At 42.0% G+C, this 121,896-nt stretch overlaps 3 protein-coding genes across 5 annotated transcripts; 1 reads left to right on the top strand and 2 right to left on the bottom strand.

Annotated features, from left to right (window-relative positions):
* Positions 1 to 3,866: 3,866 nt before the first annotated feature.
* ndufb5 (NADH:ubiquinone oxidoreductase subunit B5) lies at positions 3,867 to 26,198 on the bottom strand. The gene is made up of 6 exons (XM_068041471.1): positions 26,063 to 26,198; positions 18,473 to 18,558; positions 17,439 to 17,505; positions 13,517 to 13,578; positions 5,912 to 6,018; positions 3,867 to 4,116 (listed from the first exon to the last, which is right to left on the bottom strand). Exons 1-6 carry the CDS (start codon positions 26,178 to 26,180, stop codon positions 3,996 to 3,998), a joined length of 561 nt encoding a protein of 186 aa, XP_067897572.1. The 5' UTR covers positions 26,181 to 26,198; the 3' UTR covers positions 3,867 to 3,995.
* A 478-nt stretch (positions 26,199 to 26,676) lies between these two features.
* Positions 26,677 to 56,335, top strand: mrpl47 (mitochondrial ribosomal protein L47). 2 transcript variants are annotated; one of them, XM_068042257.1, is made up of 7 exons: positions 26,677 to 26,758; positions 28,178 to 28,323; positions 29,446 to 29,506; positions 29,743 to 29,839; positions 30,135 to 30,265; positions 54,313 to 54,408; positions 56,168 to 56,335. In XM_068042257.1, exons 1-7 carry the CDS (start codon positions 26,694 to 26,696, stop codon positions 56,280 to 56,282), a joined length of 711 nt encoding a protein of 236 aa, XP_067898358.1. In that variant the 5' UTR covers positions 26,677 to 26,693; the 3' UTR covers positions 56,283 to 56,335. The 2 variants fall into 2 exon arrangements, with proteins under 2 accessions (XP_067898358.1, XP_067898359.1); XM_068042258.1 differs by lacking the exons at positions 26,677 to 26,758; positions 29,446 to 29,506 and having other exon boundaries at positions 28,239 to 28,323.
* On the bottom strand, positions 56,322 to 97,308 carry actl6a (actin-like 6A). 2 transcript variants are annotated; one of them, XM_068042254.1, is made up of 15 exons: positions 97,147 to 97,308; positions 96,152 to 96,228; positions 92,350 to 92,524; positions 85,984 to 86,084; positions 79,342 to 79,439; positions 78,026 to 78,120; positions 77,371 to 77,477; positions 75,357 to 75,437; positions 70,749 to 70,838; positions 69,251 to 69,312; positions 69,014 to 69,128; positions 66,736 to 66,816; positions 62,327 to 62,422; positions 58,594 to 58,680; positions 56,322 to 56,978 (listed from the first exon to the last, which is right to left on the bottom strand). In XM_068042254.1, the coding sequence occupies exons 1-15, from the start codon at positions 97,169 to 97,171 to the stop codon at positions 56,898 to 56,900; spliced, it is 1,371 nt and encodes a 456-aa protein (XP_067898355.1). In that variant the 5' UTR covers positions 97,172 to 97,308; the 3' UTR covers positions 56,322 to 56,897. The 2 variants fall into 2 exon arrangements, with proteins under 2 accessions (XP_067898355.1, XP_067898356.1); XM_068042255.1 differs by lacking the exon at positions 75,357 to 75,437.
* Positions 97,309 to 121,896: the final 24,588 nt, after the last annotated feature.

Below are 121,896 nucleotides of genomic sequence, written 5' to 3'. Positions count from 1 at the left end.
GGTTGCACTCTTACTGCAGTTAAAGCCACAGCTTGTTCTGTGTTTTCCATCAGGGTCCCGTCTTCACTGAGCGGGTGTTCCCTGATTAACCCTACCGGTTTTCCCTTTAGTTTCCAGCAGTCAGCTTTTAAATACCCTGCTTTATTACAATGAAAGCATACAGGTCTCCATGTCTCACTCTTGCTCACAGCACCTTCCTTTTTGGCTGGAGGAGTGCCCCTTGTCTCCTGCTTTCCTTTCTCTTCCAGGACAGCCTGGGCGGATATCACCTTCCCACCCTTTGTTCTTTTCGGATTTGTGGGGATGATTAGGAAAGGTTCTCCCCTGGGAAGCTGACTTATTAATTAAAGCAAACTCATCGGCCAGAACGGCTGCTTGCCAGGCTCCCTGAACCAGCTGCTCCTCCACATGGGTTTTTATTGAGAGTGGGAGAGAGCTTTTAAATTCCTCTAACAGAATTATTTCTCTGAGAATCTCACAGCTGAGCTGTATTTTTAAAGCCCTCAGCCACTGGTCAAAAGCCAGCTGCTTGCTTTTTTCAAACTCCAAATACATTTGATTGGCTTGTTTCTTGAGGGTTCTAAACTTTTGGCGATAGGCATTGGGTACTAATTCATATGCCCCGAGGATAGCATTTTTGGTCAGTTCATAATTTGATGAACTGTCATCTGGCAACAAGGAATAAACCTTATGGGCTTTTCCGGTTAGTTGGCTTTGCAGTAAAAGAGACCAGGTCTCAGCTGGCCATTTTAGCTGCCTTGTCAGTTACTCGAATGACACAAAAAACGCTTCCACGTCTTCCTCATTAAATTTTGAAATTAGTTGAGCAAGTTTTAGCAAGTTTGTACCCAGCCCTGAATTGTGCTCCTCAATATTGGCCATGTTTTCACTGGAGTTACTCTGTCCTCCCCTAGTTAACTCAAGCCACTTCAGCTCTCTCTTTGGATTCTTTCTGGAATATTCTTTCTCTCTCTCTCTCTCTCATGCCTTTCATTCTCTTCACATTTCTTTTGGAAGGCTCTCTCTTTCTCCATCTCCTGCCTCTCTCTCTCTTTTTCCCTTTCCTCAAATTCAGGTTTCCTCTGTTCCGATCGTTCATTGCTAACAATACCCTGTAAGATTCTGCTTCTGCTTCTTCAGATTCAAGGGTAAAATGGTTGGCCACTAGCCTTAGGAATTCAGACTTCCAAGCCTTGCCACATACAATGATCCCACACTGCTCAGCCATTTTGCTCAACTCCTCCATAGACAGTATTTTTAACTTATCCCAAGTTACTTCACCTTGGTTTGGAGAGCTACTCACTTCAGTTAGACAAGTTAGTATTCAATCACACACAACCACAAGAAAACCTATATTAAAATTTGCTCTTTTTGTTTGGGAACAAATTGGCTTCCCACTTCCAATTTCTCTTGTTTGTCTGTGGGTAAAATTCCGGACGCTAGCCCCCAAATTTCTGTTATGATCAGGTGACAAAGGTGCCTCGGGATCTTACTGTCTTCACCTGGTCTTATTATAATTTTTAAACACACTGCGTTTTGAGCTCCTCCCTTTTATGAATCCTTGTTTGCAGCTTTCCAATTGTAAGGCAAAGAAATGAGCACACCAGGTTTTCTTTAGGTTTAAAGAAGAAAAGTGCAATTTATTAAACCTTAATCTTAATCTTGGGCGGCACAGTGGTTAGCACCACAGCCTCATAACTCTAGCGACCTGCGTTCAGTTCTGGGTACTGCCTGTGTGGAGTTTGCAAGTTCTCCCTGTGACCATGTGGGTTTCTGCCAGGTGCTCTGGTTTCCTCCCACCACCAAAGACTTGCAGGTTGATAGGTAAATTGGCCATTGTAAATTACCCATAGTGTAGGTAAGAGAATGGTAAGGAATATGGGATTAATGTGGTAGGGAATATGGGATTAATGTAGGATTAGTATAACTGGGTGGTTGATGGTCAGCACAGACTCGGTGGGCCGAAGGGCCTGTTTCAGTGCTCTTTGACTCTAAATTCTAATATGGTTAATGTCTATGGATATACAAGCTACACATGCAAATGGGGACAGAAAAGAAAAAAAATAAAATGGAGAGGTTTGAGGCAGTCTCTAAAAGGGGTTTTTTGTGTTTCCAGCTCGCCGTAGAGTCCTTGATTGTAGACAGCTCTTACTTTTCGTTGGGGCCCAGTATTCTTCTTAAACCTTGTTCACTGTAGGAGACTTTTCTCTCAATGGTTTCCAAAGCTGGTGAGAGCGAGAGGAGAGCAGACGGGAGAGAGGTGTTCTCCGTCCAAGAGCTAACAGCCTTCTGAGTTTAAAATTCTACTGGAAGCTCAAATTCAAAAAAAATCCAAGTCAGTCAGTCATGTGACCAAACTGGCCCGATGACGTCTGTTTGTGTATTCGGCCATCTTAGTAGTTAACCTGGAATGCTTCAACATCTGATAATCAAAAGTACATTGTGGATTAAATTGGAGCAGCTCTTTTGTCGTATTTGTCTGTTGATATGCTAATGTCTCTCTCCAGCCAAAGTCTCCAATTGTTTTTTAAAGCAAGTTCTTTCTTCACCATCAGCAGTTTAAAATCGATGTTCTTCTTGGCAGGTGGGTGGCTTGCCTGAGAGATTCCATTCCCGTACCCCCTTACAATAGTTCTTGGACTCCAGGAATTACGAGAATAAAATGCACGCAACACAGGGTTTGGCTCAACCTCAGATTCATTTGTTTATTGAATTCACAAAATCACCTCCCCTCACCCCACCCCACCACAGTACAAACTCCTCTATGAATACTGCACATTACAAACCCCCTTACAAGGTTGACTGAAATTTACAAAATACCTCACAACACAAACTTCTCTACCATTTGGCTGAAACTTATAACCACCCACACAGCTGATCATTACCAGTGTTGACTGTAGGCCTGGATCTAGAGATAACCGGTCTCCGTCCTTCTTCTCCGTCATCTTCTTTTATGATGTTTCATATCACAGGCACAGATCCTGTTACCATTCCCTTGAGTACTCCGGTGCTTAGCACCTCTTTACCTTGGTTTATTCCATGTCCTGGTCTAGACGGGACTGTATGGACACAGTCAATGCTTCCGCTGTTTACACAACAGAAGACAATGCAATAATAACAGCAAAATACTGCGGATGCTGGAAATCTGAAATAAAAACAAGAAATGCTGGAACCACTGAGCAGGTCTGGCAGCATCTGTGGAAAGAGAAGCAGAGTTAATGTTTCGGGTCAGTGACCCTTCTTCGGAAGAAGACAATGCAATCCCCTCCCCATGGTGAGGGATACCTGGTTTCAAGGTTGACTGAGTGTTAATACTCCTTTTATTCCTGGCAGGAACTAATTGTGCTCTATAATAGCAGTTCCCTTTGCCATTGTCTGTGATAATGGCACTCTCAGTCTCTTGATGAGCCAGAGTTTCAGTTAGCTCACCCCTCTGAGTGTTACAGTTAACCCCTTAGTGGCTGTACAGCTCACCTGTGTGTGTGGTTTTGAGCTATTGTGGATTCTTACAGCTCAGTTCTTCAGTTTTATCACTCAGTTCTGGTATCATTTTTTGCATCTTCTCCAGTGTTTTTATATTATTTTCATAATATGGAGATCAGAACTGTTCACAGTACTACAAGTGCAGTCACATCACACTTCTTCCCCAGAAAGGCGGGAAATTAAGAGGTGGAAAAAGGAGTGGCTTTTATATTAGATTCTTCCACTTTTCATCCCTAAATATATTACCCAAATGTCCTAGCTTAAAAACAGGAACTCACTACATAGAGAACTGCAGGAGAGAATTGCAATAAGTAGATGGTCTACAACTGTGCAACATGAAAAAGGTTATGAAAACTTTTATTTAAAAAAAAACATAGTCATACTTCAATTGGAGTAAGAGACTTTATTTGTCAAAAGAATATAAATGCAAACACTGACATGATATAATTTATTAAACAACTTCACACATCCTTGATATAGGTAAATGGCATGCTCCAGCAATCTTTGTCCACCTAGTAATCTGGGTTTGACTTCTGTGAATTACTTATCAAGTTTTTATCAAGTGTTTCATATTGATACCAAGCACCGTCACCTCTCTCTCTCATCAGACGGCGAACCTCAAGTTGTTTCAGCCTATAATTAAAGAAAGCAGAACACATAAATTAACAACCCAAACAGTCAAAACAATTTTGCCACTGTACACATCAAAGGTTACTAAACAAAATAAGAGCCCATGGTATAGGGGGGTAACATATTAGCATGGATAGCGGATTGGTTAGGTCACAGGAAACCAGAGAGTAGGCATAAATGGGTCGTTATCAGGTCGGCAAGCTGTAACTAGTGGAGTGCCACAGAGGTCAGTGCTGGGGCCTCATCTATTTACAACGTATATCAATGACTTGGATGAAGGGACAGAATGCATGGTTGCCAAATTAGCTGATAACACAAAGATAGGTAGGAAAGTAAGTTGTGAAGAGGACATAAGGAGTCTGGAAAGGGAAATAGATAGGTTAAGTGAGTGGACAAAGATTTGGCAGATGACGTATAATGTAGGAAAGTGTGAACTTGTCCACTTTGGCCGGAAAAATAGAAAAGCAACGTATTATTTAAATTAAGAGAGACTGCAGAACTATGTGGTACAGAGGGATCTGGGTGTCCTAGTACACGAACCACAAAACGTTAGTGTGCAGGTACAGCACGCGATTAAGAAGGCAAATGCAATATTGTTGTTTATTGCAAGGGGAATGGAATATAAAAGTAGAGATGTTTTGCTACGGTTGTACAGGGCATTGGTGAGACTACATCTCGAGTATTGTGTACAGTGTTGGTCTCCTTACTGAAGAAAGGATATAATTGCATTGGAAGCAGTTCAGAGAAGGTTCACTCAACTGATTGTTGGGCTGAGAGGGTTATCTTCTGTATTCATTGGACTTTAGAAGGATGAGAGGTGATCTTATTGAAACATACAAGATCCTGAGGGGACTTGAAAGGGTGGATGTTGAAAGGATGTTTCCCCTTGTGGGAGAGACTAAAACTAGGGGGCACAGTATAAAAATAAGGGGTCTCTCATTTAAGACAGATGAGGAGAAATTTTTTTCTCAGAGGGTTGAGTGTCTTTGGAACGCTCTTCCCTGGAGAGTGGTGGAGGCAGGGTCATTGAATATTTATAAGGCAGAGGTAGACAGATTCCTGACAAACAAGGGAGTCAAGTCCAGAAACACATCGGCCATGATTTTATAGAATGGTGCAGCAGGCTTGAGGGGCCGAATAGCCTACTTTTGCTAGTTTGTATGAAACTCAAAAGCATATCTTAAAGGTAAACAACTCCCAATCTGTTAAACATTTTTGATCCCCAGTCTCCAGAATCATGAATTAGCCAACGATATGAACAGAAAGCTTGCTCCCAGGCCCCTGCCAATGTTAATCTTAATCAACTTGCAGCTGATATGCAAGCATAGTTCTGGGACAAGTCCTACCAATTACCTTTTTCGATTACCAAAGGTTTCAAAAAGCTCTTTTGATGAGGTTGATTTCATATTCCCAATATAAATCTGCCTCTTGATAAGAACATTTCTTTGCACATAATCCTTCCTCACCAAAATTGACTCTCAATCTGCATCTTCTTTGTAACAAAGTGCTATGTCAAATAAATCAGAATTCACAAACGTAGATGTAAATGAGACACTTCAGCTCTGTCAGTTGCTTTAAATTCTGAAAACTGTCAGCACTCGTTACTTTTTTGAAAGATATATTTGTCTTATTTTTAAAAGGACTGTGTTACATGAAGGCGGATGCTTGGGAGGTTGATACCACCACTGTCCTTTGATAAATGACAATTTCAATTTTAGTATACTTTTTGAAATATACTGCTTTAAAAGTAATCATGGAAATGCTGTTATCATGATTATATACATTTTCTCGACCTTACCTCAGGTCTGCTTTCTCTGCTTCAATAGAAATAAGGGCCATCATTTTCTCATAACTCTTCTCAGGTGGGTCATAGACATATTTTGAAATCCACCTAGTTATGGGATGCTGCAAATACAGAATAGTGTAACTGGACATGGAATTATTTATAAAAAAGGTCCCTAACGCATTATTACTGAAAAATATATAGTTCATTCCTTCTCCAGCTTCTAGAGCTCCTCAGCATGAGGAGAGAAATAATTTACTCTATCAATATTCTCCATAGCCAGAATCTATGCTTCTCCTTGGTTAGTCCCCACAGACAAGACCTCGTCAAGTTTAGTGCGAGCTCAGTAGTTGCACTCTCACCTCGTTAGGATTCAAGACCCACTCCAGAGATTTCAGCGCAGAGTCTAGACTGGCACTTCAGTGCAATACTGAGGGATCTCAGTTTAACGTCCCATCTAAAAGATGGTACCTCCAACATTGCAGCAAACCCTCAGCACTGCACCATCTAGGATATGATAGAGTCCGTAATGGGGTTTGAACTCTCAAACTTCTGACACGGGAGACAAAAGTACAACCAAAAAATCCCTAATCATGACACCCACCATAGTTATTAATGTTTCTAAAATTCCAATTTTGTTTTCAGGTCATCACACATAAGCCACTCAATCATGACTTTTTTTAAAAATGAAAATTGACCTTTATTTGTTTCTCGCTTTCAACTTTGTGATATCTCTTGTCTCTTCCACAGAAGTGGTTTGTCTCTCATGACTTCAAAGCTGCTTTATTTGCCTTTCTCCTTTGGTATTATTTTTTCACTATTTATTTCAGTTAAGACCATTTGCTTCTACTCCAACAGCTTTATTGATCCTGTTGTGTTCTATAGTTTGTTACGAGAGTACCTTGTTTTTTTGCAAGATATGTTTTAAGGACTTATTGTTGAATTACGGACATTGATTCATCTGGAAGCTAGAAGAGATACTGAACTTTGTATTTTTTTTTAAAAAAAGGCCACCAGAAAGTTCCTGGACTTGGCTTGTAAACAAGCCCTTACTGGAAGGCACGTGCTTGCAGATAATTACCCAGCTTATTGTTTTGACTTGGAGAAGTGACAGGTCAAGATTTATAGGGGTGAGGAGGCTTGATTCTTGTGAAATTGTTTTGGTTTCACTTTGGACAGTGAGTTGAAGAGTAAACTGCTCGGAAAACAGTTTGTTTTGCCTGCCAAGGAAACCCAGCTCATTTCTTTCTCTCTTGGAAAGACACCCTGCATATCCAGTGTGTCAGTCTCCTCTTTTCTCCTGTATTTGAAGGAACCCTGCATATCGGATATGTGGGAACTGAAACCCCTGTTGCTGCATTTCTGCTGTAAGGCCTTTCTGAAACCTCTGTTGCTGCATAGTTTGGAAAGCCTACCCAAACTGATCTTCAAAATCGCCTGGAAAGAACTGTTCTAGGAAGACCCAGTGACAGCCATCTATATGCATTTGGGATGCCAAATTAAAACAAAGGACACCTTTCCATATCTTCTGTTTCTTCTTCAAGAATTAGCAAATATTTAACCCAAGTATTTTGTCTTTTTTTTGTAATACAGCTCTAAAATGCAAATTCCTTTTATTTTTCTGGTTAACTAGTGTGTGTTTGTATGTCTGTTAGTGTTTGAGTGTTAAAGGTAAAAAGGGAACTTTAATATTTCAATCTGTGTGTTTATGCTTTACTTCATTACTGGTAAATACTAGTTTATAATAAACTGATAATTTTGTTGTTTATTAAAAAAACCTGGTTTGTGTGTTTTATTCTGGGATAAAAATAGAGTCTATGCTTGACTGTATCGGTAAGTGGGAAAAAATTTAAATATATGTTGTGACCTGTGGAGAAGTGGAACTAGAATAAACAGTGCACTGCTCTGGCCTCGGTCGTAACATATAATTATGGGCTCTTTATGGGATAAATCCAACGTCGACGACATGCAATTGTAAGCGGGGTAATAATAATTGAAAAAGAAAAAATAAAAAGAACGAGGTTTCTTGTGTAATAAAGTCTACATCACTGGTATGTCTTTAACAGATGCCGTGACTTTTCTGTGGAAGGAGGCTGTATTCTGAGCGATTTGAGACACTTAACCAAGGTTAAACTAAAGGATCTGGCAGAATTGTTGGTGTTGAGTGAAAAACAGGATCTAAGAAAGCAGACGTAATTGAAGTAATAGAACAACATTTACAATTGGAAGAATGTGGTAAACCAGAGGGTAGTGCAGTTGAATTAGCTAAAATTCAGTTACAGATGAAGTAGCTTGAAATTGACAAAGAAAAAGAAATGGAAAAACTTAAGCTTCAACAGAAAAAAGAATAGAAATAGAATGGAACAAAAAAACCTGAGCTTGAAAGAGAATTGACAATAAAGAAGGTTGAATTTGAAAAAGAGGAAAGGGAAAAAAAGAGAGCATTTCAAAGAGAAAGAGAAGGAAATTAATTCGAATTTAAAAAGATGGAACTAAGACAAAAGAGTGGCCTTGGCTCCAAGGAACGTTCTGGTGAAGATAGATCTGAGTCCAGCCCAGGACCCAGTGGAGAGCTGTTTAAATTTGTACAAGCCCTCCCTAAGTTTGAAAAAGGGATGTAGAGGCATTTTTCATTTATTTTGAAAAAATAACCAAACAGATGAAGTGGCCAAAGGAAAGGTAGACACTGCTTATGCAAAGCAGGCTGATGGGCAGAGCTCATGAGATTTATGCCATGTTTTCTGAGGAGACTTCTGCAGATTATGAGATCGCAAAAAAGGTGATTCTCATAGGATATCAGTTCGTCCCTAAAGCTTACCAGCAGAAATATCGGAACCTTCGGAGATTGTCCAGGCAGACTTATATAGAATGAGGGGGTAAAGCAAATGAATTTTGATTGTTGGATACGGGCACTAAAGATGGAGGCCATGTATGAGAACCTTGGGGAATTAATTTTCCTGTAAGAATTAAAAATTCACTCCCTCCATTAGTAAAAACCCATGTAGAGAACCAGAAGTTTTCAACGGCCAGACAGGCAGCAGAAATTGCTGATGATTATGAGCTTGTGTATAAGCCCAAACCGTGTGTCCGTCACTCCTACAAACCTGAAAAGGATAGAAGGTGGGAGGGTGAAAGGAAGGCAAGTCGCCGGGGACAAGAAGGGACAGCTGGGAATGGCCCGGGATTCTTCTCCTCAGGCCAGAAAGGAAGATGGTGAGGGTGGAAGTGAGACCCGCAAACCTAAGTATTACCATTGTCACAAGGTGGGACATCTTTGTGCAGAATGCTGGAAGTTGCGGGGTAAACCCATGGGACTTATTGGGGTACACAAAGCCAATGCAGAGAAAGGGGCCCTGACAGAGTAAGACACATGAGGCTGTAGCTGTAAGGCCAAGTACAAAAACCACTGAGTGCAGGGGACATGAATAAGACACCAGAGAGTTATAGGGAATTCTTGTCAAAAGGAAAAGTAACTGCTTACCCCTCAAGTGAGGCAGGTAAACCTATAGTTACACTTAGGGATACAGGAACCACCAAAACTCTTTTGCTGGGGTAATGCATAACTTTTCTACCAGCAAGTGCACCGAATGCTAAAGTTTTAGTGAATGGTATTGGCAGGGAGTATATACCCATATCTTTGCATCAGGTGCACCTTGAGTGTGACCTAACGTCTGGAACGGTAACTGTAGGAGTTGTCCACAGTTTGCCAGTAGATGGAGTTGACCAACTCCTGGGAAATGATTTGGCTGGAGCAAAAAGTGGTAGCTTCTCCAGTAGTCACGGAAAAACCAAGTGAAGTTAAGGAGACAGAACAGTTGCAGGAAAAGGTTCCAGGAATTTTTCCTTCATGTGTAGTGACCCGAGTAATGGCTAAACAAGTTCTGTCAGGGGGTAAAATTGACACCACAGACAAATAGCCGAGTATTTGAAATTTTTTGGGGGTGATTTGGATAATCCAAAGGAAATGTTTAATAAGTCTTCCCTGAGCATGGCTCAGCAAACTGATCCAGAGTTAAATAAAGTGGTACAATCAGTTCTAACAGAAGCTGAGGCAAAAGGAGTTCCAGAAGGCTATTATATTAAAAATGGGATTCTGACAGAACTGTGGACGAAGAATGGATTGTAGTTCATCAGATAGTGGTACCGCCAGGAACTATTAAGGATAGTGCACAAAATTAATACAGTGGAACATGTGGGAGATCTGCAAGACCAAATCACGTACAAGTCGACATTTTTACTGACCAAGGTCTTTCCAAGACTGTGGTGCAGCTTTGTAAAATGTGCCAGATTGTGGGAAAACCGCAACCTGCCATAAAACCAGCACCTCTAATTCCCATACCAGTTACTGGGGAAACATTTAGTAGGGTATTCGTAGACTTTGTAGGACTTTACTGAAAACAAAAGCAGAACACCAATATATACTCACTATTATGGATACGGCTACTTGGTTCCCAGAGGCCATTCCCTTGAGAACAATTTCTGCTAAAGTAGTGGTAGAGAAGTTAACCAAGTTCTTCACTTGATATTGGTTACTGATTGAGATTCAGTCATTTCAATGTTCCAATTTTATGTCCAAAATATTTCAGGGAAGATTTTGGGTAATTTGGGTATAACAAAGTTCAAGTGTTCAGCACACCACCCACAGACACAAGGAACTTTAGGAGGGTACCATCAGACCCAAAAAATGATGATCGATCATAATGTCATGAATATCCCCATGATTGGGATAAAGGGCTAGAATTTCTTTTGTTTGAAACTAGGGGTTCACCTAATGAATCTACCAGTTTTAGTCCTTTTGAATTAGTTTACAGACATGAGATAAGAGGTCCTCTAAAACTAATCAAAGAAAGGTTTTTGGACCAGAGGGATGAATCTTGTGTATTCGACTGTGTATCAGTGTTCCAGGAACGGTGCATGAGCACTTGCAAAATGGCTCAGTAGCACCTTAACGCTTCCTGAACAACCATTAAGAAATGGGCCGACAAGCATGCAAAGACCCAAACATTTCAACCAGGGAATGAGCTGTTAGTATTACTGCTGTTACAGGGTGAATCCTGTAAACAATGGTCCATATAAAGTGGTTGAGAATTGGTAAAGTAAATTATTTGATTGACTCGCCAGGTCGCCCAAAAAAGAATCGGCTGTGTCATATCAATATATTGAAACAATATTCTTGCTGAAAGGAGGATAAGCAAGCACAGGTATGTCAGGTAGTAGGGACAGTGAAGGATGAAAGGGATAGCGAGGATGAAGCAGAAGGAGGCCTAGACAATTCTCAAATTGAACTTCCTACTATCTGGTTAGGTAACACTGAATTGTTAGGGAGATTGGACACTATGCTTTCATATTTAGATGCAGAACAACAAGACCACCTAACAAGGCTACTCACAACATTTAAAAGAGTCTGTAGGGATAAACCAGGATGTACAACCTTAGCCACACATGATGTGGATGTAGGGGAATCCTTTCCTATAAAACAGCACGCTTATCACTTAAGTCCAGAGAAACAGGCCCACGTAAAAGCAGAAATCCAATACATGCTGGAAAACCACCTAATAGAACCCAGTCAAAGCTGCTGGAATTCGCCAGTAGCATTATTGCCTAAACCTGATGGTTCAACTGTACTTTGCATAGGTTAATGAAAGGAACAAAGGCAGACTCCTACCCATTAGCCTCACTTGGAAGACTATATTGATAGAATGGGCAGTGCCACGTTTCTTACAAAAATAGATTTGTTTAAGAGATACTGGTACGTTCCTTTAACGCCCCGAGCTAAAGAAATATCAGCCTTTGTCACACCAGACGGTCTTTTCCAGTGCCCAGTGATGCCATTCAGGCTAGGGGATGACCCAGCCACTATTCAGAGACTAGTGAACCAGGTGGTAGCCAGTGTTCTTAACTGTGTGGTTTACCTTGATGTGCTGGTCTATAGTGACACTTGGAGGACCACTTGGAACAACTGAGGGGCTCTGTTTGGAAGGTTGCAGTTGGTTTATTTGGTAATAAACTTTGTGGATAAATTTAAAAAGCAGAATGCCAGACTATTCTGATGGAGTTTATTATAGCCCTATCACTTAAAGATTGTCTACATTGCTGACAAAATTAATGTAATTGTAGTTGCTTTTTCTAGAATCTAACTTTGTTTTGAGTTCTCTGAATGCGAAGACAGTACAAAGCAGAACTATATTAACTACAGGTAAAGAGTTAACGAGTATGAGTGTGAAAATGTGTTTTAAAATGTTTCCATCTTGTGTTTTTTTAACACTGGTGATGAAACGCATTTTTAAAAATGGCATTTAAGTCCTCCAAAGGTGGAGGTGTTATGAGAGTGCTTCAATTTTTTTGCAATAGTTGAATTATGGCCATTGATTCATCTGGAAGCTTGAAGAGATTGTGTTTTTTCAAAAACAGCACCAGAAGGTTCCTCGACTTAGCTTGTAAACAAGCCCTTACTGGAAGGCACACGTTTGCAGATAATTACCCAGCTTGTTGTTTTGACTTGGAGAAGATGCTTACGGAGAAGTGACAGTTCAAGAATTATAGGGGTCAGGAGGCTTGATTCTTGTGGCATTGTTTTGGTTTCACTTTGGACAGTGAATTGGAGTGTAAACTGCTTGGAAGACAGTTAGTTTTTGCCTCCCAAGGCATCTCTTTCTCTCTCTTGGAAAGAGACCCTGCATATCCAGTGTGACAGTCTCCTCTTTCCTACTGTATTTGAAGAAACCCTGCGTACAGAATGTGTGGGAAGTGAAACCCCTGTTGCCACGTTTCTACTGTAAGGCCTATCTGAAACCTCTGTCACTGCATCTCTTGAAAAACCTGCCCAAACTGATCTTCAACATCGCCTGGAAAGAACTGTTCTAAGAAGACCCCAGTGAAAGCCATCCAAACGCATTTGGGACACCAAACTAACACAAAAGACATCATTCCATATCTTCTCTTTCTTCTTCAAGAATTAGCAAGTATTTAACCCAAGTGATTTTTTGTCATTTTATTTTGTGATAGAGCTCTAAAACACAAATCCCTTTTATTTTTCCGGTTAACCGGTGTATGTGCGTGTGTGCGCGAGTGTGCGTGAGTGAGATAGCGGGCTAAGGTAAAAAGGAAACTTTAATATTTCAATTTGTGTGTTTATGCTTTACTTCATTACTGGTTAAGACTGTTTTTTTTTAGAATAAACTTGTAATTTTGTTGTTTATTAAAGAAACCTGGTTGGTGTGTTTTATTCTGGGAGTCTATGATTGACCGTATCAGTAAGTGGGAAAAAATTTAAATACATGTTGTGACCAACGGAGAAGTGAAACTAGAACAAACAGTGCACTCCTCCCGCCTTGGTTGTAACAAGTTCCAAGTCCAGACTTCCCCACACCCCTGCAATGCTAGTTTAAACACTCTTCCACCAATCTATTTAACCTCTCCACAATCATATTTTATTTCAGGCAAAGTTAGTTTTTGTTCCCTCCATAAATGAGTCAAAGAGTGGGACAATTTGCCATCTAGGGCAAGCCTAACTGCAACTGTCAGATAATTAATGTGCATCTTAATGGTGCTGAGCTCATTTTGGAAATATTGCAATTTATGAGTGCATTAGCTTTCTTGTGATTAATAAGCATACTGTACCTTGTAGTACTCCCAATGCTCTGGACTATAACCTTCAGGGATCTCTGCAAGCTCTGCCTCACCTGCAAATGCAACACCATAGGCATATTTCTTAAAAAAGCTATTTATTCTCTTCCTAAGAATAATTCATCCTAGTCATATTTGTGAATTAAGTTTCCCTCACGAGTGAAATAAATGTGGTTTTACACAGCTCCCCAATTGTGTTCCTTGAACTATTAAACATTAAGTTATATTTTGCTAGTTCATAACATTTATATTTTAATTTTTTAAAATTCATCCTTAGAAATGTAAGCGTGGCTGGCAAGGTCAGCATTTACTGCCCATCTCCAATTGCTCTTGAGAAGATGGTGGTGAGCTGCCTTCTTGAACATTACAGTCCATGTGGTGTAGGTACAATCACAGTGCTGTTAAGGAGGGAGCTCCAGGATTTTGACAGCGAAGGAGCAGCGATATAGTTGCAATCAGGATGGTATATGGTTTTGAGGAGAACTTGCAGGTGCTGGTGTTCCCATGTGCCTGTTGCCCTTGTCCTTCTAGGTAGTAGGGGTTGGAAGTTTGGATGGTGCTGTCAAAGGAGCCTTGGCAAGTTGCTGTGGTGCATCTTGTACATGGTTCACATTGTTGCCACTGTGCACTGGTGGTGGAGGGAGTGAATGTTAAAGGTCATGGATGCGGTGCCAATCAAGTGGGCTGCTTTGTCCCGAATGGTGTCGAGCTTCTTGAGTGTTGTTGGAGCTGCACCCATCCAGACAAATGGAGAGTATTCCATCACACTCCTGACCTCCGCCTTGTAGATGGTGGACAGGCTTTGGGGAGTCAAGAAGTGGGTTATTCGCCTCAGAATTCCCAGTCGCTGACCTGCTCTTGTAGCCACAGTATTCATGTGGCTGGTCCAGTTCAGTTTCTGGTCAATTGTGACCCCCAGGATGTTGACAGTGGGGGATTCAGCAATGGTAATGCTATTGAATGTCAAGGGGAGGTACTAGATACTTTCCTGTTGGAGCTTGTCATTGTCTGGGTCTTGTGGACACTTACCACTTATCACCCAAGCCTGAATGTTGTCCAGGTCTTGCTGTATGCAGACAGAGACTGCTTCATTATCTGAAGAGTTGCAAATGGAACTGAACACAGTTATCAGCAAACATCCCCACTTCTGAACTTATAGAGGAGGGAAGTCATTAATGAAACAGCTGAAGATGGTTAGGCCTAGGACATTGACCTGAGGAACTCCTGCAGCGATGTCCTGGGGCTGAAATGATTGCTGTCCAACAGCCAATTTCTTTTGTGCCAGATATGACTCCAACCAGTGCAGAGTTTTCCTCATGATTCCTATTGACTTCAATTTTGTTCGGGTTCCTTGACGTCAATGGCAGTCACTCTCGCCTCACCTACGAAATTCAGCCTTTTGGCCCATGTTTGGACTAAGGCTGTATTGAGCTTTGGAGCCAAGTGGTCCTGTTGGAACCCCAACTGAGCATCAGTGAGCAGCTTATTGGTGATTCAGTACTGCTTGATCGCACCATCGGCGATTCCTTCCATCACTTTGCTGATGATCAAGAGTAGCCTGATGGGGTGGTAATTGGCTGGATTGTATCTGTACTGCTTTTTGCAGACAGGGCAAACTTGGGTAATTTTCCACATTGTTGGGTAGATATCAATGTCGTAGCTGTACTTGAACAGCTTGGCTAGAGGCACAGCTAGTTCTGGAACAAATGACTTTAGCACTACAGCCAGCATGTTGTTAGGGCTCACAGTCTTTGATGTATCTGATACGCTCAGCCATTTCTGACATCAGCTGGAGTGAATCAAATTGCAGACTGGCTTCTGTGATGCTGGAGACCTCAGGAGGAGGCAGAGATGGATCAACCAAAGCACTTCTGGCTGAAGATCTTTGCAAACACTTCAGCCTTGTCTTCTGCACTCGTGCTGGCTCCGTACCATTGAGAATGGGGATGGGGATTTTCATGGAACCTCCTCCTCCCGTGAGTTGTTTAATTGTCCACCAACATTCACAACTGGATTTGGCAGGACTTCACAGCTTTGATCTGATCCTTTGGTTGTGGATTTGCTTAGCTGTCTCTAGCTACTTCCACTGTTTAGCATGCATGTAGTCCTGTGTTGTAGCTTCACCAGTTGGCACCTCATTTTTAGGCATGCTATTCTGTACTCCTCAGTGAAACAGAGTTGAGATCCTGGTTTCAGGGTAATGGTAGAGTGAGGGATATGCCAGGCCATGAGGTTACAAATTGTGGTGGAATACCGTTCTGCTGCTGTTAATTGTTCGGACCACCTCATGGTTGCCCACTTTTGAGCTGCTAGATCTGAATCTATCCCATTTAGCATGATGGGAGTGCCACACAACACAATAAATATGGAGTAAATACAGGACTTTGTCCTCACAAAGACTGTGCGGTGGCCACTTCCACCAAAACTATCACAGACAGATGCATCTGCAACAGGTAGCTTGAAGAGGATGAATTCAAGTAGGTTTTTCCTCATGTTGGTTCTTTTATCACCTGCCAAGGCCTAGTCTGGCAGCTACATCCATCAGAACTCGGCAAGCTCAGACAGTACTGATGCTACTGAGCCATCCATGGGGATGGATATTGAAGTCCTCCTCCCAGAGTACATTCTGTGCCCTTGCTACCCTCAATGCTTCTTCCAAGTAGTGTTCAACATCGAGGTGTATGGATTCATCAGCTGAGGAAGGACGGCTGGTGGCAATCAGCCATGTTGGACCTGATGCTATGAGACTACATGAAATCAAGAGTTAAAGTTGAGGACTCCCAGGGCCACTTACCCCTAACTGCATACCACTATGCTGCCACCTCTGGTGGGTCTGTCCTGCTGGTGGGAAAGGACATACCCAGGGATGTTGATGGACATCTCTATGACATTGGCAGAAAGGTATGGTTCTTTAAGTATTGACTATGTCAGGCTAATGCTTAACTAGTCTGTGGGACACAGCTCTCCCAATGTTAGCACAAGTCCCCAGATGTTAGCAAAAATGACTTTGCAGGGTCAACTGGGCCGGGTGTGCCTCTGTTGTGTCCGGTGCCTAGGTCGATGCTGACTGGCCTGTTGCTTTTCTTCTTATTAGACTTTTTGTTGTAGAGATGTGATACAACTGAGAGGCTTACTAGGCCATTTCAGAGGGTAGTCAACCATATTGCTAGGAGTCTGGGTTTGCATATACACCAGACTGGGTAAGGCTGGCATATTTCTTTTCCTTAAGGACATTAGTGAAACAGACAGTTTTTACAACAATCCAGTAGTTTCACAGTTACTATTAATCGATAGTAGATTTTATTCCAGATTTATTTAATTAACTGAATTTAAATTCCTCAGCTATGTCTCCACATTGCCTTTAACATGGTGTGGAAGTAAGGCCTGTTTTAACCTGTCCAACCAGACGTTGAGGAGGTGTACTTATCCACCCGGTCAACTATTAATCTACAAATTAAGTGAACCCAATTGGACAGAGGTCTGCTATGCTGGATCTTTGCTTGCATTTATATCTGTCCCTTTAATTTTTGCTGTCATTTCCAATGCACCTCCATGTTTTGGGGCTCCTTTTTATAAATTAGGTTAATTTACATAATAGTTTTGCATGCTCCTTCCTGTCATTTCAGCCTGTTCTTCATAGGCTGTTTCATCATTTTGCCAATGGAAAATGGGTGTCCAAGTTTACTCGACACTGAGCAGAACGTGAAGGTCCATTTAAAGAGCTTCAATAGGTAGATTGTTGTTTCTGAACATTGGTTTTTTTTCTCACTTTGTCTGGATCATTGTTCCAGGCCTCTGGATTACTAGTCCAGTAACAATCACTATATTACCATTCCCTTTCAATGTCAATTTGCTTGTACCATTCATTTAATAATAATCTTTGCATCATTTATAATTACCATTATAAAATACTTACCAATAAAAATATTCACATAAGTGATTAATGCAGCCATTGGTATTCCAGTTAATAAAATGTAGAATTTCTGCAAAAAGAGAAATCGAGAATTTGTAATCAAAATTAACAATGCAACTTTCATTGTATTTTAAAGCCATATGCACTAATTTAATGATGTTTGAAATATTTGTGATTCTATTACCACTAATAAGCTGCCAAATAACAATTTGCAGCGAAATATGATTCCCACAACACTGCAAGCACTGCTATTGTACAAGTAGGCAGTATAAGCAGGCTGTACAGGACACCTATATAGCTTGCCTCAAATATAGACACTATATCATAACACATTAACACCGACAACTTGCATTTATTTAGTGCCTTTAAAGGTAGTGAAACATTCCAAGGCACTTCACAGAAGCATTATCAAACATAAAGAGATATTAAGATAGGTGACCAAAAGCTTGGTCAAAGTAGGTTTAAGGAATGTCTTAAAAGGAGGACAGAGATTGAAAAGTGGAGAGGTTTAAGGAGGGAACTCGGTAGGACGATGGAAATTAGGGATGTACAAGGCCAGAATTGGAGGAGTGCAGAGAACTTAAAGGATTTTACAACACTAATCCATTAGTCTTCTTTGCACGAGTCACAATTCTAATCTATAGAGAAAGGAACATTCTTGAGCATATAAATATGCTTGTTGTGCCAAGGAACTAAAGGCAAACAGGATGAATTTAATACACATTAGCAAGGGTCTTTACAGTGAGAACTCTTAAAGAGGGCCATGCCTTTTTATTAAATGTCTCAAAAGCTTCACAATAAAGACAAATATTCTCAATATTATTTGTACAGAATTAATTGCACCTACAATATTTTTGCACCAACGAAGTACAAACCGAGTTGACAACTAGCATTTCGAAATCAAGTGCCAGTCAGATTGTTAACCAATGGCTCCAAAGCTAAATAATATGTTTCATCACATTCAGTATTAGGCAGAATATATTTTCTATGCTTATGGATTAATTGACACTAATTTCAGATGAAACCTTGATACATACCAAGAGGTGCAGAAAGCGGCGATCATAATATTGACTAGACTTGATGACAAACATCTGTTTCCCATGACTGCCATGACGAACTGCAACTGGAACACAAAGTAACACAAACACATTCAAGCAATAGAAAAAAAACGTTATACGCATCTCGGGTACAAACTCTGCAGTGTCACAACATTTAGCACTTAATAAAATAGATATATAAATATACCAGAACTTTACTAAATAATATTTCTACTCAAATGTGTTCTGATTTATTCACCCAGGCAAGTTCACCACAAAATTGCTGGATAACTTTAAAATCGCTGTCAGGATCTGGACTGTTGTAGGATTTAGAAACTTAGCTGAATATAAAATCATTTACATATTATTTTTGATTAAAACAATAGAAACAATATGATTAAAGAAAACTTCACCTCTAGCAAAAAACTTTTTGACTTGGCTACCATTCATTTTATGAGCTTTCAATTAAAGTAAGTTTCAAAAACTATAAACAGAAATATTAGAGTAGATTTTCCAATATGGCTGCAGTTTACACCCAAATGGTTTGAAACAAATGCAAAGTTCATGCTAAGTGAACAATGCTGCTTACACTCAATTTTCCATGGTCAACTTAACATAATTATACATATTTTTAATTCAGATATTGTACCCAGTGTAAGCAACCCACAGCAAATGGCATGAAGCCAGATGAAAAACAAAATGCCAAATGAGAACAAAAAAACAAAGTTCAGAAACAACAATCTAACTATTGAGCTCTTTAAATGGACCTTCACGTTCTGCTCAGTGTCTAGTAAACTTGGACACCCATTTTCCATTGGCAAGATGATGAAACAGCCTATGAAGAACAGGCTGAAATGACAGGAAAGAACATGCAAAACTATTATGTAAATTAACCTAATTTATAAGAAGGAGCCCCAAAACATGGAGGTGCATTGGAAATGACAGCAAAAATTAAAGGGACAGATATAAATGCAAGCAAAGGTCCAGCATAGCAGACCTCTGTCCAATTGGGTTCACTTAATTTGTAGATTAATAGTTGACCGGGTGGATAAGTACACCTCCTCAACGTCTGATTGGACAGGTTAAAACAGGCTGACTTCCACACCGTGTTAAAGGCAATGTGGAGACATAGCTGAGGACCTAGAGGTTAACTGTCAAGAGAATCACATTGTTCCAATCACCAAGTAGCTTAATGAAGAGGCACCAAGAAAGCTGTCTGAAAAGCTAAAATGGAAAAAGGTGACGACCACACAGACTCTTAGTAAAAATAGAAATTATTTAAATGGATCTAGATGTGCTGTAATTTGATTCCACCTTATAAAGTACCCAGCACCATCTCAGAGCACATGAAAAATGCCTTAGAAATACAAGTTAAATGTGATTTGCTCCCTTTCCATAAGTCCAAGATGTATTCAAAACCTTCTATAGGTTGTGCACGGCTGCTGATGCACTTGAGGCTTACCGCAACCACTGGGCACCACAAGAACTGAAGTGTTTTCTGGATGACAGGATTATTATAAAATATAGGTTAAACTTATCCTTTGCTTTGTTCAAGGGCATTAATAAAACTGTAAAGTTTGGGCCGCTCATCTTGCAATTCCATGTCAGGCAGCTAACTGGCTGGTTTGATCTTGTCTGATGATGTAATTTAATTTATTGTTACAACTGAGGTGAGAGGAGTGCACTGTTTTTCTAGTTCCACTTCTCCACAGGTCCGTCACCATATATATTTAAATTTTTCCTAGTTACTGATACAGTCAATCATGGGCTCTATTTGTATCCCAGAACAAAATACACCAACCAGGTTTCTTTAATAAACAACAAAATTATCAGTTTCTTGTAAAACAAGTCTTAACCAGTAGCGATGCAAAGCATTAACACACAGATTGAAATATAAAAGTTCTCTTTTTACTTTAGCATACACATACATATACATACATCGGTTAACCGAAAAAAAGATTTACTCTTTAGAGCTCTATTACAAAAAAAAGCAAACAAAAGCAGACAAAAAGAATACTTTGGCCAAATACTTGCTAATTCTTCAGGAAAAAAACAGAAGATATGGAAGGATATCAGATGTCCTTTGTTTTGGTTTGACGTCCCAAATATGCACAGATGGCCGTCACTGGGATCTTCCTAGAACAGTTGTCAGGCGACGTTGAAAATCGGTTTAGGCAGGCTTTCCAGAAAAAAATGCAGCAACAGGGATTTCAAGCAGTTTCTTACACTTGCTACTTAGCACTTCTTAAAGAGATGGAAAAGTTGGCAGGCATTTTCAAAGAGATGGAACAAGCTGAGTTGGGGTTTGCTCCCTTGGCAAGTTTTCTCCAACTCTTTTTACCACTTCGATATCCCAACTCACTGTCCAAAGCGAAACAAAAAACAGTGCCACAAGAATCAAGCCTCCCGACCCCTATAAATCTTGACCTGCCATTTGTTTGTAAACATCTTTCCCCAAGTCAAAGCAAAACCCTGCTGGGTAATTATCTGAAGAAAGGTGCCTTCGAGTAAGGGATTGTTTTAGGCATTCCTTGATTCTTCCAGTAATTGTTGTTTACAAGTTCAGTCCAAAAGACCTTCTGATGACCTCTTTTTAAAAAAAACACAAAGGGCTGAATTTTACACCACCCCAAAGAGTGAGATGGTGGTGGTGGTGGGGGGGGGGCAGGGGTGGTGGTGTAAAATGGAGTGGGAGGCTCCAGGACCCCTTCCTGACCCACTCCCACCACTTTATGCAGGGCGGTGAAAAATTGCCCGCCCCAGGCCAATCAAGGCCCTTAAATGGCCACTTAAATGGTCACCCACCTCCACGTGGTTTACGCGTGGTAAGTGGGCATCCTAGACCCAAGAGAAGCCACCTGACAAAAGTAGACGGCTCTCGAACATCTTGGGGGTGGGGGGGAGGCCTCGTGATTGGGCACCCTGTGCCCGATGGAGGGCTGCCCCCGTTACTCCAACCATCCCCAGCATCCAACGCGCGCACCACCCCTCCCCCACCCCGTCTCCACAACCGACCGCCCTTGCCTCACTGGGGCCCGACCGATTACCACCGGTGAGGCAACCAAAACCCGTGGATTGGCTCGCAGCTCCATTTGGCAGGACTTCCTACCTCAAGCGGGTGGAAGTCCCACCTCAGAACAAAAAATACGGGTTGGACCCCAGGCAAGACGAAAGCGGGTTCGCCACTGACTTTTCAGTCAGTGGCCGGCTCCTGTCCGCCTACAGTTAAATACCAAAGTTCCAGTATCTATGGAATTCTTTTCAGTTTTAAAACCTAAGACGTCAAAAAAATTAACAAAAAAGGAAGTACTCGTAGCATATTAAGTCAAAATATTCTGCAATAGAGTTGCTGCTTTGAGCAGAAAATGTGCCCTTGAATCTTCCATGAATCAGCACAATCGGGTAGCCTATCTGAATAGAACATAATCATTATTTTCTTTCCATTAAAATGCATTCCTTGATGTATCTAACAGTGGTAACCTGGTACAGTTTTATTTATACAGCTGAAAATGTTTCTCCCCCCCCTCTCAGGTGTCCATTCCACCACCTGTGACTAACTGGATTTAAAATCACTGAAAATGACTATACTGAACCATTTAGTAGTTTCTTTGGTGTACCCTAATCAGTACATTAGTAAATTAAATATTTTTGATATAAGAACACTTTTAAAATATGTCCCCTAGTGCCTATGGATCCAAGCAAATGAGCACAATTTGAATAGCCTTCTCAAATTAACGCAAATTTCAAATGGGTCCGTGGCCAGTGTCACATCCAGACAAACTGAATCTTGAACCAGTATAAGAGATCGCAGAAAACGAAAGCACAAATTGTTTTGGATGTAACTCACGTTTAAAAATCTCCAATCTTTTGCACTGGTTTGGCTTATTCTGACAAGATATTGCAAGCATAAACAAGCAGAAACTCTACCCCTCTATACTTTACACAAAATGAGTATCGTTCACTTGCTGTTAAATGTCATCCACTCTGTTGACCTGTCTTGCTGTATGAATAGTCTAAGGCAACTATATAGCAAACATTTTCTCCTTGCATTGGTACAAGTATAGAGATTACTGTTCTCATGCAACACTTAAAGTATCTATGCTAAATTCCTGAAATACTTTAACATGGATTAAGACAATAAGCATTCACACAAGAACATCACCAATCAAATTTCTACCCAATAGCTTTTTTTTCTTTCAAAGAGGCCTGAAAAAACTAGCTGATGTATTGGTGTTTATTTTTCACAATTAATTGTAAACAAAGGTGATTGTAATGTTTCCCGGCTCCTTCAATAGTTCCCGCCTTTGTTCAGTCCAAAGGCTTTTTCATTTTGTTTTCTGTCCACTATTTTTCTATATCTTGTTTTGTACATGTGAATGTTTTTTTGTTGCTGCAGGTTTTAGATTGAGTTTTGTTTTTTTGCTAACAGTGTTTTTGTTGAAGGCCCTCCCAGCCAGTGAACCAGATTTCTTTGAAAAGATCTACTTCACAAGAAACTGTGAACATTGTCCGGAACTCTAATTTACAGGCATGTGAATCTCAGCACTTTAAATGGCAAAGGCAGATTATTTTTCCAGGCCTTTTTCTTCCTAGCCCAAACTCCCTTGCCTCTCCTTGAATGTGTTGTCACTTCCCAAATCTGTGCTCATCTCTCCCAGAACTGCATGTTTGAATCCTTCCACTAGGTTTCCACCCCTGCCATAGTATCAAAACGGCTATCCAAGTCACAAATTACATCCAATGTGACTATGACAAAGATAAACAACCCTCCTCATCCTTATTGAGCTGACCATACTATCCTCCTCCAATGCCTCTACAGTGTTGTCCAGCTGGGTGGGACTGCACTCACCTGGTTCCATTTTTATCTATCTAATCATAGCCAGAGAATCATCTGCAATGGTTTCTCATCCCACTCCTGCACCATTCCCTTTGGTGTCACCCAAGGATCTATCTTTGGCCAGCTCCAATCTCTCATCTTGGTGCTGCCCCTTGGCGATATCATTCGAAAATCAATGTCAGTTTCCACAAATACGCTGACAACACCCCAGCCATACTTCACCATGACCTCTCTTGATACCTCCACCATCAACAAATTGTTACACTTCTTTCTGACGTCCAATACTGGATAAGCAGAAAATTTCTGCAACTAAACATTGGGAAGACCGAAGCCAAACTTTACTCCCTACCTCCATTCCTCTCCTTAACCATCTGAGGCTGAACCAGACTGTTTGCAACCTTGGTGTCATGTCTGACCCTGAGATGAGTTTCCAACTACCTGTCTGGTTCATCACTAAAACTGTTTTCCACCTCTATAATATCATCTGACTCCACCCGCACCTCAGTTCACCTGCTGAAACCCTCATCCATGCCTTTGTTACCACTAGACTTGACTATTCCAACACATTGCAGCCCTGTCTTCCATTCTACCCTCCGTAAACTTGACGTCATTCAAAACTCTGCTGCCCCTGTCCTTGCCCACAGCAAGTCCTGTTCACCCATCACCCTATGCTCACTGACTTACATTGGTTCCCAATTAAGAAACACCTAGATTTCAAATCCCTCCATAGTGTCACCCGTCCATATCTCTGTAATCTCCTGCAGCCACACAATCTTCTGATATATCTACACTACTCCAATTCTAGCCCCTTGAGCATCCCCAATTTTCATGACTCCACTAAAAGCAAAATATTGCAGATGCTGGAAAGCTGAAATAAAAACAGAAAGTGCTGGAAATACTCAGTAGGTCAAGCAGCATCTGTGGAGACAGAAGCAGAGTTAACATTTCAGGTCTGTGACCTTTCATCAGAGCTGGCAAAGGTTAGAAAAGAATTAGGTTTTAAGCAAGTGAGGGGGGGAACGGGGGAATTGGTGGGGAAGAGAACAAAAGTGAAGGTGTGTGATAGAGCAGAGAGTAGTAGAGACAAAGATGTTATGGGACAAAGGCAAAGAGAATGTTAATGCTTGTGGTGGAAGACAAAGCATGTGTCCAGAGAGAGTGTTAATGGCAGCTTTGTCCAAAAGCACCACATGAAAAACAGGCACATGGTTAAAAAATAAAATAAAATAAAAAATAGAAAAATATTTAAGAAAAGGCCAGTCATGCTCTGAAATTGTTGAACTCAATGTTGAGTCCGCAATGCTGTAGAGTGCCTAATCATAAGATGAGGTGCTGCTCCTTGAGTTTGCATTAATGTTCAATGGAACACTGCAACAGAAATGTGGGCATGAGAGTAGGGGGTGTTTTAAAACGGCAAGCAACCAGAAGCTCGGGGTCATGCTTGTGGACTGAGCGGAGGTGTTCCGGAAAGGGGTCACCCAATCTACTTTAGATCTTCCCAATGTAGAGATGACTGCATTGTGAGCAGCAAATACAGTTTACCAAATTGAAGGAAGTACAAGTAAATTGCTGCTGCACCTGGAAGGAGTGTTTGGGGCTTGGATGGTGAGGAGAGAGGAAGTAAAAGGGCAGGTATTACACCTTCTGTGATTGCATGGGAAGGTGCCTTGGGAAGGGGACGAGGTGTCGAGGGTGATGGAGGAGTGGACCAGGGTGTCACGGAGGAAATGATCCCTTCGGAATTCTGACAGGGGAGGGGAGGGGAGGGGAGAGGAAGATGTGTTTGGTGGTGGCGGAAATAGCGGAGGATGATCCTTTGGATGGGGAGGCTCAACCCAAAAGCATGACCCCGAGCTTCCAGTTGCTTGCCATTTCAACACAGCCCCCCTGTTCTCATGCCCTCATTGCTGTTCCTTGGCCTGCTGCAGTGTTCCAGCGAACATCAACGCAAACCCGAGGAGAAGCACCTCATCTTCCAGTTAGGCATTCTACAGCGTTGCAGACTCAACACTGAGGTCAACAATTTCAGAGCATGACTGGCCTTTTTAAAAAAAAGGCTATTATTTTATTTTTTAACCACCTGCCTGTTTTTCATGTGGTCCTTTTGGACAGAGCTGCTCATTACTCTGCCATTAACACTCTCTGGATTAATGCTTTGTCTTTCACCACAAGCAGTAACCCTCTCTTTGTTTTTGTCCCATGATATTTTTGTTATTTAATCTTTCCAGCCCTATCACACACCTTCCCTTTTATTCTCTTCCCTACCAACTCTCTCCCCACCCCCCCCCCAACAACTTACTTAAAACCTAATTCTTTTCTAACCTTTACTAGTTCTGATGAAAGGTCATAGACCTGAAACATTAACTCTGCTTCTCTCTCCACAGATCCTGCTGCGTATTTCCAGCACTTTCTGTTTTTATTTCGTGACTCCACCATTGGTGCTGTGCCTTCAGCTGCCTAGATCCTAATCTCTGCAATCCCCTTCTTAAATCTTCCCACTATTTTATCTTTCTTCCCCTTTAAAACACTCCTTAAACCTACCTATTTGACCAAAGTTTTGGCCACCTGCCCTAATATCACCTCATAGACTCTGTGATTTTGCCTTACAATGCTCCTGAGAAGCACCCTGGCACATTTTTTATGTACTATATAAATATAAGCTGTTGTTGTAACCTGCTGCACTTTACAAGGTCAATCAATTTCCAGACACAATCAGCAAAATTTAACTAAGAGTCGGTAAATACTAGCCATACCTTTAGAAGCTCGAGGCAAGGCCCTAAGTAGGGTACTTCCAGCCAGATACTGCAGTTTGTAAGGAGGCCGCTGCACCAACAGGGCACCCACAGCCCGCAACACACTCAGTACCGCCATATTTGTTAGTCCGAGGCCGCGACTCTCGTCTGAAGGACAGGAAATCTGTAGACGCCATCTTTGATAAAGGCAAAGGGAAATTAACAGGGATCAATAATAATCACCCTCCACAAAAGATCAAATCTTTGGGCAGCATTGTTTGGAGAATATTAAGCAAACTTTGAAACCGGATTATGTCTCATCTTAATTAAAGATACTCTGGTGCTTTAGATTCAGGGAAGGGGTAAATTAGGTATTGACACAAATAGAGTATTTTGTTTTTATTTCTGATTACCAGCACCCGCAGTATTTTGTTTTTGTGTTGACATAAAGAGACTGGGCTGTAATATAGCAGAAACTATATGCAGTGGTGAGATTTTTATTTAAGATAGGTTAATGAGCGATCGTTTTGGTATAGTTTCAGACATTAGGCATAAAGTTGAATTCTGCCTGTAAATACGGTTAATATTGACCAATCAACGGCTCTGGCGGCGGTTGCCGGGTAACCGTGGCGCTGTGCATTGTGGGTGGAAGATGGCGGCGCGGCTCGCGAGCTGGTGTCGGCAGTTTAACAATATTTTCCAAGCCGCGAGCAGCCCGTGAGTACATCGTTTGAGACTGGGCAGAGTGTCAGCCCGGGAGGAGATTTACCAGAATTATACCGGGGCAATAAATGTTAGCTTTGCCAGCAATGCCCACATTCCATGAATGAATTCAAAAAAAAAATGAGGCACTTCAGTTACGTGGAGAGATGAGAGAAGCCGAGATTGTTCTCTTTCGTGCAGAGAAGTTTAAGAGAATATTTCATGAGATGTTCAAAATTATGAGGGGTTTTGATAAAAAAGGAGAAACTGTTCCCACTGACTGAAGGGTTAACTAGAGGGCACAGATTTAAGAAAATTTACAAAAGAGAGATGAGAATATCTTCACACAGTGAGTTAATGATTTGGAAAGCACTGCCTGAAAGGTGGTGGAAGCAGATTCAGTAGTAACTTTCCAAAGGAAAAGATTTGCAGGACCACGGGCAAAAGGCAGGGACGTGGGAATAACTGAGTTGCTCTCGCAAAGAGCTGGCACAGGTACAATGTGCTGAATGGCCTCCTGTGCTAGAACCATAAAATGGTTCTATATGACTTGAAGAGGAAACATTTTGCAGGGCTATGGGGATAGAACAGGAGAGCGGGACTAATTGAATAACTCTTTCAAATAGCCTCCTTTTGCGCTATATGATTCTAATTTGTCAAAACATTACAGGTCATCTGGTATTTATGGTATAATTAGAGATCTTGTAAATCAAGATATACTGTTTACTGATATCTAGTAATAAATGCCCAGATTTCTTGAGGTTGCTGGCCCAGTCAAAGAAATTTTTTTTTTTTACATTTTTGCTTTATAACACTCCTGTGAAGCATCTTGGGATGTTTTATTACTAAAGGCACTATATAAATTGTTGTGCATGATTCAGACCTACAATAAGACAAAATCCTCTTGATCTTTGTGGATCCTGAGATTTACGCTTCCCATTAGTGATAGCACATACATAACTCGCATACATTGCATAATGGTTTTGGTAATGTAATGTGCACACGTCCCAGATCCGATTATCAGCTGTAAATTCGAGATAGGCGGTTAAGTTTTTTTTAAGTGCTTAAGAGGAGTTTGAGAGTGAGTTTAAATAATTACATATAGTGACCATACCTGACCTGACACATGGAAAATGAAGATATTCAAAGAGGCATTGTGATAGAATTTAATAACCTTTGTTAACTGACCAGCCAAATAACAGTATAAAGTATATTACTGATTAACATCCAAGATACTTAAGCAAAGTAGTCATTTATGATTTATAGTGGAGATTGAACAAGAAGGGAATGAAAATGTCCATTCAGAGCATCTGTACCATGCAATGATGGGCTCTGAAGCAAAATGGAGAATTTCAATAAATTACAGTTCATGAAGCTGTGTTGCAAACTGAAGGTGGCTTTACATAACTCATCAAAATGTTCCTATTACTAAAGGGCAAACTTGGCCAAGTTTCAGAAAATTGGGCTGGGATCAAGCCTGACCCTACAGTATAGATCTCTGCATACGTCTGATTCCTATCACGGGCTAGAGGGATTCTTTGATCACCCAAAGAACTGGGGAGAACAGACTGTAAAGTCTGGTGAGTTGCTTTTTGCAAAATCCTAAATTGATTCTTTATAACACCTCTACATTGTAATGAAACAATTTTGAGCTATTCACCTGTTTTTACCTAAATGTTAAAGTTGGAAGAATCTGTAGCAATGTGCACTTCTAAACAAGGTACAGTATGTCTAGCTGTTTAGTTTTTCTTATCATTTTGTTGTATTTGATAGATGTGCCCTCTCTCTCTTCATATCATTGTTGACCACTATCTATCATTCAATTCTATCAGCCCTATTGCTGATGATTCCGATCTGGATCCATTTACTTTTAGACTGCATACTATTACAGCGCACATCTTCCATTCTTTTTGCATGAATAATTAGAGCTGATCTTCATGCCCTTTGATGAGACAATAAATATTTTATTTCAATTATTCATAGTTTCTTCATGTTTTTTACAAATCGAATGAACAGCTGCCGCTCTTACATTTCCACAGCCTTAGCAGTTCTTCATGTGTTAATATATTTGGCCATGCTATGACCTCAAGTAGAGCTCCATCATCTCCATTTCTAAAGCTACCTTCTTTATCATATAAAACAATTGTTCTCCGCAAACAGTTCTTTATTAAGCCCAAATCTGTCTGAGGCTTCAATAATAATCTCATTTATGGGAAAGTTCTTTTCCAACAGTTCAGACAAGATATTAGAAAAAGATGGTAATCTGTCTTTAGATCAGGTAATCTGTTATCTCTAGCCTCCAACCTTTTACTATGTGCTAGCACCGTTGTTTTTATTCTAATAGTACTATAGTCAGTGCACTTTCCTAGCTGTTCCTAAACTGTAAACTTATCACACTCTGTGCTCTTCCTCCTCATTAGATTATGTTGAAATAGAAATTTATCATACAATTTCCTGCAATAGCTCAGTTGTTTTTCTGGGACCTTAAAATTATAAAAGTCTTTACCTCCTTTGCATTTTCCTTCCTACAGTTATCAGGACATTACAACCCAAGTTGGCATGCTTGATCACTATCTCATGTAACTAATTTTTTTTTCAACCCTGATAATCTGTACTACAAGTGTTCACCTTTCACCTTGGTTTCTCAACAGTAAAAACAAAGGTTGTGGTATCTGAATGTTGCTTTTGAATTTGCTTTTTAGGTGCACCTTGGACAGCAAAACAGTTACGAATAAAAAGCAATGAAGATTTACACAAGCTCTGGTACATTTTGTGGTACTTTAGTTGTATGCTGTAATCTCTAAAGTTTATAGTAATTTGTCATTGTGGAAAAGGTTTAGTGACAATTTTCATTTGGCATTGACTTGATGGCTGAATGCTGTAACCATTATTGCAGTTCTGTTATATGTTTTTGTTAGTAAGACACAAGTTTCTTGACCCTGAGCTTTCTTTCACTTTCTGTGTATTTCATGGTGACATTAAATATACTCTTGCTGCAGGTATGTCCTTCTCAAAGAAAAGAACATGCTTTTGACTTTAGAGCAAGAAGCGAAGCGACAACGATTACAAATGCCAAGTCCAGAGCGCTTAAAGAAAGTAAGGAGTAGACTGCAAGGCAGTTCTGGTACTAACAATTCTTGTATGATTATAATTTACGTCGTGAAAAATACAATATAATTCCAAAGACGAATTGAAGAGGTCTAGTACAATTTATTTTAGATGCGGTTCTGTGCGACTTGGTTTGTCCCAGTAGCTTAAATTATTACGGTAATTAATGACATTTCCAATAAAGATTCTAATCCACAAATATTGTGCACCAACTATTGGTGTATTTTCTGTTTTCTATATTTGAAAGGTCTATTCAGCAGTGTCCTATTTTTGTTATTGATAGGTGGAACGATCTATGGCTAGAATTGACTCGATTGTTCAAGAACGTGAAGATGCACTGAGGTTGCTGCAGACAGGGCAGGAGAAAGGCCGTCCTGGTGCTTGGAGAAGGGATATCTTTGGACAAAACTTTTGGTGAGAAATAAATTATTTTATTGCAGTGAAATGCATTTTGACAGATTAGTAAATCTTTCATAAAAGTTAGTTCCCAATACTTTGTATTTTAACTATGGTTTTGAGTTCTCATTGTCACAGATGCTTCTATGTGTGTTGTAAGTAAATTATTTTCTTCTGTTGTGCTAGTATTTGATCAATTTATCCGGAATGTCTAAAAATATCTACAGAGAAGTGACATTTCCTTCTCCTAAATAGTTCAGAAATAACATTTCTAGAAGTTCTGGTGCATGAGTAACAGTATGTCAATATGAAAATGTGGTATGGCAAATCTATATACATAAAACAATTATTATAAACACTAATAGATCTTCTGTGGCATTGTTCATGGAATCCTGGAGTGGGGCCAAAACCCACAACCTTCTGGTCCAGAGAGTACTACCACTGAGTCAAGCTGACAAATACAACAGCATGGTTGTAAATTGGTATTGCATACAGTGAATCAGATGTTATATAAGAATAAAGGTGTAATGCTAAGTAATATTATCTGGGACTCTGATATATCTATATTGCAGCAACCCAGGGCCTAGTAGTACATCGAAATGTCCAGCACTTGGTTCCTTTGAAATTTCTAATATCCAAATTAAGTTTTTAACTAAAATTATATTATTTCATAACAAAGATTACACTTGTCCATTAAAATTCTTTTTAATACCTCAGATTTTATTTGAAGGCCTCAGCCTCAAGGCCTCAAAAGCTTGGATTTGATTTTAGATTTAGAGATACAGCACTGAAACAGGCCCTTCGGCCCACCGAGTCTGTGCCGACCATTAACCACCCATTTATACTAATTTTGCACTAATCCCATATTCCTACCACATCCTCACCTGTCCCTATATTCCCCTACCACCTACCTATACTAGTGGCAATTTATAATGGCCAATTCACCTATCAACCTGCAAGTCTTTTGGCTGTGGGAGGAAACCGGAGCACCCGGAGGAAACCCACGCAGACACAGGGAGAACTTGCAAACTCCACACAGGCAGTACCCAGATTTGAACCCAGGTCGCTGGAGCTGTGAGGCTGCGGTGCTAACCACTGCGCCACAATGATATTATAGCTACAGCTGTGATGTCGTCAGCTGCATTTGGATGGTACAATTTGAGCAGATACCATTATACCCAATTTCCCTAGGTGCGTTCTATACTGAGGAATACTTTTTCTTTAGCTTCTTGCACTTCAGATTTTGAAAAACAAAAATACTTCTAGTTATCTAGAGACTTTAACATAATAAAACACCCCGAGGCTTGTCACAGGAATGTTGTGAAGCAAAGTTTGACACTGAGCCACATGAGACAATATTCGGGCAGATGGCCAACAGCTTGGTCAAAGAGCTAGGTTTTAGGGAGTGTCTGAAAGGAGGAAAGAGTGGCAGAGAGACAGAGAGGATTAGGCAGGGAATTCCAGAACTTGGGGCCGAAGCAGCTGAAGGCATGGCCACTATAGCGAAGCAATTAAATCAGGGATGCTTGACAGGCCAGAATTAGATGAGAAAAGATATGAGTTATGAAGCTGGAGGAGATTACAGATTGGGAGGGGTGAGGCCATGAAGGGACTTGAAAACAAGGATGAGAATTTTTAAATTGAGGCATTGCTTGACTGGGAGCCAATGTAGGTCAGCAAGCACGGAGGGTGGTGATGGGCAAACAGGACCTGGTGCAATTAAGGGCACTGGCAGCAGAGTTTTGGATGACTTAAATTTAGAGGGTAGAATGTGGGAGGCTGGTCAGGAGTGCGTTGAAATAGTCAAGTCTGGAGCTAACAGAAGCATGAATAAGAGTGTAAGCAGAAGATGACCTAAGGTAGGGATGGAGTCAGGTGATGCTAGGCAGTTTTAGTGATGCCTTAGATAGGTGCTTAGAAGCTCAATGCGGGGTCAAATATGATGCCAAGCTTGCGAACAGTCTGCTTCAGCCACGGGCTGTTAACAGGGAGAGCAATGGAGTCGGTAGCTAAGTTCATACCGGGAGCCAAAGACAGTGGCTTCTGTCTTCCCAATGTTTACAGAATCATTGCAGTGCAGAAGGAGGCCATTCGGCCCATCATGTCCACACTGGCTCTCTGATGAGCCATTCCCTCAGTTCCATTCCCTCGCCTTTTCCCCGTAACCCTGCACATTCTTCCTTTCATATAACTGTCTAATTCCCTTTTGAATGCTTCAGTTGAACCTGCCTCCACCACATTGTCAGGCAGCGCATTCCAGACCTTAACCACTCGCTGTGTGAAAATGTTTTTCCTCATGTCATTTTTGCTTCTTTTACCAAATACTTTAAATCTGTGCCCTCTCGTTCTCAATCCTGTCATGAGTGGGAATAGTTTCTCTCTATCTACTCTGTCCATGATTTTGAATACCTCTATCAAATCACCTCTCAACCTTCTCTTCAAGGAAAACAGTTCTAACTTCTCCAATCTATCTTCATAACTGAAATTCCTCATCCCTGAAACCATTCTCGTGAATCTTTTCTGTACTCTCTCCAATGCCCTCAAGTCTTTCCTAAAGTGCAGCGCCCAGAACTGGACGCAATACTCCAGCTGAGGCCGAACTAGTGTCTTATACAAGTTCAAAATAACTTCTTTGCTCTTGTCCTCTATGTCCCTATTAATAAAGCCCAGGATACTGTATGCTTTATTAACAGCTCTCTCAACCTATCCTGCCACCTTCAATGACTTATGCACATATGCACCTAGGTTCCTCTGCTCCTGCATCCCCTTTAGAATTGTACCCTTTATTTTATCTTGTCTCTCCATGTTCTTCCTACCAAAATGAATCACGTCACATTTTTCTGCATTGAACTTCATCTGCCACCTGTCTGCCCATTCCACCAACTTGTCTGTATCCTTTGGAAATTCTACACTTTCCTCCTCACAGTTCACAATGCTTCCAAGTTTCGTATCATCTGCAGACTTTGAAATTGTGCCCTGTACACCAAGGTCTAGGTCATTTATATATATCAGGAAAAGCAAGGATCCCAATACTGATCCCTGGGGATCTCTACTACAAACCTTCCTCCAGCTCAAAAAACATCCATTAACCCTACTCTTTGTTTCCTATCACTCAACCAATTTCGTATCCGTGTTGCTACTGTCCCTTTTATTCAATGAGCTACAAGTTTGCTCATAAGTCTGTTGTGTGGCACTGTATCAAATGCCTTTTGAAAGTCCATGTACACCACATCAACAGCATTTCCTTCATTAACCCTCTCTGTTACCTCCTCAAAACACTCCAGCAAGTTAGTTAAACATGATTTTCCTTTAAGAAGTCAATGCTGGCTTTCCTTAATTAACTCGCATTTGTCCATGTGACTATTGATTTTGTCCCAAATTATTTTTTCTAGAAGTTGTCCGACCACTTAAGTTAAACTGACTGACCTGTAGTTGCTGGGCTTATCTTTATATCCTTTTTTGAACAAGGGTGTAACATCTGCAATTCTCCATTCCTCTAGCATCACCCCTGAGTCTAAGGAGGACTGAAAAATTATGGCCAGTGCCTCTGCGATTTCCACCCTCACTTCCCTCAGTATCCCTTGGATGCATCTCATCTGGTCCTGGTGCTTTATCCACATTAATTAGAGACAGCCTATCTAATTCTTTATCAATTTTAAACCCCTCTTTTAGCATTGCCTGGGTTGTATCTTCTTTGGTAAAGACAGATGCAAAGTATTCATTTAATACCTCAGCTATGCCCTCTGTCTCCTTGTGTAAATCTCCTTTCTGGTCCCTAATCGGCCCCACTCCTCTTTTTACCACCCTTTTACTATTTATATGTCAATAGAAAACTTTGGTATTTCCTTCAATGCTAGCTGCATACTCTCCCAATTTAGTTGGAGGAAATTTCTGCTCATCCATTATTGGATGTCCAACAAGCAGTCTGATAATTTAACAACAGTGGAAGAGTTGAGAGAGGTGGTGATGAGGTGGTACTGGGTGTCATCAGTCTACAAGTGAAAACTAATGCTGTGTTTTTAGAGGATGTTGCCAATGGGCAACATGTAGATGAGAAATAGGAGGAGGCCAAGAATAGGTCCTTGGGGGACACCAGAGGTAATGGTGTGGAAGCAGGAAGAGAAGTCAATGCAAGTGATACTCTGGATAGATTAGTTGGATAAGAATGGAACCAGGCGAGTGCAGTGCCACCCAGCCGGATGACACTGGAGAGGTGTTAGACGAGCATGGTGTGATCAACTGTGTTGTAGACAGGTCAAGATGGACAAGAAGGGGTAGTTTACCTTTGTCACAGTCACATAGGATGTCATTTTTGATTTTGAGTAGTTTCAGTACTTGGGCAGGGGCAGAAACCTGATTGAAGGGATTCAGACATAGAGTTCCAGGAAAGAAGGGCATGGATTTGATAGGTGACAACATATTCAAAGACTTTGGAAAGGGAGGTTGGAAATGAGGCAGTAGTTTGCAAAGTCGGTGGGGTCAACGGTTGATTCTTTTTTGTGGAGAGTGGCAGATTTAAAGTTGAGGGGCTCCTCGAGGGGATAGATTTCAAAAGTATTGCTGAGGTAAAATTCATATTCAGTATTTTTTCAAAACAGAGTCTGGCTGGGCATGTGAGAGAAAACTGATTATATGCCTGTTTTAGCTCTTGTTTTGTGCTCTATAAAGGCTTGGCAAAGTGAGAGATTGAGGGGGAGAAAGGGTGTAACTTTTTTCGTATAATGTTACTTCAGTTTTTTTTAAAAACATGAATTCAGTTATAAAAAGGTAATGTTGCTGATGTAGACCTGAAACACAAATTCTGATTTCTAACAGATTGAGGAAGAAAGAGTGAAAGAAAGAAAGGTACAAATGGAAGATATGCAGTTCATATTTTAAACACAAGACTTACCCAAAATAAAGTTTTGGGAATTCAATCTCTCTGGTTTGTTTCAAATCTTTTGGAAAATCAAAAGACAAGATGCAAACTTTTACTCAAGTCAAAAATCCATTAATGCATGCTGGGATATTTATATAAACTACAGATGCTCAAATTATAGATACAGTTGGACTTGTCACTGTTCAGGGGAAAATATCCAGTTGAAGTCCAGGCTACTGAGACAGGGTGAGGACTTGAATCAAAAACTTTAAGGAAGGCACTAAAGGACAAATTGCTGTTTGTGTTATTATTGTTAAAGATTTTTAAAATGTTGTTTAAAACCTTATTTTGGCCATAGAATAGTCAATTACTTCTGATTTTCCATTGTCTCACTTTGGGAAATGTTGACAGATAAAGCATTACTCAAATCGTAACAGGACATTAGGTTAATATGTACGGAAGCATGCTTTACACAAGATGTAACATTTAGATATTAATTTCATAGTAAGTTGGAGGAAATACTGTTTAAGGGCAGGGATATTATTCTATAATTCACTATGAATTATTCTGTGTTAAAGTGTATTTTTTTTAGATTAGAGATACAGCACTGAAACAGGCCCTTCGGCCCACCAAGTCTGTGCCGAACATCAACCACCCATTTATACTAATCCTACACTAATCCCATATTCCTACCAAACATCCCCACCTGTCCCTATATTCCCCTACCACCTACCTATACTAGTGACAATTTATAATGGCCAATTTACCTATCAACCTGCAAGTCTTTTGGCTTGTGGGAGGAAACCGGAGCACCCGGAGAAAACCCACGCAGACACAGGGAGAACTTGCAAACTCCACACAGGCAGTATCCGGAATCGAACCCGGGTCACTGGAGCTGTGAGGCTGCGGTGCTAACCACTGCGCCACTGTGCCGCCCTGTGTATAATAGCCCTGTGTGCTATTTGTTTAATGCCACAAAATTCTGGCTTGCTCAGAACATTTAGACCCCAGCATATCTTCAAGTTAGTTAGGTCAGATTGACATTGTGACTCCTTAAGTCAATCAGAAGATATTTTCCCCTTGTTTCCACTACATCCCATCCTCTACTTTCCGTGTACACTAGCCCTTTCTGGCCTTGCCTCCTCTGTCTGCCACCACCCCACCATCCGTTATCACTCCACTATTCCCATGTTGCATTTGTGAGTCCTTAACACATAGCACTACCACCTCATTGCCTATTTGCTCCATAATCATCACACATGATGCATATGAACGAGTACCTGCATATGTTTGTCGGGAAGGGGTGCCATTCCCCTCTACCCATTTACCTCCATTTCACCCTTCCTATTTTTCATCAAGTGACTTTGCTGAGGATTTATCCTGTGCTATTGTCCTGTCACCTGGCTGCCAAAAGCCTGATCACACTACAAAAAGGTAGAACGCTCTATTGTCAAAATGTTTGAAGAGTGCAGGAAACATTGGGGCCAGGACAGAGGCCCACATGGATGTGGGCACTGGAGCTACTTGGATACCCAGTGGCCCCCCTGTCTGTCCCTCGAAATGAGGATGACGTCAGCCAGGGATCATGATTTGAGAGCTCTCAGGTGACTCAGTAGGCCAATCCTGGAACCACAGATCTTTGCGCAGAGGGGACAAGTGTTGCCCTGAGAGAGCAGGGTTCTCAAGCCAGGGTCCTGCTCTCTCTCCTTCCACTTTTGGCACTTCTCCACAGAAGAGTTTATGCGTTCACATTCTGACTGTGTTGTGGCTTGTTGGATTGAGACGTCGCCACATGGCGTGGTTAGTGGCAAGTTCCTCCCACGCACCGATGTCAGTTTGTCCACTTTTCAATAAGGTCTTCAGAGTGGCTTTAAAACATTTTCTCTATCCTTGAGATTGGGTGCCATTCTTAAGTTGTGAAAAGAGGATCTGCTTCGGAAGCTAATTATTTGCCGAATGCAATGTCCAGAGCAGCGGAGCTAATTTCACATAATCATGGTTGCAATGCTGGAGGAATTGGCTTCGGTGAGGATGCTGGAGTTTTTTCGCCTGTCTTCCCACCTGACTTTAAGTTTTTTTTTCCAAAATATACTTTATTCATAAAAATCTGTAAAAATTACATTGCCAAACAGTTTCCAAACAGCACCAAAAAATACAAACATTGCAAGGGAGATCAGTTTCCTTCAATACTGTCATGTGTTTCTTCCCAACCCTTCCGTTTCACAATTGTCATGTCAATTACAGTTTTACATTTACAGCAATTGAGAATATTAACGATACAGTTCGAGGGGTTTCCCATTGATCCAGCCCCTCAGTCCAGCTTGGTGGGGGAACCTTACACTGTGGTCTTTCCCCATTGAGCCTTTGCTGCGGCTGCCCCAAGCTTTAGTGCGTCCCTCAGCACGTAGTCCTGGACCTTGGAATGTGCCAGTCTGCAACATTCGGTGGTGGACAACTCTTTGCGCTGGAAGACCAGCAAGTTTCGGGCAGACCAAAGGGCGTCTTTCACCGAATTGATAGTCCTCCAGCAGCAGTTGATGTTTGTCTCGGTGTGCGTCCCTGGGAACAGCCCGTAGAGCACAGACTCCTGTGTTACAGAGCTGCTTGGGATGAACCTTGACAAAAACCACTGCATCTCTTTCCACACCTGCTTTGCAAAGGCACATTCCAGGAGGAGGTGGGCGACCGTCTCTTCCCCACCACAGCCAACGCGGGGGCACTGTGCGGAGGGGGCGAGACTTCGGGTGTGCATGAAGGATCTGACGGGGAGGGCCCTTCTCACCGCCAGCCAAGCTACGTCTTGGTGCTTGTTTGAAAGTTCTGGTGATGAGGCATTCCGCCAAATGACTTTGACGGTCTGCTCGGGGAACCATCCGACAGGATCCACCGTTTCCTTTTCCCGTAGGGCCTTGAGGACATTCCGTGCAGACCACTGCCTGATGGACCGGTGGTCAAAGGTGTTTTTCCGCAGAAACTGCTCCACGAAGGATAGGTGGTACGGCGCCGCCCAACTGCATGGTGCGTTCCGCGGCAATGTGACCAGGCCCATCCTTCGCAACACCGGGGACAGATAGAACCTCAGCACGTAGTGACACTTGGAGTTTGCGTACTGGGGATCTACACATAGCTTGATGCAGCCGCACACGAAGTTGGTCATCAGGATGAGGGCCACGTTGGGTACATTTTTCCCGCCCATGTCCAGAGATTTGAACATCGTGTCCCTCCGGACCCGGTCCATTTTAGATCCCCAGACGAAGCAGAAAATGGCTCGGGTGACTGCCACGGCGCAGGAGTGGGGTATGGGCCAGACCTGCGCCACGTAGAGCAACAATGTGAGCGCCTCGCACCTGATGACCAGGTTCTTACCCACAATGGAGAGAGATCGCTGCCCCCACATGCCCAACTTTTGTCGTACCTTGGCTACTCGCTCCTCCCATGTTTTGGTGCACGCCCCGGCCCTTCCGAACCATATCCCCAGCACCTTCAGGTAATCTGACCTGACGGTGAAGGGGACAAAGGATCGGTCAGCCCAGTTCCCAAAGAACATGGCCTCGCTCTTGCCGTGGTTAACTTTGGCTCCCGAGGCCAGTTCGAACTGGTCGCAGATGCTCATCAGTCTGCGCACGGACAGCGGATCCGAGCAGAAGACGGCGACGTCAACACCTGACTTTAAGTATCCTGCGGAGACATCACTGGTGGAAATTTTCCAGCAACCGGAGGTGTCTTTGATAGGTGACCAAAGTCTGACTGCCATATAGAAGAGTGGTGACAACAACAGCATCGTAGACTAAAGCCTTTGTCCTGTTATGGAGATCTCTGTTGTCGAAGACACAGTTATGCATTTTTTGGAAGGCTGTGCTGGATCTGCACTTTGATGGTGACCTTTTGAGAAAGGTAGCTGCCGAGATATGGGAAGTGTTCAAGAACTTCTAAAGTCTCCCCATCAATAAAAGTAGCTGGAGATGTAGGTGCTTGTCCAGGGGCGGGCTTGTGGAGCATTTTGATCCTGTTGATGTTGATTGAAAGACCAACCCTTTTGTATGTGTAGTGGTTGAGGGTGGTTTGAATGACACTTGCAGTGTGGGCCACACCCCACACCTGCACAGTCATTGGCATATTGTAACTTGTGAATGTGCTGGAGAGTCACTTTAGTCTTGGCTCTCAGCCTGTTAAGGTTGAAAATTTTCCCTTTGTCAACTCAATCATGATCCCTGGTGGAAGTTCGTCACGAATGAGTTCCATGATCAGGCTTAGGTAAATAGTGAAGAGAGTCGGCGCAGTCACACACCCTTGCTGATGCCTGTTTGCATACGAAAGGGCTCAGTTCCAATCCATTGCAGAGGATGGTTGCTGTCATAGTCATGCAAAAGTCACAAGATAGTAACATATTTTGCTGGACATCCAAGTCTCTGGAGGACTTTCCAAAGAACTTTGCGGTTGATGAAATCAAAGGCCTTTGACAGATCAGTGAAGGCTTTGTGTGGTTCCAGGCACTTTTCTTGCATTTGTCGAGCATCAAATATCATATCTGTGGTTCCTCTGGAGGGCTGGAAAACACATTGGGTCTCCGGAAGTATATCTTTGCCGACTGGTAGGAGACGGTTCAGGAGGATTGGTGTGAGAATTTTCCCCAATGTAAACGGAAGGAATGTGCTTCTATTGTTGCCACAATTTGATTTTATCACCTTCCTAAAAAGTGAAACAATTATGGAATTGCGGAAGTCGGGAGATAGTACCTCTACTTTCCAGATTTTTGTAGAAAGGTCTGAGAGTTTGAGCAAGCATCCATGGCCAACAGCTTTATAGATGTCTGCAGGAATGTTGTCCAGACCACATGCCTTGTTATTCATCTGTTGAATATTCTTTTCTGTCTCAGCCAATGTTGACAGCAAGCCCAGATATTATCTCTCAGACTGTTGAGGCATTGTTTTGATGGTTTTGTCTGATACTGTTGACACACGATTGAGAAGGTTCAGGTCGTGCTCCTTCCAATGGTCTCTGATTGTTGCATCATCTTTGAGAAGAGTGATGCTGTCTTTAGCTCAGACGGAGGAGGGATCAATTGATTTTGGTCCATAGACGGGTCTTGGCGGCCTGAAAGGTCTGCGTAACGTTGGATTTCATTGGCCTTCTCTACCCAGCACTTATTCTTGATGACACATATCATTCTCTGAGCTTCAGATTTGAGTAGTAAGCATTCTTCTTTCTGCTGTGATGTAGGGTGATTTTGACACGTAATGAAGGCTTGGCATTTCCGTTCAAGAATTTTGCACCTTTCTTTGGTGGGATCACCACTCTTCTGGTTGAAAACACACACAAGCAATAAAATGCATGAATTTCTTTACTTGGAATGTGCGCACCCTTATGGACAATCCAAACAGTGAATGCCCTGAAAGGAGAACTGCCATAGTTTCTCAGAGCTTGTGAGAAAGAACATTGATGATGTAGCTCTTGTTGAAATGCGACTCCAAGTGAAAGGCCAGCTTAGAGAGGAAGGAGAAGGATACACTTTCTTCTGGAAGGGGAAACCAGAGGAGGGAATTGGGTACACAAAAATAGAATCACAGATATACTTTCAGAACTTCCAGTTGGCACTAATGACCCTACACCTTCAACTCAGTGGCAACCAATGGGCCACAATCGGTGCTTACGCTTCCGCATTCTGTTCTACTGACTAAACCAAAGAGCTCTTGTATGCAGATCAAGATTCTGTATTGGCAACCATCCCAAACAAGACAAACTGATTCTACTGGGAGATTTTAATGCCAGAGATGAGCGCAACTATACCATCTGGAAGGGCGCCATCAGGAAAGGAGGAGTGGGGAATTCATATGTCAACCGTTTTCTCCTCACCAAGTGCAGTGAACATGGGCTCACCATCACAAACACACGCTTTCATCAGAAAGATAAATATAAAACAACCCTGATTCAAGCATTGGCACCTCCTGGACTACGTCATTGTCCAAGCCCGGGATAGGAAGGATATGCACATCACCCGAGCCATGTGGGGTGCAAATGACTGCTGGACAGACCACAGACTTGTACGCTCTACCATAAGCATATGCCTGGCACCCAAACGCCAAAGATCCTCAAAGAAATCCAGGAGAAGATTTAACATCCACATTCTCCTGAATATAAAAACAAGAGAACAATTCCAAGTGCAACTTGCTTCCCATTTTGCACTCTCAAGTTCCAACGGTGCCAGAGTGGAAGGGCTTTGGGACAAAATCAAATCTGCGATCCAAGAAACATGCACCAGACACCACAATGGTTCGACAAGAATGATGATGAAATGTACCCGATGGAGGGTAATGGTGAATGCTGGAGGGAGGCCTCCAAGAGAAAAAAATCAGGACTGGAGCAGCTGGGATAGCTCTGCAGTCCTGCCACATCCAGCCATGAATGGTGGTGGATAATTAAACAACTAACAGGAGAAAGAGGCTCCACAAATATCCGCATCCTCAATGATGAGGGAGCCCAGCACATCAGTGCAAAAGATAAGGCTGAAGTATTTGCAACAATCTTCAGCCAGAAGTGCCAAGTGAATGATCCATCTCGACCTCCTCCTGAAATCCCCAGTATCACAGATGCCAGATTTCAGCCAATTCGATTCACTCCGCATGATATCAAGAAATGGCTGAAGGCACTGGATACTGCAAAGGCTATGGGTCCTGACAACATCCTGGCTGTAGTACTGAGCACTTGTACTGCAGAACTAGCCACGCCCCTAGTCAAGCTGTTCCAGTATAGCTACAACACTGGCATCTACCCGACAATGTGAAAAATTGCCCAGGTATGTCCTATCCACAAAAAGCAGAACAAATCCAATCTTGCCAATTACAACCCCATCAGTCTACTCTTGATCATCAGCGTGGTAGAAAGTATCGTTGACAGTGTTATCAAGCACCACTTAAATAGCAATAAGCATTGGTGAGCTGTTCAGTTTGGTTTCTGCCAGGGCCACTCAGCTCCTGACCTCATTACAGCCTTAATCCAAACATGGACAAAAAAGCTGAACTAAAGAGGTGCTGTGAGAGTGACTGCCCTGAATATCAAGGCAGCATTTGACCAAGTGTGGCATCAAGAAGTCCTAGCCAGACTGAAGTCAGTGAGAATCGAGGGGAAACCTCTCCAATGATTGGAGTCATATCTAGCACAAAGGAAGATGGTTTTGGTTGTTGGAGACCAATCATTTCAGCCCCAGGACATTGCTGCAGGAGTTCTTGAGGGTAGTGTCCTAGGCTCAACCCTCTTCAGCTGCTTCATCAATGACCTTCACTCCGTCATAAGATCAAATGTGGGGATAAAAACAGAAAGTGCTGGAAATACTCAGGTCTGGCAGCATCGGTGGAAAGAGAAATAGAGTTAACGTTTTAGGTCTGACCTTTCATCAGAACTAGCAAAGATTAGAAATGTAATAGGCTTTGAGCAAGTGAGAAGGGGGAGAGGGGTAGAAGAACAAAAGGGATGGTATGTGATAGGGCAGAGGGCCTTAAACCCAAATCCCCTCAGTAGCTGCGATCGCCGCCTCCATCCTGCTCCAACAGTACCCTGCACCCTCCTACCATCTCGCTTCTCTTCGTCGCTGATTCCTGCGCCGTTTGCTCGCTGCTAGCTCCCTGCCTCGCCGCTTCCCCACCTCGGCTGCTTGTTCCCCGCTATCCGTCCCCCCAACCCCGGGCCGCTCGCTTCCCCCTTGCCGCTTTGGCAGCTTGTTCCCCACCGCTTCTTTGGGTGGTCGGCAGGGAGTGATCGGTCACGGGGAAGCAACGAGGCTGGGAGCGAGCAGCTGAGGGGTTGGGGGGGGTGGTGGCAGCGGGATGGAAGAGGCAATGCGGGAAGCGGCGAGGGCGAAGGCGAGTGACTGAGGGAAGGCAGTGGGAAATTGGGAAATTGAAAGTGGCGATTGAAGAGGGGATGGTGGGACGGAGCGAGGTACTATTCGGGGGAATGGAGCTGGCGATAGCGACTGTTGAGTAGTTAGGACGTCATTGTATGGTGATGTCAGCATTTGCATGCGCACAGTCATGCTGGCAAATGTGCGCATGCACTGATGATGTACGCGATTGCTCTGCGCATGCGCTGTGTTTTCAGGAGTCACTTTGGTTCCGCAAAGCAGACATAATGCAGTTGCCTCTACATTTGGGAGACCAAATGCAGATTGGGTGACCGCTCTGCGCAACATCTCCGTTCAGTCCGCAAGCATGACCCCAAGCTTCCGGTTGCTTGCCATTTTAGTTCACTGTCCTGCTCCCATGCCAACATTTCTGTCTTTGGCCTGCTGCATTGTTCCAGTGAACCTCAACACAAGTTTGAGGAACAGCACCTCATCTTCCGATTAGGACTGTACAGCCTTTTGTACTCCATGTTGAGTCCAGCAGTTTCAGAGAATGACTGCCTTTTTTATTTTATTTTTTTAACCATGGGCACGTCTTAAACATGTTTTTGCTTTTGGACAGACCTGATCATTATTCTGCCATGCACACACTCGGGACCAACGCTTTGTCTTTTAATACAGCTATTAGCACTTCCGTTGCCTTTGTTCCATGACATCTTTGTCATTTAATTTCTCCAGCCCTCTGCCCTATCACACACCTTCCCTTTTGTACTTCCCCCTCCCCTTTTTCACTTGCTCAAAGCCTATTACATTTCTAACCTTTGCCAGTTCTGATGAAAGGTCACAGTCCTGAACTGTTAACTACTTCTCTGCAGACCTGCTGAGTATTTCCAGCACTTTGTTTTTATTTCAGAAGTGGGGATGTGCACTGATGATTGTACAATGTTCAGTACCATTTGCAACTCCTCAGATGCTGAAGCAGTCTGTGTCCGTATGCAGCAAGACATGGACAGCATTCAGGTTTGGGCTAATAAATGGCAAGTAACGTTCGCACCACACAAGTGCCAGGCAATGACGATCGTCAATAAGACAGAATCTAACCATCTCCCCATGACGTTCAATGGCATTACCATTGCTGAATCCCCCACTAACAACATCTTGGGGGTTACCATTGACCAGAAGCTAAACTGGAGCAGCCACATAAATACTATGGCTACAAGAGCAGGTCAGAGGCGAGGAATTCTGTGGCAAGTAAGTCCCCTGATTGCCCAAAGCCTGTCCACTATTTACAAGGCACAAGTCAGGAGTGTGATGGAATTCTGTCCACTTGCCTGGATGAGTGCGGCTCTAACAACACTCAAGAAGCTCGACACAAATAAGGACAAAGCAGCCAGCTTGATTAACACCCTATCCACCACCTTCGATATTTATTCCCTCCACTACCGACATACAGTGGCAGCAGTGTGTACCAGCTACAAAATGCATTGCCAGCAACTCACCACGCCTCCTTCAACAGCGCCTTCGACCATCTAGAAGGATAAGGACAGCAGACGCATGGGAACACCACCACCTGCAACTTCCCCTCCAAGTCACAATGACTTGGAAATATGTCACCATTCCTTCACTGTCACTGGTTGAAAATCCTGGAACTCCCTCCCCAACAGCACTGTAGGTTTACCCACACCAGATAGACTACAGTGGTTCAAGAAGGCAGCTCACCACCACCTTCTCAAGGGCAATTAGGGAAAGGCAACAAATTCTGCCCTTGCCAGCTATACCCACATCTCATGAAAGAATTAAAAAAAAATGTTAGGGCAGGGATAGGAGTGGGTTACTGTGGAAGCAGCAGTGGAGTTTGGAAGTTGTGCTAGGCTGGCTGAGAGTAAAGGGAAACTGACAGAACTGATGGCGGGACCTAGAGCTAAAACGAGAACAGATCAGTAGATGAAACTGATCGAACCAGGCACACCAGGAGGGAAGAAAACAAGTTAAAAACCTGACTTGGAAAGTAGCACAAATCATTGTTACGACCGCGCAGGACAAAGCCCCCAATTAAAATATATGATTCTGATCGCGGTGGGAGCAACGCACTGTCAATTCAGTCCCGTCACTCCACAGGTCGCAGCATGTTTATTTAAGCTTTCCAAATTGGAAAAAAGCAGCCAAATTGAACACTCTAGTAACCCCCAAAGGAAGCGGACCAAACCAGGTATCTTTACATAACAAATTAACAATTTATTAAAAAACTAAAATCTTAAACACTACTAAGATAAACCAATGTCTTAAAGACCTTATAACTTATTTAAAAATCTAACTCCCGCATTCGCATACATATACTATAGTTAACAGTAAGTCCGTTTTTAATTAGCTGACTGAAAAAGTAAAAATAAAGTCTTTGCAAGTTATGTTCCTGGTGAATGGAGTCTTCCGATGTAGAAACAGTCCAAGGTCGCTTTAAGTCTTCACGGTGGTCCAATGAAAAAATAAGGGTCCTTCAAAGATAGGAGTTGAGCAGTTTGGCTGTTGTAGCATTAACTGTCCCTTCAGTGATGAACACAGCAATACCCATACTTTAAGAAAGAAAAGCTTTTTTTATTTTCTTAGGGAATTAATTTGGCTTATTGCTTGATAGAATCTTGAGAGAGAAATAACACAGCTACTTCAATTCAAATCTTAGAACGCTCTCTGCTCAAATCAGTCTGTGCCAGCCAGTTTTCAAAAGTCAAAACTGTAACATTGAATCATGTGACCTCTCTCGCTGCTGTTACTTGGAAACCAGAATGCACTCTGGCAGATTGAGTCTCCGGAACCTTCTGTCTTAAAGGTGCGCACTGATCTTTTTACAGCCATAAAGGCGCACACAATATTTCCGAGGAGAAAAAACAAGACCGTGCCACCTCTGCCCCTGGCGAAATTAAACTCCATTCCCAAAATGCGTTTCATTACAAGGCAAAAAAAAAGAAATTGGAAAAAGACTAACTGTTTTTCCCCACATTTATGCACCATTCACTCTACTGATAATTTACAGCATTTTCTTTATACCATTGCCATCTATATGAGTTAACATGGTTAAATCCGTGACAAAGCGTCAGCGATAACATTATTTTTCCCCGAAATATGTACAACCCTTAGATGATAAGACTGTAACAACTGACTCCATCTAAAGATTCTAGCATTTCAGTTTTTAAACGTGTCCACAAACATTAATGGGTTATGGTCAGTGTGTATTAGTATTTCTTTATAGTCTTGGCGGACATATACCTCAAAATGTTTGAGAGCCAGTAAAAGTCCCAATGTTTCTTTTTCCACAGTGGAATATTTTTTTGATAATTTAGTTTTCAGGAAAAATACCCTACTGGTTTCTGTATGCCCGATTCATCATCTGCACCAATCCTCAGGTCGCTAGCGTTGATTGCTTTTTTTAAAGAGTGTTGCGAAATTTGGAGGACCAACACTGGTTCATTAGTTAGAATTGCTTTTAGCTTTTCAAAAGCTGCCTGGCATTCATCTGACCATACCACTTTGGTTTTTTTTGTAGCAAGTCGGTTAATGGAGCAGCCACAATACTAAAATTTCATACAAATATCCGGTAAAAACCGCACATCCCTAAAAACCATTTCCCGTTCAGATTTAGGGATAGGGAACTCTATTAAGATTTGTACCTTTGCTGTTTTTGGCAAACCCTGTCCTTGCCCCACTGTGTCCAAGGTAAGTTACTCTTGCCTTTCCCAATTTGCTTTTTTCCAAATTCATCACTAAGTCCACGGCTTGTAACTTTTTAAACAGAATTTTTAGCTGGTTCAAGTGTTACAATATATTAGCACATCATTGAGATATACTGCACAGTTGGGAACACTGGCTACTACCTGATTCATTAATCTTTGAAAAGTGGCTGGGGCATTTTTTAGCCCGAATGGCATTACCTGGCATTGATGAAGACCGTCAGGTGTTACAAAAGCTATTATCCCTTTGGCACGAAGAGTCATAGGAACTTGACAGTATCCCTTTAGCAAGTCGATCTTGGTAAGAAACTTAGCGCTGCCCACTCTGTTGATAGTCTTCTAAATGCAGAATTGGGTAGGAGTCTGCCTTCATTACCGCATTGATTTTTCTATAGTCTATACAAAATCAGGTTGACCCATCATATTTATGAACTACTGGTGAACTCCAGCTACTTTGACTAGGTTTGATCAAATTGTTTTCCTGTATGTACTGGAGCTCTGCTTTCACTTTGGCTTGTTTGTCTGGACTCAAGCAGTAAGGATGTTGTTTTAAAGGAACGGTCCCCCCTATAGCCACATCATGTGTGGCTAAGGTTGTACATCCCAGCATATCCCTACAAACTCTAAAATGTTGTGAAAAGCCTGGTTAGGTCTTCACATTTTGCCTTTAAGTGCAAAAGCATGTGAATTAATTTTCCTAGCCATTCTGTATTCACTAATCTGATAGTTGGAGGTTCAGTCTGAGAATTTCCTAGGCCTGCTTCTGCCTCATCCTCACTATCCTTTTACTTCTGAACAGTCCCAATTACCTGACATACCTGTACTGGCTTATCCTCCACCCTGCAATAATATTGCTTTAGCATAATGATGTGACACAACTGGTTCTTCTTCCAGCGATCAGGGGCGTCAATCAAGTAATCTACTTTACCCACTCCTTTGATCACTCTAACTGTAGCAACGCTAATACTTCATCCCCTTGAAAATCGCAGGCTTTTGCATTCTTGTCTGCCCATTTTTTCATATTGGCTTGGGATGCTTTAAGGTGTTCCTGAGCCACACCACAAGCTTTCGTGAGCCTTCCCCGGAACACAGACACATAGTCCAGTATCAAAGATTCAATCTTTTGTTCCAAGAATCTGTCTTTTATATGTTTAGAGGACCTCTTACTTCATGTCCAGAAACCAGCTCGAAAGGACTGAAGCCCGTAGACTCACTGAAGCCAGTGAGGCTCTGGTGGCCAATAAAAGAAAATCTAGTCCTTTATCCCAGTCATGTGGATATTCTTGACAGTATGTTCTAATCATTGTTTTGAGAGTTTGGTGGAATCTCTCTAAAGCTCCCTGTGACCGTGGGTGACATGCTGACGATTTCAACTGTCTGATACCCAAATTGTCCATGACTTCTTGAAATATCTTAGACATGAAATTAGAACCTTGATCTGATTTGAACTTCAAGTGGTAACCCATATCTCAAAGAATTGGGTTAACCTTTCTACTACTGTTCTAGCAGTAATCGTCCTCAAAGGAATGGCCTCTGGAAATTGAGTAACCATATCCATGATAGTATGTATTGATGTCCCACTTTTGTTTTTGGCAAGGGTCCTACACAGACTACCAATACCCTGTGGTTAGTACCGCAGCCTCACAGCTCCAGTGACCCGGGTTCAATTCTGTGTACTGTCTGTGCGGAGTTTGCAAGTTCTCCCTGTGACTGCATGGGTTTTCGCTGGGTGCTCCAGTTTACTCCCACCGCCAAAGACTTGCAGGTTGATGGGTAAATTGGCCATTGTAAATTGCCCCCAGTGTAGGTAGGTGGTAGGGAAATTGAGGGAAGGGGGGAATGTGGTAGGAATATGGGATTAATGTTCTTTCTTTCTTTTGGGCCTCCTTATCTCGAGAGACAATGGATACGCGCCTGGAGGTGGTCAGTGGTTTGTGAAGCAGCGCCTGGAGTGGCTATAAAGGCCAATTCTGGAGTGACAGGCTCTTCCACAGGTGCTGCAGAGAAATTTGTTTGTTGGGGCTGTTGCACAGTTGGCTCTCCCCTTGCGCCTCTGTCTTTTTTCCTGCCAACTACTAAGTCTCTTCGACTCGCCACAATTTAGATTAATGTAGGATTAGTATAAATGGGTGGTTGATGGTCGGCACAGACACGGTGGGCCGAAGGGCCTGTTTCAGTGCTGTATCTCTAAATAAAATAAAATAAAAAATAAAATGGTTCCTCAATCATTGGTATGAGAACTGGTGGTGCCGGTTTTATGGTAGGTTGTGGTTTTCCCACCATTTGACATGTATGGCATGTCCACCAAAATTGTCTCTCATCCTTTGTAAGACCTGGCCAGTAATAATGTTGGCTTATGCGTGATTTGGTCTTCCGAATTCCCCTATATCCTGCAAAACGAATGTCATGTGCTAACCTTACTAATCCCTGGTGATATTTAGGTGGTACCACTATCTGTTCAACAACTGTCCAGTCTTCATCTGCAGATCTATGAGGCGGTCTCCATTTCCTCCTCAAAACCCCATTTGCCATATAATAGCCTTCCGGAACTCCTTTCGCCTCAGCTTCTGTCAGAGCCGCCTGTGCCATTCGATATAGAGGCCTGCTACCCCACCCGAATCCAACAAGACCTGACGACATGTGTCAGGTTCGGGTTGGATCGGGCCCATCTTCAGGCTTGGGTCGGGTCGAGTCGAGTCGGGTCAAGCCGGACACGCTCGGTAAATGCTCTGCTGGTAAGTATTGAAATTTTAAAAAACTTACCTGAGCTGGGAGTCCGGGACAATACTGAGTCTGCACAGTGAACGAGTGACATCATTATGACGTCATCACGCTTGCGCTGCAGGTTCCGTGTCAGGAAGGTAAGTAAACGGATGGTCGGGTCGGGCTCGTGGCAAAATTGGAGGGACTCGGCCCAGATCGGCTGTGGTTCAGTCGGGTTCTTTTTTTCCAACCTGAGCAGGCCTCTAATTCGATATATCTCTGGATCAGCTTGCTGTGCTGCAATGATCGAAGATCTGTTTAACATCTCATTTGGATTATCTAAATTCCCAAATAAGATTTCAGATACTCGGCTATCTGTTTGTGGTGCCCCTTTTACCTCCGACAATGGATCCTGTTTAGCCATTGCTCGGGTGACGATACACGCAGGCAATATTCCCGGAACTTGTTTCTGTAATTGCTCTGTTTCCTTAATTTCATTTGGCTCCTCTGTAATTATAGGAGAAACTGATGCTTTTGATCCGGCCAAATAATTTCCTAGGACTAGATCAATTCCCTCTACCGGCAAACTGTGGATAACTCCTACAGTTACTGTCCCAGCTATTAAGTCACTCCAGGCGTATTTTATATAAAGGTATGGGTATATACTCCCTGCCAATTCCATTAACTAAAACTTTAGCGTTCAAGGCGCTGTCTGGTGGAAATGTTATATCTTTCCCCAGCAAGAGTGTTTGGGTTGCTCCTGTATCCCTGATTTAATAGGTTTTCCTGCCTCACTTACAGGATATGGAGTTACTCTCCCCTTTGACAAAAATTCATTTTGTTCTTAACCTCTTCACTCCTTTTTTAGCTTTAGTATCTGGTTTTACAACTGTCGTTAAAGCTATAGCCTGGTCTGCTATACTTTCGATCAGCGCCTTTTCCTCTGCACTAGCTTTGCGTACCCCAACAAGTCCTATAGGTTTACCTCGCAATTTCCAGCATTCTGAAGGAAGATGACCTGTTTTGTGGCAATAACAACACTTCGGCTTGTGAACCTCATTTCTACCCTCAGCACCTTCCTTTCTAACCTGAGATGATGATCCTGGGGCATTCCCAACTGTTCCTTCTTGTCCCCGGCTACTTGCCTTCCTTTCACTCTCTCACTTTCTATCCTTCTCGGGTTTATGGGGGTGATGGACAAAAGGTTTTGGCTTATTCACAAGCTCAAAATCATCAGCAATTTCCGCTGCTTGCCGAGCTTTCAAAACTTTCAGGTTATCTACATGAGTTCTCACTACTGAAGGAATGGATTTTTAAACTCTAAGAGAATCAATTCTCGAAGGTTCTCATATGTGGTTTCCATCTTTAATGTATCCAATGGTCAAAATTAATTTGCTTCAACCTCTCAAATTCTACATATGTCTGTCTGCCTAGCCAGTCTCCCTAAGTTCCAAAACTTCTGACGGTAAACTCCAGGGACTAACGCATACGCAGCGAGAATAGCGTTTTTTTGCCATCTTATAATCTGCAGAAGCCTCTTCAGGAAGCATGGCATAAACATCATGAGCTCTGCCTACCAACCTACTTTGCATAAGCAGTGTCCAACTTTATTTCGGCCATTTCATCTGTTTGGCTATTTTTTTTTAAAATATGAAAAATGCCTCTAAGTTCGCTTTTCTCAAACTTAGGAAGAGTTTGTATAAATGTAAACAGCTTTTCGCTGGTTCATGAGCTGAATTCGGATTCTTCCTGACCCGAACTTTCCCTGGAGTCAAGACCACCCCTTGTCTTAGTTCCATCACTTTTAACCTAAATTCCCTCTCCTCTTTTTCACTTTCTCTCTGAAGTTCAAGTTTTCTTATTTCTGATTGAATTCTACTGCATCACTCTGACTTACGACCTTCTCATCTCTCGTCGTCTTCTAATTCCAGATGTTGGGCTATTATGTCAATTATCTCTGCTTTTTTGACACCTGATTTAAATTCTAACCCCAATTTTGCTGCTAATTCTTAGCTTGTTTTTAGTTAAAGTTATCAAGTCATTGAGGGAAACATTCTGCTTTCCCAAAAACTGCTGCAACCGCTAATGCCATTAGAATGGTATGGACTGTACCTTATTATACAAGGATCCTGGTTCCTTTTATTTTCCATAATTGGCGTTCGATTTGGATCCCAACAATCCAGTTTCCAATTGATATGATCCCAGACGCGAGAGCCCAATTTGTATGTTATTTGAGAGATGAGCAATTAAGGTGATTCCAAACGCGAGCCCTCCAAATTACTCTGATACTGATCCCAGACGTGAGCCCCCAATTAAAATATATGATTCTGATCACGGTGGGAGCAATGCACTGTCAATTCAGTCCCGTCGCTCCACAGAGCACAGCATATTTCTTTAAGCTTTCCAAATCGGAAAAAAGCAGCCAAATTGAACAACCTAGTAAACCCCGAATGAGGTGGACCAAACCAGGTATCTTTAGATAATAAGTTAACTATTAGTAGTGTTTAAGATTTTAGTTTTTTAACTAAGATAAACCAATGTCTAAAGACCTTGTATCTTATTTAAAAATCTAACTCCCGCATTTGCATACATATACTAAAATTAAGTCAATTTTTAATTCGCTGACCGAAAAAATAAAAGTATTTACAAGTTACATTCCTGATGAGTGGAGTCTTTCGATGTAGAAACAGTCCAAAGTCGCTTGAAGTCTTCACAGTGGTCCGATGAAAAAAAAAAATGGTCCTTCATAGATAGGAATTTAGCATTTTGGCTGCTGTAGCGTTACCTGTCCCTTTGGTGATGAACACAGCAATACCCATACTTTAAGAAAAGCTTTTCTTATTTTCTTAGGGAATTAATTTGGCTTGTTGCTTGGTGGAATCTTGAGAGAAATAACACAGCTCCTTCAATTCAAATCTTAGAATACTCTCTGCTGAAACCAGTCTGTGCCAGCTAGTTTTTAAAAGTCAAACTGCAACATTGAATCATGTGACCTCTCACTGCTGTTGCTTAGCAACCTGAATGCACTCTGGCAGACAGAATTTGTAACTTTGTCTTAAAGGTGCACAGATCTTTTTACAGTCATAAAGGCACATACAATATTTCCGAGGAGAAAAAAACAAGACCGTGACACCACGTGAATAACATTGAATGATGGAGCTGGGTGATTTACCTCACCAGTGGTGGGTAGACTGAACAGCAGCCTTCAGATGTTGTACTTTTGTTGTGGCCTTACTATAGATCACAAAATTAAAATTTAAGCAAATTAAAATAAAGAATATATTGCTCCAGTGTAAACCATTGGCCAAGGCCTGCAAATACATGTGGACCCAAAGTAGTTTTCAATTATTCTAATTTCACAGTCTACCATCGGGAAAATCATATTGCAAATGACATGGTAGGCTTTACTAGATCCTGGACATGGGCACGATCAAAATGCCCATAAGGAATATTTACAGATGACAGCACATTCTAGTTTTAGTAGAATTATGGATATAATTTTCCAGAGAAAACTAAACACTGGGATAGAAATAAATTCAAGGAGGAATATGTAATTAATGGTAAGGGATGAAGTTATTGGTAGTAGAGTGTAGACACTTCAATGCACTTTGCCAGAGCTGCAAGATTTGAGTTTGTACTTGAGAATAGTTGTATAGGGAAATTGAGGTTAACATCCTTGTCTGAGGAATGCATGAACTGAAGATCGATTGCTTCACTTTTAGGAGAAATAGTGGATGGCTGGAAGTATTCTTTCCAGTTACCACATTAAATTGGCAGAAGTCTTAAGAAAAAAACCTACACAAAGTATGGTGATGGGGGAATAGAAGATAATTTCTCAAAGTCTGGATGCTTTTAATTCTGATTTAAATCTCACTTTAATTGCTCATAGAAATTAATTGACATTTAGAGAGTCACCACAACAGGGGAGGTGGTGACATAGTGGTATTGTCACTGGACTAGTAACCCAGAGACCCAGGGTATTTCTCTGGGGATATGAGTTTGAATCCCAGCAAAGCAGAAGGTGGAATTTGAATTTAATTAATAAATTTTGAATTAAAAACTAATCTATTGATAGCCATGAAACTATTGTCGATTGTTGTAAAAAACCATCTGGTTCTCAGGGAAGGAAAGCTGCTGTTCTTACCTGGTCTGGCCTACATGTGACTCCAGACCCACAGCAATGTGGTTGACACTTAAATGCCTTCTGAAATGGCGTGGCAAGCCGCTCAATTGTATCTAACCGCTATGAAGTCAATAAAACAATGAAACCGGACAGACCACTCGGCATCAACCTAAGCACCAGAAATGACAACAGCAAATGCAAACCGAGCCCCGTCGACCCTGCAAAGTCCTCCTTATGAATACCTGGGGACTTGTGCCAAAGTTGGGAGAGCTATCCCACAGACTAGTCAAGCAACAGCCTGAAATAGTCAGTCACAGAATCATACCTTACAATGTCCCAGACACTGCCATCACCATCCCCAGGTATGTCCTGTCCCACCAGCAGAGGTGGCGGCAGTGCTATATAGTCGGGAGGGAGTTGCCCTGGATGTCCTCAACATCGACTCCGGACCCCATGAAGTCTCATGGCATTAGGTCAAACATGGGCAAGGAAACCTCCTACCACCCTGCTGAGTATTTCCGGCACTTTCTGTTCTCATTTCAGAGTTACAGCATCCGCAGTATTTTGCCCTTTAAACTAATGTCCTGCCACACAAGTTTTCCAGTGAAGTTATTTTAAGTATAAGTGAATCCACCAGTGCAACTTCATAGAGTTCTGTAATCTAATGTATTAGTTTATTCAAGGTAGTTTGTATTCTAGTGAATACCGTCTGCTTTTATTATTATAGTTGTTTCCTCAACCACAGTTATGACATACTAGAGTTGATGATGTACTTGTACACTGGTTTCTATTTCACTGATTAAACCAGATTCTTCTTTCTAGGTGCAAATTTAGGGAATGGCCTATTCCATGGTACCTAAACAAGATATACAGAAGGAAACGATTTTATACTCCGCCATTCGTGGATATTTTTGTTAGGTAATAAATCTGATCTTATCTCAACAGTTTCCTGTTCAACTGTTGAATTGTTGCAGTACTGTCATAGTTTCTTAAACCATACAAATATAGTAACATTGCAAAAGATATTTAGGAACCAATAAGGATTGTTACAGTATGAGAAAAACTCCTGAAATATTTAAGTATGGTCTTTAATGCACATGAAGGTGCAAGCCTAGTACAGCAGCAAGAACCAGCTATTCAGTTTGCATGCTGTTGTATGTAGGATTGTAAGTTTGGCTATAGGCTTACAGCCATCTTTTGCTCCAACTTGATTTTTTTAAAGAAAATTTGTTTAAACGTGTAATTTTAAAAAAAAGTCACTCCAAGTTACCATCTAGTGCTCTCGCCACCAAACCTTTTCAAGTTTAACTTGAAATTTAGAAAGAATGAAAGTGAAACAAGAAAGCTGTCTACCAGTTTAATTATTGCCAATAAGCAATGTGTGGCCTGTGCTACTTTATGCCACTGGTGAAGTATCTTGCTGTAGCTAAAAATAAGCTAAAGTCTTGTCTTACTCCCTAAAGGCTTCAACCAGTTAAAAACAAGTGGCAATGGAGTCTTATAGATCCCACTCTGAATCCCCATCAACGCAGACTTATTAACATCCAGTTCAGTGGCAGTAGGCAGGGTTGTTACAAGACTTCACCTTGGAGTAGCAGATGAAAATCAACAAAGATATTCCCTCCTGACTAGCAATAAGTGGAGGACAAGATTAGACTCTGCTCTGATGTTCCCTGTGGTTAAATATCCCACCGCCATTCAACATCTAGGCTTAAGCATGAAGAATAGCTAGATACCATATCCTAGCAAATAAAATCATAATTTACATTTATATAGAGCCTTTAATGTAATAAAACACCAAGATGCTTCACAGAAGCATTGTAAAGCAAAGCTTGACGCCGAGCACATATGGCAATATTAGAGCAGATGACAAAGAGTAAGGTTTTACGAAGCGTCTTAAAGAAGGAGGGAGGTAGAGGATCGGGGAGGTTTAGGGAGGGAATTCGAGCTTAGGGCCTTGGCATCTGAAGGCATAGCCACCAAATGGTGGTGCAATGAAAATCTGGGATGCTCTAGAGTCCAGAATTAGAGAAGTGTAGGTATCTTGGATTGTGGGACTAGAGGAAATTACAGAGACAATGAGGGGTGAGGGCATGGAGGTATTTGAAAACAGGGATGAGAATTTTAAAAGAGGCTTCGCTTAAGCAGGAGCTGGTGTAGGTCAGCGAGCAGTGGTGACAGATGAATGGGACTTCAGGTGCGAGTAAAGATCCAGGCATCTGAGTTTTGGATGACTCAGTCAGAGGCTAGAATGTAGGAGGCTGGCCAGAAGTTCATTGGAATAGTCAAGTCTAGAACTAAGAGAAAGCATGGTTGAAGGTTTCAGCTGAGGCAGGGGTAATGTTAAATGACATTAGAGGTAGAGATAGGCAGTCTTTGTGGTTGGAAGCTCATTTTGGGGTCAAATATGACACCAACGTTGCGAAAAGTCTGTTTCAGCCTCCGATAGTTGCCAGGAAGAGAGGTGGAGTTTGTGGCAAGGACTGAAGACATTGGCTTTGGTCTTCCCAGTAAAATAGAGGAAATTTCTGCTCGTCCAGCACTGGATGTTGGGCTAGCAGTCTGTTAATTTGGAGTTGAGTTGTTGAGAGAGGTGGTGATGAGGTAGAACTGAATGAAAACTAGCAAAATGTCATGTCATAATACAAAAAGAAACTAACTGTTTTATTTGTGCTAGGCAACGCATTGAGAAGCACCTACGTAAAAAGAACAATGCAAAGAAGGCAAAAAAGGAGGAAGAAAAAAGACTAAGTGAAAAATTCCCTCAGCTATCTGCATCAGCACAAAGTTAGCTTTACATTGTAAAGAAAATGTGAAAATAAACTTGTAAATAAAATGCGAAAAAGATGTTTTATTGTCTGTTTAAAAGTGAGTTACATAATTTAAACCTTGAGCTCATGTTTGTTCAGAAGTGCAGAGGACAGCTGTTAAACTTTTAATAGTAGTTACAGATAATTAAGGACTATTGCAGCTAAGTTTATCTCACTGTTCCTTCTGGATTAGCCTTCGGCTGACATGTAAACAACTGATTCAATAAAAGGCACAAGATAAACTGTTAATCTATACAGTGTACAAAACATAACCAGTGCTTACAAAAATATCACTAGTGTGACATATTTGGTGTTAATCTGAACATGGCATGATTTGTACTAATAACAATAGTAAATTGAAACAGTTTAAACATATGTCTTTGGGGACCTGGTTGGTCAATAAAATTGGCTGAACAGTTTAAAAAAACTTTATAAAATATACATTAGTATCTAACCACTATACAAAGAAGGCTGTGAAAAATGTGTTTGTACAGGAAGTTTAGCACTGTTCCTGAGAACCCTACTCACAACATAAGAAAACCAGACAGTTGTAACACCTTCACAAAGATAATGTATCCATAACTCATTTCCTTAGTTTTAAGGGCATTTTCTTTCAACGCATTGCTTCCCTCCTTCTTCATATTCCTGCTTAGAGATCCACATTTGCTGGAATGTACCCTTATTTTAAAAGAAGAAAAATAACTTAGCTAAGCCTTATAGCAGCGTTGATGCTGATCATTTGGAATTATTTTACACATCTCAGCAGCAATATAAATGACTGGGGTACAGAAACATAGAAGAGTGCAAAATACATGCTTTTCATTTATACAAATGACCTAGACATAGGCACAAGATAAATTATAGAAGTTTGTTATAGCAAAGAGAAAGATTGCAGGAGGATATAGCCAAGTTCTTAGCTTGGGTAGATAGATAGCAGCTTGTAGTTCAATGCAGGGTAAGGTGAAGTAGTGCATTTGGGGGCACGTGGGAAGAGAGGAAAATGACAAAGGAGTATACTCCCAGTATCCAAAATCCATAGATCTTTAAAGGGAGGGTATGCAGGTAAAGAATGCCACAACGGAGTTCTAGTTTATGCAAGAAAATGGACTTGATATTTTAAAAAATTTTTTAATGGTATGTGGGTGTCGCTGGCAAGGCTAGGATTAATTGCCCTCGAGAAGCTGGTGGTGTCTCCATGCACCTGCTACCTTTGTCTGCTGGGTGATACAGATCACGGGTTTGGAAGGTGCTGTCAAAGGAGCCTTGGTGAGTTGCTGCAATGCATCTTGTAAATGGTACACACTGCTACCACTATGCACTGGTGGTGGAGGGAGAATGTACAAAACAGACATGAAGATAAAGATTCACTAGAATGATACCAGGAATCAGGTTATAGTTTTGAAGAAAGACTATAAATGTTTAAAGTTCAGGGGAATTTAAGTCTGAAAGACTGAGTAAATCGCTACATCCACTAGTCAACAAATTGGGAACAAGTGGGTGTAGACTTGGGGATTAATCACTAGAAGAACACAAGGGGAGAGTTTGAGCCATTTCTTCCCCATGCAGTTCCTGGAAAAGTTATTGGAATGGTTTACCATATGACCATTAAGATACAGATTTTTTAAAAACTTGCATAACAGTCTTATCCTCAGAACATTCCCAAGAACCACACAACCAGTGAAGTTCTTTTGGAACTTTAGTCTATTATGTAGGCAAATGCAATAGCTAACTTGTGCAAAACTAGGTTGAACAAGAAGCAGAGATAAATGAACAATGTTGACCAAGGCCTTTGCTTTTTGTAAAGGATCCCATGACATTATTCAATGTCTCATCTGAAAGCCAGCACCTCCGACAATGCAGAACTGAGGTATCAATTCAGATTATTCAATCAAGATTATATGCTCAAGTGGCTGGATTGAGGCTTGAACTTGCACCCTGACTCGGGTGAGAAAATGCTGTCAAAGCCAAGTTTAACCAAAGTATTTGAAAAGGAAGTATATGAAATGACAGGGGCCTGGGACTACATTATATAGTTCCAGCTGCACAGTGGGACCTTCATAAACTACTCCATATTCTGCTCCCAACAATGGGACTCCGGCTTTCTATTTTCTTCTATGTAATCACAAACATGGTCTTGGAGGAGAGAATGAGTGTTCAATAAGGTAAGAAAGTAGAGACGATTTATTTATGCAGAGTTTAACTATTATTGCACAAAAAGTAAGCAAAAGACATAGTTCAAAATGACACTTAAATGCTTTAATTAAAAAAGCGAGAGCCAAACGTTACTACTCACCAAAGAGGCTAGAATAGAGCCACCAATCCAGGAGCTAAACCTGCGTTCCACTGTGGTATTATTGGCCATTAACTTTAACCGCATGCTCTGAAAACAGTATCAATTAGCCTTTGTTTTATTGAAAGCCTAACTTCTGACCAACCATAAACAATAGTGTATGTTAGAAATATAGTAAAGGTGAGTACCACAGAGCATAAAGTACCAATACTCATTCAATATCTGCAGTGACTCCTTGCTCAGAACCATGCCCTTAGATGCTTTCTCCACCCTTCCCCAAAAAGTAATAATTCAGCAGCAAAAAACAAGACGTGCACTTTCCCAATACCCGACTGAGCAGTGATAGACTTCACATCAGTTACCAACCCCTTTTATCTGAAAAGTAACATGTGGATTTGAAAAGACATATAAATTTCAAATTCAGTTATCTACAAATCAACAATTCTCACCAATCAAGCACCTTCAACAGAGCACTGTCATTTAAAAAAAAATATTTTTTGTGGGCATGCCTTGCTCCTGAAGTTTTAATGTACTATATAAAGGTATGAAAGTGCTTCCATTTTTAAAAATGTTTTGAGGACTCATGTTTGAAGATTGTGGAGATGGTTTCATTTGGGACTGAAGAGATTCCATAGATGCCGGACTTTGTCTTTTTTTGCTGAGAAAGAAGACACCAGTTCATTCTTTCTCCACCTCTCTGAGAAACCCTGAGAATCCAGTATGTGATAGCTGAAACCCCTGATGCCACATTTCTCCTGGAAAACCTCCTAGACTCATCCTCGACATCGCCAGAAGAGAACTGCTCCAAAAAGATCCCAGTGACAGCCATCTACACGTATTTGGGATGCCAGAAAAGGGACAACTGATATTCCATATCTTACCCTTTTCCTTCAAGAATTATTTGTCAAAATATTTCTTTCCTTTTTTTTTTGTAAAGAGATTTCTGCAGAAAAAACTTCATTTTTTTCTTTAACTGGTGTTGTGGGTGCGTGTGTTGGGCTAATTTACAAGGGAACTTTCATATTTCAATCTGTATGTTGGTGCTATGCATCTTTATTGAATAAGTCTTGTTTTATAATAAATTAATAATTTTCTTGTTTATTAAAGAAACCTGGTTGGTGGATTTTATTCCGAAATAAAAATATAGTTGGCTGTATCGGTAACTGGGAAAACATTTAAATATATGTTGTGACTCACGGAGAAGTGGAACTGGAGGAAGACAGTGCATTTCGCATGCCTCAGTTTTAACAATAACATGCTTTTTTGGGTTGGAGGGGAAAAAAGTAACTAAGTTTGCAAATCCTTGAACTACAAAGTTTTCAAAATCTGACTAGGTACAAGGGCATAAAAATACAAAATCAGAATTAATTTATTAATTTGAGAATTAGATCCTTGTGCTAGAATTAGTTATTACAAGACTACACAAAGTTGTGTGCTTTGTAAGGGAAATAGCCTATGTTGGGAGCCAGAGGCTCAATGTGGAATTCTTAGTTGGGGTTTGAATTGTTGAGATGGACTTTACTGACTCCCTCCCCACCCCCCAACCATGTAAATGTCTCTATTCCTCTAGAGTGGCTGAAATCCTTGTCGATCACAGCAAGTCCCTTCTCAATTAATTCCAAGATCGAGGTGATACGCGTATTCAAGAATGAAATTAATAGATTTTTGGACACTTAAGAATCAAGGGATATGGGGAAAGGGAGGGAAAGTTGAGTGGAGACCGAAGATCAGCCACGATCTTACCGAAAGGCAGAGCAGGCTCGGGAGGCCATCTGGCCAACTCCTCTTATTTCTTACGTTCCTCTCCTCTGAATTTGGTTAATATTAGCGTGTACCAAGATTTGCTTTTTGTAAACTCCAATCTGTCACTTATGTTGCAGAAGTGGGCGGCACAGTGATGCAGTGGTTAGCACCGCAGCCTCACAGCTCCAGCGACCCGGGTTCAATTCTGGGTACTGCCTGTGCGGAGTTTGCAAGTTCTCCCTGTGACCGCGTGGATTTTCGCCGGGTGCTCCGGTTTCCTCCCACAGCCAAAGACATGCAGGTTGATAGGTAAATTGCCCATTATAAATTGCCCCTAGTATAGGTAGGTGGTAGGGGAATTGAGGGAAGGTGGGGATGGGGTGGGATTGGGGGAAGGTGGGAATGGTGTAGGAATATGGGATTAATGTAGGATTAGTATAATGGGTGGTTGATGGTCAGCACAGACTCGGTGGGCCGAAGGGCCTGTTTCAGTGCTGTATCTCTAAATAAATAAACAAACATTAGGCACACAATCTCAAATAGCTTAAAATGTTCTCTTTAAAAACCTTTTACCCTTCATTTTTTCCAATCACAAACAACTATTCAGTACTCAAGAGTAATACAGACAAAACATTAAAAAAATTTTAAAATGCACATAATGCTTCCTTATAAACTGTTTTTAGTGCACTTATTTTACTGAGGCCTTAGGCTCTCTGCAAAAGCAGAGCTTAGCGTTAATAATTTCTCAAAATTATCAACCTGTCAACAAAAGTGAGTGACCAACTACAACTGTATCTACAATTCATCAAATGCCAGAATCCGAGCATGCACAGTATCCGATCAGAAGATCTGCTGGCCTTAACTATTAGGTGTCAACCCTCAACAGCAAAATTAATGGCCAAGATTTGAGGTAAAAATGACATTGAAGTTATCAGTACTCACCTGCCAGCGATCACACGTATGCAGTTAAACACAGAAATTAGGAAGTTGCTCATCCAGAAACAGCGCTATACTGATATCTTACCAAGAGGCACAATTTTAAAACATGGAAGGGCGTGAAGTTGCCATACACAAGTGATTATATACCTAATAAACTCACCAGAACAAAGTTAGGCCTCAAAAACTGTTTTTAGTGCATTTATTTGATTATGACGTGCATTTAAAATTTTTAAAAATGTTTTTACTGTATTAGCCTCATAAGCAATTATTTGAGTTTGTGATAAAAAATTAAGGGTGAAAAATTTTTGAAAACATTTTAAGCTTTCTGAGATCTACACATTGTGCACTTAATATTTCTGCAACAGTTGTGAGGCAGATTAGGTTTTAAAAATAGCAAATTCTGGTAAGTAAATTTTTTATGGCATGGTAAATCCTAATTACTAGCAAACAATCTCTGGCACTGAATTAACTTCTACAATTGTGGAGTTTCACTCCTTCAGATTTTAATTATTGGAAATTTTAAAAACGTAAATTTAAAAAAAAATCTTTTTCTGTCTCTTTTTATCACTCTTAATCCCATCTTTCTTTCCCTCTCTTTCACTTTCTGTAGATGATTTGGCATTGAATTTACTATTCTGACACTTCCTGGTTCAGACTGCATCCCTCAGTAAGGATTCTTCAATCTGACTGGTTAAGGAGAGATAGATTTGCTTGCCCTGTTCACAGGGGTCTCAGAGCTCCTGTAGAGGGTGCTGCGCTAAAATGGCTTTCTAACCACAGCAGGTTCCAATGCAAAAGCCCATAGAAAGTCTGTGGGCAAGTGCAAATGTAATAAACTGCTGGCGCCCTCATTCGCTGCGGAGTACAAAATTCATACCATATCTGCAAAATGGAATACTACTATTTTGTACATTACAGTGCAGAATGTCTCCCTGGAAAAGAGTTTCTTCAGTAAGCAAAACACATGTTAGTAGACTCAAGTATAAGTTGTTAATTCATTCGGCAAGAAACGAATAGGTTCAATTCAGAAAGATTGTATGTAACTGATACTCACAGGTGGTGTTTTCTGGGAAAGCTCCCTGTTCAACCGGTCTGTAAAGCTCTGTATTAATGTGTTTCCACCTGCTGCAATCACACTGCCATATAAACCCTGAAAACAATACCCAAAACAGCAGTTTAATAACAGCCATCTGTTAGTTTATTTTTACATAATTTTCTTTGGTTTCATGGAGGAATTCAGACTTTTCTTGTTAAAGCATTTTCCAGTAGTTACTTTGTCTTCATAGTATAATACAGCAGAAGATACAAACAGTCCGTTTGCAAGGAACGGATTCAGTAGATAGTCTTCAACTGCTTAATCAAATATGTAACACCAAATGCAAATAAAATCATAGATTGTTACAGTACAGAAGGTCACCACTCAGCCCATAGGTCCTGTGCTAGCTAGGAACAGGAGGATGCCATTTACCCCTTTGAGCCTATTCCGCCAGCATTCAATGAGAACATGGATCATCTGCGACCCAACTCCACATTTTTTCCCATATGTTTCAATTCTTTCAGTTAATTTTAAATCTCAGATTGATAGACTTTTGTTAACAACTGATGCAGCATCATCTGCTGTTTGTGGAAGAGAGTTCTACCAACTTTGCCTTGTAGAATTGTTTCCCAATTTTACCCTTGAAAGGTCTGGGTCTAATTATTAGACTATGCCCCCTAGTCCTACACTTCCTAACCAGCAGAAATAGGTTCTCTCTATCTATCCCATCTATTTCTTGAAAATTTCAATCAAATCACTCCTTAACCTTCTAAATTCCAGGGAATAGAAACATAGAAAATAGGAGCAGGAGTAGGCCATTCGGCCCTTCGAGCCTGCTCTGCTACTCATTATGATCATGGCTGATCATCCAACTCAGGAACCTGTTCCTGCTTTAACCCCGTACCCTTTGATCCCTTTAGACCCAAGAGCTATATCTAACTCTTTCTTGAAAACATACAACGTTTGGCCTTAACTGCTTTCTGTGGTAGCGAATTCCACAGGCTCACCACTCTCTGGGTGAAGAAATTTCTCTTCATCTCAGTCCTGAAAGGTTTACCCCGTATCCTTCGACTATGACCCCTGCTTCTGGACTCCTCCACCATCGGGAACATCCTTCCTGTATCTACCCTGTCAAGTCCTGTTAGAATTTTATAGGTTTCTATGAGATCCCCCTTCACTCTTCTCAACTCCAGCGAATATAAGCCTAAACAACTCAATCTCTCCTCATACGTCAGTCCCGTCATCCCAGGAATCAGTCTGGTAAACCTTCGCTGCACTCCCTCTATAGCAAGAACATCCTTCCTCAGATAAGAAGACCAAAACTGCACAATATTCCAGGTGTGGCCTCACCAAGGCCCTGTATAATTGCAACAAGACATCCCTGCTCCTGTACTCGAATCCTCTCATTATGAAGACCAACATATCATTTGCCTTTTTTACCGCCTGTTGCACCTGCATGCTTACCTTCAGCGACTGATGTACGAGAACAGGCAGGTCTCGTTGCATATTCCCCTCTCTCAGTTTATAGCCGTTCAGATAATAATCTGCCTTCCTGTTTTTGCTACCAAAGTGGATAACCTCACATTTATTCACATTATACTGCATCTGCCATGCATTTGCCCACTTGTCCAAATCACCCTGACGCCTCTGCATCCTCCTCACAACTCACCCTCCCACCCAGTTTTGTGTCATCTGCAAATTTGGAGATATTACATTTAGTTTCCTCATCTAAATCATTAACGCATATTGTGAATAGCTGGGGTCCTAGCACTGATTCCTGCGGTCCCCACTAGACACTGCCTGCCATTCGGAAAAAGGCCAGTTTATTCCTATTCTTTGTTTCCTGTCTGCAAACCAATTTTCTATCCATCGCAATGCACTACCCCCAATCCCATGCGCTTTAATTTTACATGCTAATCTCTTATGTGGGACTTTGTCGAAAGCCTTCTGAAAGTCCAAATAAACCACATCACTGGCTCCCCCTCATCAACTCTACTAGTTACATTCTCGAAGAATTCAAGTAGATTCGTCAAGCATGATTTCCCTTTCGTAAATGCATGCTGACTCTGCCCAATTCTACTACTGTTCTCCAAGTGCTCTGCTATAAAATCTTTTATAATGGAGCCTAGAATTTTCTCCACTACCGACATCAGGCTGACTGGTCTATAATTCCCCGTTTTCTCTCTACTTCCCTTTTTAAATAGTGGAGTTACATTAGCTACCCTCCAATCTGTAGGAACTATTCCAGAGTCTATAGAATCTTGGAAGATGACCACCAATGCATCCACTATTTCTGGGGCCACTTCCTTAAGTACTCTGGGATGCAGATCATCAGGCCCTGGGGATTTATCAGCCTTCAATCCCATCAATTTCCCCAACACCATTTCTCTATTAACACTGATTTCCTTCAGTTCCTCTCTCTCACTAAACCCTATGTTCCCCAACATTTCTGATATGATATTTGTGTCCTCCTTTGTGAAGACAGAACCAAAGTATGCATTTAGTTGGTCAGCCATTTCTTTGTTCCCCATAATAAATTCCCCCGTTTCTGACTGTAAGGGACCTACATTTGTCTTCACCAATCTTTTTCTCTTCACATACCTAGAGAAACTTATAGAGTCAGTTTTTATGTTCCCTGCAAGCTTACTCTCGTACTCTATTTTCCCCTTCTTAATCAATCCCTTGGTCCTCCTTTGCTGAATTCTAAACTGCTCCCAATCCTCAGGTCTGTTGTTTCTTCTGGCGAATTTGTATGCCTCTTCCTTGGATCTAATGCTATCTCTAATTTCCCTTGTAAGCCACGGTTTGGCTACCTTTCCCGTTTTACTTTTGCGCCAGTCAGGAATAAACAACTGTTGCAGTTCATCCATGCGCTCTTTGAATGCTTGTCATTGCCCATCCATCGTCATCCCTTTAAGTAAGGTTTCCCAATCCATCACAGCCAACTCGCGCCTCATACCTTCGTAGTTTCCTTTATTAAGATTCAGGACCCTAGTCTCAGAATCAACTACGTCACTCTCCATCTTGATGAAGAATTCTATCATATTATGGTCGCTCATCCCCAAGGGGTCTTGCACAACTAGACCTGTCAATTATTCCTCTCTCATTACACAATACCCAGTCGAGGATGGCCTGTTCTCTAGTTGGTTCCTCAACGTATTGGTCCAGAAAACCATCCTGTATACACGCCATGAATTCCTCCTCTATGATATTCTGACTAATTTGATTTGCCCAATCTATACGCAGATTGAAGTCACCCATAATTACAGATGTTCCTTTATCACATGCGTCTCTAATTTCCTGTTTAACGCCATTCCCAACATCACCACCACAGTTTGGGGGTCTATATACAACCCGCACTAACGTTTTTTGTCCCCTAGTGTTTCTCAGCTCTACCCATACAGATTCCACATCGTCAGAGCTAATATCCTTCCTCACTATTACGTTAATTTCCTCTTTTACCAGCAATGCAACTCCACCGCCTTTTACTTTTTGTCTGTCCTTCCTAAATACTGAATACCCCTGGATGTTCATTTCCCATCCCTGGTCACCCTGCAGCCATGTCTCCGTAATCCTGACTATACCATACCCGTTTACATCTATTTGCGCGATTAATTCATCCACTTTATTGCGAATGCTCCGCGGGTTAAGGCACAAAGCCTTAAGGCTCGTCTTTTTGACCTTACTTGTCCCCTTCCCACTATTTTTCATTGTGGCCCTGTTTGATTCTAGCCCTTGATTTCTTTGCCTATCACTTTTCTTATTCCCCTTACTGTCTTTTGTTCTTGTCTTTGATTCCCCCCTATCTCTGATAAACCCTATTTTATGTGATCTCACCTTGTAATTTAACCCTTAGAATCCAGGTATCATTCCAGTAAATCTACACTACACTCCGTCCAAGGCCAATATATCTTTCCTATGATGTGGTGCCAAGAACTGCTCACAGTACACCACGTGTGGTCTAACCAGGGCTTTGCATAACTGAAATATGACTTCCACCCCCTAGCATGCTGGCCCTCCAGATATAAAGCCCAGATTCCATTAGCTATTTTGGTTATTTTCTGTACCTGTTCATAACATTTTAGTGATCTATGTACCTGGATCCCCTAGTCTTTTTGGACCTCCACTGTTTTGAGCTTTTCACCATTTAATTAAATGAGCTATTCATTTACACTGTCATTGTTTTAATTGTGAATTTCATCTTTACTCAAGAGTTTTTGTTAAGGGCCTTTGGTCTGTTTGTTCAAATTATGCAGATTTATTCAGACATTAATTTTATTAGTCTAATATTTATAATTGATGGTGTGTTTCCAGCTTGACGTTTGTTTCACATTTCCAGCATTCAGGATTTGTTTTTAAATTCTCTTATAAAGCAACTGTATTTAAACAAGCGTTGCTGTATTATCACTATGGGTACAAGGACTCACCGGTCTAATATCAATGTCACACATTCCAACACTTGTGGTCACCACATGGCTGACACCCAGCATTGTGTTTCCAGATAAACCCTGAAAGTACAGAAATAAACTTCAATTTTGCAATGAAGAACAACAGCTCATAATTCAGCTGGATACTTCGAAACAATGGTGCATTTTACATGATTCAAACAAGTATTTGGCAATGCTAAATGCTTGGGTTTTTTTGCAGTTCAATACGCATACAGAACAGGAGAGAAATTAAAACACAAGATTGCTGTTCTGACCTCAGTGAAACCGTTAGCAATAAAATATGAGATATGAAGTCCCAGACCAATTTAAAGAATTACATGACAAGAATTCACATTTTAAGACTTTTATTATAACTAAACTAAAAGAAATCCCCATTAACTAAATAGTACTTTGTAAGCAGCTGATCACCAAATTGCAAAAAAAGCTATTTTCTTTACTTAAACCTCACACCATACTTATATATTACACAGTCTTCCTTCATAACGAAATCTTTGCAGTTAAAAGTCCCAAACTCCTCCCAATTGCAGTGGGTTGGATCTCTAAGACCTCTCAAAGTCAATGTCCTTCGCTCACTTCTCAGAGCACTTTTGACCTGGACAGCCGTTAATAAGGTGATCCCTGGTGATCCTGCTGGTCTTTTACTTCTCTGCAAACTTCAACTTTCAAAACAGGTTCCAGTCTCCTTTCACTGTATTGGTTTCTCTGAGAGCAGGTGTTCCCTCTCTTTCTCCCTTGAGTCTGCCACCACTGATCTTCTTTACAGCCTGTCTGCCTTCAGAAAATCTACTGAATTTATCTGGAATCAAGTCAATAGTCCATTGTCCCTTTCCAATATGCAAAGTCTAGAAGTTTGACTACAGCAGAGTCACCGGGCTTTCCACTGTTTCCAGGTGTTAGCAGCTGTTATGCACATTTACATTCTCAGACTCACTAAATCCTTGTTTACGATCCGAAAGTCTGGGAGGATGAAACCCATTGTTCTTTAGGTGCTATACCCCTACAGTCTCTGCTTTTCAATAAAGGTCTTTGATCTGGGTTCTATGTTGTCCTGGTAACCAAGATTTCTGTCTTGTCTTTAAGCAGAGTTGATGTGAGGTCACCTAACTTCTGTCACTCCATCTTAAACTTTTAAAAAAGGCAGCTTTTTAAAAAAACATAATCATGTTACAAAGTTCAACATTCATAACAATTGCACACAAAAGAACGAGCAGTGAGCTCCACCAATAGTTCAAATGTCATTCAATGCAATATCCAAGCAGTCATTCTTCATTTACGCACCTAGACATTTTGGGAGTAATTTTAACCTAACTGGTCTAGAAGAGGAGAGGGGTTTAAATGGATGACCAGTCCTATCTTGCAATTTCCCACCAGGTGGATTAGGTTAAAATTACTGCCATTGGGAATTTCAGCAGGGTTGTCAGCCAGGATAAAGGTAAATCAAACGTCGTCCAATAAATATACAAGAGAAATTTCCAATAGGAGTTACCAACAGTAATTGAGAGCAGGAAATCTTGTTGGTTTTTCCTTTAGCTAGTCCCAGGGTGAAGACAATGTAGTACTGCAGTATAGACCAGGGATTTAACATGGTGTATGATTCAGTTCCACACTAGAAACATATTTAACAACTAAGACATCAGGTTAGAAGAGTTGTTGGTGGTGGTGTATTAGGTTTTTCATTAACAATTCATGGCTTAAGAGTCTAAAACCAGCTCCTGACCCACAAGGATTTTAAAAAGTCGAATACTACAACAAATCCAATCAGTTCTTTTTTAATCACGGTGCACATTTTTCATTCCTCCTCCAATTCCTCTTCTCTCCCCACCCCTGAAATTAAATAGGTAAAAATAAAAAAAGTTCTCGAAAGTCCAAAGCCAAATTTATAGTTATACATGAGGGTTTAAATGGAAGAAAACCCAAATAATTAACTGAGTTATTAATCTCACAGGCTGTTTGTGGGGTTTCACTGTTCGTAAATTGGTTGCTGTATTAGCCTACATAACTGTGCCTATATTTCGAAGATAGTTTAATGGATAGGAACCATTTTGGGTTGTCAGGAGGATGAGATATGATTATATAATTTATTTTTATATACATTTCGGTATAATTGGACATAAAGTTTCTAGTTAAAAACGTAAGACTCCTTCTCTCATAGGTAAGCTTTTCTATTAATTATTTTGATTTTGTCTGATCACATTATTAAATCCACTATGAAGCTCTTCACAAAAGTTTCTTCCCCCTTCCACTCTCAGTTCAGTACCTTGACATTGGAAGGATCAAACAAGCCTTCTGGAATTCTCAATCGCTCAGCCCCAAAATCACAATTATAGCCATTAGGAAATTCATAATGAACACTGGGCATCTGTGCAGCCACTCTGTGGAGATAAAGGGAGAGAGCTCCATACTTTCAATTCAGACAAAACAAATAAAATAGCCCAACCTAAACCATAATAGTGAAGTCATGAGGAAATTAAATGTTAAGATTTCTGCTACTCACTGTTCATCATATGATGAATCAGACACCTGGAGTACTGAAGCTTGGAAATCCTGAATCACTTCCTGCAAATTTATAGGATCCATCAATCATTATGCAATAACTGTCACTTACTTCCAGTAACATTTCTAATCACGCCTTTACTGGCGGAATAAAACGTACCTGTTAATCTTGCCAATATGATTCTATTACTCAAAGCTTGGTCTCGAATGTAGATGATACAATTGTTCACTAACCTCACATCTCCCAGCTCATCTCCAAGATAGATTGCATTGTTCTACATCGTTCCATTTTTCTTGAGGCAGCTAAAAATTGTGCTTCTGGCCCAATGCAGACTGCTCCCCCCACTCTCACAGCTGCCATCTCCTACCAAATTGTACTCTGACACAATGCAGCTTGCAGAAGCAACAGCCACTACAACAAGCCTCCAAACCCACTCCCGAAAGTCTTAATTTCAGCCTTCAAAGGATGCAGTGAAAGGGTTTCCCCAGCAGGCACTTGGAAGAACAGCTTCTGCATATATCAAAACATTGCGAATCAGCACTTATAAAAGCAAGATGCTCAGGCTGCTAATGGGAGTGATAAGCACCAATGTGTGCAAGAAGTTATCAATAGTGGACATAAACTTCTAACAGGCTCCCCAGATAACTGTCCAGAAAACTCAAATACCCACATCCATCATAATCACCAGAACAAAACTCACCCCCATGCCAAGCACCCAATGATCTCCCAACATTGCTGACTTCTGATGAAGAAAGGCCCCTTCTTTTGTCAGTGACGATCCAGAACCCTCTCACATTACCCCAAACACCATGATTGCCCCCTCACAGTGCTGCCACATCCTGCATTCGAGTTCTTCCCACATCTCACCCTCTCCAGTGTTCTTACATCTCATGACACCAGCTTCCAAAGGCCTGGATGACCCTCAATATTATCAAACTACAAGGCTCCCCCAACTCCTGACTACTGCTACATACAGTTCCAACAACCCAACTCCAACCTAGCATCATTCCTTGTATTCTGGACAGTAAAATATGAAAAAAAATTAATTACATAATTGAACAGGCCTTGAATAATAAAGGCAGATTAAGTTTCCATGCAAAAATTGGTATTAACATTAAATTCAAGTGCAAAAAAATTAAAAACCTATAAAAAATACAAATGATTTATTCTATCAAATCATTCTATAAAAAATTTGCAGGATTACAGGGAAAAGGCAGGGGAGTCGGACTAGGTGAGTTCTCTTGCAGAAAGCTGGCACAAACATGATGGGCCGAATGGTCTCCTTCTGTGCTGTAACCATTCTATTACTGTAAATCAGTGCCACTCAATTTTTGTACAATATAATCTAAGACAGCATATGGTCCAACTCACCACGAACAGCTGCTATACATCAGCACAGCTCAAAATCATTATTGTTTTAAAATATACTTAAAACCAATTAGTTAAAATGTTCCTAATTTACTACATCTTATCAATAAACTGGGTTAATATTACTTACATTACACATGTAGTTGTGCCAGGACCGTGTGACCTGTGGTAGTTTCTCTTTCTTCTTCCAATTAGGAGGAGATCCCTCACGCACCGATTCCTAAGAGAATAGCAGTAGGAGGGAGTGAAACATTACTCATTTTTATTTTTCACTACAGCTTCAATTTTAGAGTCAGGATAAAAACATAAGCAAATTTCAAGCCATGATGAGGTCAATTTGATGAAATTTCTTCCACAAATAACATTGCGTGTGTTCTCCCAAATATAAGCATCATTCATTGCGTAGCTGGAAACACCAAGCAGTAACTCTCCTGATGGCTTGGTTGAGAAAAGCACTCCCTGGTTTAATACTAAGGTGAATAAATGAGAAAGTCCAGCATTTGATTTCCTATCTGTACTGAGTTACCAGATTTCATCTGAGGCAGCAATTTAGCTACTGCAGTCATTTCAGTACCTCAGGGCAAGACACAGAAAGAGTCAGCCAGGATTCCCACTCTTGACTATTATTTAGAGTTAGGATATGGCCCAACTATTATCCCTTCAACCGTAAGAGGGCCTGCCAACAATCTATCTAGATGCAGGAAAAATGGCTATTTGGACTAAGTACTAAAGCACTTTCGATATTGGTGGGAAAGTACCCCAGCAACTGTCAGTGTCTTCAGTAAATGAGAAGAAAATTAAACAAAACAAACCAGAAAATAGTGATCAAAGAGGGAGTTACCAAGTGTCATGCGAATTATCAGACATACATACTCACAAGCCAACTTATAAAAATTGGGAATCAGTTTGTAACAAGGGAGATTACTTGCCTTCAGATTCACTTGACATGATTCTACAATGAAAACATATCCCTGGAGTAAGTCCCCTATACCACCGGGTAAAATAAGGGTCAATGGTCAAAGCCCTCAGAGTTAGAGCTATGGGATCATCTCCTTATAACACTTACAACAGTGACCATTTCAAAACCTACTTTGTTGGCTGTAAAGTGCTTTGGAATATCCCGTAGTCGTGAAAGGTGCTATACAAATACAAGTCTTTCTTTTCCCTAACAGCCCTATTGGAAGTGTCAAGAATCTCAGTGCCAGATCATTAACATGAAGTCACCAAATGAGCAATAAGGAGCAAGCATAAAATTTGACTAACGGTGAAAATCTAGTCCTAATTGCTTTCTTTAGTACAAGGGTTTTTATTTCACAACTACACAAAAAGGTGAAATGAGGAAAGACAACTTTGGCAATCCAGCCCACTCCTTCCACAGCCCATTTACAATCCATTATCATGGATTTTCTACCTAACCCATTGAATGTAACCAGGAAAGGTTCTGCTAGTTTGCATTCCATCCTTAATGTAAATCAAGTAAAACTCTAGAACACCTACCTAACCTCAAATTATACGCTGTACACTACATTTATTATGTTAAGACATACAAACCATGAAAATCTCAGGTTCAAACCCAAATCTGGGCAGATAAAGTAGAATAAAAGCAAAATACTGCGGATGCTGGAAATCTGAAACAAAAACAAGAAATGCCGGATTCACTCAGCAAGTCTGGCAGCATCTGTGGAAAGAGAAGCAGAGTTAACGTTTCGGGTCACTGACCCGAAACGTTAACTCTGCTTCTCTTTCCACAGATGCTGCCAGACCTGCTGAGTGAATCAGATAAAGTAGAACTCTGGAATACAATTTGCCCGTGTTAAATGTTCAGATGGGAATGTCAGGCAGGGTTCCTACACAACAATTCTCCTTTTTCTCACCCATCACCACCAACCTACCCCACCACTTGTGTGGATGCTGAAGTCACAACTGAGCAGAACCGATTCTCTCCCCTCAAGGTAAAATAGCCTACCAATATTTACTCTTTAGGCTAAAGCAAGTTATCAGATAGGTGCTGACATTAATGGAATTATTTATTTATTTAGAGATACAGCACTGAAACAGGCCCTTCAGCCCACCGAGTCTGTGCCGACCAACAACCACCCATTTATACTAACCCTACAGTAATCCCATATTCCCTATCACCTACCTACACTAGGGGCAATTTACAACGGCCAATTTACCTATCACCTGCAAGTCTTTGGATGTGGGAGGAAACCGGAGCACCCGGCGAAAACCCACGCAGACACAGAGAGAACTTGCAAACTCCACACAGGCAGTAACCAGAATCGAACCCGGGTCCCTGGAGCTGTGAGGCCGCGGTGCTAACCACTGCGCCACTGTGCCGCCTTAATTGTCCACTCACAGACCGGAAGTATGCTACATGAAGCATATTTAATTTGAAGAATGTGGTCTACACCACCTAAAGATGACTAATTTACCTTTGTTCACTAATTCAGTTCCATATACCATATATAACAAGTACAGGCATGACAGGCCAAATGGCCTCCCTCTATGCTGTATGTTTCCATGGTTTCTGAGAACTAAAGCAATAACTCGAAGGCAGGAGAACTCATTTTACATGTGTTAAGGGCTAAAGTAAAACAAATCACCAAAATACATATCTCTTTTGAAAGGAAGATCAAGGCAGTAATATCTCACATAGCTATGTGGAGTATTCCACATAGCTGTTATGGAGAAGTCAAGCAAGTATATGCAATGCAAGTTGAAGTATGAAATTCTGTCTACTCTAGTGGAAGGGCAGTGTTTTGTTCTCATAAGACATACATAGCTGGTAGATTTTCTGAGATCCTTTCAAAATACAAGGCAAGATCCCTGATGCAAAATCTGTTCTCAATCAGACTTGTGAACTGCTAGGTAACAGGAGGAGTAAAAGATTTTGGGTCACATGGAGGAAAGAACAATCAAGCAAGCAAAGGAGACTATCCAAGAGAGATAGCACACATGAAAGTGCAATACAAATGCAGAAAAAGTAAGAAGAATCTCAAGGAAGTTCCTTCAGGCAGGTAAAAGGCAGACTTAGATGCTGTGAACACTCTAATATACATGAGATGAAGTCCTTTGGCAACATAGGAATCAAAAGGATAAAAAGTGAATTCTGGCTCCAGCCTGCAAAATCTTTCTATTTGTAATTGTATAGCTACTGAATAAAGTCTATATGAAAAGCTACAATTTTCTGAATAGCACTGCTTTTGAGTCTTTAAATCTGCTCTGTATGGATGAACAGTAAGAAATTGGAACACTAGGCAGCATGGGCATGTTAAGATGACAGTTTCATCCAGAAATGGTCCTAAATTGATTTTAAGCCCTTTCAGAACAATTGGCTGAGATGTACATAAGGCCATAGATATATCACGAAGCCAGGCACATGTGCCACAGGCTGAAACATATACAGGCCACGGATGTAAACGGCTGCTTGCATGTTGCCACATGTCACATGAAGGCTGGAGTTTGTGGAATTAGTGAGGCTAGAATATGTGGATAAACAGCCACAAGAAAAGCCCATTATCAGGCTTTAAAGGCTGTACAGTGGCATCTTGAGATCACAGTGCTGTTTCATGGGCAAGTTACAGAAGAATGAAACTAAATGTAAAAGCAAAATACAGCAGTTGCTGGAAATCTGAAATAAAAACAAAAAGTGCTGGAAATACTCAGCAGGTCTGGCAACTTCTGTGGAGAGAGAAACAGGAGTTAACGTTTCATCAGATGAAAGGTCACAGACCTGAAATGAAACTAATGCCTTGGCAGGTGACTATAGATCAATGAACTGATTCCTAAATCTTCGTTAAGTAGCCCTCGTTTAGCTCAGCTAGCACAAGAAAAAGTAAGAATTTCTCAATTGCGAAGCAGCTGGGATCTAACCTCCAGCAAATAAATTATTGAAAACGTCAGCTTTTAATGTAAGGGACAGGAGGCAGCTTGGAACTCGTAATGAGATCAGACATCATGGTAGTTAGCTAAATAGTACTGAGCCTCCTCCCACAGACTAGATTGAATCAGAAGAATTACACAAAAATAAAACTAAGCTTGGACAAGTACTCCAATTTTGGAAAGCAACTAAATAAGAGTGTTATATGTTCAAAAGAAACCTCATATACAAGTTGCAGAAGCTCCCTAATAGACTGAGGTGGTAAATATTAAATACAAATGAGCACCTCAATAGTGGAGCTGATTAATTCACAAGCCAAATTAGGTGGCTATAGGTAACTGGGAGCACCTAAAACCACCAGTATTGAAAGGTCATCCATGAGAAAATGTTTATTAGGTTTCTTCCTGTTACTGAGAAAGTGAGCTGAAGAACCAAGACGGAGGACACAAAGATTAAAATGAACAGGGAAAAAAAACAAGATAAATCAAGAAGTGCAATTTGATGTTGCCAATCTAGAGTTTTAATATCCCACAGGAAAGGAAGACAACAGCTAATACTGCCATCAAGCAAGGAAAGGTGCTGCTTCAGCCAAGAGGAAGAATATGGCACATAAAAATGATGAAGGTATCATTCCAACCATCTGCTCCAAATGTAAGCATCCCATAGCAGCCAAAATTCTTACTGAAATGTCAGCAGCAGAGCCCAACAAGAGCAGACATGTTATGTAGCTACTTGAAGGCAATGGTTCTGCTAAAAGTGCAAAGTACCTCAAGTGAGATAATAATGCTTTTTTATAGGTTGCTTGGTTTATCTTTTTCTCTCCACACATGCCTTGTCGGAAGACTTTGCCTTTACCTGAACAGATTGTAAAGCCAATGAGGACTGTAATATGGACATCTCAGCAGGCTTTGAAACAAGTTTTCTCGTCGTGTTGACCTGATGAGTATAAAGAAAAATGAAGAAACCCACTAAACTTGGTGATTGGTGTTTTTTGCCTTACATCCAGTGTATCTATGTTTACATCTTGCACTGACTACACATTCTGCACATACTAGATGTCACACATATAACATAGGAAGCAGAATAAATCATTCAGTCCCTCGAGCCTGTTCCGCCATTCAATGAGATCATGGCTGATTTGCGACCTAACTCTATATCCCTTAATACCTTGGGCTAACAAAATGTTAAAACAGGGATTGATAAATTTAACAACTGATCTAACAGAAGTTCCAAACTTCTAGCACCCTTTGTATAAAGAAGTGTTTTCTAATTTCACACCTGAAAGGTCTGGCTCTAATTTTCTGTCTATGCCCTCCAGTCCTGGACTCTCAAAGTAGCAGAAATAGTTTCTCCCAATCTACCCTATCTGTTCCCTTTAATATCTTTGATCAAATCACCCCTTAACCGTCTAAATTTCAGGGAATACAACCCTAGTTTGTGTTCTCTCTCCTCATAGCTTAACCTTTGGAGTCCAGGTATCATTCTGGTAAATTTACATTGCACTCCCTCCAAGGCTAATATATTCTTCCAAAGGTGTGGGGCCCAGAACTACTCTCAATACACCAAGTGTGGTCTAACCAGGTCTTTGCATAATTGAAGTATGACTTCCACTCCCTTGTATTCGAGCCAGAGATATAAAGGCCAGCATTAGCCTTTTTGATTTTCTGTCCCTGATGACATTTTAATGATTTGTGTACGTGAACCCCCAAGTCTCTTTGGACCTCCACTGTTTCTAGCTTTTCACCATTTCTCAAGTACTGTGTTACACTTAAATCCAAAGTGGACAACTTCACATTGCCTACATTTAAATCCACTTGCCACAGGTTATGGGAATGGACAAAACTATCAACATCTCTTTGTAATTTTATGCTTCCATCTATACTGCTTACAATAGTGCCTATTCTTTGTGTCTGGTAAATTTGGATATGTGGCTTTCTATCCCATCAACTCAGTCATTAAAGACTAGCGAATAGTTGAGGCCCCAACACAGATCCTTGCAAGACACCACAAGTCACATCCTGCCAATTTAGAATACCTACCCATTATCCTTATTCTGTATCTCCTCTTGCTCAGCTATTTCCTAACCAGATCAATAAACTTTTTATTTTTTTTTAAATAGCCATTGATCTGGGGTCTGAAGTTTATAAACAGTTAATAAATGCACTCCAATGGACATTATCAGTTCAGAAGTACCCATCAATAAAAAGGCATATACCAGATTAGCAACTACAAATTATAAATCTGCTTTAGTTACAAGACCAACCACGAGAAATACCACAGAAGATCAGGAAATATTAAACAAAAACATTACACTTTGATTATGTGCTCTCAACGCAAAGATCCACAAATCTCACTTGTTTCAGAAGGGTTCATGGCAATACTTGCTTAACATCCATGAAAGGAAAAAAAGATCCATCTGGGTGACCTCAGTTACTCACATTCACCTATTGCAAAAATAAAGTTCCTATGGGCTTAAGATTAGAAAAGCTCCAATAATATTTAAAAATGTGTCTACTGCACCCTGACAAATCACATCAGTTTACTGTTCATAAGGGTCTTGCATCTTGGGTGAAGTATTAAACCTCAGGTGCACCTCCTGCTATGGAAAGCAGGAGGAACGTGGCCGATTAAAAGGGCACGGACAGTGCAATTCCTAGTCAGAATATTTGTGCTAAATGTAATTTTAAATGAATGTACAAGATTTTCACAAACTGGAAAGTGAAGTACACATATCATTTATCTGGTACTTCAGATATGCAATGGATATTTTCAAATATTTGTGTGTTCCAACTACAAGCTGCATAGGTTATATTATAAACCATTTTATATATACATTTATATAGAATTATAGGTTTTGGTTTTCCCTCACCTTTGAAGCAATCATGTATGGTGGGATTATTTCCACATTCAGTTCCTGAAACAGTTCCCTGCATTGCATGGAGATGAAGTCTCCTGCAAGTGGTGACTTAACAATGCCTGAAATATCAGAAAGGAATTACTTTGATTATAAAAGCAAAATACTGCGGATGCTGGGAATCTGAAATAAAAACAAGAAATGCTGGAACCACTCAGCAGGTCTGGCAGCATCTGTGGAAAGAGAAGCAGAGTTAACGTTTCGGGTCAGTGACCCTTCTTTGGAACTGTTTTTATTACTTTGATTATGCTATACATATGGATTTGGTTTACGAAGGATAGCATTCACATTAAAAAAAATCTATGTACAATATATTAAAAAAGTATTTGCTTTAAGGTTTTTGTTAAAGCAGCAAGGGGAACACAAATAAACCGAGCAGCTGAAATTGTATAAACAGATATGCGATCTAATGTGATGATGGCTGGAGAGAGAGAACATGAGAGAACACATGGGAGCGAGAGAGGTGGTGACCGGGGGTGGGTGGGGGGGGAAGAGAGCTGGCGGCATAATTTAAAAAAAAATTTTAAACCTGCTACCTCTTGTAAAATCTCTTCCATTAAGTGAATTAACAATTACACATTTCAACATCAAGGTATATATTTATCCTTACTTTGCTGAAGAACATATCCATCATGTACTGGAATAGCTGTGGTGTGTGTGGCACCACTATCTAACACCAAGCCTGTAGAGCGGCCATTTGCAAATCTAACACAAAAAGTGAAGGAAACGATATTTGGCGAACTTAGGTACAAAGTGAAGCCATTCCACAATACAAATTTAAACCAGCTTGCATTTTCATTAACATGCTGTCATATAATTTCCACAAGAATATTAGGCAGACACTTTGATGCCTCAGTAACTGCACCTGGTGTGATACTGAACTATTTAAGCCAAGAAAGCCCCATGTTTGATCACTGATTGTAAGTCAACAGGTCTTAGCTAAAGCAATAGTGAAGTTCTACAACTGCTTTTGGTTTCCTGAGATTGGTGGGAGGGAAGGGGGCAGGGAACACCCACCATGATCAGGTTCAACTGTAATTTGCCACCCCATTTCAATCAAATTGCTTGCTAATGTTTTCTATCTATGCTCATCAGTGAAACATAGGCATTTGAACGAGACAACAAGTGACAGTTGCTTCTGAGAAATGCTACCCCAAAACAATGAGAGGTGGGGAGACAAAAAAAGTATGAACGATGTTTACTTTACATTTATTTTTAATTTACACTAATTCCAAGATAACACATCTATTCATTACTGATCCATCAGTCTGAAAGGATATTAATCGGAAACAAAATAACCATCCATTTCTGTCACACAGCCTATATAAAAAACATTCTCCCTAACATTTTTACTATTCTGGATAGTCAACATTTGTAGATTTTTAAGGTTTGCTTTCTTTAAGGCTGTAGAACTCTACAGATTTTGTTTCAGGGGTACTCAATAAGATTAAGTTGTTTGCTCCACTAAATGGCCTAGCAAAGAAAGGGATCAATTAGTTAAACATTAAGCTGCACAGAGCAAAAAGGTCCCAGGATACAGTCCATGCGATATAAAGATCAGATTTTAATACAGTACTGAGTGATACTACAGTCCCAGATGAAAGAAAATCCAACGTTGCACAGCTATGCAGATATAAAGACATACTGAAGAAAATACTACTATGATTATCACCATAAATCAACTTCAGAATTTCTGATGCAAAGATAGTCTCTCTTTCAATGATCCATTAAAGGAAAAACAAAATCGGGATTGTACATTGAAGTTATAAATTAAAAAGTCTTGCGATGTTTGACAGGGAGTTGTTATTTGAAAAGCTATTAAAAATTGCACTTTTATTTACTTCATATCAGTTTTCCCCTCCTGCTTGGAATACTACAAGTCAATTTCAGTAGATGCATTTGAAAAATTGGTTCAATAAAGGATACGCCGTGAGCACAGCTGTTTTACACAGGAAAAATGCTGGGATATTATAATGTTCAAACATCAACTCGGTAAGTCGCTCCCTCTTTGCCCGTGTATTCCACTGAAAATACAGGGAAAAAAATGTTAAATAATTGGTTGAAACAAGGACACTACAAACATAACTACAACACTGGTAACATTAGATTACAAAGAAATAAGATTTTACAAGAGAAATTAAATTATGCTCCTAAATAATGTCAATTTTGTGGATTTGCACAGTGAAAATATGGTAGACCAAAACCTGAAACTGGGTGTATAAAGTTATTTTTTGAAATGAAGGTCATTAGTTCCTCTATTGGCACCCACCTAGTGGATAAATTCAATAAATGGTGAGGTATTAAGAAATACCAGGCTCAAATACTTGGAGGCAGCTTGATTTTTGAAACAGTAACAGTACTTTTTCTGTCAGTTATCAAGTCTCCGAACGCAACAGGGTAATATGCAACCAGGAACTCAACCTGAGTCAATGTTACTTGAGCTAATTGCTCAGATGTACATTAGACCACAGAATAGTGATCCATCAATTATTTTTCTTCACAAGTGTAAATGTTGCCTGGCTCTCCTAGGTTCATATGATAGATACTAGAACTATGTGTAAGACTGAACACATGAACCTACGAACATACGACATGAAAGCAAGAAATGCTGGAAATACTCAGCAGGTCTGGCAGCATCTGTGGAGAGAGAAGCAGAGTTAATGTTTCAGGTCAGTGACCCTTCATCAGAATTGGCAAATATTAGAAATGTAATAGGTTTTAACCAAGTAAAGCAGGGGTGGAGCAAGAGAAGGTCTTGATAGGACAAGGTCACAGAGAATAATTGACCAGAAGGTCAGGGAGCAAAGGCAAACGACATGTTAATGGTGTGATGAAAGACAAAGCAGAGAGGGTGTTAATTGACAGAAAAATGAACAGCCTGGCCCAAAGCACAAACATGATAAAAAAAACTGTGGGTAGGCACAATAGAAATAAACTAAACAAACTAACATTAATTAAAAAATTAAAAAGAACTAAAAATAAAAATATAAAGAGGGGCCCCGTCATCCTCTGAAATTATTGAACGCAATGTTCAGTCTGGCAGGCTGTAGCGTGCCTAATCGGTAAATGAGGTGCTGTTCCTCGAGCTTGCGTTGATGTTCACTGGAACACTGCAGCAATCCCAGGACAGAGATGTGGCATGAGAGCAGGGGGCGGGGGGGGCGGGGTGTTGAAATGGCCAGCAAATGGAAGGTCGGGGTCATGCTTTCAGACTGAGCAGAGGAGTTCTGCAAAGCGGTCACCCAATCTGCGTTTGGTTTCCCCAGTGTAGAGGAGACCACATTGTGAGCAACAAATACAGGATACTAAATTGAATGAAGTACAAGTAAATCACTGCTTCACCTGAAAGGAGTGTTTGGGGCCTTGGATAGTGAGGAGAGAGGAGGTAAATGGGCAGATATTACACTTCCTGCAATTGCAGGGGAAGGTACCATGGGAAGGGGACGAGGTGGTAGGGGTAATGGAGGAGTGGACTAGGGTGTCGCGGAGGGAACGATCCCTTCGGAATATTGACAGGGGAGGGGAAGATGCGTTTGGTAGTGGTATCACACTGGACGTGGCGGAAATGGCGAAGGATGATCCTTTGGATGTGGAGGCTGGTGGGGTGGAAAGTGAGGACAAGGGGAACCCTATCGCAGTTCTGGGAGGGAGGGGAAGGGGTGAGGGTAAAGGTGTGGGAAATGGGCCGGGCACGTTTGAGGGCCCTTTCAACCACAGTGGGGAGAATCCTCGGTTGAGGAATAAAGACATATCAGAAGCGCTGTTGTGGAAGATTGCATCATCAGAGCAGGTGCGTTGGAGACAGACAAACTGGGAGAATGAAATGGAGTCCTTACAGGAGGCAGGGTGTGAAGAAGTGTAGTTGAGGTAGCCGTGAGAGTCAGTGGGCTTATAATGAATATTAGTGGACAGCCTATCCCCAGAGATGAAGACACAGTAGTCGAGGAAGGGGAGGGAAGTGTCGGAGATGGACCATGTAAAGGTGAGAGAAGGATGGAAATTGGAAGCAAAGTTGATAAAGTTTTCCAGTTCGGGGCGGAAGCAGGAAACGGCACCGATACAGTCATCAATGTACCGGAAAAAGAGTTGGTGGGGGGGGGGTTGGGGCGGGGGGGGCTGCCTGAGTAGGGTTGGAACAAGGAATGTTCAACATATTCCACAAAAAGACATTCATAACTAGGACCCATGCAGGTACCCATAGCAACACCTTTTACTTGAAGGAAGTGAGTGGAGTTGAAGAAGTAGTTGCTCAATGAGAGAACAAGTTCAGCCAGGTGGAAGAGGGTGGTGGTGGATGGAGCTGCAGAGAGATTGGACGTCCATAGCGAAGAGGAGGCGGTTGGGGCCAGGAAACTGGAAATTGTCAAAATGATGTAGGGCGTCAGAAGAGTCATGGATGTAGGTGGGATGTTGCTTGTACTTCTTTCAATTTAGAATACTGTATTCGCTGCCTACAATGTGGTCTCCTCTACATTGGGAGACCACTTTGCGGAACACCGCCGCTCAGTCCAAAAGCATGATCCTGAGCTTCCGGTTGCTGGCCATTTCACCACCACCTCCCCCCACCCCCACCCCTGCGCTCATGCCTACATCTCTGTCCTTGGATTGCTGCAGTGAAGATCAACGCAAGCTTTATTTTTCATATTTTTTCTTATTTATTTATTTTATTTTAGTTTGTTTCTACTGTGCCTACCCATAGTTTTTTTCATGTTTGTGCTTGGGGCCAGGCTGTTCATTTTTCTGTCAATTAACACCCACTCTGCACTAACGCTTTGTCTTTCACCACACCATTAACATACCATTTGCCTTTGCTCCATGACCTTCTGGTCAGTTATTCTCTGTGACCCTGTCCTATAAACACCTTCTCTTTGGCCATCTCTTGTCCCACCCACACTTTACTTGCTTAAAACCTATTACATTTCTAATATTTGCCAGTTCTGATGAAGGGTCACTGATCTGAAACATGAACACTGCTTCTCTCTCCACAGATACTGCCAGACCTGCTGAGTATTTCCAGCATTTCCTGTTTTTATTTCAGATTTCCAGCATCTGCAGTATTTTGCTTTTATCTACGATCATATGAACTAGGAGCAGGAGCAGGCCACTTGGCCCCTCGAGCCTGCTCCGCCGTTCAATAAGCTCGTGGCTGAACTGCTTACTCCATTTTTCAACCTACCCCCAATAACCTTTCACCCCCTTGCTTATCAAGAATCTATTTACCTCTGCCTTAAAAATATTCAAAGACTCTGCTTCCAATGCCTTTTGAGGAAGAGAATTCCAAAGACTCACAACCCTCAGAAGATATTTCTCCCCATCTGTCTTAAATGGGCGACCCCTTATTTGTAAACAGTGAGCCCTAGTTCTAGATTCTCCCACAGAGGGAAACATCCTTTCCACATCCACCCCGTCAAGACCCCTCAGGATCTTCTATGTTTCAATCAAGTCTCCTCTTACTCTTCTGAATTCCAGCAGATACAAGCGTAGCCTGTCCAATCTTTCCTCATAAGACAGCCCGCCCATTCTAGATATTAGTCCAGTCAACCTTTTCTGTACTGCCTCCAACGCATTTACATCCTTCCTTAAATAAGGAGATTAGTACTGTACACAGCACTCCAGACGTGATCTTACCAATGTCCTGTATAGCTGAAGCATAACCTCCCTACTTTTGTATTCAATTCCCCTCACGATAAATGATTAAATTCTATTAGCTTTCCTAATTATGTGCTATACCTGCATACTAACCTATAGCGATTCATGTACTAGGACACCCAGATCCCTCTACATCTCAAAGCTCTGCAATCTCACCATTTAGATAATATGCCTCTTTTTTATTCTTCCTGCCAAAGGGGACAATTTCACTTTCCCACATTATACTCCATTTGCCAGGTCTTTGCCCACTCACTAACCTATCTATATCCCTTTGTAGCCTCCTTATGTCCTCTTTACAAGTTACTTTCCCACCTATTTTGTGTCATCAGAGCCTACTCTGTTTCCTGTTAGTCAGCCAATCTTTTATCCATGTCAATGTTACCCCCTACACCATGAGCTTTTATTTTCTGCAATAACCTTTGATGTGACACCTTATCAAATACCTTCTGGAAATCTAAGTACAATACATCCACCGGTTCCCCTTTATCCACAGCACATGTAACTCCCTCAAAGAACTCGAATAAATTAGTCAAACATGATTTCCCTTTCACAAACCATGTGACTCCGCCTTGAATTTTTTTAAAATGCCCTACTATAACATCTTTAATAGCTTCTAACATTTTCCCGAAGACAGATGTTAAGCTAACTAGCCTGTAGTTTCCTGCTTTCTGTCTCCCTCCCTTTTTGAATAAAGGAGTTACATTCGCTATTTTCCAATCTAACGAAACCTTCCCCGAATCAAGGGAATTTTGGAAAATTAAAACTAACGCATCAACTATCTCACTAGCCACTTCTTTTAACACCCTAGGATGAACTCCATCAGGACCTGGGGACTTGGTCAGCCCACAGCTCCAACAATTTGTTGAGTATCACTTCCCTGGTGATTGTAGTTTTCTTGAGTTCCTCCCTCCCTTCCATTTCCTGACTTACAGCTAATACTGGGATGTTACTTGTATCCTCAACAGTGAAGACCGATGCAAAATATCTGCTCAATTCATCTGCCATCTCTTTATTATCCATTATTAATTCCCCAGACTCACTTTCTATAGGACCAACGCTCACTTTGTTAACTCTTTTCTTTTTACAATATCTATAAAAACTCGTACTGTTTTTATATTTCTTGCTAGCTTTCTCTCCTACTCTAATTTTACCTTCCTTATCAATCTTTTAGTCATTCTTTGCTGTTTTTTTATATTCTGTCCAATCTTCTGAACTGTCTCCCATCTTTGCGCAATTGTATGCTTTTTCTTAACTGTTTTAGTTAACCACAGATGGCGGGTCCCACCCTTGGAATTTTTCTTTCTCGTTGAAATGCATCTATTCTGTGTATTCTGGATTATCCCCTTAAATGTCTGCCACAGCATTTCTATTTACCTATCCCTTAACCTAATTTGCCACTTCACTTTAGCTACCTCTGCTTTCATGCCCTCATAATTTAAGTTTAAAATACTAGTCTTGGATCCACTCTTCTCTCCCTCAAACGGAATGTAAAATTCAATCATTTTATGATCGCTGCTACCTAGGGGCACCTTAACTATGAGGTCATTAATTAATCCTATCTTGTTGCACAATACCAGGTCTAATATAGCCTGCTGTCTGGTTGGCTCCAGAACATATTGTTCCAAGAAATTATCCCAAAAACATTCTACGTACTCATCTAGGCTACTTCTGCCCATCTGATTTTTCCAGTCTATATGTAGGTTAAAATCCCCCATAATTATCACTGTACCTTTCTGACAAGTTGCAATTATTTCTTCCTTTATACCCCATCCTACAGTGTTGTTAATGTTAGGTGGCCTGTACACCACTCCCACAAGTGACTTCTTGCCTTTATGATTTCTCATCTCTACCCAAACTGCTTCTACATCCTGTTCTCCTGAACTTAGGTCATCCCTCTCTATTGCGCTAATACCATCATTAATTAACAGAGCTATCCCTCCACCTTTTCCTAGCTTCCTGTTCTTCCTAAATGTCACGTACCCTTCAATATTTAGGTCCCAATCTATGTCATCCTGCAGCCATGTCTCTGCAATGTCTACCAGATCGTACTTATTTATTTCTATTTGCGCTCTCAGTTCATCTGTTTTATTTCGAATGCTACGTGCGCATTCAGGTATACAGCCTTTAGTTTTGTCCTTTTATTATTTTTGTAACCTCTAGCCTTAGCTGTTGATTTACACTTAGATCTGTACGCTCAGTCCCTTCCTGTCAGTCTATCATTTCCCATATTAATACCTATCTCTCTTGCCTTGTCTCTACTCCTTGATTTACTGTATCTTCCCAAATTTCATCTCTTGCCCCCAGTTTAAAACCCTCTCTACTTCCCTAGTTATGCAGCTCACTAGAACACCGGCCCCAGCACGGTTCAGGTGTAGACAGCCCCAACAGTACAGCCACCACTTTCCCCAGTACTGGTGCCAGTGCCCCATGAAACAGAACCCACTTCTACCACACCAGTCTTTGAGCCACACATTAATTTCTCTAATCTTATTTGCTCTATGCCAATTTGCATGTGGCTCAGGTAATAATCCAGAGATTATTACCTTTGAGCTTCTGCTTCTTAATTTGGTGCCTAGTTCCTCATACCGGCTATGTAGAATCTCTTTCCTTGTCCTGCCTTTGTCGTTGGTACCTACATGGACCACGATAACTGGATCCTCCCCCTCCCACTGTAAGCTCCTCCAGTCCTGAGCAGATGTTCTAAACCCTGGCACCAGGCAGACAACACAGCCGTCTGAACTCGCTCTTTGCTCCATCCTGCCATCGCATATTACCATACCAAGATGCAAGATCACACTGCCTTCAAAGTGATATTTTTATCCAGACTGGTTTGTAATTTGTTTCAACTGTTAGATATTATGCTTTGCAATTCAAAACACAGAAATTCAACAGTATTTTATATAGTAATCAAATACTCACTGGGGCTTCCGACATCAAAACAGGATGCAGACCAGCTTCAGATTTTATGTGATTCTTGTATGTGTGGTCTAGAATTGCTTGAAAACTATCCCAGTCTTCAACTGCAAATAAAATGCAACAAAATTCAAAAACTTTACTCAGAATAGCATATTTTTCAATTGAATTATTCCTTTTCTAATCATTTATCTTCAAATCAATTGCGTCAACAACATTTTTGGGTTGCAACCACAAACATGAAATAGATAGTCTGACCTCCTATTTTATGAATCTATTAATATCTTACAGATTAAATATCAGTATTTACAATGGCACAAATAAAAAAGCTTGGAAGTTAAAGGTGGGCAAGTACAATACAGCTTATGTTTTATTACAATTTCTGATCCATAGGATGTCCAGCAATTAAATTCCCAAGATTTAGTTTTAATACTTGCATTAAGGGGCAATGTGTACACCAGGTTTTAGAGCAATTTTAAAAGCTCTTATCCAAAGTGAGATTCCAATCTTTTATTTTACTCTACCATTCATCCACAATTAAAACACTGGAGTCTGTTCACCCACAATTGCACAAGTGGAGCTGGGGTTGGGGGATGGTAGGCACAGTGAAAAAGAGAGCACAAAAAGACTTGCATTTATATAGTGCCTTTCAGGACCTCAGGACGTTCCAAAGCACTTTACAGCCAATGAAGTACTACAATGAAGTGTAGTCACTGTCCTAATACAAGAAACGCGGCAGCGAATTTGCACAGCAAGCTTCCACAAACAGCAATGTGATGACCAGGTATTGAATGAGGGATTAATATTGGCCGGGTTACTTGGGATAACTCCCCTGCCTTTTTTCAATATTATGCCAAAGGATCCTTTCCATCCACCTGAGGGATCAGATAGGGCCTCAGTTTAATGCCTCATCTGAAAGACGGCATCTCCAGCAGTGCAGCACTCCCTCTGTACTGCACTGGACTGTCAGCCTTGATTTTTGTGCTCAAGTCTTTGGAGTGGAACTTGAATCCATAACCTTCTGACTCAGAGGCAAGAGTGCTACCAACTGAGCTATGCTGAAGAAGCGGAAGAGGAAGGAGGGGAGGAGCAAAGTGCAAGAAGGGGATAGTGGAAGTGAGAGGGCAAGAGAATGCAGGCCAGTTACTTAACAATAATAATAAGAACATAAGAACTAGGAGCAGGAGTAGACCATTCAACCCTTTGAGCCCAATCTGCCAATGAGATCATGGCTGATCTTTCACTTCAACACCATTTTCCTGCACTATCCCCGTATCCCCTGATGCTTTTAATATGTAGAAATCTATCGATCTCAGTCTTGAACATACTCAACGACTGGGCCTCCATAGCCCTTTAGGACAGAGAATTCCAAAGATTCACCACCCTCTGAAGAAATTCCTCCTCATCTCAGTCCTAAATGGCCTGCCCTTATTCTGAGACTATATCCTCTGGTTCTAGACTCCCCATCCAGGAAAACATCCTTCCTGCATCTACCCTGTTAAAGCCAGTAAGAATTTTGTATGTTTGAATGAGATCACCTCTCATTCTTCTAAACTCCAGAGAATAAATGCCCAGTCTATTTAATCTTTCCTCATAGGACAATCCCTTCATCCCATAAATTAGTTTGGTGAACCTCCACTGCACACCATCTATGACAAGTATATCTTTCCTTAGGCAAGGAGACCAAAACTGCACACAATACTCCAGGTGCGGTCTCACCAAGGTGCTATACAATTGCAGCAAGACTTTGTTAATCCTGTACTCAAACCCTCTTGTAATAAAGGCCAACATACCATTTGCCTTCTTAATTGCTTGCTGTACCTGCATGTTAGCTTTCAGTGACTCATGAACAAGGACACCCAAGTCCCTTTGAAGGTCAACACTTCCCAGCCTCTCAACATTTAATACTCTGCATTTCTGTTTTCCGACCAAAGCAAAGAAGCTCACATTTCTCCACATTGCAGTCCATCTACCAAATTTTTGCCCACTTGCTTAGCCTCTCCAAAATCCCTTTAAGTGTCTTTGCATCCTCCTCACAACTCACACTTCTGCCTAGTTTTGTGTCATTTGCAAACTTGTAAATATTAAATTTAATCCCCACACCCAAATCATTGATATAGAATGTAAATAGCTGGGACCCAAGCACTGATCCTTGCAGTACCCCACTAGTCACAGCCTGCCAACCTGAAAATGACCCATTTGTACCTACTGTGTTTTCTGTCCATTAACCAGTTCTCAATCCATGCCAGTATATGCCTCCCAATCTCATATGATAATTTTGCTTACTAATCTCTTGTATGGGACCTTATCAAAAGCTTTCTGAAAATCTAAATATACCACATCCACTAGTTTCCCCTTATCTAATCTGCTAGTTACATTCTCAAAAAACTCCAACAGGATTGTTAAACACGATTTCCCTTTCATAAATCCATGTCGACTCTTCCCAATCTTACCATTATTTTCTAAGTGTCCTGTTATCACATCCTTTATTAGAGATTCTAGCATTTTCCCTACTACTGTCAGGCTAACAGGTCTGTAGCTTCCCATTTTCTCTCTCCCTCCTTTCTTAAAGAATGGGGTTACAATTGCCACCTTCCAATCTGCAGGAACCATTCGAGTCTATTGAATTTTGAGAGATGACCACCAATGCATCTACTATCTCTACAGCCACCTCTTCCAACACTCTGGGATGTAGATCATCAGCTCCAGGGGATTTATCTACTATAAGTGCCATTAATTTCTCCAGTATGTTTTTCTTTTCAACTAATATTAGTATCTTGCAGTTCCTTGTTCCTCCATTATTTCTGGGAGGTTTTTAGTATTTTCCTGTGAAGACAGACACAAAGTATGTTTAGTTTCCCTGCCATTTCCTTATTCCCCATTATAAATTCTCCTGACTCCACTAGTAATGGTAATCTTTGCCTTTTCACATACCAAGAAAAGCTTTTACAGTCCGTTTTTATGTTTCGCACTAGTTTACTCTCATATTCTATTTTCCCTTTCTTAATTTTTTTCTTGGTTCTTCTTGGCAAAATTCTAAAATGCTCCCAATCCTCAGGCTTACCTTTTTTGGCAAATTTATACACCTCTTCCTTTGATCGAATACAATCCTTGATTTCTTTTGTTAGCCACAGTTGGGAGACTTTCCTTGCTGGGTTTTTGTGCATTAAAAGGAATGCATTTGTTGTAGCAAATTATGTATTAGTTCTTTAAAAGTTAGCCATTGTCTGTCTACTATCATACCTTTATACGTAGTTTCCCAATCCACCATAGCCAATTTGCCCCTCATACCTTCAGTTTCCTTTGCTTAGATTTAAGACCCTAATTTGATAGAATGTTACACTAAGTTTGAAAGTGATGTAGCTCAATCATATTATGGTCACTCTTTCCTAAAGGCTCCCTTTGCAGCAAGATTATTTATTAGTCCTCTTTCATCGCACAATACTAGATCTAAAATAGCCCATTCCCTTGTTGGTTCCTCAACGTACTGCTTTAGAAAACCATCTTGCATACATTCCAAGAAACCGTCCTCCACAACATTAATACTAATTATGTTTACCCAGTCTATATGTAGATTGAAATCGCGCATTACTATATTACCCTTGTTACACACACCTCTAATTTCTTGATTTAAACGATGATTTACATTACCACTGCTGTTCAGTGGCCTATAAAACAACTCTCACCAATGTTTTCTGCCCCTTGCCGTTTCTTAGTTCCAACCAACCTGATTCTATACCTTGATCTTTAGAACCAAGGTCATCTCTCACTAAAGTACTAATGCCCTCTTTAATTAACAGAGCTACCCCACCAGCTTTTCACAGCTTCCTGCCCTTCCCAAATGTCACGTACCCTTGGATATTCAGGTACCAGCTTTGGTTTCCTTGGAGCCACATCACTGTAATGGCTATCAGATCACACATATGAATTGCTACTTGGGCTGACAATTCATCTGTTTCATTGCGAATGCTGGGGCTCTCAGATACAAAAGCCTTAATTCAGTTTTTTTTTTTTTTTTTTTAAACTGTTTTTGTAAACTCTGGCCCTATCTGCTGGCACACAAGTTTCTAATCACTGTCCCTTCCTCTCATACTCTGATTATCATTACTTTTATTGCTACCTTGATCTATTGCCTTGTCATTTCCCTTTACTCAATCCTCCCCTGTATGATCCCTTCCCCCCCTCTATTTAGTTTAAAGCCTGCTCGACTTCCCTAGTTAAACGACTCGCTAGAACACTGGTCCCAGCACAGTTCAGGTGATGTCCGTTCCAACGGTACAGCCCCCACTTTCCCTAGTTACTGGTGCCAGTGCCCCAGGAACCGGAACCCACTTATCCCACACCATTCATCTCCCTAATCTTATTGACCCTAAGCCAATTTGCACATGGCTCAGGTAATAATCCAGAGATTATAACCTTTGAGGTTCTGCTTTTTAATTGTTGTCTTCAAAACAATCTAGAAAAGAATGACGCATCAATGAAATAAAAACCAGAAAATGCTGGAAATGCTCAGCAGGTCAGGCAGCATCTGTAGAGGGAGAAAGAGTTAATGTTTCAGGTTAACGCCTTGTCATGAGAACTGGGAAAAATCAAAGATGTTCAGTTGTTAACAACTGAAAAAAGGGAGCGTGAGGGGTGAAAAGAGGGTGGGAAAAAGAAAAGGGAAGGTCTGTAATAGGGTGGTAGGCAGGAGAGGTCAAATGTAAAAAGGGTTGGTAGTGCAAGGCCAAAGGGAATGGTTATTGGGACAAGTAAAGAATCAAAAGATGTGTCCAAAGGAAGGGTGAAAGGCAGAATGATGAACAGCTGCTGTCCAAAAGTATAGGGCGAGAAACAAGAGGAGAAAAGCTATAAACAAAAATAAAAGTTAAAGATAAAGGAGGCAGAGGTTATGATCTAAAATTGGTGAACTAAATGCTGAGTTCATGTTGAGCTGATGCTCACTGAGCGCATCAATGAAATTTTTTTTTAATAAATCACTGGGTTTCGGGCTGATGAAACGGATAGTATATGGCAGGAGCCACGCACTTGTGGCCAAGCCAATGGCAGCAGAGCTGCGGTAGGACTACAACATGATTTGGAAGTTAAAGTTAGCACATTTTGGTCACAGCAGTTAGTGTTGGTGACCGGGCTTAACAGCAGGAGTCTGAGAGAGATCAACCAGAAGGAGCATAGGAAGCTAGGGAATACTGGACCAACCAAGGGCAAACAAAGTGGCTGGGTTGAATATTTCAGCATAACTTGTAAAACTGGCAGTTAAATGCATTTTTCACCATAGGAACATGCTTCACATGAAAGCTTTTGCTGAAACATGAGTCCCTAGCACTGAACGTTATATATAAAATTAAGTAATTATTTGCTCATTGAAAACAAAACATTAAACTCTTCTACTGGTCACATGTTTGATCAGATAAATGCGGCATCAAAATCTTGATGCAGAGTAAAAGTACAGAATATGTCACTTTCCAGGTTATTGTTTATTTAATATACTGCACAAGATTAGATGTGTATAAAAAAGGACACAACTACAATTTTGCTTTTAAAGAGTAAACATTCCCTCAAAGAGAGTAATAAATTGCATACATTTGACAAATTTACAGATTATCCAAAGAGAAATATTTAAGCACACAGAGCAACAACACAAATGGTAAGCATTAATACATGCAGGCAATTGAATTTTAATGAACATAGAGCATCCACCTCTGTCCTCACCACTCATTGGCTTTGATTAAATTTACCAACACAAGCTACCAGGGCAACAGCAGCTGTTGCCTCAACACCTCTTATAAATCAGATTCTGTAGTAAATTTTGAAATTTAGTATTTAAAAATTAATTCAAAAACCACCAACTCCAAGACTAAATTAACTACAATTTTAATTCAATTCTTAACGTAATGTTATTTAAAATTAAAGATAAAGTGATGGACAGGGACAAATTAGCAACAGGTCCTTCCAACATCGCTATAAAAGTAGTGATCAGAAGTTCCAAACCCAGGCTGCGTTAAGTTAGTTGAACTCAACCAGGATGATGGTACGGCCTTAGTAACCTCAAGTTAGAAAAGGGGGAGGGGGGAGGGGGAGAATCAACCAGATTTTTTGCTTACAACTGATGTTCTGTGTCTCCTTGGAAGTGTCAGTGTGTTGACATGGTGATGAGAGCACGGAGTTTGATGATTTCCATCTCTCCCAAGCTTGGTCCAGCAGCCTACGTGCACTCACCATCATGGCTCACATATGACTATTAGGTACTGGTGCACATAATATGGAAAAACTGAGAACATGATCTAAAAAGAGAGGCCTTCAGGATAGAAGAGAAAACTGGAAAACTGATAGAAGAGAAAAGAAAAAACAGTATTTAAATTGCTGACATACTCATTCCATTTTTCAAAGGAGAGATAACTTCCATATTTTCTCTGGGAACTCGCAGAGAATTAGTATCAATGAAATAAGTTGTGCCACTTGGCTTTCCTTTGTCTCCTTCTATTTCCATCGGTGTGCTCCCATCATCTCTCTCCAACAGCATCCCAATTGCTGTTGGAAAGTCTGCCTTTAAAAGATAGATTATAGATTAGCTCACAATACATTTCCAATATAAAATTAAAAATTACAGTATTTTATTCAATATTTGAAATAAAATATACTCAAGGTATCATTTCAAACTTTTGTTCACGATACTTTTAATGAGTTTTTTTCCTTACATTCGTTAATGGAACGTGAACATCGCTGGCAAGGCCAGCATTTGTTGACCATCACCAATTGCCCTCCAGCAGGTGGTGGTGAGCCGCCTTATTGAACAACTGCAGTCCATGTCGTGTAGATACACCCATAATGCTGTTGGGGAGGGAGTTCCAGGATTTTGAACCAATGACAATGAAGGAAAAGCAACACAGTTCCAAGTCAGGATGGTGTATGGCTTGGAGGGGAACTTGGTGGGGTGGTGTTCCCATGCATCTGCTACCCTTGTCCTTCTAGGTGGTAGAGGTCACAGGTTTAGAAGATGCTTTCAAAAGGAGACTTGACAAGTTGCTGCAGTGCATCTTGTAGATGGTACACATTGCTGCCACTGTGCGCCAGCAGGGGAATGGAGGGAGTGCCAATCAAGCAGGCTGCTTTGTCGAGCTTCTTCACTTGTCATTGAAGCTGCACTCATCCAGAGAGGGGAGGGTATTCCATCACACTCCTGACTTGTGTCTTCTAGATAGCAGACAGGCTTTGATGAGTCAGGTGAGTTACTCACTGTAGAATTCCCAGCCTCTGATTTGCTCTTGCAGCCACAGTATTTATATGGCTGGTCCAGTTAGGTTTTGAGTCAATGGTAACCCCCAGGGTGGGAAATTTAACAATGGTAATGCCATGGAACATCATGGGGAGATTGTTAAATTTTCTCATTGGAGATGGTCATTGCCTAGCACTTGCATGGTGCAAATGTTACTTGCCACTTATCAGCCCAAGCCTGAATGTTGTCCAGATCGTGCTGCATGTGGGCACAGACTGCTTCAGATTCTGAGGAAATGCAGATGGTACTGAACACTGTGCAAACAGCCCACTTCTGACCTTATGATGGAAGGAAGCAGCTAAAGATTGTTGGGTCTAGGACACTGCCCTGAGCAACTCCTGCAGTGATGTCCTGGGACTGAAAATATTGGCTTCCAACAACCACAACCATCTTCCTTTGTGCTATGTACAACTCCAACTAGTGGAGAGCTTCCCCCCACACTTGATGCCACACTTGGTCAAATGCTGCCTTGATCTCAAGCGCTGTCACTCTCATCTCACTGTTCATAAATGTTCATTTTCAAACTATTGCAACAAAATGAGAACTTGTTAGAAGTAATAATGCCTTATCATTTAATATCAGAGTAGTAATAAATGCAAGAACATGAATTCTTCTGAATTATGTAAGCATCCAGAACTATTGGCATCACCTTAATAAAGATGCACACAAATCAGCTGGCATCACTACTTGCAAAGAAGAAAATTGAGAAAACATGCAAATCAGTATTGTAGATAGCCTACAAAGCTAGCTAGCTTTCTGATGGCTCAGCAAGTTTAGTGAATAGCAGAATAACAGACCCAGAAAATAATTGATTCAATCCCCAAATCTCAGCCATCAGATTTGAGCTTGATGCCTCTGTTAATTAATGGGAAAAATCAGCCATCATTCCTGCTCCCATGCACTAGCCAGTGATCCCTGTTGATTAATTTCCTGGGGATAACGTTGCCAAAGAGAAGAGGGAGCAGTTATGCTGTCCCACAATGGCAGTAGTGCCATTATAGATTGTCGAAGGCAGGGGAATTGAAAATGTCAAGAGAGCTTTTCCCACAACAGATGAAGAGGAAAATAGTGGGATCGGAGGTGGTTAGGGAAACATGGGTGGCAAGGAAGCCAAGGCAGTGGCCAGAGATTGCCTAGTCAGTGACTGAGAACTTGAATGCAGAGAGGCCAGAAGAGATGCCGAAAGATATGAATGAGGAGTTAAAAGGAAGGGTGAGGTCAAAAAGGACAGAAAGGCAGTAAAGTCAGAGAAGAAATGGAGTGGGGTCCATGGGAATTGAGTTGTAGGTGAAAATCGAGAATGATCTGTTGCTCCGTGTAGAGGATGCAAAGGTGAGTATGAGAGGCTTGGAGTAGGCTGTCAAACAAAGGTGATTTATCAGGCCGAGAGACGGTGCTGCCCCTTATCAGACAAGGATCTGAACACATGAGAATCAACTGAGATAACAAAGCTCAGGTCATGCATCAAAAATAGTATAAATTTGTAAATGTAACCCTAAAACCACAGACTAATCTGCAAGAGATGCAACAGATCTATGACACAGTGTAAACATACAATAATGAAGGGCATGATCCAAATAAATTGTTAACCGTAAGCTTTCCCAATGCCTTTCAATTAAAATAGACAGGATGCATGATCACAAACTCATGTATACATAATCGCACATATAGTCATAGCAGCTATTCTTCCCTTAACCTACTTATTTAACATGGTTCAAACATAGACAAAAGAGCTGAACCAAGCGGTGAGGTGATTGCCCTTGACATCAAGGCAGCATTTGACAGAGTATGGCATCAAGGAGCCCTAGCAAAACTGAAGTCAATGGGAATCAGGGGGAAACTCTCTGCTGGTTGGAGTCGTACCTAGCGCAAAGGAAGATGGTTGTGGTTGTTGGAGGTCAATCATCTCAGCTCCAGGACATCACTGCAGGAGTTCCTCAGGGTAGTGTCCTGGGCCCAACCATCTTCAGCTGCTTCATCGATGACCTTCCTTCAATCATAAGGTCAGAAGTGTGGATGTTCGCTGATGATTGCACAACTTTCAGCACCATTCGCAACTCCTCAGACACCTAAGCAGTCCATGTAAAAATGCAGCAAGACTTGGACAATATCCAGGCTTGGGCTGATAACTAGCAAGTAACATTCATGCCACCCAAGTGTCAGGCAGTGACCATCTCCAACAAGAGAGAATCTAAGCATCTACCCTTGACATTCAATGGCATTACGATTGCTGAATCCCCCCACTATCAACACTGTAGCGAGTAACTCACCTCCTGACTCCCCAAAGCCTGTCCACCATCTACAAGGCTCAAGTCAAGAGTGTGATGGAATACTCTCCACTTTCCTGGATGGGTGTCATTCCAAAAGCCTGTCCACCATCTACAACACTCAAGAAACTAGACACCATCCAGGACAAAGCAGCCCACTTGATTGTTTGTGGATGGGGTGCCATTCATTCTGTCCATCATCAACACACAGTGGCAGCAGTGTGTACCATCTACAAAATGTACTGCAGCAACGCACCAAGACTCCTTAGACAGCACCTTCCAAACCCTAGACCTCGACCACCTAGAAGGATAAGGGCAGCAGATGCATGGCAACATCACCACCTGCAAGTTCCCCTCCAAGCCACACACCATCCTGACTTGGAACTATATTGTCATTCCTTCACTGTCGCTAGTCAAAATCCTGGAACTCCCTAACAGCACTGTGGGTGTACCTACCCCATATGGACTGGAACAGTTCAAGAAGACAGCTCATCACCACCTTCTCAAGGCAATTAGGGATGGGCAATAAGTGCCGGCTTAGCCAGCGACACCCACGTCCCAAGAACGAATAAAAAAAAAATCCATGAAGGTCTCAATTGTTCACATGGAGGTGGTACAAAAATCAAATTACCTTTGGACAATCTTCCCCAGCATAGCCAGCTCTCACGGTGTATGACCCAATGTCAAACACAAGGGCACCGACCTCATCTGCAAAATGTTAAAGTGGCATATCAAACAAAATACTTTCTTGGGAACAATGAAACCAACACTATTCAAAGAGAAACACACAGAAGAAACACATTTATGTTACTGCAGTAAAAGAATATTTATATACTTATGTAGTAATTGTGATTACAGCATTTTTAAATTTTCCATAAACCATGAAGTTTCACCTACATGTAATGCATATTTTTACATTTACTAATCACTATGAAATACTAAAAAAGTATAACTCAATGGCTTACATTAGAAGCGAGAATATGGTTGCTACAATGTGCCAAATGCTGGAACAATAATGTTCAGTACCATGGAATAGGAGAAACAGGTTCCTGCTCCTTATTACTATAAAACCTACACCAACAAACCAACGTTACTGGTTCTTAAATAAGAACATAAAAGTGCCGGAGATACACAGATACTGCCAGAACTGCTGAGTAGAGAGAAACAGAGCGAACGTTTCAGGTCTGTGACCCTTCATCAGAGTTCCAGCATCCGCAGTATTTTGCTCTTTTACTGGTTCTTAAATTTGTCAAGACATTTCCAACTGCAAACACCTTTCACTCCTTCGTATATATGCAGTCTCCAACACTCAACCCTAAGCCTTCCGTTTTATTTTCTGGGTCGGTTTGCACAATGCAGAGCAACAGTGTACTTTCTCCAGTGAGAAGTTTATTAGTTAAAACAATGTGGCTGTGAGTGACAGAAAAATAAAGTGTTGGCTCGGTGACTCTAGTGGAGGCAGTATACGAAACGAGGTGCCCGGAATTCCCTGTTCGAGCTGAGTGCTCTTTAATCTCATGCTGTCTGCCTGTGTTGCCCTTCCCGCTCTAACATGCGCCGCTGCCCCCAGGCCGGGCCTACAGCCCCAGCCGCCTAACATGCAGTACCCGCCACTCGCTCGCTCACCTCCTCCGTACACGCCGCCACTCATCCCCACTCCGCTCCGTAACACCAGGGAAAGATCACTCCCGATCAATAAAGGCCGCCGATCTTCCACTGCAACAAGCGCCGGCTGCAGACCGAAAAACCGCTCCTGGCCAACAAAGAGCAGCTAATGGCCGACCCCAGCCAATCCAAAGCGGCAGTGGGCGGGGACAGGCTTGAGTGACCATCCTTGCAACCAATAGAAATAGAGGTCATGTTCATCGCCCGCCTGCCTGCCATATCACTCAAACTTCAGCAGCCAATTACCTGGAAGCCGTTCGAGAGCGCTGGGAAGAAAATTTAGTGGTTCTCAGGTACAACACTTTAGAATATGGTAAGGAAGGGGGCAGTAAGATAAAGGAAAGTAGCTGCTCCGGATCGCAAGGCACCATTCGACCAACAAAGTGGTCCTCAGCAAAGTGTCCTCAAACTAACCATCTTTTGTCATGGAAATAGGTGCAGGCCATTCAGCCCCTTCAGCCTGCTGCATCATTCAATCAGAGCATGGCTCATCGGTAATTCAACTCCAGCTGTCAGCTTTAGCTCCATATTCCTTGTTGCCCTTACCTAACACAAATCTATCAATCTCAGTCTTGAAAGCTCCAGTTGTCCCAACATCCATATTCTTCTGGTGAGAGAAATGCAGATATCTACTGTCCTTTGCCTGAAAAGATGCTTCCAGATATCACTTCTAAAAGGCCAAGCTTAAATTTTAAGATTATGTCCCCTCATTCTTCATTTTCCCAACCAGAGGATTTTTTTTTCATTCTACCCGAACAAATCCTTTTAACATTTTAATCATCTCAAACAGATCACCCCTCAATCTTCACAGCCACATCTCCTTCCTCAGTGACTGTCTGCCTTTGCTCCGTGACCTTTTGGTCAGCTATGTGGCCTGGTCCAATCTGCACCTTCTCCTTTGTTATCTCTTGCCCCACCCCCACCTCACTTGCTTATAATCTGTGACTTTTCTAATACTTGTCAGTTCCGAAGAAGGGTCACTGACCCGAAACGTTAACTCTGCTTCTCTTTCCACAGATGCTGCCAGACCTGCTGAGTGATTCCAGCATTTCTTGTTTTTATTTCAGATTTCCAGCATCCGCAGTATTTTGCTTTTATTTTAGTGTTTAATTCACTGCCACTTCTCTTCCAGGAATGCCTATCTTGAAGAAGTTCTGCTCTTCTCTCCGACGGGATTTTCGTTTGTCTCTTTTACCTTGTTCACCTTCATTGCTTTTTATTTCCCTCCTGGTGTTTGATAAGGTATCTACCAAAACTCGTTTTCACAGCCACATCTCCTTCCTCAGTGACTGTCTGCCTTTGCTCCGTGACCTTTTGGTTAGCTATGTGGCCTGGTCCAATCTGCACCTTCTCCTTTGTTATCTCTTGCCCCACCCCCACCTCTCTTGCTTATAATCTGTGACTTTTCTAATATTTGTCAGTTCCGAAGAAGGGTCACTGACCCGAAACGTTAACTCTGCTTCTCTTTCCACAGATGCTGCCAGACCTGCTGAGTGATTCCAGCATTTCTTGTTTTCATTTCAGATTTCCAGCATCCGCAGTATTTTGCTTTTATTTACCCCTCAATCTTTTGTACTCAAGGGATTACAAGCTAAGTGCACACACCATGTCCTCACATTTTAACCCACTAAGTCGAAATAACCCCACTTGGAGGAAGCACTGATGGTGGCAAGGGCGCAGAATGTACTCTGGATGGGGGACTTCAATGTCCATCACCAAGAGTGGCTCAGTAACATCACTACTGACCGAGCTGGCCGAGTCCTAAAAGACATAGCTGCTAGATTGGGTATGCAGCAGGTGGTGAGGGAACCAACAAGAGGGGAAAATATACTTGACCTCATCTTCACCAATCTGCCTGCCGCAGATGCATCTGTCCATGACAGTATTGGTAGGAGTGACCACTGCACAGTCCTCGTGGAGACGAAGTCCCGCCTTCACATTGAGGATACTCTCCATTGTGTTGAGTGGCACTACAAACATGCTAAATGCGATAGATTTCAAACAGATTTAGCAATGCAAAACTGGGTGTCCATGAGGCGCTGTGGGCCATCAGCAGCAGCAGAATTGTACTCAAGTGCAATCTGTAACTTCATGGCCCGGCATATTCCCCACTCTACCACTACCATCAAGCCAGGAGACCAACCCTGGTTCAATGAAGAGTGCAGGAGGGTATGCCAGGAGCAGCACCAGGCATACCTCAAAATGAGGTGTTAACCTGGTGAAGCTACAACACAGGACTACTTGCGTGCCAAACTGTGTAAGCAGCATGTGATAGACAGAGCTAAATGATCCCATAACCAACAGATCAGATCTAAGCTCTGCAGTCCTGCCACATCCAGCTGTGTATGGTGGTGGATAGTTAAACAATTTACTGGAGGAGGTGGCTCCACAAATATTCCCATCCTCAATGATGAGGGAGCCCAGCACATCAGTGCAAAAGATAAGGCTGAAGCATTTGCAACAATCTTCAGCCAGAAATGCCAAGTGGATGGTCCATCTCGGCCTCCTCCTGAAGTCCCCAGCATCACAGATGCCAGATTTCAGCCAATTCGATTCACTCTGCATGATATCAAGAAACGAATGAAGGCACTGGATACTACAAAGGCTAAGGGCTCTGACAATATTCCGGCAATAGTACTGAAGACCTGTGCTCCAGAACATGCCGTGCCCCTAGCCAAGCTGTTCCAGTACAGCTACAACACTGGCATTACCCAGCAATGTGGAAAATTGCCCAGGTGTGTCCTGTACACAAAAAGCAGGAGAAATCCAACCTGGCCAATTACCGCCCCATCAGTCTACTCTCAATCATCAGTAAAGTGATGGAAGGTGTTATCAACAGTGCTATCAAGTGGCACTTGCTTAGCAATAACCTGCTCAGTGATGCTCAGTTTGGGTTCCACCAGGGCCACTCAGCTCCTGACCTCATTACAGCCTTGGTTCAGACATGGACTAAAGAGCTGAACTCAAGAGGTGAGGTGAGAGTGACTGCCCTTGACACCAAGGCAGCATTTAACCGAGTATGGCATCAAGGAGCCCTAGAAAAACTGAAGTCAATGGGAATCAGGGGGAAAACTCTCCACTGGTTGGAGTCATACCTGGCGCAAAGTAAGATGTTGTGGTTGTTGGAGGTCAATCATCTCAGCTCCAGGACATCACTGCAGGAGTTCCTCAGGGTAGTGTCCTGGGCCCAACCATCTTCAGCTGCTTCATCAATGACCTTCCCTCCATCATAAGGTCAGAAGAGGGGATGTTCGCTGATGATTACACAATGTCCAGCACCATTCGCGACTCCTCAGATACTGAAGCAGTCCGTGTAGAAATGCAGCAAGACCTGGACGATATCCAGACTTGGGCTGATAAGTGGCAAGTAACATTCATGCCGCACAAGTGCCAGGCAATGACCATCTGAAACAAGAGAGAATCTAACCATCTCCCCTTGTTATTCAATGGCATTACGATAGCCACTATTAACATCTTGGGGTTACCATTGACCAGAAACTGAACTGGAGTATCCATATAAATACCGTGGCTACAAGAGCACAACAGAGGCTAGAAATCCTGAGGCGAGTAACTCACCTCCTGACTCCCCAACGCCTGTCCACCATCTACAAGGCACAAGTCAGGAGTGTGATGGAATACTCTCCACTTGCCTGGATGGGTGCAGCTCCAACAACACTCAAGAAGTTCGACACCACCCAGGACAAAGCAGCCCACTTGATTGGCGCCCCATCCACAAACATTCACACCCACCGATGCACAGTGGCAGCAGTGTGTACCATCTACAAGATGCACTGCAGAAACGCAACAAGGCTCCTTAGACAGCACCTTCCAAACCCGCGACCTCTACCAACTAGAAGGACAAGGGCAGCAAATGCATGGGAACACCACAACCTGCAAATTCCTCTCCAAGTCACACACCATCATGACTTGGAACTATATCACCGTTCCTTCACTGTCGCTGGGTCAAAATCCTGGATCTCTCTTCCTACCAGCACTGTGGGTGTAACTACCTCACATGGACTGCAGCGGTTCAAGAAGGCAGCTCACCACCACCTTCACAAAGGCAGTTAGGGATCGGCAATAAATGCTGGCTTAGCCAGCGATGCCCATATCCCATGAATGAATTAAAAAAAAATTCTGGTGAATCTGTGATACACCCCCTCCAAGACCAATATATCCTTCCTGAGCTGCAGTGCCCAAATGTAAATGTGGTACTCCAGATGGTTCTAACACTCTATACAGCTGAAGTAACACCTCCTCCCCTTTGTACTTCAGTCCCCTTGAGAAAAAGGCTCACGCTCCATTAGGCTCTTTGATTACCTTTTGTACCTGTCAAGTAACTTTAAATAATACTTGAACTTTCAAATCTCTTCGGATCCTGCAGAGTACTTAGTTTCTCACCAATTTGAAAATACTCTGATTTGGCTTCCTTAGCTCCAAGGTGGATGACCTCATGTTGAAAATTAGAAATATGGGTAGGATATATACAATCAGCTTGAAATAGGTAAAGGAATAGGATAGTACTGTAAGTTTCATTTTACTGCAAACTACTTAGGGTTTCATTTTCCCAGAAACAAAGCTAGTGGAATGATTATTTCTAGGTAATAGTAGTCAGCCTAAACAGAGGCTATAGCTGGATAATTTAACCTTGCTTAATTAGGATGCCTGCTGGAATGTAAAAGTTGATTGGTATGTAGGAATAGAATAGGAGTTACTTTAGTGAATCACCATGTTTCAGCAGTCTGATAAGAAGTAAGGTCACCCCATCAATCAAGATCAATGGCAAGATCCTGGAAAATGCGGACAATTTTCCATATCTTGGGAGCCTCCACTCACCAAAGGCAGACATAGACGATAAGGTTCATCATCACCTCCAATGTGCCATCTCAAGCGCACAAGCCCAGTTTCTGTTTGTCATTGGCTATATGCTCCTCCCAGTGTCATGGTCCTGTAGTTTTTTTTTCTGGGAATATGCGGTTTGCCTTTAAGGCTTGCAAAGGATCGGTATTGCTTTAAGAACCAGCAAGCCTCAGGAGTTATAAGAAGGTGCATTTTTGTTGTCTTAGAAACAGCCATTTGGAGACTGTGATTCAAAGGGTGCATTCCCGTTACCTTAGATACAGCCACTTCTTCTTTGGCCTCCTTGTCTCGAGAGACAATGGGTAAGCGCCTGGAGGTGGTCAGTGGTGTGTGGAGCAGCGCCTGGAGTGGCTATAAAGGCCAATTCTAGAGTGACAGACTCTTCCACAGGTGCTGCAGAAAAATTTGTTTGTCGGGGCTGTTACACAGTTGGCTCTCTCCTTGCGCCTCTGTCTTTTTTCCTGCCAACTGCTAAGTCTCTTCGACTCGCCACACTTTAGCCCCACCTTTATGGCTGCCCGCCAGCTCTGGCGAACACTGGCAACTGACTCCCACGACTTGTGATCAATGTCACAAGACTTCATGTCGCGTTTGCAGACGTCTTTAAAGCGGAGACATGGACGGCCGGTGGGTCTGATACCAGTGGCGAGCTCGCTGTACAATGTGTCTTTGGGGATCCTGCCATCTTCCATGCGGCTCACATGGCCAAGCCATCTCAAGCGCCGCTGACTCAGTAGTGTGTATAAGCTGGGGATGTTAAGCGATACATTTGTTACAATTCAATTTTGAACTGGCTTTTTAGTTGAAGACAGTTTGTTCTAACAGAACACAGAAACAGAGGTCACACAGACAGAGCTGTGATGACAGCACCTGGAAAAAGAGCTCTCAACCATTTAAACTGAAGGAAGAGGATTTTAGCCTGTTTATTATTATTTCTTAAAATTCTAAAAAGTTAAGCCAAAACAGAGATCTCTGGTACTTTGAACTGAAGGATGGGAAGTTAGACTGTAACAATCTTTTATCCCTCAAAAACTCTAAAGTCAGATTGATTCTATTGAAAGTGTTTGCAAGTTGTTAATTGTTGAAATTCGCAGGAGAATGAAAGCATCACCTACTGTTGCAGTTAGACTACGGACTGTTCTACTATGGAAGAACCTTTTTTTCCACATCAGACGGCTGTGAGGACTTCAAGCAACATTCTGTGAGGACTTCAAGCAACATTGGACTGTAAATTTGCAAGGACTCTATTTTTTTCTAAGTTTAATTTTGTTTATATCTTCATAGTGTTTAAGAATGTAGTTCTTCTAATTAAAGAGTTAATTTTTTGATTTAAAGACACCTGTTTTGGTTAGCCTCATTCGGGGGTTAATAGATGGTACAATTTGGCTGGGTCTTTCTTTAATTTGGAAAGTTTTAAATGATATGTTAAGCGATCTGTGGAGTGACAGGATTGACAGTGCGTTTCTCCTACCACAATCAGAATCTTATATTTTGATTGGGGGCTTTGACTGGAGCGGTCGGTCGTAACGTATTTATTGGGGGCACGTCCACGACTTGAATAACATATTAATTGGGGGCTCGCTCAAGATTTGAATCACATATTAATTGTGTTTCTGGATTTGAATCATATCTTAATTGGGGGCTCACTCACAGTTGAATAATATTTAATTCGGTGGCTCGCGTCTGGGATCAGAATCAGACAAATTTGGAGGGCTTGCATTTGGAATCATATTAATTACTCGTTTCTGAGATAACATATTCAAATTGGGGTCTTGTGTTTGGCATCATATTAATTGCTCTCGAGTTTGGGATCATATCAATTGGAAACTTGATTGTTGGGATCTAAATCTGACACCAAATACAAAGAAATTAAAAGAAGCAGGTCTCTTGTATAATAAAGTACAGTCTATACCATTGTTATTACATTAGTGGTTGTAGCAGAGTTTTTGGGAAAGCAGAATGTTTCCCTGAGTGACTTGATAACTTTAACTAAGAACAAATTAAAAGAATTGGCAGCGAAATTGGGGTTGGAATTGAAATTAAGTGCCAAAAAAGCAGAGGTGATTGACATAATAGCCGAACATTTGGAATTAGTGGAAGGAGAAGATGGTGATGATGATGATACAGATGAAGGGCAATACGAGGAACAAGAAAGCAAATACGAAAGACCTGAAGGTAGTAGGTCCAAGAGTGATGCAGTGGAATTGTCTAGGATTCAGTTAGAAATGAAAATACTGGAGCTTCAGCAGGAAAAAGAAAAAACAATAACAATAAGAAAACTTGAACTTCAAAGAGAAAATGAAAGAGAAGAGATGGAATTTAGGCTAAAAGAGATGGAACTAAGACAAAGGGTCAGTCTTAAATCCAGGGAAAATCCGGGTCAGGAAGAATGTGAGTTTAGATCAGGACCCAGCGAAAAGTTGTTTAAATTTATACAGGCTCTTCCTAAGTTCGAGGAAAGGACGTAGAGGCATTTTTCATATCTTTTGAAAAAATAGCCAAACAGATGAAATGGCCGAAAGAAAGCTGGACAGTGCTCACGCAGAGCAGGCTGGTAGGCAGAGCTCATGAAACTTATGCCATGCTTTCTGAAGAGGCTTCTGCAGATTGTGAGATGGCAAAAAAGGCTATTCTCTCTGCGTATGAGTTAGTTCCTGAAGCTTACCGTCAGAAGTTTAGGAACTTACAGAGCATGACTGGGCAGACATATTTAGAATTTGAGAGGGTGAAGCAAATGAATTTTGACCGTTGGATACGGGCATTAAAGATAGAAACCACATATGAGAACCTTCGACAATTGATTCTCTTAGAAGAGTTTAAAAACTCCGTTCCTTCAGTAGTGAGAACTCATATAGATAACCTGAAAGTTTTGAAAACTAGGCAAGCAGCAGAGATTGCTGATGATATTGAGCTTGTGAATAAGCCAACCTATTTTGTCCATCACCCCCATAAACGAGGATAGGATAGAAAGTGGGAGAGTGAAAGAAAGGCAAGTAGCCGGGGACAAGAAGGAACAACTGGGAATGCCCCAGGATCACCTCCTAAGGTCAGAAAGGAAGGTGTTGAGGGTAGAAGTGAGGTTTGCAAGCTAAAGTGCTTTCATTGCAACAAAATGGGTCATCTTTGTTCAAAGTGCTGGAAATTGTGAGGTAAACCCATAGGACTTGTTGGGGTATGCAAAGTTAGTGCAGAGGAAAAGACTCTGACTGAGAGTATAGCAGACCAGGCTATAGCTTTAACGACAGCTGTGAATGTGAAACCAGATACTAAAACTAAGAGGAGTGTAGAGATTAAGAATAAAATACCTGAGAGCTATAATTACTTTTTGTCAAAGGGGAGAGTAACTCCATATCCTGTAAGTGAGGCAGGAAAACCTATCATTATGCTCAGGGACACAGGAGCAACCCAAACACTCTTGCTGAGGAAAGATATGAGGTTTCCACCAGAGAGCACCTGGAACGCTAAAGTTTTAGTAAATGGAATTGGCGAGGTGTGTATACCCGTACCTTTGTATAAAGTACGCGTAGAGAGTGACTTAATATCTTGGGTAGTAACTGTAGGTGTTGTCCACAGTTTACCAGTAAAGGCAATTGATCTACTCCTAGGAAATGATTTGGCTGGATCAAAAGTATCAGTTTCTCCGATAGTTACAAAGGAACCATGTGAATTTAAGGAAATGGAGCAATTACAGGAACACATTCCGGGAATATTTCCTGCTTGTGTAGTTACCCAAGCAATGGGATCCATTGTCAGAGGTAAAAGGGGCATCACAAATAGATAATCAAGTATCTGAAACCTTATTTGGGGATCTAGATAATCCAAATGAGATGTTTAACAGGTCGTAGCAGCACAGCAAGCTGATCCAGAGATCTACCAAATAGCACAGACGGCTCTGTCAGAAGATGAGGTGAAAGGTGTTCCGGAAGGCTATTATATGGCAAACGGGGTTTTGAGGAGGAAATGGAGACCGTCTCATAGGCCTGCCGACAAAGACTGGACAGTTGTTGAACAGATAGTGGTACCACCTAAATATCGCCAGCGATTATTAAGGTTAGCACACGACATTCCTTTTTCAGGACATTGGGGAATTCGGAAGACCAAATCACACATAAGCAAACATTATTACTGGCCAGGTCTTATGAAGGATGTGAGACAATGTTGTAGGGCATGCCACACCTGTCAAACAGTGGGGAAACCACAACCTACCTTAAAACCAGGCAATGAGGTATTAGTGTTATTACCATCACAGGCAGAACCAGTGAAAGCACGGTTCAGTGGCCCATATAGAGTGATCAAAAGAGTGGGTAAGGTAGATTACTTGATTGACACCCCTGATAGCTGGAAGAAGAACTGGTCATGTCACATTAATATACTGAAACCATACTACCGCAGGGAGGAGGATAAGCCAGTAAAAGTATGTCAGGTAATCGGGACTGTGGAGAAGGAAAAGGATAGTGAGGATAAAGCAGAAGTAGGCCTAGGAAATTCTCAGATTGAATCTCCAACTATCCAATCAGCAAATGCAGAATGGTTAGGAAAATTAAACAATAGGCTTTTACACTTAGAGGAAAAACAGCGTGAAGTCCTAACCAGGATTTTCACAATGTTTCAAAAAATTTGTAGGGATAAGCCAGGATGTAGAACATTAGCCACACATGATGTGGGTATAGGGTAAACCATTCATTTAAAATGACATCCTTGTTGCTTAGGTCCAGACAGACAGGCCCAAGTGGAAGCAGAGGTACAATGCATGCTGAAGGGCAGCTTAGATGAACCTAGTCAGGACAGCTGGAATTCGCAGATGGTCTTAATGACTAAACCTGGTGGGATGGCTCAAACCTGCATAGACTCTAGAAAAGTTACTGTGGTAAAGAAGGCAGACTCCTACTCAAATTCTCATTTAAAGGACTGTAAGAACAGAGTGGGCAACACAATGTGTCTTAAAGGGACAGATGTGTTGGAAGGATACTGTCAAATTCTTTTGACACCCCAGGGTAAGAAGAAATCAGCTTCTGTTACACCGGACAGGGTTTTCCAGTGTCAAGTGATGCCACATAGGTAAGGGGTACTCGAGAAACTTCTCAGAGAATAGTGAACCCAGTAGTGGTCAGTGCTGCTAGCTGTGCAGTTCACTGGCTGAGGTGATGGACAATAGGGACACTTGGAAGGAAAACACAAAACAATTGGAAGACTATACTTAGAAATTTAAAATGGGTTAATTGGAACAACCTTTTGAAAATCTAAAGCCGAAATGTTCTGGTGGAACTTGTTGCTGTAGTCTGAACATTTTTTTTTAGAAATGTGTATATCTGTAAATGTGAGAAAAAAATGTGTCAGCATTTTTTCAATTTGTTCTTTTTTTACCCATTGTAATGAAATGCATTTCAGGAATGGCATTTCATTCCGCTAGGGGCGGAGGTGTCATGATCCTGTAGTTTTTTTCTGGGAATATGCGGTTTGCCTTTAAGGCTCGCAAAGGATCAGTATTGCTTTAAGAACCAGCAAGCCTCAGGAGTTACAGGAAGGTGCATTTTCGTTGCCTTAGAAACAGCCATTTGGAGACTGCGATTCAAAGGGTGCATTCTCGTTATCATAGATACAGCCACTGGGAGTGAGTATTAAGCGATACATTTGTTACAATTCAATTTTGAACTGGCTTTTTAGTTGAAGACATTTTGTTCTAACAGAACACAGACACAGAGGACACAGACAGACAGCTGTGATGTTTAGCACCTGTGGGTGGCACAGTGGCGCAGTGGTTAGCACCGCAGCCTCACAGCTCCAGCGACCCGGGTTCAATTCTGGGTACTGCCTGTGTGGAGTTTGCAAGTTCTCCCTGTGTCTGCGTGGGTTTTCTCCGGGTGCTCCGGTTTCCTCCCACATGCCAAAGACTTGCAGGTTTATAGGTTAATTGGCCATTATAAATTGCCCCTAGTATCGGTAGGTGGTAGGGAAATATATAGGGACAGGTGGGGATGTGATAGGAATATGGGATTAGTGTAGGATTAGTATAAATGGGTGGTTGATGGTCGGCACAGACTCGGTGGGCCGAAGGGCCTGTTTCAGTGCTGTATCTCTAAAACTAAAAACTAAAAAACTAAACTAAAAAAAGAGCTCTCAACCCATTTAAACTGAAGGAATGAAGAGTTAATCTTTTGGTTTAAAGACACCTGGTTTGGTTAGCCTCATTCGGGGGTTAATAGGTGATACAATTGACTGGGTCTTTCTTTAATTTGGAAAGTTTTAAATGCTGTGTTAGGCAATCTGTGGAGCTATGGGATTGAATTAACAGTGCGTTTTTCCCACCACAATCAGAATCGTATATTTTGATTGGGGGCTTTGACTGGAGCGGTCAGTTGTAACACCAATTCTTGGTGCACACCCCGGCCCCTCCCAAACCCCATTTTGGAGAGCACGTCCATCATGTAAGTGTACGATATTCTGTCAAGGGCCTTCTCCTGGTCGAAGCTGGTAAGGCAGATGTCCACCCTCCTATCCTGTACATAGGTGATCGTATTCCTGAGTAGCACGAGGCTGTCCAGGATCTTCCTGCTGGGTACAACACAGGTCTGATCATGGTGGATGACAAACTACATATTCCCAGTGCTACAGGTAGTCTGACACGACGATGAAGGGGACAAGGCATCAGTTGGCCCACTTCCCAAAGCATAGGGCCTTGCTCGTGCCGCGATTTACTTTGGTTCCTGAGGGCAGTTCGAACTGTTTGCAGATGCTTATCAGTCTGTGGACCCACAGCAGATCTGAGCAGCAGATGGCGACATCATTCTTGTACAGAGAGGCTTTAACCTATGCGCCTCTGCTGCCTAGAATCGTCACCCAGCTTATGACCGCATCCTTCCTGATGGACGTGGCAAAACATTTGATACAACACAAACAAGACAGAAGAGAGAGGACAGCCTTGCCTGATTCTGGATTTGATTGGAAAGCTTTCTGATTCCCACCCATTGATTAAAATTATACTACTGATGTTTGTATAGAGCAGTTGGATCCAATTGTGGACTCCCTACCCAAACCCCATTTTGGAGAGCACGTCCATCATGTACGTGTGCGATATTCTGTCAAAGGCCTTCTCCTGATCTAAGCTGGTAAGGCAGGTGATCATCCTCCTACCCTGAACATAGGCGATCGTATTCCTGAGTAGCATGAGGCTGTCAGGGATCTTCCTGCTGGGTACAATGCATGTCTGATTACAGTGGATGACAAACTCCAGAGCAGACTTGACCCAATTGGTGATGACCTTAGACAGAATTTTGTAATCCACCTTAAGGAGTGAAATGGGCTGCCACTTTCTGATATCCTCCCTCTTCACCTTCTGCTTGTAGATGAGGGTGATGATGCTTTCCCTTATGAGTTCTGATATGCTGCGGGCCAGTCTCACAGTCGAATACAATTCAGCTGGTAACCTATCGCTTCCGGGAGTTTTATTTGTTTCAAAGATCCTGATGGCCTTTGTCAGCTCATTTATCTGGGCTCTCCTGCTTGCTGTCATCCAAGACCTCCGAGATAGATGACAGAAAGGACTGCGAGGCTGTGCTGTCCACAGAAAAAGCTATTAGTTAAACTCAAAGCTGTGGGGATTCAGGGTATACCTTGGAAATGGATAAGAAAATGCCTGTAGGGTATGAAGCAAAAAGTTCTCATTAGAGGAGTTATGTCATGATTGGGGGGAGATATTGCGTGAGTTCCCCAGAATTCAGCATTGTGACCACTACTGTTTCCAACTTACAGAAAAAACTAGATTCAGAAACTCAATGCAAAGTAATCAAGTCAAGAAAGCCAATAAAATGCTAAACTACTTAACTCATAGCATAGAATATAAGTGAGAGGAAGTAGTGATCAAATTTTATAATACTCTGGTCAGACTGAAACTTGAATATTACATCCAGTCCTTTTTGCCAAGAAAGATGGAACATTTAATCACTGGAGACAGTACAAAGATGACCCCTAGTGTCAAAGGTCAAAATTTCGAGGAAAAGTTAGAGAAAACTCAGCTTCTTTTTTATCCTCGAAAGGGAACAGAAACGGTAAATCCAAAATATTACTTTAAATTAAATTGTAAGAGCAGGACCATGGGACACAGAATCAAACTAGTAAAAGGTAAACTTAGGGCTGATACCAGAAAATTTTTCAAACAGTGATCAATATATGGAATATAATTCTAAATATAGTAAGGCATGCAAAAACCCTGAAATTATTTAAGAAACAATTGTATTTCAGGATCATTTTGGATGGATGAATGAAGATGGGCCTAATCAATTCCTTATCTGTAATTATATTATATTTGCATTAAAAAAATTGCAGTTTGTGACAGGCACATTCTTAGTAAAACAACTAATAGATTTGTTATATTATGGAGTTTAATAGCTTTCTTTAAGAAAAGGGAGATGTAATAGAATTTTTATTCACCAGATGGCATGCCAGCCAGTTTTGCACTACGCCCAGCTCTTCCCATCTAGTCTGAATGGGAGTAGTTTTACCTTCCATAAACGGGTGGGTTGGGGGTCAGGTGGGATATAAAAAAATCAAAAATCTCAAACCCCATGCCAACCTGCATCCAGCCCATGCACCTCTGAGATTAACAGAGGTGGCACGGGGGTAAGCAGCCAACCCACTCCCAGGAGGTGGGTTGTCCATTTAAATATTATGAGGCTGGTAGGCTCTCATTTAATCCGTTTTGCAGGTTTAACTGTGGCCACCTGGACTTCCCACCTTCTGGAATGACAGCAGCTAAAAGGAGGCAAGGACAGCTTTGTGGAGGAGGTGAGTGCCTTTAGAGCACTGCTGGTGGGCCAGGAGGAACAAGAGTGCTTCCTTCCAGCCCACCAAGCTACCTTCTTCCCTGCCATCAGCTATCAACCCCTCCATCCAAAGACTTCCCCCACTGTGGTTTGGGGATCTGACCAGCCGACCAGCGGGATCCAACTATCACCCTAGGATTGTGGATCGGACGTCCCATGATCGCAGCGCCACCCCCCGCCTCCCCCGCCCCCCCCCCCCCCAACCAAGATCCGGACATCCGCATGATCCCACTTTCACAGCAGCAGGTTCCTCACCTACTTCTGCAACTTCAACCTCCTCCAAAGTACCCCTGTCCAACAGGAAGTTAATTAGAAACAAAAACAAAAAGTGCTGGAAAAACTCAGCAGGTCTGGCAGCATCTGTGGAGAAAGAAGTAGAGTTAATGTTTCAGGTCTGTGACCTTTCATCAGAACTGGTAAAGGTTAGAAAAGAATTAGGTTTTAAGCAAGTGAAGGGGAGGGAGGCTGGGGGAGAGAACAAAGGGGAAGGTGTTTGATAGGGCAGAGGGTGATTAAACAACAAAGCTGTCCTTGGACAAAGGCAAAGCGTGTGTTAATGCTTGTGGTGAAAGAAAAGCAATAGTCCAGAGAGACTGTTAATAGTAGAATAATGAGCAGCTACATGACCACAAGCATTAACACACGCTTTGCCTTTGTCCCAGGACAGCCCTTGTTACACTTGTGGCAATGTATCGGATCTATTAAATAAACTTATTGTTGTGAATAGCAGCCTGAGCAAGATGGGCATTAAAACATATAATAGCTTTTTTCATGAAACAGTAAAGTATATCAATTAGCATGAACACTGTTTTACATGGCTCATCCACTGAAGTTACAGCAGAGTGGAAGATCCTTTTGGAACATACATTCCCTTAAATGCCTACTTACTAGGATTAAATTAAAAAAGGGCCTGATTTTTAGGTCCTGCCAGGGGCGGGAATGGAAACGGGCGAGTGATGAAAATAGCAGCGCAGTCCAGCATGCCAATTTCCCACTGCAGTTCGCGTCTCTGGCAAGTTTCATCAGGGTGGGGGGATGCCAGCCCGAAGGACCCGTCCAATGCCCTAATGACTGCAATTAAGCTGGTTAAAGAGCTCATTGAGGGCGAGTTGAGATTTTGGTGGGAGTCAGTGGGCTGCATGTTGGGTCACAGGCAGACCTGGTGCATGGAGGTGGCAACACAGCGGGGAGCCAGTCATAGCTACCCCAGGGAAATAGGTGGGTGCAGAAAGGGAGAACAGCACAGAGGGGGACTCAGCAATTGGCACACAGGTGTCATTGGGTGTGTGCAGGTCGCAGGGAGAGTGTTGATTGTGCAGTCGGGCAATGCAGGGGATCATCACCCTCATGGCAACGCAGGAGTATAAGAGGAGGGGAACAAGGCTTTCAGGCACAATTGGGTGGCCACTTGAGCACAAGGAAGGCAGCAGCTGGCAATGGGCGCACAACTCTCAGATTTCAGGTCCAGTGGCAATGCAATACAACATCCGCCACAGGAAGGGCAGAGCCCTGGGCATGAGGAAGGCAATAGGGAGGGGTGAGAGGCAGGAAGGACATGGAGCCCATACCCTCAGCATAGGCTGTATCACCGAAGACAGAGCTACCTGCACATATTGGAGAACCATTGCTGCAGGAAACTGCAACTCTCCAGGCAGATAGTCACTGAGATTTGTGCCCTTGTTGCGGAGGACCTCACACCTTGCAGCACTGCTTACCATGCCCTGCCAGTGCTCCTTCCAAAGATCAACTATGGACCTTGGTGGTGTCTCACAAATGGCTGCACACCACTGCATCTCGCAGGTTACTGATGCCATATTTGCAAAAGCTGCACAGTACATTCAACTCTAGACACATAGAAACATAGAAAAATAGGAGCAGGAGTAGGCCATTCGGCCCTTCGAGCCTACTCTGCCATTCAATACAATCATGGATGATCATCCAAACTCAGTAACCTGTTCCCGCTTTCTCCCGTATCTCTTGATCCCATTAACCCTAAGAACCATATCTAACTATTTCTTGAATATATTTAATGATTTGGCCTCAACTGCTTTCTGTGGTAGAGAATTCCATAGGTTCACCACTCTCTGGGTGCAGAAATCTCTCCTCATCTCAGTCCTAAATGGCTTACCCCTTATCCTTAGACTGTGACCCCTGGTCCTGGACTCGCCCGCCATCGGGAACATCCTTCCTGCATCTAGTCTGTCCAGTCCTGTTGGAATTTTGTAGGTTTCTAAGAGATCCCCTCTCATTCTTCTAAACTCTAGCGAATACAAGCCTAATTGACCCAATTTCTTTTCATACATCAGACCCGCCATCCCAGGAATCAGTCTGGTGAACCTTCGCTGCGCTCCCACCATAGCAAGAACATCCTTCCTCAGATAAGGAGACCAAAACTGCAAACAATACTACAGATGTGGTCTCACCAAGACCTTGTATAATTGTGGCAAGATATCCTTGCTCCGATACTCAAATCCTCTCGCTATGAAGGCCAACATACCATTTGCCTTTTAACGCCTGCTGCACCTGCATGCTTTCTTTCAGCGACTGGAGCACAAGGACACCCAGGTCTTGCTGCACTTCCCCCTTTCCCAATCTATCACCGTTCAGCTAATAATCTGCCTTTCTGTTTTTGCCAGCAAAGTGGATAACCTCACATTTATCCCATTATACTGCATCTGCCATATATTTGCCCACTCACTCAACCTGTCCAAATCACACTCGAGCTTCTCTGCATCCTTCTTGCTGCTCATGCTGTCACCCACTTTGTGTCATCTGCAAACTTGGATATATTACATTTAATTCCCTCATCTATATCATTAATATATATTGTGAATGGCTGGGGTCCTAGCACTGATCCCTGCGGTACCCCACTTGTCACTGCCTGCCACTCGGAAAAGACCTGTTTATTCCTACTTTGTTTCCTGCCTGCCAACCAGTTCTCTATCCATGTCAGTACCTTACCCCCAATCCCATGTGCTTTAATTTTGCACGCTAATCTCTTATGTGGGACCTTATCGAAAGCCTTCTGCAAGTCCAAATACACCACATCCACTGGTTCTCCCTTATCTATTTTACTACTTACATCCTCAAAAAATTCCAGTAGATTTGTCAAGTATGATTTCTCTTTCGTAAATCCATGTTGACTTTGTCCGATCCTGTCATTGTTTTCCAAGTGCTTTGCTATTACATCTTTTCTAATGGACTGCAGCATTTTCCCCACTACTGATGTCAGGCTAACTGGTCTATAATTCCCTGTTTTCTCTCCCTCCTTTTTTAAATAGTGGGGTTACATTAACTACCCTCCAATCCATTGGAACTGCTCCAGAGTCTATAGAATTTCGAAAAATCACCAGCAATGCATCTACTATTTCTAGGGCACTTCCTTAAGTACTCTGGGATGTAGATTATCAGGCCCTGGGGATTTATTGGCCTTCAATCCCATCAATTTCCCTAACACTACCTCCCTACTAATACTGATTTCAAACAGTTCCTCCTTCTCACTAGACCCTATGCTCCCAAACATTTCTGATATGATATTTGTGTCCTCCTTTGTGAAGACAGAACCAAAGTATGTATTTAATTGGTCTGCCATTTCTTTGTTCCCCATTATAAATTCCCCTGTTTCTGACTGTAAGGGACCCACATTTGTCTTCACTAATCTTTTTCTCTTCACATATCTATAGAAGCTTTTACAGTCAGTTTTTATGTTCCCTGCATTTACTCTCATACTCTATTTTTCCCCTTCTTAATCAATCCCTTTGTCCTCCTTTGCTGAATTCTAAACTGCTCCCAATCCTCAGGTTTGCTGCTTGTTCTGGCCATTTTACATTTCTCCTCCTTGGATCTAATACTATCCCTAATTTCTTTGGTAAACCACGGGTGAGCCTCCCTTCCTGTTTTATTTTTGCACCAGACAGGAATGAACAATTATTGTAATTCATCCATGCGCTCTTTAAATGCTAGCCATTGCCTATCCTGTCAACCCTTTAAGTAACGTTCCCCAATCTATCATAGCAAACCCGTGCCTCATACCTTCATAGTTTCCTTTATTTAGATTCAGGGCCCTAGTCTCAGAATCAGCTCTCTCACTCTCCATCCTAATGAAGAATTCTATCATGTTATGGTCGCTCTTCTCCAAGGGACCCCGCACAACAAGATTGTTAACTAATCCTTTCTCATTACACAATACCCAGTCTAGGATGGCCAGTTCTGAAGAAGGGTCACTGACCTGAAATATTAGTGTTAACTCTGCTTCTCTCTACACAGATGCTGCCAGACCTGCTAAGTTTTTCCAGCACTTTCTGTTTTTATTTCAGATTTCCAGCATCTGCAGGATTTTGCTTTTATTATATTGGCCTGTTCTCTAGTTGGTTCCTCAACATATTGGTCCAAAAAACCATAACGTACGCACTCCAGGAATTCCTCCTCTACAGTATTATTGCTAATTTGGTTTGCCCAATCTATATGTAGATTAAATTCACCCATAATTACAGTTGCATCCTTATTGCATGCGTCTCTAATGTCCTGTTTAATGCCATCCTCTACATCACCACTGCTGTTTGGGGGTCTATATACAACCCCCACCAACGTTTTCTGCCCATTGGTGTTTCTTAGCTCCACCCATACAGATTCCATATCAGGATTCTCTGAGCTAATATCCTTCCTCACTATTGTATTGATTTCCTCTTTTACTACCAACGCTACTCCACCTCCTTTCCCTTTTTGCCTGTCCTTCCTAAATATTGAATACCCTTGGACGGTCAGTTCCCATCCTTGGTCACCCTGAAGCCATGTCTCCGTAATCGCAACGATATCATATCCATTTACATCTATTCGCGTGGTTAATTCACCTACCTTATTGCGAATACTCCATGTATTGAGACACAATGCCTTTAGGCTTGTCTTTTTAACATTCTTAGTCATCTTAGCATTATTTCGCACTATGGCCCTATTTGTTTCTTGTCCTTGATTTCTGTGCCTTCCACTTTTGCCTTTTTGTTTCCTGTCTTTCGTTTCTATCCTTGTTTCCTCCCTCTCAGTCTCCCTGCTCAGGTTCCCATCCCCCTGCCATTCTAGTTTAAATCCTCCCCAATAGCACTAGCAAACGCCCCTGCGAGGACATTGGTTCCGGTCCTGCCTGGGTCTAAGCCGTCCTGCTTGTACAGGTCCCACCTTCCCCAGAATCGGTCCCGATGTCCCTGGAATCTAAATCCCTCCCTCCTGCACCATTTCTCCAGCCACGCATTCATCTGGTCTATTCTCCTCTTCCTATACTTACTGATATGTGGCACAGGAAGTAATCCTGAGATTACTACCTCTGAGGTCCTGCTTTTTAATTTAGCTCCGAACTCCTTAAATTCATCTTGCAGGACCTCATCCCTTTTTCTACCTATGTCGTTAGCACCGACATGTACCACAACCACTGGCTGTTCCTCCCCCTTCAGAATGTCCTGCAGCCACTCCAAGACATCCTTGACCCTAGCACTAGGGAGACAACATACCATCCTGGAGTCTTGTTTGCGGCTACAGAAACGCCTGTCTGTTCCCCTTACAATTGAATCTCCTATCACTATGGCTCTCCCAATCTTTTTCCTCCTCTGCTATGCAGCAGAGCTATCCATGGTGCCATGAACTTGTGTTGCTGCTTTCCCCGGGAGGCCATCCCCCCCAACAGTATTCAAAGTGATATATCTGTTTGAGAGGGGGATAGCGATAGGGGACTCCTGCACTACCTGCCTGCACCTACTACTTCGCCTGGTGGTCACCCATCCCTTTTCTGCCTGTGCAGCCATTACCTGTGGTGTGACCATCTCGCTAAACATACTATCCACGACGTCCTCAGCATCACTGATGCTCCACAGTGAATCCACCCGCAGTTACAGTTCCATAATGTGGGTAGCCAGTAGCTGCAGATGGATACACTTCCTGCATACATGGTCGTCAGGGACACTGGAAGCATCCCTGATTTACCACATAGCATAGGAGGAGCATATCACGGGTGTGAGCTCTTCTGCCATGACTTACCTTTTGATTACTTAGTTAATCTCTTTAATTAAAAAATACTAATTATGCTAGGGGCCTTGTTCTACTCCAAACACTACCCATTAAGTCCTTAATAAATTACACTAATTTAAAAAAACACACACTTTAGTAGTACTAACCTTATCACTTATAAGGTAGGTTGAAAAAAAGAACTTTCCCCTAATTTTTTTAAAGCTATTTACAGGCACTAGCAGCTGTTACTCACCAACCAATCACCTTGCAGCTTTCCGGTGATGTCACTGTTGACTTTTTTTTTCAAACCTCCTGCGCGCCAGGACTGCTCTCCACTCCGCTCCCGGAAGGTAAATGACTGGGCCTTAATCTTCGGGCTCAATTTATCCTCTTCTCTCGCTTGGCGTTCTCCCCACAGAACTGCTCCGCTCCTGGAAGGTACGTGACTGGGCCTTGATCCTCAGGCTGAATTTATCGGCTCCTCTCTCGGCATTCTCCCCTCAGGTCCGCTCCTCTCCATTCTGTTCCCGGAAGGTAAGATGGGACACAAAGGACAATGGGTTTGGCCTCCATCACTGGATTCCCCAGGTGCAGGGCATCATTAATTGCACCATGTTGCCATCAAGGCACCCAGTGACCAGCCAGTAAGATTCATCAACAAGAAGGCCTTCCACTCCCACAACGTTCAACTGATCTACAACCACAACAAGAGCTTCCTGCATGTGTGTGCTCCCTATCAGCACAGTGGCGCAGTGGTTAGCACCGCAGCCTCACAGCTCCAGTGACCCGGGTTCAATTCTGGGTACTGTCTGTGTGGAGTTTGCAAGTTCTCCCTGTGTCTACGTGGGCTTTCTCCGGGTGCTCCGGTTTCCTCCCACATGCCAAAGACTTGTAGGTTGATAGGTTAATTGGCCATTATAAATTGCCCCTAGTATAGGTAGGTGGTAGGGAAATATAGGGACAGGTGGGGATGTGGTAGGAATATGGGATTAGTGTAGGATTAGTATAAATGGGTGGTAGATGTCGGCACAGACTCGGTGGGCCGAAGGGCCTGTGTCAGTGCTGTATCTCTAAACTAAACTATCCTGGTAGATGCCATGACTCCTTTCTCCTCTGCCAGTCCAGGCTGCTGCAGTTCTTCATTCTGCCCCAAACTACACGGTTGGATTCTAGGGGACAAGGGATATCCCTTGAAGAGATTGATACTCACCCTTTCATGAGATCTCAAAACAGAGCCACAGAGGCAGTACAACCAAAGCTAACTGCTCACAAGGACTGCCATCAAGCAGGCCATTGGGCTTCTGAAGATGCAGTTCTGGTTCCTGGGCCAGACAGCAGATGCCCTGCAGTACACTGCTGCAAGGGTCTTGTGCATTGTGATGGTCTGCTGCACTCTTCATAATATGGTCTTCCAGAGAGGTGGGGACCTTGAAGAGGGTGAGGCCCTGAAACAACACAGCACATCGGAAGAAGAGGAGGAGCAGGACATGGAAGAAGAAGAGGAGGAGAAAAATACAGAACACAGAGGTACCTCAGTCTCAGCGAGGAACTCGACAGTATCGTCAGGATGCCATCAACATCAGGGATCATCTGACCCAGGTACGTTTCAGCTGAGCCCTTCTAACCCAGAAGGATGGCATGGTTTGGAACTCATTTTGAGCTGCTTGTGAGAGCACTTTCATTGAAGACACAGCCTTGAATAGATCCACTCCTACCACCAATGAAGGATGCACATCTGTCCAGAGGTTTTATTGTGCTTGCCCTAGGACCCTTGCTCCACTTCATCCCTCTTTTCTTGTTCTGCCATTAAAAAAATGGAAGCTCACACGTCTGGCATTAGGTGTCAATATTTACATTGTGTTGAAACATAGGAAAAGTGCTCAGTTACTGTTGTATTATCTGGGGCTTCAGACTAATACAAACACGGTCAAAAGGCTGGCATAGAGGTTGAACACAGAACCTTATTGGGAGGCTACTTCTTGCTTCTGCTTACACTTGCTATTGACTGAGCAATATGGTGCAACATGTGACATTACATCAATTCCTGTGATGACGTATACATTTGCATAAACATATATTCAAACGATCATGCTTGTTCTATGACATATTACCTTAACATACCAACCAATGTACCATCACAACATCCCCCTTCCCTTAAGTAAAAGAAAATCCCTACAGTTCAACACTAATATTTACATGGATAGGTATCCCTTGTGGAATAGAAAAAATGACAACGATAAACAATATTTACATGGAACATTCAACTGTAACATGAACACTTGGAATTCTACACAAGGAGTTGGCTACGTTCAGAAACATACTGGTCATTGACTGACTCAACCAGACCTTGTAGCAACTGCATGCGGGTGTGATTTTTTTATTCATTCATGGGATGTGGGCATCGCTGACTAGGCCAGCATTTATTACCCATCCCTAATTGTCCTTGAGAAGGTGGTGCTGAGCCGCCTCCTTGAACTGCTGCAGTCCATGTGGGGTAGGTACACCACAGTGCTGTTAGGAAAGCTTTTCAGGATTTTGACCCAGCAACAGTGAAGGAACGGTGATATAGTTCCAAGCCAGGATGGTGTGTGGCTTGGAGGGGAACTTGCAGGTGGTGGTGTCCCATGCATCTGCTGCCCTTGTCCTTCTAAGTGATAGAGGTCGCAGGTCTGGAAGGTGCTGTCTTAGGAGATGGTACACACTGCTGCCACTGTGCATCGGTGGTGGAGCGAGTGAATGTTTGTGGATGGGGTGCCAATCAAGCAGAGTGCTTTGTCCTTGAGTTGTCTGTTCGTTCATCATGAAGATTTTGTTCAAAATGACCTGTCCTCAATTGTCGATGTGCTCAGTACGTTTCTTGATGCCTTTTCGTTAGAAATACGAGCATGCATGCGTGTAGGCAATGCTGGTTAGTCGTCCTGTTTGTGACTGGCTGAGAGGCCCCTGAGTATCGCTCCATTTGGTGTCCTCACCTCATATAATCATGGTTCTTTGCATACCTTTGACACTTCTGCTGGAATCCGCATCTGTTCTTGTGGGTGTAGGACCCTCACCTTCTGGCCAATGTAAAGTGGTGGTCATTCAGCATCTGTATGTACATTATGCATGCCTTTCATCCTGTCTTGTCTCTGGCATAGCAGCTCTGTGATTGTGGATGACTTAGTGAGGTGATAGCTTGGTAAAGTAGTTCTCACTGGTCGACCGAATAGAATCTACGCTGGTCAAAGCAATCTGGAGTCTAATGGAGTTGTGCAAAGATGTAGCAATGAAACTTGGACATCTTGTCCAGTTTCCGTGGACTTTTTAATCAGCAATTCGACTGGATTGACCATGCGCTCAGCCATTCCATTAGAATGACAATACCAGGGTGATGATGTTATATGGTTGATAGCCCATTTTTCACACATATCTTGAAATGGTTTCCCACTGTATTGTGGACCGTTGTCCGATACCTCTTCCATCGGGGCCCCAAAGATGCTGAAGATGCCACTAACAGTGCTGGCCACTGCTGCACTCGACATGTACCGAAGTTTTTGAACAATTGGGAATTTGGAGTAATAGTTGGTCACGAGTCTTCCTTGCCCTTGGTGAATAGGTCTGTTGCTAGCTTGGTCCATAGTGAGGACAGGATGTCATGTGCTGTTTGTGTTGACTGGCTTGGTTCTCATGACACACATCACAAGCCCTCACTATCTGGTCTATGTCTTTGCTAATACCAGGCCAGAACACTGACTCATGAGCAAGTTGTCTCGTCTTCTCCATTCCCATGTGGCCCTGGTGGAACTGTCCAAGTATGTCAGACAGAAGTGACACCAGAATTAGGACTTGCTGTCCCTTGAAGAGCATTCCATTTAATACACCCATCTCATCCCGATATAGCCAATATGTTCTCAGATCCGTGGGGACCTGGATTGTTTCAGGCCACCCATCTACAGCTGTCTGCCACAGGGTTCTGAGTATGGGGTCTTGAGGAGTCTCTTTATGGTGCTCCTCTCATTTGTAATAACCAAAGCACATCAGGTCGATGTTGTAGACATCGACTAGACTTGCACGCACTTCGTCAACCTGGAAGTCAAGTAGTATGTCTCCTGCCTTTCCACAGTTAGGCAGTCTGCTTAGAATGTCCATTAGGACCATCTGACTGCAGGGTTTGAATTGGACATCACAGTTATAACCTTGAATCTTAATGAGTAATCTCTGGAGTCGAGGCAGTGCACTAGTAAGCAGTTTTCTCCAGATTATTTCCAAGGGTTTGTGTCTGTCTCAACCGTGAACTCCTTCTTGAATAAGTATGTATAGAACCTGGTGATCCCAAAGACAAGCACAAGGGTTTCCCATTTGATGTTGGAGTAATTCACCTGTGCGGGCGATAGGCTTTTCCATTCAAACGCAACAGGTTTGCCATCCTGAAGAAGATATGCACCAAGACATTTCTGTGATCTAGAAACCATAGAAATCATATAAAAGTTATGGCACAGAAAGAGGCCATTCAATCCATCATGTCTGCGCCAGTTGAAAAGACTAGCCGCCCAATCTAATCCCATCTTCCAGAACCTGGTCCGTAGCAGGTTACAGCACTTTAGGTGCAGGTCTTTGTACTTGCGTTCCACGTTTAGGGAACCTAGGCACCTTATTGGCGATCCATTGTAAACCGTGAGCTTTATGCTAGTGGGCTTGACCACCACTATTCATGCCTCGTGATACATACCCTTAAGTGTACGGAAAGGGAAAGTGTTGGCACTTGCGCTGTGTCAACCTTCACCCACAGTCAATGTATCCCAGCTTTATTTGGGCAAATGATCTGCAGTGTTGTGAAAGCTTCCATTTTGGTTATGGGTGATCATGTGAAACAGCTGCTCATGTGTAATATCTTCACCTTGATCCAACTCATCCAGTTGGGTCGAGCATCCCCCCATTTCATGGATGCTTGTGGCAAGGCCTAGAACTATCTCAATAATATAAAAGCAAAATACTGCAGATGCTGGAAATCTGAAATAAAAATAAGAAATGCTGGAAATACTCAGCAGGTCTGGCAGCA

This window comes from Heterodontus francisci, chromosome 11 (assembly GCF_036365525.1).
Source record: "Heterodontus francisci isolate sHetFra1 chromosome 11, sHetFra1.hap1, whole genome shotgun sequence".
NCBI classification, from domain to species: domain Eukaryota; kingdom Metazoa; phylum Chordata; class Chondrichthyes; order Heterodontiformes; family Heterodontidae; genus Heterodontus; species Heterodontus francisci.
Note: the sequence above shows the minus strand (reverse complement) of the source record. Positions and strands in the feature narration are given on the sequence as shown.

What these genes read in the sequence shown, in the direction of transcription:
- ndufb5 (XM_068041471.1), bottom strand. Translation starts at nt 26,180, where the DNA reads ATGGCGGTACTGAGTGTGTTGCGGGCTGTGGGTGCCCTGTTGGTGCAG. An exon ending in CTTGCCTCGAGCTTCTAAAG is followed by an intron (nt 18,559 to 26,062) that starts GTATGGCTAGTA and finishes TTTGTGTTCCAG; the next exon opens with TTGCAGTTCGTCATGGCAGT. An exon ending in GCAGAGAAAGCAGACCTGAG is followed by an intron (nt 4,117 to 5,911) that starts GTAAGGTCGAGA and finishes CTTTAATTATAG; the next exon opens with GCTGAAACAACTTGAGGTTC.
- mrpl47 (XM_068042257.1), top strand. Translation starts at nt 26,694, where the DNA reads ATGGCGGCGCGGCTCGCGAGCTGGTGTCGGCAGTTTAACAATATTTTC. An exon ending in AGAACAGACTGTAAAGTCTG is followed by an intron (nt 28,324 to 29,445) that starts GTGAGTTGCTTT and finishes TTTGCTTTTTAG; the next exon opens with GTGCACCTTGGACAGCAAAA. An exon ending in TTCGTGGATATTTTTGTTAG is followed by an intron (nt 54,409 to 56,167) that starts GTAATAAATCTG and finishes TATTTGTGCTAG; the next exon opens with GCAACGCATTGAGAAGCACC.
- actl6a (XM_068042254.1), bottom strand. Translation starts at nt 97,171, where the DNA reads ATGAGTGGCGGCGTGTACGGAGGAG. An exon ending in AAAACAGCTGTGCTCACGGC is followed by an intron (nt 78,121 to 79,341) that starts GTATCCTTTATT and finishes TTTTTGTGTTAG; the next exon opens with ATTTGCAAATGGCCGCTCTA. An exon ending in TGGCTTTACAATCTGTTCAG is followed by an intron (nt 70,839 to 75,356) that starts GTAAAGGCAAAG and finishes CTATTCTCTTAG; the next exon opens with GAATCGGTGCGTGAGGGATC.